The following is a 118,067-nucleotide window of genomic DNA, read 5'->3' on the forward strand; positions in this document are numbered from 1 at the left end:
TGGGGGCTTCCCTGGTGGTGCAGTACTTGAGAGTCCACCTGCCAATGCAGGGACACGGGTTCGTGCCCCGGTCTGGGAAGATCCCACATGCTGTGGAGCGGATGGGCCTGTGAGCCATGGTCGCTGAGCCTGCGTGTCTGGAGCCTGTGCTCCGCAACGGGAGAGGCCACAACACTGAGAGGCCTGCATACCGCAAAAAAAGAAAAAAAAAAAAAAAAGCTTTTTCTGCATCTATTATCATATGGTTTTTATCCTTCAGTTTCTTAATATGGTGTATCACATTGATTGATTTGCGTATATTGAAGGATCCTTGCATTCCTGGGATAAACACCACTTGATCATGGTGTATGATCCTTTTAATGTGCTGTTGGATTCTGTTTGCTAGTACTTTGCTGAGGATTTTCACATCTATATTCATCAGCGATATTGGCCTGTAGTTTTTTTTGTGACATATTTGTCTGGTTTTGTATCTGGGTGATGGTGACCTTGTAGAATGAGTTTGGGAGTGCTCCCCCCTCTGATATATTTTGGAAGAGTTTGAGAAGGATAGGTGTTAGGTCTTCTCTAAATGTTTGATAGAATTTGCCTGTGAAGCCATCTGGTCCTGGGCTTTTGTTTGTTGGAGGATTTTTAATCACAGTTTCAAATTCTGTGCTTGTGCTTGGTCTGTTTATATTTTCTATTTCTTCCTGGTTCAGTCTTGAGAGGTTGTGCTTTTCTAAGAATTTGTCCATTTCTTCCAGGTTGTCCATTTTATTGGCATATAGTTGCTTGTAGTAATCTCTCACGATCCTTTGTATTTCTGCAGTGTCAGTTGCTACTTCTCCTTTTTCATTTCTAATTCTATTGATTTGAGTCTTTTCCCTTTTTTTTCTTGATGTCTGGCTAATGGTTTATCAATTTTGTTTATCTTCTCAAAGAACCAGCTTTTAGTTTTATTGATCTTTGCTATTGTTTCCATTTCTTTTTCATTTACTTCTGATTTGATCTTCATGATTTCTTTCCTTCTGCTCACTTTGAGTATTTTTTGTTCTTCTTTCTCTAATTGCTTTAGGTGTAAGTTTAGGTTGTTTATTTGAGATGCTTCTTGTTTCTTGAGGTAGGATTGTATTGCTATAAAGTTCCGTCCTAGAACTGCTTTTGCTGCATCCCATAGGTTTTGGGTCGTTGTGTTTTCATTGTCAGGTATTTTTTAATTTCTTTAGTGGTCTCTTGGTTATTTAGTAGCATATTGTTTAGCCTCCATGTGTTTGTATTTTTTACAGTTTTTTTCCTGTAATTGATATCTAGTGTTAAGGTGTTGTGCTTGGAAAAGATACTTGATATGATTTCAATTTTCTTAAATTTACCAAGGCTTGATTTGTGACCCAAGGTGTGATCTATCCGGGAGAATGTTCCATGAGCACTTGAAAAGAAAGTGTATTCTCCCGTTTTTGGATGGAATGTCCTATAAATATCAATTAAGTCCATCTTGTTTAATGTGTCATTTAAAGCTTGTTTTCCATGCTTCCCTAGTGGTGCAGTGGTTAAGAATCCACCTGCCAATGCAGGGGACACGTGTTTGAGCCCTGGTCTGGGAAGATCCCACATGCCGTAGGGTAACTAAGCCCACGCACCACAACTACTGAGCCTGCGCTCTAGAGCCCACGTGCCACAACTACTGAGGCCCACACACCTAGATCCCATGCTCTGCAACAGGAGAAGCCACTGCAGTGAGAAGCCTGTGCAACGCAATGAAAAGTAGCCCCCATTCGTTGCAACTAGAGAAAGCCCGTGCGCAGCAACGAAGACCCAATGTAGCCAAAAATAAATAAAATAAACAAAAAAAGAAAAAAATTTAAAAAAACAAAAAGCTGTGTTTCCTTATTTATTTTCATTTTGGATGATCTTTCCATTGGTGATTGCGGGGTGTTAAAGTCCCCTACTATTATTGTGTTAATGTCAATTTCCCATTTTATGGCTGTTAGCATTTGCCTTATGTATTGGGGTGCTCCTATGTCAGAGCGTAAATACTTACAACTGTTGTATCTTCTTCTTGGATTGATCCCTTGGATCATTATGTAGTGTCCTTGTCTCTTTTAACAGGTTTTATTTTAAAGTCTATTTTGTCTGCTATGAGAATTGCTACTCCAGCTTTTTTTTTTTTTAATAAGTTTATTTATTTTTGGCTGCATTGGGTCTACGTTGCTCTGTGCAGGCTTTCTCTAGTTGTGGCGAGTGGGGGCTACTCTTTGTTGTGGAGTGAGGGCTTCTCATTGCGGTGGCTTCTCTTGTTGCAGAGCATGGGGCTCTAGGCACATGGGCTTCAGCTGTTGTGGCTCGCAAGCTCTAGAATGCAGGGTCAGTAGTTGTGGCTTAGTTACTCCGCGCATGTGGGATCTTCTCAGACCAGGGCTTGAACCCGTACCCCCTGCATTGGCAGGCGGATTCTTAACCACTGTGCCACCAGGGAAGCCTCTCCATCTTTCGATTTCCTTTTGCATGGAATATCTTTTTCCATCCCCTCAGTCTGTATGTGTCCCTAGGTCGGAGTGGGTCTCTTGTAGACAGCATATGTACGGGTCTTGTTTCTGTATCCATTCAGCCAGTCTATGTTTTTTGGTTGGATCATTTAATCCATTTACTTTTAATTATTGACATGTATGTTCCTATTACCATTTTCTTAATTGTTTTGGGTTTATTTTTGTAGGTCTTTTCCTTCTCTTGTTTTTCCTGCCTAGAGAAGTTCCTTTAGCATTCGTTGTAAAGCTGGCTTGGTGGTGATGAATTCTCTTAACTTTTGCCTCTCTGTAAAGGTTTTAATTTCTCCGTCGAATCTGAATGAGATCCTTGCTGGGTTGAGTAATCTTGGTTGTAGGTTTTTCCCTTTCATCACTTTAAATATTTCCTACCACTCCCTTCTGGCTTGCAGAGTTTCTGCTGAAAGATCAGCTGTTAACCTTATGGGGATTCCCTTGTATGCTATTTGTTGCTTTTCCCTTGCTGCTTTTAATAGTTTTTCTTCGTATTTAATATTTGATAGTTTGATTAATATGTGTCTCAGCCTGTTTCTCTTTGGGTTTGTCCTGTATGGGACTCTCTGTGCTTTCTGGACTTGATTGACTATTTCCTTTCCCCTGTTAGGGAAGTTTTTGACTATAATCTCTTATTTTCTCAGACCCTTTCTTTTTCTCTTCTTCTTCTGGGACCCCTACAATTCGACTGTTGGTACGTTTAATGTTGTCCCAGAGGTCTCCGAGACTATCCTCAATTCTTTTCATGCTTTTTCTGTATTCTGCTCCTTGGCAGTTATTTCCACCATTTTATCTTCCAGTTCACTTATCCATCCTTCTGCCTTAGTTGTTCTGTTATTGATTCCTTCTAGAGTATTTTTAATTTCAGTAGTTGTGTTGTTCATTGCTGTTTGTTTGCTCTTTAGTTCTTCTAGTCCTGGTTAAATGTTTCTTGTATTTTCTCCATTCTGTTTCTGAGATTTTGGATCATCTTTACTATCATTACTCTGAGTTCTTTTTTAGGTAAGTTGTCTATTGCATCTTCATTTATTTGGTCTTGTAGGTTTTTACCTTGCTCCTTTGTCTGCAACATATTTTTTTTTGTCGTTTCATTTTTTTTTTTTTCTTTGATGGGTGGTGCTGTATTCCAGTCTTACTGGTTGTTTGGCCTGAGACGTCCAGCACTGGAGTTTGCAGGCAGTTGGATAGAGCTGGGTCTTGGTGCTGAGGACCTCTGGGAGGCCTCACTCTAATTGATATTCCCTGTGGTCTGAGGTTCTCTGTTGGTCCAGCAGTTTGGATTCAGAGCTCGCACCACAGGAGCTCGGGCCCGACCTCCGGCCTGGGAACTGAGATCCTGCAAGGTTTGTGGGGCAGTTTAAAAAAAAAAAAAAAAAAAGGAAGAAAGAAAAAAAAGGAGAAGTGCAATATCAAAGAATGAAAAACAAAGTAAAATTAGAAATATAAAAAATATATTAGGAAGGGAAGAGATGTGGGGACATATGTATATGTATAACTGATTCACTTTGTTATAAAGCAGAAACTAACACACCATTGTAAAGCAATTATACTCTAATAAAGATGTTTAAAAAAAAAGAAAAAAGAAAAAATATATATATTAGGAAAAATAAAAGTATAATTGAAACAACTGCAACAAGGCAAATTAAAACCACAACAGAAAAAAGAAAAGGAAAAGAGAAAAGGGGGAGTGGAACAAGCCAAAAGGAGTGATCACTTACAAAGTATAAAGAATAAAATTAGAAATATAAAAGATTAGGAAAAATAAAAATATAGAAGAATCAACAACAATGAATCAACAAGGTAAAACAGAACCCCATCTAAAAGAGGAAAAAAAAAAAGCCTTGGCTATGGGGACAGAGTGTAGGCAGAGGTGGAACTTAGGCAGGGCAGGGTTTAGGGTGGGGCGGGACCTAGGTTGGGGGTATGGTGACGCTTGAGCATGGGGTGGGGCCTCTGCTTAGGACGTGCCTGGAAAGGAGAGGTAGCACATGGAAGGAGGGCCTCTGGAGTGTGGGGTTGTGGAGTTTGGAGGTAGAGCCCTGAGGGCGTGTGGGTGGGATTTAGGCCCAGAGCATTGGAGGGGGTCTCCGAGGGTAGAGGTGAGGCCCTGGGTGGGGGTGTAGGGGTGGGGCTTGGTTTCTGCACAGCAGGAAGGAGGCTCCGAGGGCAGAGGTTTAGGCCCGGGAGCCCAACAGACTCCCCGGTGCCTAAGTGGACAGGGAAGGCACTGGCCCTGTTCTCTTCCATTCCCTCATGCCCCTCCCCATCTCTCCTAGAGTCTCCCCATCGCCGCTGGACCCCTAACCGTGGGTGGGTTCCACTGGGTGTAGAAACTCCTCCCCTCCCCCAGCCACCCCTCAGGGGTGCCGGTCCCCTAGTTCAGCCTTTACTTTTGCTCCCCCTTCCCTCCCTCCCACTCCCTCAGGACCCGCTCAGCTGGAGGGGGCCTAGGTGGGCAGAGGATCAGGCCCAGCATCTCAGCAGGTTTCTGGGGGCCCAAGTGGGCAGGGGAATCCTGGCCATGCTCCCTTTTGTCCCTCTGCCCTCCCAGTGGTTCCCCAATTTCCCCCTTTGGGCGTGGGATCCCTTCCCCTCCCCCAGCCGCCCCTCAGGGGCACCAGTCCCGTCCCGCCTCCGGTTCTCCTCCCCCTTCACTCCCCCCATGCCCCACGTCCAACCTGGTCGCTGAGGGTTCCTCCTGTCCCCTTAGGAGTCCGGGGTCCCCCACCAGTGCCTGGTAGGTGCCCTAGTTGTGAGGAGACGCGAATTCCACATCCTCCTAGTACACCATCTTGACTCTATTCCCCTCATTAGTTTTAATACAGACCTACCTTGTTATATTACACTTGGCTTTACTGCGCTTCGCAGACACTGCAGTTTTTACAAATTGAATGGTTGTGACAACCTTGCATCCAGCAAGTCTATTGTTGCCATTTTTCCAACAGCATTTGCTCAGTTTGTGTCTCTGTGTCACATTTTGGTAATTCTTGCAACATTTCAAACATTCTCATTATTATTATTATATTTGTTATGGTGATCTGTGATCAGTGATCTTTGATGTTACTACTGTAATTGTTTTGGGGGCACCACAGTTCATGTTCATAGTGAACTTAGTCTATAAATGTTGTATGAGTTCAGACTGCCGCACTGAACAGCTGTTCTCCCACCTCTCTCCCTCTCCTCAGGCCATTATTCCCTGAAACACAAGAATATTGACATTAGGCCAGTTAATAACCCTAAGCCTCTAAGTATTCAAGTGAAAGGAAGAGTTCCATGTCTCTCACTTAAATCAAAAGCTAGACATGAGTAAGGTAAGTGAGGAAGGCATGTCAAAAACTCCAATAGGCCAAAAGCTAGGCCTCTTGAGCCAAACAGTAAAGCTGTGAATGCAAAGGAAAAGGTCTTGACAGAAATTAAAAGGGCTACTCCAGTGAAAAATGATAAGAAAGCAAAACAGCCTCATTGCTGATATGGAGAAAGCTTTAATGGTCTGGATATTACATAAAACCAGCTGCAACATTACCCTAAGCCAAAGCCTAATCCAGAGCTGGGCCCTAACTCCTTCAATTCTGTGACGGCTGAGATAAGTAAGGAAGCTGAAGAAGAACGGTCTGAAACTAGCAGAGGTTGGTTAATGAGGTTTAAGGAAAGAAGTCTTCTCCACAACATAGAAGTGCAAGGTGAAGCAGCAAGTACTGATGTAGAAGCTGCAGCAAGTTGTTCAGAAGATCTAGATAATTAATGAAGGTGGCTCCACTAAACAACAGATTTTCAATGTAGATAAAACAACCTTATATTGGAAGATGCCATCTAGGACTTTCATAGCTAGAGAGAAGTCAATGTCTGGCTTCCAAGCATCAAAGGACAGGCTGACTCTCTTGTTAGGGGCTAATACACCTGATGACTTTAAGTTGAAGGCAGTGCTCATTTACCATTCCAAGAATCCTAGAGCCCTTAAGAATTATGCTGAATCAACTCTGCCTGTGCTCTATAAATGGAACAACAAAGCCTTGATGACAGCATATCTGTTTACAACATGGTTTACTGAGACCTGCTCCTCAGAAAAAAAAGACTTATTTCAAAATATGACTGCTCATTGACAATGCACCTCATCACCCAAGAGCTCTGATGGAGATGTACAATGAGATGAATGATGTTTTCATGGCTGCTAACACAACATCCATTCTGCAGCCCACGGATCAAGGAGTAATTTTGACTTTCAAGTCTTATTATTTAAGAAATACATTTTGTAAGGCTATAGTTGCCGTAGATAGTGATTCCTCTGATGGATCTGGGCAAAGTCAGTGAAAACCTCTGGAAAGGATTCACCATTCTAGATGCCATTAAGAACATTCATGAGTCATGGGAAGAGGACAAAATAGCAAAGTTAACAGGAGTTTGGAAAAAGCTGACTCCAACCCTCATGGATGACTTTAAGGGGTTTAAGACTTCAGTGGAGGAAATAACTGCAGATGTAGTAGAAAAAGCAAGAGAAGTAGAATTAGAAGGGGAACCATAAGATGTGACTGAATTGCTGCAATCTCATGATAAAACTTTAACGGATGAAGAGTTGCTTCTCATGGATGAGCAAAGAGAAGTGTTTTTTTGTGATGGACTCTACTCCTGGTAAAGATGCTGTGAAGACTGTTGAAATGACAACAGAGGATTTACACTAACTTAGTTGATAAAGCAGCACAGGGTTTGAGAGGACTGACTCCAATTTTGAAACTTCTGAAGTAAAATGCCATCAAACAACATTGCATGCTGCAGAGAAATCGTTCCTTAAAGAAAGAGTCTATCGAAGGGGCAAACTTCATTGTTGTCTTATTTTAAGAAACTGCCAGCTACCCCAGCCCTCAGCAAACAACACCCTGTATCAGTCAGCAGCCATCAACTCGAGGCAAGACTCTCCTCCAGCACAAAGATTTGCTGAAGGCTCAGATGATGGTTAGCATTTTTTAGCAATAAAGTATTATTTAACTAAGGTATATACATTGTCTTTTTTTTTCAGACATAATGCTATTGCACACTTAACAGACTACAGTATAAACCAACTTTTACACACACTGGGAAATCAAAAAATTTATGTGACTTGCCTTATTTCAATACTCAGTTTATTGCAGTGGTCTGGAACCAAACTTGCAATATCTCCAAGGTAGACCTGTATATGTAATGTTTCACCATATACAAACAACTTATCTTTATGAAGTAAAACATGTCTATCTTGACGTTTTTGTCTTGTTTCTTTTCCCCACACACAGAGGTTATGATGATATTTTCCTATATTTTATTGCTTTTATATTTAAAAATGGAACTTATTTTCAAAATGATATAAGCTGTAAAAATAACTTTGTTTTCTTCCAAACAGCCCATTATGCCAGTATATTCATAAACCATCCTTTACATCCAAACTGAAATGACACTCTTATCATTTATTAGTTTCTCATATATATTCTCATCTTTTTTTTTCTGGATCTTCTATATTATTTATCTAATCTAGTTGTCTATACCATTCCAGTACTAAGTGGGTTTAATTATAGAAACTTTGGGAGGCAAGTCCTCCCTAACTTGCAAAAGAATTTTGGCTAGTCTCAGATGTCTACTCTCCTCTACAGACATTAGTATTAGAATCATTTTGTACTATTCCAAAAAAAAAAAAAAGCAAACAAAAATAAAAACAAAAATAAAAAAAACAAATGGGACTACATTAAATTCAAAGGCTTCTGCACGGCAAAAGAAACTAACAACAAAATGAAAAGGCAACCTACTGAATGGGAGAAAATATTTGCAATCATATATATGATAAGGGGCTAATATCCAAATATATAAAGAACTCATTCAACTCAAGAGCCAAAAAAAAAAAAATCCAATTTAGAAATGGGCAGATCTGAATAGACATTTTTAGACATACAGATGGCCAACAGGCAACATGAAAAGGTGCTCAATATCACTAATCATCATGGAATTGCAAATCTAAACCACAATGAAATACCACCTCATACCTGTTAGTATGGCTATTATCAGAAAGATAAAAGAAGAGCTGGTGAGGTTGTGGAAAAGGGAATGCTTGTACACTGTTGTTGGAAATGTAAATTGGGGCTGCTGTTGTGGAAAACAGCATGAAGGTTCCTCAAAAAATTAAACATATAGAACTACATATGATCCATTCTGGGTGAGAAAACACTAACTTGAAAAGATGTGTGACCCCCATGTTCATTGCAGCATTATTTACAAAAGCCAAGACATGGAAACAAGTGACAGTGATTAGATGAATGGATTAAAAAATGTGACACAGGGCTTCCCTGGTGGTGCAGTGGTTGGGAGTCCGCCTGCCGATACAGGGGACACGGGTTCGTGCCTCGGTCTGGAAGGATTCCCGCATGCTGTGGGCGCTGAGCCTGCATGTCCGGAGCCTGTGCTCTGCAACGGGAGAGGCTGCAGCGGTGAGAGGCCCACGTACCGCAAAAAAAAAGTGACACAAACACACACACACAAAATGGAATATTATTCAGCCATTTTATTAAAAAAAAGGCAATCTTGCCATTTCTGACAACATGGAGGGAACTAGTTAAGGGCATTATGCTAACTTAATAAGTCACACAAAGACAAATACTTTATGATCTCACTTATATGTGGAATCTTAAAAAAAACACAAAAACCACAACACACAAACACCCCCAAAACACGAGTTCATGGACACAGAGAACAGATTGGTGGTTGCCAGAGGTGGGGAGTGTGGGGGTGGAGGGTGGGCAACATGGGTCAAAAGGTACAAACTTCCAGTATTAAATAAGTCATGGGGATGTAATGTACGGCTCGGTGACTGTAATTAGTAATACTGTATTGTATATTTGAAAGTTGCTAAGAGACTAGATCTTAAAAGTTCTTATCACAAGAAAACAAATGGGTAACAATGTGTGGTGATGAATGTTAACTAGACATATTGTAGTGATCATCTTGCAGTATATACAAATATTGAATCATATTTATAACTGAAAGTAATATAATGTTATATGCCAATATCTCAATAAAAAATTTATAAGCAAGATTCTAAATGGAAATGCAGTGAATTTAGATATTAATTTAGACTTATTTTAAATATTAGGTATTCACATCTAGGAAAAAGAAGCCTCTATGATCATTCAAGATTGCTTTATGCCCTTTATTTAATAAGGGTCTGTATTTACACAGGGTCTGTTCCTTTCTTATTAAATTTATTCCAAGGGATTTTATGAAGTCTGTCACTATTATAAGGAGAATTTATCTGTTGCTTCAAATGCTAACTGGATATTGCCAACTTGAGGAAAAGCTTTTGGTTTCTGTATTACCTATCATGTAACCAGCCAAATATTAATTCTAAGATTTTTAGGGAAGTCTTTGGAGTATACAGCCACATCATTAATAATTTCCCTATTCTTTTTTATGATGTATACCAATCACTTAATTTTTTTGTATTTTGAATTAGCTAAAGCTTTAAAAACTGAATAAACAGTTGTGGGGGAGGGTAAATCTATCTTTTCTAATTTAATGCAATGGTTATGTGTATTTCATGTAACATGATATTTGCTGTCAGCTCTTACAAAGTATTACATTTAGATGATTTCCCTCTATTGCTATTTTATTTTGAGGATTTTTTCCTCTTTAAGAACTTTTATTGTGAAATATATAATACAACTTAAAATTTTAAATGAATATTATGAGAATAACAAAATAAACGCCCATGTATACACCATGCCGTATTAAGTTACCAGTACCTTAGAGTCTCCCTTTGTGCTCCTCTCTGACCACATCTCTCTCCCTAAACTCACCCTCCCAAGAGGTAACTGTTATCCAGAATTTTGTGCTAGTTATTATGCCCTTGCTTTTCTTTAAAATGTTACCAGCTATCTATCCCTAAATAACTGTCCTTGTTTTTGAAGTTTATATTGTTTTTGAACTTTATATAGACAGAATAATGCTGTATCTATTTTTCTGACTTGCTTTTTCACTCAGTATGTTCCTGAAATTGTTATTGGACATAGATAAAATGCATTCATGTCATCACTGTATGTCATTAAATTGTATGACTATCCTATAATTTACGTATCCATTCTACTGTTGACATTGGGTTGTTTCCAATTTGGGAATACTATAAGCAATGCTGCTGTAGGCATTCTCACACCTGTACACCAGGAGACACCCGTGTGCAATGGCTTCCCTAAGAATGGATATAGGTTTGGTCATGTACAACTTTACTACGTAATGACAAACTGACTTCTGTGCAATAAATCAATTCATCAACACGTCAATTTACCTATCCTTGCACCAAATACCATTTCGTTTATAAGTCTTGGTATCTAGTAAATCAAATGCTCTCACCTTGTGCCTCCTCACAAGTATCTTAACTTTATTGGCTATTTGCTCTACCAAGTCTATTTTAGAATTAGCCAGTTTAATAAATTAAAAATTCTTATTGAGGATGGACAATCAATTTGGGGAATTTCTATCTAAGAATATACTCTGTACTGTTAGATTAATGACTTCTAATAAAGTTTTAATTTTCTGCATAAAACTCTTGCAAATTACCTTTTTATTTTTTTACTATAGCTTTTGATTTTTGCTGGTACATAGAAATAAAACTGATTTTTACTTGTTTCCAGAACCTTACTAAACTCTTATTAATTCTACCAATTTATCTGCATATTCTTTGTGGAGGTGGGGAGGGAAGATGGGCCTATGCAGACAATAACTCCCCTGTGAATAAGAATATATTTTTTCCTCTTGAATTCTCTTTATTATTTTTTTAATATTTATTTACTTATTTGGTTGCACCAGGTCTTAGTTGCCCCATATGGGCTCCTTTTGTTGCAGCAGACGGGTTCCTTAGTTGCGGCTCCAGGGCTACTTAGTTGTGGCATGCGAACTCTTAGTTGCGGCATGCATGTGGGATCTAGTTCCCTGACAAGGGATCGAACCTGGGCCCCATGCATTGGGAGCATGGAGTCTTATCCACTGCACTACCAGAGGAGTCCCTCCTCTTGAATTCTTAGACCTTTCTTCTTTTTTTTTTTTTTATTGTCAGTGCACTGGCTAGGACCTCCAATATAATGACATCCTTGTATTCTGATCTTGAAGGAAATGCTTTTAAAGTTTCATCATTAAGTAAGATGTGTGCTGTAGTTTTCTTGGTGAAAGTCCTTTAGTACCTTAAGGAAGTGCTTTTTTATGCATTAAGTTTTTCAGATGTTTTTTATTTATTATTGAGATGATCCTATGATTTTCCCCTTTATCTGTTAATGTGGTGAATTACATTTTGTATTTAAAAATTGATTTTGCATTGTTAAAGCAACCTTGCATTCCAGAGATAAACTCAACTTAGTAATGACACATAATCTTTTTTATGCAATGCTGAATTCACATTGTTAATAGAGTATTAGCAATTCTAGAATTTCTCCATAGATAGTCTTAAATGAGGTTAGACTATAATTTTCCTTTCCTTTTCTCTTTGTTCTGATATCAAGGTTATGTTAAAAACTCATTAGAAAATGGAAAATGTTGGGATTTCCCTGGTGGTCCAAGTGGTTAAGAATCCACCTTACAATGCTGGGGACGTGGGTTCGATCCCTGGTCAGGGAACTGTGATTACACACGCCGCGCAGCAACTAAGCCCGCACTACAACTACTAAGTCCGCATGCCACAACTAGAGAGCCCATGTACCGCACCTACTGAGCCCGTGCACTCTGGAGCCCGCACGCTCATCACAACTGGAGAGAAGCCCACACACTGCAACGAAGAGCCTGTGTACCAGAATGAAAAACCCCACGTGCCACAACTAAGACCCGACACAGCCAAAAACAAATAGGTAAATAAATATTAATAAATAAATAAATAAATGGAAAATGTTCTCTCTTCAATCTGTTTCTTGAATTTGGGGTGTACTTACCCTGAAACTATCTAGGCCAAGCATTTTCTTTGTAAGAAAGAATTTTAACTTTGGAATCTATTCTTTAATAATTATAGAACCAACCAGGATTTTTTTTTCTTACTGAGTCATTTATTTTTGTATTTTCTTCAGAATTTATCAATTTCAACTAAGTCTGCAATTTGACTGGCAGAAAGTTGTTCATAATATAATATGCATGTGTCAGTGTATTGTATCATATCTAACATTTTATATTTGCTCTCTCAACCTTGAAAGATGTTTGTCAACGTTATTGGTCTTCTTAAAAAGCTAAATAAAACAATCAATTACTATGAAGTGAACAAGTGTATAACATAAAGGTTAAGAAATAGAATGTTGCCAGAGTACCTAAGTTCCCATGTGCCCCTTCCTCATTTTCCCCCATGGAGGTTATATTATGTTGGCTTTTAGAGTAACAATTTTCTTGTTTGCCTTTAAACTTTTACCAGATAACTCTACAACATTACACAATAAAGTATCACTTTGTCAATTTTTAAACTTTATGTAAATAGAATTTAAAAAATAGTTATTTTTATATCTGCTTTCTTTCACTCAATACTCTCAAGATTTATCCAGGTAATTGCATGTTCAGGAGTTCATTCAATGCATGACTATAATACAGTATATTCATCCATTATAATGTTGATATAAATTTCTGATTTTTCATTTTCAGGCTATTATGTATAATGTAGCTATGAACATTCTTTTGTACATGGATTCTGGTATTCATGTGCCTATTTTTCCTGAAATAAATATCTGGGATTATAACTGTTTGGTTTTAAGGTGTGCATATCTTAAACCTACTGCTTAATGCCCAAGTGTTTTGTAAAATGATTATACAATTTACACTCCTACAAGCAGTGGAAGAGACTTCTCTGCTTCCCATTTGTACTAACTACGCAAATATGGTGCATGTGCAATGGTATCTTACTTGCATTTTCTGCATTATGAATGAGGAACATTTCTTAAGAAACTTATTAGCCATTTGGGTTTCTCACCTGTAAAATGTCTTTTTTTCTATAGAGATGTCTGATTTTTCAGATTTAAGTTATTTACATATTCTGGATATGAGTCATTTGTCAGTTGCATAAATTGCAAACATCTACTCTGTGACTTTTACTCTCTTAATGATGTCTTTTCATGACTAGAAGTTCTTAATTTTAATGTAGATTTATCAATCTTTCCCACTATAATTAGCTTAAACAAAGTAACATGTTTAAATACTCTTTTCCAACCCAAAAGATTAAAGATACTCTCCTATATTACCTAGTAAAATCTTTATAGTTTTACCTTTCATATTTAGGTCTACAATTCCCTTAAAATTCATTTTTGTATAGCATGTGAAGGAATTAATTTCCTTCTCTTCTTTTTTTAATAAAGATTCCCATTTTTCTCTGCACCATTTATTGAACAGACTGTCTTTTCCCCAATGTTTTAAAGTGCTATTTTGTCTGTTTATGTATTTTCAATTATAATCCATTAATCTGTGTTCAGTACACCAAAACTTCCAACACCTCAACGTCTTGATTGCTACTTTATAATAAACCTTGTTTCTAATAAAGCTTCCTCAACTCAGTGGTTATTCATAACTCTTATATTTCCGTAAAAATTTTTAAAACAATTTGTCATTTTACACACACATTTTGTATTTTGACTGGCTTTGTTTGAATCTATAATTCAATTTGGGGGAAACATTTTTCTTTTTTTTTCTTTTTTTTTTTTCAGTCTGAATATTTTCTTTTTTTTCTTTTTTTTTATTCTTTTTATTTTTTATTAGTTTCTGCTTTATAACAAAGTGAATCAGTCATACATATACATCTGTTCCCACATCCCTTCCCTCATGCATCTCCCTCCCTCCCACCCTCCCAATCCCAGCACTCCAGGCGGTCACAAAGCACCGAGCTGATCTCCCTGTGCTATGCGGCTGCTTCCCACTATCTATCTACCTTACGTTTGGTAGTGTATATATGTCCATGCCTCTCTTTCCCTTTGTCCCAGCTTACCCTTCCCCCTCCCTATATCCTCAAGTCCATTCTCAAGTAGGTCTGTGTCTTTATTCCCGTTTTACCCCTAGGTTCTTCATGACATTTTTTTTTAAATTCCATATATATGTGTTAGCATACGGTATTTGTCTTTCTCTTTCTGACTTACTTCACTCTGTATGACAGACTCTAGGTCTATCCACCTCATTACAAATAGCTCAGTTTCGTTTCTTTTTATGGCTGAGTAATATTCCATTGTATATATGTGCCACATCTTCTTTATCCATTCATCCGATGATGGACACTTAGGTTGTTTCCAGCTCCGGGCTATTGTGAATAGAGCTGCAATGAACATTTTGGTACATGTCTCTTTTTGAATTATGGTTTTCTCAGGGTATATGCCTAGTAGTGGGATTGCTGGGTCATATGGTAGTTCTATTTGTAGTTTTTTAAGGAACCTCCATACTGTTCTCCATAGTGGCTGTACCAATTCACATTCCCACTAGCAGTGCAAGAGTGTTCCCTTTTCTCCACACCCTCTCCAGCATTTACTGTTTCTAGATTTCTTGATGATGGCCATTCTGACTGGTGTGAGATGATATCTCATTGTAGTTTTGATTTGCATTTCTCTAATGATTAATGATGTTGAGCATCCTTTCATGTGTTTGTTGGCAGTCTGTATATCTTCTTTGGAGAAATGCCTATTTAAGTCTTCTGCCCATTTTTGGATTGGGTTGTTTGTTTTTTTGCTATTGAGCTGCATGAGCTGTTTATAAATTTTGGAGATTAATCCTTTGTCAGTTGCTTCATTTGCAAATATTTTCTCCCATTCTGAGGGTTGTCTTTTGGTCTTGTTTATGGTTTCCTTTGCTGTGCAAAAGCTTTGAAGTTTCATTAGGTCCCATTTGTTTATCTTTGTTTTTAGTTCCATTTCTCTAGGAGGTGGGTCCAAAAGGATCTTGCTGTGATTTATGTCATAGAGTGTTCTACCTATGTTTTCCTCTAAGAGTTTGATAGTTTCTGGCCTTACATTTAGGTCTTTAATCCATTTTGAGCTTATTTTTGTGTATGGTGTTAGAGAATGATCTAATCTCATACTTTTACATGTCCCTGTCGAGTTTTCCCAGCACCACTTATTGAAGAGGCTGTCCTTTCTCCACTGTACATTCCTGCCTCCTTTATCAAAGATAAGTTGGCCATATGTGCGTGGGTTTATCTCTGGGCTTTCTATCCTGATCCACTGATCTATCTTTCTGTTTTTATGCCAGTACCACACTGTCTTAATTACTGTACCTTTGTAGTATAGTCTGAAGTCAGGGAGCCTGATTCCTCCAGCTCCGTTTTTTGTTCTCAAGACTGCTTTGGCTATTCGGGGTCTTTTGTTTTTCCAAACAAATTTTGAAATTTTTTGTTCTAGTTCTGTGAAAAATGCCAGTGGTAGTTTGATAGGGATTGCATTGAATCTGTAGATTGCTTTGGGTAGTAGAGTCATTTTCACAATATTGATTCTTCCAATCCAGGAGCATGGTATATCTCTCCATCTATTTGTATCATCTTTAATTTCTTTCATCAGTGTCTTATAATTTTCTGCATACAGGTCTTTTGTCTCCTTCGGTAGGTTTATTCCTAGATATTTTATTCTTTTTGTTGCAATGGTAAATGGGAGTGTTTTCTTGATTTCATTTTCAGATTTTTCATCATTAGTGTACAGGAATGCCAGAGATTTCTGTGCGTTAATTTTGTATCCTGCTACTTTACCAAATTCATTGATTAGCTCTAGTAGTTTTTTGGTAGCATCTTTAGGATTCTCTATGTATAGTATCATGTCATCTGCAAACAGTGACAGCTTTACTTCTTCTTTTCCAATTTGGATTCCTTTTATTTCCTTTTCTTCTCTGATTGCTGTGGCTAAAACTTCCAAAACTAGGTTGAATAAGAGTGGTGAGAGTGGGCAGCCTTGTCTTGTTCCTGATCTTAGCGGAAATGGTTTCAGTTTTTCACCATTGAGGACAATGTTGGCTGTGGGTTTGTCATATATGGCCTTTATTATGTTGAGGAAAGTTCCCTCTATGCCTACTTTCTGCAGGGTTTTTATCATAAATGGGTGTTGAATTTTGTCGAAAGCTTTCTCTGCATCTATTGAGATGATCATATGGTTTTTCTCCTTCAACTTGTTAATATGGTGTATCACATTGATTGATTTGCGTATATTGAAGAATCCTTGCATTCCTGGAATAAACCCCACTTGATCATGGTGTATGATCCTTTTAATGTGCTGTTGGATTCTGTTTGCTAGTATTTTGTTGAGGATTTTTGCATCTATGTTCAACAGTGATATTGGCCTGTAGTTTTCTTTCTTTGTGACATCCTTGCCTGGTTTTGGTATCAAGGTGATGGTGGCCTCGTAGAATGAGTTTGGGAGTGTTCCTTCCTCTGATATTGTTTGGAAGAGTTTGAGAAGGATGGGTGTTAGCTCTTCTCTAAATGTTTGATAGAATTCGCCTGTGAAGCCATCTGGTCCTGGGCTTTTGTTTGATGGAAGATTTTTAATCACAGTTTCAATTTCAGTGCTTGTGATTGGTCTATTCATATTTTCTATTTCTTCCTGAGTCAGTCTTGGCAGGTTGTGCATTTCTAAGAATTTGTCCATTTCTTCCAGGTTGTCCATTTTATTGGCATAGAGTTGCTTATAGTAATCTCTCATGATCTTTTGTATTTCTGCAGTGTCAGTTGTTACTTCTCCTTTTTCATTTCTAATTCTACTGATTTGAGTCTTCTCCCTTCTTTTCTTGATGAGTCTGGCTAATGGTTTGTCAATTTTGTTTATCTTCTCAAAGAACCAGCTTTTAGTTTGGTTGATCTTTGCTATCGTTTCCTTCATTTCTTTTTCATTTATTTCTGATCTGATCTTTATGATTTCTTTCCTTCTGCTAACTTTGGGGGTTTTTTGTTCTTCTTTCTCTAATTGCTTTAGGTGCAGGGTCAGGCTGTTTACTCGAAATGTTTCCTGTTTCTTAAGGTGGGATTGTATTGCTATAAACTTCCCCCTTAGAACTGCTTTTGCTGCGTCCCATAGGTTTTGGGTCGTCGTGTCTCCATTGTCATTTGTTTCTAAGTATTTCTTAATTTCCTCTTTGATTTCTTCAGTGATCACTTCGTTATTGAGTAGTGTATTGTTTAGCCTCCATGTGTTTGTATTTTTTACAGATCTTTTCCTGTAATTGATGTCTAGTCTCATAGCATTGTGGTCGGAAAAGATACTTGATACAATTTCAATTTTCTTAAATTTACCAAGGCTTGATTTGTGACCCAAGATATGATCTATCCTGGAGAATGTTCCATGAGCACTTGAGAAAAATGTGTATTCTGTTGTTTTTGGGTGGAATGTCCTATAAATATCAATTAAGTCCATCTTGTTTAATGTATCATTTAAAGCTTGTGTTTCCTTATTTATTTTCATTTTGGATGATCTGTCCATTGGTGAAAGTGGGGTGTTAAAGTCCCCTACTATGATTGTGTTACTGTCGATTTCCCCTTTTATGGCTGTTAGTATTTGCCTTATGTATTGAGGTGCTCCTATGTTGGGTGCATAAATATTTACAATTGTTATATCTTCTTCTTGGATCGATCCCTTTATCGTTATGTAGTGTCCTTCTTTGTCTCTTCTAATAGTCTTTATTTTAAAGTCTATTTTGTCTGATATAAGAATTGCTACTCCAGCTTTCTTTTGATTTCCATTTGCATGGAATATCTTTTTCCATCCCCTTACTTTCAATCTGTATGTGTCTCTAGGTCTGAAGTGGGTCTCTTGTAGACAGCATATATATGGGTCTTGTTTTTGTATCCATTCAGCCACTCTGTGTCTTTTGGTGGGAGCATTTCGTCCATTTACATTTAAGGTAATTATTGATATGTATGTTCCTATTCCCATTTCCTTAATTGCTTTGGGTTCGTTATTGTAGGTATAGTCCTTCTGTTGTGTTTCTTGCCTAGAGAAGTTCCTTTAGCATTTGTTGTAAAGCTGGTTTGGTGGTGCTGAACTCTCTCAGCTTTTGCTTGTCTGTAAACGTTTTAATTTCTCCATCAAATCTGAATGAGATCCTTGCTGGGTAGAGTAATCTTGGTTGCAGGTTTCTCTCCTTCATCACTTTAATTATGTCCTGCCACTCCCTTCTGGCTTGTAGAGTTTCTGCTGAGAGATCAGCTGTTAACCTGATGGGGATTCCCTTGTGTGTTATTTGTTGTTTTTCCCTTGCTGCTTTTAATATGATTTCTTTGTGTTTAATTTTTGACAGTTTGATTAATATGTGTCTTGGCGTATTTCTTCTTGGATTTATTCTGTATGGGACTCTCTGTGCCTCTTGGACTTGATTAACTATTTCCTTTCCCATATTAGGGAAGTTTTCAACTATAATCTCTTCAAATATTTTCTCAGTCCCTTTCTTTTTCTCTTCTTCTTCTGGAACCCCTATAATTCGAATGTTGGTGCGTTTAATGTTGTCCCAGAGGTCTCTGAGACTGTCCTCTGTTCTTTTCATTCTTTTTTATTTTGCTCTGCATCAGTTATTTCCACTATTTTATCTTCCACCTCACTTATCCGTTCTTCTGCCTCAGTTATTCTGCTATTGATCCCATCTAGAGTATTTTTCATTTCATTTATTGTGTTTTTAATCGATGCTTGATTCATCTTTAGTTCTTCTAGGTCCTTGTTAACTGTTTCTTGCATTTTGTTTCTTGCATTTCCAAGATTTTGGACCTGGGAAATAGAATCTTGGATCAGCTTTACTATCATTATTCTGAATTCTTTTTCAGGTAGACTGCCTATTACCTCTTCATTTGTTAGGTCTGGTAGGTTTTTATCTTGCTCCTTCACCTGCTGTGTGTTTTTCTGCTTTCTCATTTTGCTTATGTTACTGTGTTTGGGGTCTCCTTTTTGCAGGCTGCAGATTCGTAGTTCCCGTTGTTTTTGGTGTCTGTCCCCCGTGGCTAAGGTTGTTTCAGTAGGTTGTGTAGGCTTCCTGGTGGGGGGGACTAATGCCTGTGTTCTGGTGGTTGAGGCTCGATCTTGTCTTTCTGGTGGACAGGTCCACGTCTGGTGGTGTGTTTTGGGGTGCCTGTGGCCTTGTTATGTTTTTAGGTAGCCTCTCTGCTAATGGGTGGGGTTGTGTTCCTGCCTTGCTAGTTGCTTGGCATAGGGTGACCAGCACTGTAGCTTGCTGGTCGTTGACTGAAGCTGGGTGCTGGTGTTGAGATGGAGATCCCTGGGAGATTTTCGCTGCTTGATATTATGTGGAGCTGGGAGGTCTCTTGTGGACCCGTGTCCTGAAGTTGGCTCTCCCACTTCAGAGGCACAGCACTGACTCCTGGCTGCAGCACCAAGAGCCTTTCATCCACCCGGCTCAGAATAACAGTGAGAAAAAGTAGAAAGAAATAATTAGTAGAAGAAAGAAAGAGAGATTGAAAGAAAGGAAGAAGGGAAGAAAGGAAGGAAGGAAGGAAGAAAGAAAGAAAGAAAGGAGGGAGGGAGGAAGGATGGAAAGAAAGAAGGAAAGAAAGGAGGGAGGGAGGGAGGAATGAAAGCAAAAGGAAGAGTGAATGGAAGAAGGGAGGGAGGGAGGGAGGGAGGAAGGAAAGAAAGAAAGAAAGACAGGAGGGAGGGAGGAAGGAAAGAAAAAGAAAGTGGAAAGAGGAAGGGTGGGAGGGAGGGAGGGAGGGAGGAAAGAAAAAGAAAGAAGGAAAGGAGGAGCGGAGGGAGGGAGGGAGGAAGGGAAGGGCGAAAAAAAGAAAGAGCAGGTAAAGTAAAATAGAATAAAGTATGAAATATAGTAGAGTTATTAAAATTAAAAAGTAATTATTGAAAAAAAACATGGACCGATAGAACCCTGGGACATATGGTGGAAGCAAAGCTATACAGAGAGAATCTTACACAGAAGATTACACATACACATTCACAAAAAGAGAGCAGGGGGAAAAATCAAAAATCTTGCTCTCCAAGTCCACCTCCTCGATTTGGGATAATTCGTTGTAAAAAGAGGAAAAGGGCGAAAAGTCTGAAATCTTGCTAAGTCCACCTCCTTAATTTGAGATAATTCGTTGTAAAAAGAGGAAAAAAGGGGGGAAAGTCTTAAATCTTGTCCTCAAAGTCCACTTCCTCAATTTGGGATGATTCGCTGTCCATTCATGCACTCCACAGACGTAGGGCACATCAAATGGACCGTGGAGCTTTAATCCGCTGCCTCGGAGGCTGCACAGAGAGATTTCCCTGTCTCTGCTCTCACAACTCCCGGGTCTCAGCCTTGGACCTGGCCCCGCCTCTGCGCGTAGGTCGCCCGGAGGGCGTCCGTTCTTCGCTCAGACAGGACGGGTTTAAAGGAGCCGCTGATTCGGGGGCTCTGGCTCACTCAGGCAGAGGGGAGGGAGGGGAATGCCCTCTCCTCGCGCACCAGGCAACAAAAGGGAAAAAAGTCTCTTGCCTCTCCGGTAGCTCCAGACCCTTTCCCCGGACTCCCTCTGGGCTAGCATTAACCCCTCCAGGGTCTCTTCCTGCCGCCAGCCCCAGTCCTCTCCCTGCGCTCCGACTGAAAGCCGATACCCGAGCCTCAGCTCCCAGCCCTGCCCGCCCTGGCGGCCGAGCAGACAAGCCTCTCGGGCTGGTGTGTGCCTGAGGGCACCGATCCTCTGTGCCAAAATCTCTCCGCTTTGCCCTCCACACCCCTGTTGCTGTGCTCTCCTCCGCTACTCCGAAGCTTTCCCTCTCCGCCACCTGCAGTCTCCGCCCGCGAAGGGGCTTGTAGTGTGTAGAAACCTTCCCTCCTTCACGGCTCCCTCCCACTGGTGCAGGTCCCGTCCATATCCTATTGTCTCTGTTTATTCTTTTTTTCTTTTGACCTACCCAGGTATGTGGGGAGTTTCTTGCCTTTTGGGGGGTCTGAGGTCTTCTGTCAGTGTTCAGTAGGTGTTCTGTTGGAGTTGTTCCACGTGTAGATGAATTTCTGATGTATCTGTGGGGAGGAAGGTGATCTCCGCGTCTTACTCTTCCGCCATCTTCCTCCGGCTCCGGGGAAACATTTTTCAAAAGTAAAGTAACCAATCCATGACTATGGTATAATATCTCTATTAAGGTCTTTAATTAATGTAAATAAAGTCCCATGGTCTTCTCTGTAAGATCTTGTACATCTTTTATTAGATTTATTCTTAAGTACTTCAGTGGTTTTTATGCTATTGTAACAGGTATCTTTTAAGAAAAAGCATTTTCAACCTGTTTGTGGCTGGTGTTAATATAATTCATATTTGTATACTGATTTTGTATCAGAATTTAATTTAGTAACTTATCTGTAGATTCTTTAGGATTTCCTATCTACACAATCGTATCATCTGTGAATAACAGCAGTATTGGTTTTTCCTTTCTAATTTTTATACCATTTCTTTTTCTTATAATACTGCACTGGGAGGGACTACATTAAAATGTTGATTAGAGGTGAAGTAGGCACCCCTCTCCTTTCTGATCACAAATAATATGTTGCCAAGGTTTCATCATTAAGTATGATGTTTGTTAAGTTTTTTTGGTAGATAATCTTTTATCAGTTTAAGGATGTTCCATTCTACTCTTAATCTGCAAAAAGTTTGATCACAAGAGACAAATTTATCGGATGTTTTCCCTGCAACCATAGAGGTAATATAATTTTTCTCCCTTAACCTATTAGGAAAATATACTGATAAATTATCTAAAATTAGAATAAACTTGTGTGCCTGGCATAAACCCAACTTGGTTATGACATACTATTCTTTTTATGTATTACAATATTTCATTTGTTAACATTCTGAAATATTGCATGTATTTTCACAAATAGGATTAACATTTCTTAAAATGCCCAACGTTATCCAGAACTCATAAAATGAGATGAGAGGTTCCTCTATCCTCTTTAAGTATTTGTATAAGATTGGTATTAATTCTTCATTAAATATTGAATAGCATTATCCAGTGAAGCCATCTGGGTCCGGTGATTTTTTTCTAGGAATAATTTTAAATGTGGATCCCATTTCTATAGTGTTTATAGGAACATTTATATGTGTTCTATTTCTTCCTATAGTATTAATAAGTTACATTTTTCTAGAAATATGTCTATGAGAATTGTGGTATTCTGTTGTAATGAGTTCCAATTTGCTCACATCTTCCTGCATCCACACTCCTGGGTAATAGTACCTTCCCACATTGACTTTAAAGCTTCCTTTGAAGTTAAAATTAACTACCTGCTACACTTTGCCAGTGAACATCCAATACATTTCCAACTTCATGCCTTTTCTCACATCACTTCCTCTCCCTGGAAAACCCACATCTTTGGAGGCAACCATAGCTCCCTCCATCCCAATACAATGATAAAAGTTGTGTATTTTCTGCCAGAAAAAATGCATACATGCACATAAACACAAACTTTTATATAAACTATCATAGGATTCACTACCTCCACTCTGCAAAGTAGATTCCAGATTAAAGACTCCTAACTTACACATTGCCCGGTATACATAATGCTTACAAATACTAATAGAGGCAGGAATAAGTAATAAATATGCAATCAAATACACAACAGAGCAAAGGTTGATATAAGCATTCATACTGGCCTATGAAAATTTGTCTGAAAGAACTGTTTAAAACATGAAACATAAAATATACTTGAGTTTTAAGTATTTATTTACAAAGTTCTTCCTAATACAACTGCTTTTAAAATATAGCAATAAAGGATCATTTACTATTTAAAAGTGATACATATGTGGCACAGAAAAAAATCTATAGTCAGTTAAACTATTATAACTGATAACTGAAAATTGTTAAGTGACAATTAAACATTTGCAGTACTCCCTAAACAGGTAGGAAATTAAAATGCATTTATTCATAGGAACTTGATTAATTTGTATTACTGACTTAAAAAAAAAAGAGACTACTGTGAAAGATAACATCAGGGTTTGAAAAATATTTTACAAAAGCAAATAAATGTATTTCAGTTTTACACTTAATTATGAGGCCATGGTAAAAATTTGACCATACACATATCTATGTATTTTACAGCAGGTTAGCCAACTTTAGAATTATTTCATAAAGAATATAAACAATCTTTACCACAATTTCCCCATGGTCTTATCCTTCAAAATAAAATTCCACACACTATCAAACTAAATCAAGATTTGCTAGTGGCTAAAATCATCATAAGTATATTGTCCCTTAAACAGCTACAAGTATACACCAGTATCATGTTTGTGCAAAATATACATTATTTTCTAATCTTTCTGCCCTTATCTCAATTTGCAAGCGTATTTTGAAAACCATCTCCTTTAACTGTTATTCTTGTTAATCGTGGCAAATCTTTTAAAATCCACATGCTGTATCTTTATTTATAAAATAAACTGCAAAAGGAGCAGTTAAATAACTACTTTAAATAGCACATGTGGACCAAGAGCCCACTATTCAGAGATCTATGCAGGTTTTTATCTAGTAAGTACTGTGGTATCAATTAATTTCTGAACAAATTGAGATACACAGATATTTATTTCCAAAAATTCATTCATGGACACTATACAAAGAGATTCACAGCAGTATCTGGCGTCAGCCAATAAAATTATTTACTGTATCACGTGGCAAAGTTACTAATATCATGAATAACTTAAATGATTGGTCTTCAATTGGATTCAACAAAGAGAAAAATTACATCAAAATCAATATAATTTTTTACATGAATTAACTCAAAAACTGTAAGAGGTTACCTTACCCTTTCAAGAAGAAAATAAGATGGCATAGTTTAGTGTTACCTTCTTTCCAGCGTTCACCAAGTGCTAACGACAAGTACCATTTAAGTCAGTTTCTTATCTGAATATGAGGTTGTTTAAAAGTTTCTACAAATTAAGATTTTTTTAAGCTTCATATCAAATGAGTTGTAGATCTACTTAAAGTATGACTTCTCCTTTCAAAGAAGGAAGGGAGGCTGACAAGGGAAGGAGATGGGATGCCCTGTAAAGACAAAATATTTTGTACTTAAAGTTTTTTCTTTTAAAAATTGTAATATACAGTTTAGTATCAGACATGTCATTTTTACATTTTACAAATTATCATAACAATTAAGACATTTGAAAAATCTAAACTCTTTAAATAAACAGAAACTTAAAATTAGGGGAAGGGTGGGGAGAACACATAATCAAAACTATTTTAGTATTCTGAAAACAAGAAACAAATGGATGGACTAGTTTACTACATATGAACTCAGCTGAAACAGATATATGCTTAGTGTTTCAGGTTTTTTTAAATTATAAATTAGAAGATAAGTTTTGAGGTTAAAAAGACAAACCCTAGTAGTTTCTTCTTAACTTAATCATAAAGCAGAATTAAGAGGAGTAAAATTACTTCATGGGAAATAATTTTCTAAATTAAAAGTCAAAAACTCCGAAAGAGTTTTTATATTATGTATGCAACCCATATTTATATGTCTGTATGTGTTTCTGTGTATGTATGATTTTGCTCCATATAAAAATTGAGCAAAACAGCAGTGCTTCTGATAATAGAGATTATTAATATACTAAGCTGTCTAAACTTATTGTTTCAGAGTGTCAAAGTTAAATATCATCAGATTTTTAATAACAAAGAAACATAGACATGAATACCAAACACTCAAGAGGGGGTGTAAATCAAAACAAATTATAAATGTACTGTTTTATTTTAGCAGATATTAATGGCTAACTGTAACTAAACTTAGAGCCAGCAAGGTAGCTAGCTATAAGTTCTCATCAACTAGGTAGTAAATAAAAGGAAGTGTTTAAAGAGCTAGGTTGGTAAAGTATTACCATTCAAGTGATAGCAAAGCAATGATTTAAGTAGATAGTATAATAGTTTACATTTTCCTCAGGTAAAACCTTTACGATTTGCCATATTAAAAGCATAAACTTTACATAAATGTCATAAATCTAAGATTAAGAATCAGATCTGTAATATAAATCCACTTCACAGGACAATTACTACTATTTTTTAAATAATCATTTTCATAAATAAGAAAATCTCTAATGGGACTGATTTTTTCTGGACTTATGAGTAAATTATCTTGCAAACATATCTTTATGTGCCAATAAGCAAAGAAACTCTATTAAGCCTATGTTGTGAATTCAAAGCAGTTATAAAGTTGTGAATTCAAAAGTCCCCACCCACCTAATAAGTAATTCAGTGGAGAAAAATACTTTCTTTTTTCACAAACGCAAACTTCAAATAGCTAATAAGCTCACATTAAACTTCACGAGGCTTGTTTCCATTACTGGTTGGCATATCTCCTAATTCTTCACAAATGTCAAAGATGACTTGGACAGAACTTTTTTTGAAATTTGAAAACTCAGTATTTCCTTCTAGCATCTCTGAAAAACTAGCTCGTGAGGCAGAATGACGTATAGATCGAAACCAGGAGTTTTGAGAGCGCCCACCAGTAGAGTTTGAGCACTAAACATAACCATGCTTAGTAAATCCAATTATAGTGCTTGTGGAAACAGAATGGGTAATCTGTTAGAACAGAAATAGGCAATTGAGAAGAGGACATGAATGTCTTAAAGATATTTTAGGTACTTCTTATTTATGTTGTCTACATAAAATTGACAAAACCATAAATAATATATATTAATTTTCCAAAATTCTTCTATAAAATCCAATTATCTTTGTTTGAAAAGCAATGTTTATAATAGTTACTATAAATGCAGGAAAAAAACAAGGGATAGTACTTTGGCCTTCAGAAAGCTTACAATCCGATTTTAGTAAATGAATGCTAAATTTTGTCAATTGCAATATATTTTTCATTAATCAAATTTCTTTGTAAAAATTTGTATCATCAACTAAGTACACCTTCTCTCTCACTGGAAGGTTAACCTTGATTAAAAGTTCTGTATAAACATACTCATATTAGCTGCAACCTTTGATGTATATTAACTAACGACTTAACTAGCTTTATAAAAAAATAAGTTATTAAGCATTATGTGCCTTTTCTGTATAAACTTTAACAATTAAAGGTAACCATTTATAAAACACCAAAGCACTCCCTTTGTGCACTTTGTGTATATTAACTTATTTAATCCTTACAACTACTACTTTAGATTCATTTTACAGACAGTGAAATTGAAACAGGAAGATCTCTAATAAGCTGACAAAAGTCACACAGCTAGCAAATAGCAGAACCTGGATTTGAACATGAGAGTTCCAGAGTTCACGCTCTTAACCACTACTCAAACTGCTTTTGAGTACAAAATCACATTATATGTGAGTGTGTGTGTGTGTATTTACTCTCTACAATAACACCATAGGTAAGTACTATTAACCTCTTTTCTCTCATCTGCAAAAATGGAGATAAGAGAGAATAGGAAACTTGCTGAAGGACATACAGCTAAGAAGTGACAGTCACTTGTTTTTCTTAAACCTTAGTAGGTAAGGTTAATAATTTTTACAAAGGACAGATACATCACTTTTTAGTGACAGTAAAAAATGTTAGAAATGCCCTTAATATTAATTAAATGACTGAAATTCTGACACTGTTGGGAATTTGGATTGCTCAGGAAACATTTAAAAATATATACATGAATTTAGAACCCATATCATCCTTTGATATTCACAGCTTCAGAGATTATATATTCATCACAGAAATAATGAAAGAAATAAAACTCAGTCTCTGCTATATTACTGGAGCCAATCTATAAATAGAACTATCACTATTTACATCAGTAAAGTGATAGGCCAGATTGAAACATGTTTCTTTCTTAGAGATCTACATCTCAATCCCAACAAAATTTCATATCAAACTACACATTAAGTAAGTCTCTAGTTCATTAAGTGAGGTTTTCTGTTACCTAACCCAGTAAAGAGGTCAGATGCTTAGATATATCCAAAAAATTGATGGAGATATTAATATTTCCATCTTTAAAAAGTTAACAAATTCCACACCAACTTCATAAATTTGGAGTCATTTGGCCCGTTAAACCAAAATCACTTACTGCTAATGATGATGTGCTAGACAGACGACTCATTACATGCTTATCATTGCTAGAAGGACTTCTTCCCTCCACTGAACTTTGGGATGTCATAAGAGCCCTTCGTAGAGCTCTTTTTGGAGTTTTGGAGAAAGAGAATGCTCTTGTAACCTAGAGTTAAATTACAATTAGTTAAAAAACCTAGACAAATCTAACTGATTAGAACAATTATATGTAAACAAAGCCAAATTCACACCAAAAGTTTTTCTATAAAAAGTATATAGCAAAATTAGAATCTCTTTGGACAAAGCAGTGAGAAAATGTAGTACATTGTAGATTACTCCATCTTGGTTTCATAGAGCACTAGTTCAGCAGGAGAAAGTGGGAGGGAAAATTTGGCATGAGAGAAGAAACCTGGGTGTTATCTGATTCTGCTACAATTTAGTTGTGAGATCTTTGATCCAAAGTCACTTAAACCTCAATTTCTTTAATTGAAAAAGTGTAGGAGTTTATTTGAATCATCATTGTTAACATGTTTATCTACTATACATCATACATGTTAAATTCAGAGATACAATGATGATTAAAGTATAAAGCCTCCCCTCAAAGGCAAGGAAAACAACAACCAAAAAACTTATAAACCTAGCAAGTAGACTACAGTTGCAAAATTTTACCTGTAAAATTAAAAGTCTAGTTCTACTTTTAAAAAACACTATTACCAACATTCTTGTGTAGTCCTCAACAACTTCAATACTGTAAGGTAAGTAGCAAAGCTATCTTCATCATTAGAAGTCTGAAACACACTTATGGTAAGGAATAGATCCCAGGTTTCCTGACTCTACTGTGTGCCCTTTGCTGAAAAGTATCTGAGGCAATTTCTAACATGAATGCACACGTATCTATACCTAAAACACCATCAGAAGTATCACAGTAACTATAATGGGAAGGATAACAAGTTGTTATAATTACTGTGCCAAAGAATTGACTGAGCTAAACTATTATCTCTGTAGGCCATTTCCTAGAACCAAAAACAGCTTTATTTTATACACTACCTGATGTCTATGGCAATACTATTTTAATATACTCTGAAAAATACATTTTGGAGATACGCTGAATAATAATTTCACTAAGACTCACCTTTTTTGAAGTCTTTTTTATTGCTCTAGATGCTCTACTCAAGGTACTGTCCATATCTTTCGTATTTACTTCAAAGGATTCTGGATCAGCAGTGTAAATAAGATTCTCCTGTCGAAAATTAATATTTTTATTTTAAAATAAACAAAATAAAAATACACAACTGTTCCTAAAATCAAACCTTTAAGAATTTATATGCACACATAGGGAGCATATATAAATGAAGCTACTCAAGATTTCTGATGTGTTTGATATAATTTCTACTCTGAAATTTACTTAAGGCCTCAAAAAGTATATAACAGGAACAAAAACTGATTCAAGGAATCAGATTTTTATATTTTTTACAGTGTGTGTGTGTGTGTGTGTGAGTATAGAAATATTTTCTCTTCAATATGGCAAAAGTTCTCAAATGATAAGACACTGACTCAGGGCTTTTAAAAAATTTACTATGCATAATATTTGAAATGTAGGAAAGAGCTCAACTGAAGTTGCCTAATATCTGAATTTACAAGCATTTCTTAGTAACAAAATTTCACAACTGGGAAGAATTTTGTGGTTTAACACAGTATAAATCAGGATATAGTTAAATGTTTGCTGCCATCTTGTGGATAATTTTACTTTATGAAATATCTTCATTAACTGTTTATATTTCAGTTCTAGAATTGTTGGCCATCCTGTGGCTAGTAATTCAATAGATTTTATTTTAAGGAAATTTTTCCATTAACCGTTTACATTTCAGAATCATGGTTATGAATTTAGAAAGGACTGCATAAGCCATGTAGTCGGACATTGTGATAAATGCAGGAGTAATCTCTATAATAGGAAATCACTATACTGCAGAAATCCATTTTATATATGGATATCTAGAACTATGAGAAAAAATTCTTATAATGAGCATTTTTTTGGCTTTACAAAAAGCTGTCTGCATCTCTTTTCTCGTCAGCACTCTGTTGTATGCACTAGCACTGTATTTCCTTCTATGAACCTTTTTGTGGAACAATCCTTTATTTATAACAACATATTCTTGGCCCACAGAAATTTTTAAAAAACAAACAAATCAAGGACCAGAGGAGGTGGTGGAATAGAAGGAAGTGGAACTCACCTCCTCCCACAAATATACCACAAATACATCTACATGTGGAATAATTCTTTCAGTATACCTGCTGAATGCCAGCAGAAGATCTCATAAAACCAAAATGCAAGAAAGATCACCACTTAACAGGGTAGGGTGAAAGAAAGAAAACGGGAATTGGGATGGGATCTGTGCCCCTGGGAGGGTGCTATGAAAGAGGAAAGGTTCCCTCACCCTGGGAAGCCGCTTTACCAGCAGGGGAGATCAGTGGGGAGAGAAAGGGAGCTTCAGAAGCTTGGAGGAGAGTGCTGCAGCCAGTGTGCAACAAGAAGAACATAGAGAGACCTGCACAGAAGGCCCTGGCCATCTCACTGCAATCCCCAGCCTAGGACCCACATCTGCTGGTACACACAGGGGCTGAGGGCTAAAACGTGGGCTTCAAAGGACAGACCTGAGGAGAAGACTGGGATTGGCTGCATGGAGACAGCCTGAAGGGGCTGCAGTGTGGTCCACAGCTGCAAACAGGGGCATGCGCAAGAAGGATCCCAGATCTGTCATTGATGCCCCATTGTTAACCTGCAAGCTCGAAGGGAGGGGCGGGGCCTGGAACAACAGCCTCATTCTCAGTGTGCTCACAGAGGGTGAGGCTCTGCCTCTATGTTTTGGGAGTGAGCAAGCTTGGGTGAGCTGCCCACACATGGAGGCAGGGCTGAAACCCTAGCCTATGGCCAGCGGCTGCACAACTTCAGAAGCAGGGCTGAAATCTGAGTGTTCTAGCAGCTGTGGTATCTGCGGATTTGTGCACCTGAGACAGCTTTGTAAACCCAGTGCCTGCAGGACATCAGAGTAGATTATTGGCGCTCCTATGGCTGGGGCAGGTCTGGCGATAGCAGGCTCTGCTGGCGCTCACACACAGAGGCGGGGCCGGGGTCTGGGCTGACTCAGTAGCTCCTACGGTGGGTCCAGGTGCTCGACCCAGTCCAGGTGCGCGACCATGGCGTACCAGTGCTTGAACTCAGTGGTTCCATGTCAAAAGATCTATGCTAGTGGCTTTGTGAGCACAGCACCTGAGGGATACCCAAGCTTACTGCCTGAATTCCCATGGTTGAGGTGGGACTGAGGGCAGTGCCAAAGACAGTATACATTGGTGAGCCAACACGACAGGTAACAGGCAAAACCACAGAGCGACTTCCCAGTAGACAGCTTCTGCAGAGGAATAATCAGGGGCTCCTCTCCCAGCAGGGGCATTCAAGCCCCACCTACCTCACACCAGTCCAGAAACAGAGCTGGTGGCATCTACTCCAACAACTGGGGAGCAGACCCTGCCCCTGACAGAGCTGGGACAACCAAAGAGCAAAGAGGAGGCCACTCTCAACATCAGTGCAGGCTCTGGTCATCACGGTAACAATCATACCCCCTATCAAGGGGATAACGGCTAACACACACTGAAGAAAAATGTGGCAGACATCCATAATAAAAACAGCCCTTGCACAAAAATATTACACTCACAAGGGCTACACAGGGAAACACAAAAAACAGCCCTTCAAGACCAGAGCAGATAACTATTTCTCCTTTATTCACAGAGTCAGAGAAATAGAAGTAAAATGAAGCAGAGGAAACACTCCCAATTAAAAGACCAAGAGAATTCCCCTGAAAGAACAATGAAACAGACATCTGCAGTCTAGCAGATCCCGAGTCCAAAAAGGAGGTAATGAAAATACTGAAGTAATTAAGCAAGTCTATCAATAGAAATGCACATTTCTGTAAAAAAGAACTAAAAACTATAAAAAGGAGGTAATTAAATTAGAAAACTCATTTGCCAAAACAGAAGCTGAGCTCGAGGCAATCAACAGCAAACTGGATAATGCAAAAGAACTAATAAGTGATCTGGAAGATAGAATAATGGAAATCAACCAATCAGAACAGCAGACAGAAACACAAATGAAAAAAAAAAAAAAAGGAAAGCAATAAACGAGACCTATGGGATAATATAAAGTATCCAGATCTATGCATAATAAGGATCCCAGAAGGAAAACAAAGAGAAAAGGGGAGCAAAAATTTACTTGGGGCTTCCCTGGTGGCGCAGTGGTTGGGAGTCCGCCTGCCGATGCAGGGGACACGGGTTTGTGCCCTGATCTGGGAAGATCCCACATGCCGCGGAGCGGCTAGGCCCGTGAGCCATGGCCACTGAACCTGTGTGTCCAGAGCCTGTGCTCTGCAACGAGAGAGGCCACAACAGTGAGAGGTCCACGTACCGCAAAAAAAAAAAAAATAAAAATAAAAAAATTTATTTGAAGAAATCACGGCTGATAACTTCCCAAATATAAAGAAGGAAACAGATACCCAGGTACAGGAAAGCACAGAGGGCCCCAAACAAGATGAACCCAAACAGACCTACATCAAGACATATTATAATTAAAATGGCAAAAGTTAAAAGATATAAAGAGGATTCTAAAGGCAGCAAGAGAAAAACAAAGCGTTAATTACAAGGGAAACCCCATAAGGCTATCAGCTGATTTCTCTACAGAAACATTGAAGACCAGAAGGGAGTGGCAAGATATATTCAAAGTCTTGAAAGGGAAGAAGCTGCAACCCAGGATACTCTACCCAGCAAGATTATCACTTAGGATAGAAGGAGAGATAAAGAATTTCTCAGACAAGCAAAAACTAAAAGAATACAGCAATATTAAACCTACCCTAATAGGAGTATTGAAAGGTCTTCTCTAAATAGAAAAGAAGCAAGAATCTAGAGGAAAGAGAAATATCTCAATTGGAAAGTAAATCACTTAAACAAGCCAGTATACAGATTAAAAAAATAAATTTTTGTGAAAGTGATGATAACTACAATGAACACCAAAAGAATAAACATGAAGATGTAAAAGAGGACATCAAAATCATAAAATGTGGGGGAAGAGAGTATGAAAAATATACAACAGATTCACAAAAACCAAAAAGAACAGCACAAAAGTGTAATACAAAAGAAAATCATCAAACTACAAAATGAAAAACAAAAAGAAAGGAACGAAGAAGAAATACAAAATCAACTGGAAAACAAGATTTAAAATGGCAATAAATACATATCTATCAATTACCTAAAATGTCAATGGACTAAATTCTCTAATAAAAAGACATAGAGTGGAAGATTGAATAAAAAAACAGGAGCTTACAATATGCTGCCTACAAGGGAACCACTTTAGGGCAAAGGACACACATAGATTCAAAGTGATAAGATGGAAAAAGATATTTCATGCAAACAGAAATGACAAGAAAGTGGGTCTAGCAATACTCCTATCAGACAAAACAGACTCTAAAACTAACGTAATAAAGATAAAAAAGGATACTCTATAATGATAAAAGGGTCAATACAAGAAGAGGCTATTACACTCGTTAACATAACACTTGTTAACATATGCAATATAGGAGCACCTAAATACAAAAAGCAAATGGTAACAGACATAAAGGGAGAAACTGACAGGGATACAATAGTAAGAGACTTTAACACCTCACTCACACCAATGGAGAGATCTTCCAGATACAAAAAATCAGTAAGGCAACAGAGATACTAAATGATACAATAGAACAGTTAGACTTAATTGATATTTTCAGGACATTACATCCAAAAAAACCAGAATACACATTCTTTTTAAGTGCACATGGAATAATCTCTAGGACGAACCATATACTAGGGCAAAAAACAAGCCTGAACAAATTTAAGAGGATATAAATGATTTCAAGCATCTTTTCTGACCACAAAGGCGTGAAACTAGAAATCAACCACAAAAAGAGAAATGAGAAAAAAATGATTACATGGAGACTAAAAAACATGCTACAAAAACCAATGGGTTGATGATGCAATCAAAGAGGAAATCAGAAGATACCTTGAAACATGACATAAAAACAACCATACAAAATCTATGGCATGCAGCAAAAGAAGTTCTTATAAAGAAAAGAGCTCGTTCTTTGAAATGGTAAACAAAATCAACAAACCTCTCTTCAGGCTCATCAAGAACAGAGGACCCAAATAAACAAAATAAGAAATGAAAGAGGAGAAATAACAACCAGTACCACAGAAATTTAAAAAACCGTAAGACAATACTATGAACAATTATATGCCAACAAATTCAACAACCTAGAAAAAATGTACAATTTTCTAGAAACATACAACCCACCAAAACTGAATGAAGAAGAAAGAAAATTTGAACAGACCATTCACCTAGAAATGAAATACAATATGTAATGAAAAAACTCCCTGCAAACTGAAGTCAGGACCAGATGGCTTCACTGGGGAATTCTACCAAGCATACAAAGAAGAACTTATAAAAACCCTCCCCAAACTCTTCCACCAAAAGATTAAAAAGGGAACACTCCCAAAAGCATTCTAGAAAGCCACCATCACCCTGATACCAAAACAGTACCAAAAAAGAAAATTAAAGGTCAATATCTTTGATGAATATAAATGCAAAAATTCTCAACAAAGTATTAGCAAACCAAATCCAACAACACATAAAAACAAGATCATATACCACAATCAAGTTGGATTCATCCCAGGGTCAAAAAGATGGTTCAACATATAAATATCAATCAGTGTGTTAACACCATATCAACAAAAGAAAAGACAAAAAACACATGATCATCTCAATAGATGCAGGAAAAGCATCTGATAAAATTCAATGTCCATTCATGATAAAAACTCTTACCAAAGCAGGTATAGAGGGAACATATCGCAACATAATAAAAGCTGTTTTGACAAACCCCGAGCCAAGATAATACTCAATGGTGAAAAGTTGAAAGCCTCCCCGCTAAAATCTGGAACAAGACAAGGGTGCCCACTCTCACCACTTCTATTCAATATAGGATTAGAAGTCCGAGCCATAGCAATGGACAAGAAAAAGGAATAAAAGGTATCAAAATTGGAAAAGAGGTAAAATTGTCATTACATGCAGATGATATGACACTAAATACAGAAAACCCTATAGACTCCACACAGAAACTATTAGAACTGATAAATTCAGCAAGGTAATTATACAAGATTAACATACAGAAATCTGTTGTATTTCTTTACACTAACAATGAAATATCAGGAAGTTAAAAAAAAAGAAAAAATCCCTTTTAAAACCACATCACACACACAAAATATTTAGGAATAAACCTGACCAAGGAGGTGAAAGATTTATATGCTGAGAATGCTAGAAAATTGTTAAAGGAAACTGAAGATGATTCAAAGAAATGAAATCATGCTCTTGATTGGAAGAATTAATATTGTTAAAACGGCCATACTACACAAAGCAATCTACAGATTTAATGCAATCCCTATCAAGTTACTCATGACATTTTTCACAGAACTAAAACAAACAGTCCTCATATTTATATGGAACCATAAAAAAACCAGAATTACCAAAGCAATCCTGAGGAAAAATAACAAGGCTGGAGGCATAACCCTCTCAGACTTCAGAGAATACTACAAAGCTACAGTAATCAAAACAGTGTTGTACTGGCCCCCAAACAGACATATGGATCAATGGAACAGACAGAGAGCCCAGAAATAAACCAACATACCTACAGTCAATTAATCTTTGACAAAGGAGGCAAGAATATACAATGGAGAAAAGACATTGTCTTCAGCAACTGGTGCTGGGAAAGCTGGACAGCTGCATGTAAATCAATGAAGTGAGAACACACCCTCACGCCATACATAAAAATAAACTCAAAATAGTAAAGACTTAAATATAAGATGCGACACCATAAAACTCCTAGGAGAGAACATAGGCAAAACATTCTGACATAAATTGTACCAATGTTTTCTTAGGTCAGTCTCCCAAGGCAATAGAAATAAAGGCAAAAATAAACAAATTGGACCTAATCAAACTTATAAGCTTTTGCACAGGAAGGAAACCATATAAAGAAAAGACAAGCTACAGAAGGGGAGAAAATATTTGCAAACGATTCAATCAACAAGGGATTAACTTGCAAAATATACAAATAGTTCATACAACTCTATAACGAGAAAACAACCCAATCAATAACTGGGCAGAAGACCTAAATAAACATTTCTCCAAAGAAGACATACAGATGGCCAAGAGGCACATGGAAAGATGGTCAACATCACTAATTATTAGAGAAATGAAAATCAAACCTATAATGAGGTACCCCTCACACCAGTCAAAATGGCCATCATTAAAAAGTCTACAAATAACAAATCCCAGAGAGGGTTTGGAGAAAAAGGGAACCCTCCTATACTGTTGGTTGGAATGTAAACTGGTGCAGCCACTATGAAAACAGTATGGAGGTTCCTTAAAAAAACTAAATATAGAGTTGTCGTATGACCTAGGAATCCCACTCCAGGGCATATATCCAGAGAAAACTATAATTCAAAAAGATACATGCACCCCAATGTGCACAGCAGCACAATTTACAATTGCTGAGACATGGAAGCAACCTAAATGTCCACTGACAGATGAATGGATAAAGAAGATGTGGTATATATACAAAATGGAATAGGGACTTCTCTGGTGGCAAGCCACAACTATTGAAGCCCACGTGCCTAGAGCCCGTGCTCTGCAACGAGAAGCCACCACAATGAGAAGCCTGCGCACAACAACGAAGAGTAGCCCCCACTCGCCACAACTAGGAAAAAAGCCTGTGCGCAGCAGCAAAGACCCAATGCAGCCAAAAATAAATAATTAATTAATTTAAAAAGAAAAAAAAGTTTAAAAAAATGGACTGACTACCCCTCAGCCGTGAAAAAGAATGAAAGTATGCCATGCAGCAACATGGATGGACCTAGAGATTATCATACTAAATGAAATAAATCACAAAGAGAAAGACAAATACCATATGATATCACTTATATGTGGAATCTAAAATATGACATAAATGAACTTATTTACGAAAAAGAAACAGACTCACAGACATAGAAAATGTAAAAACTTATGGTTACCAAAGGGGAACAGGGGTGGGAGAGGGATAAATTAGGAGTTTGGGATTAGCAGATACAAACTACTATATATAAAATGGATAAACAACAAGGTCCTACTGTATAGCACAGGGAACTATATTCAGTATTCTATAATAAACCATAATGAAAAAGAGTATGTGTATATATATGTATAACTGAATCACTTTGCTGTACACCAGAAACTAACACAACGCTGTAAATCAACTATACTTCAATTAAAAAACATAAAATTTAGAAGTCTGTTAATTTTTCTAAACGGTTAGGTAAATACTTTTAATAAAGTATTTACTTTATAAGCAATAATAATTATACCTCAATATCTTTGAAGATCAGATTTAACTATAATAAACTGAATGTTTTATTCCCACAGGAAATGTCCAAGTACTATACTGAAAAAGGTTATCTGTCTATACATTCTCCTCCATCTATGTCATTTGTGCAAAGATGAAAGGATCTATATCTATCACATGTCTCTCCCATATATAATGAAGAAATCTATCTTTTAATGGACCTAGATTTCATCCAAGATCTACAAGCTACCTGATTTCTGGTGAGTCATTTAACTTCAATAATTTGATTTTCTCATATATCTTCACTTTAATCTGTACAGGATAAAAATGATTATATATTCATAATGGCATTTGATTTTAAGAGATTGGACTAAGAAAACTGCATTGGCAACTTGCCTGACAGGGAAGGCAACTTGCTACAACTCACCTATTGCTCTCAATAAGATAAAAGAACAATAGAACAAAATACTCTCTCACAGATAGCCAAGTCAAAGAGCACTAATGTAAATACATTATAAGTCCCAAAACCTTCACTACAGCAGAGCCACAGGAGCTGTAAGGCTATGAGGCCTTATATATAAAGCCCTGTCTGTAAGCTAGGGACTCAAAGAAATGTTTCATGTGTCTATATTTTTAAAAATTTCCTCCAAAACAACTTTTAAATCAGTTTTCCTCAATAAACACAACACAAACTCTCCTTCATTCATAATTAACAAGGCATTAGAAACGTACTCGTTTAGTCTGTACATTACCATGGAGTTTAAACTTTCATTATAATAGTGGTTTAAGAACTTACAGCATCTGCTTTACAAATGGTGTTGGCTACATGTCGACATAGCATCTTTAGCCAGTTTTCTTTTGGAAGTTCCTCTGATGTCATCTGGAAACTGAGCAGCACATTTGCCTGCTCTGTAGGTGGCCTTACAAGCAAGGCAAAAGCATTATGGCAATCTAGGGTTCCAGAATAATCACAAACATTAAATGTTACTCCTTGGAAAATGACAGACTTAACACAAGTTAAGTTCCCTCAGAGCAATGAAATTCCAAAAAATTATCTCTTCTCTACCTTTTCTGTCCCCTCTTTTTTTTTTTTTTTTTTTTTTTTTTTTTGCGTTACGCGGGCCTCTCACTGTTGCGGAGCACAGGCTCCGGACGTGCAGGCTCAGCAGCCATGGCTCACGGGCCTAGCCGCTCCACGGCACGTGGGATCTTCCCGGACCAGGGCACGAACCCGTGTCCCCTGCATCGGCAGGCGGACTCTCAACCACTGCGCCACCAGGGAAGCCCTCCCCTCTGTTTTTAACTGGACAAAGAATAGCATCATATTAAGTTGAAACACTGGAAAGAATTATAATAGTATGTACCATGTGAGGAACCAACAATGATATTGTTAAGTAAGCAGTATTTTCCATGACACTTAATATTTTCTTTGATGGGAGTTTTTAAAAATTAGATTATATCATTTCTTAGAATTCTAGAATTTAAGTTTTAAAATAAAGTGACATTGTAAGAATAATTCAATAATTCAACCTATTTAAATCAAGTTCAAATAAATAAAATACTCAAATATTAAAATTGTTAAAAAATGTTTTATGACCAAGATGCTAAAACAGAACCTATTTTAAACAATGAAGTCTTCCATAATTATAATCCAAAAGTATAAAGATCATTTAAGTGTATGTTCTATGTAACCTTTAATAAACCCAGAATTTGACAACTGAGTAAAGACAGCAATATAAGTTGCCATTCAAGTTTTTTTTAATTGTTTCTCATAAATTAAAAGCTTTCCATCATTTGCGGATGGGATCAGTAATGGAACCAGTTTTACACTGTAAAACTATATGCCTAAACAAGCAAAATATTGCCAGGCATGCACATCACTAAGTACTATTTTAAAAATTGATACTGCGTCAGTAGGTATAAACTTTTCCCAATTTCAGGCCTTCAAAGAATCCTCTCTAACACTCCCAAAGTATAGAGTAAAAGCTTTCCTTAATACACATTTGAGCCCATGTTGAGTCTACCATAGTTACTTTGGGTGTACTTACTCATGCACATCTATTCCTGGTCATATCCTAAGTGCATCCCTAACAATACAGCCATTGGCAACAGGGAAGGTTATAAGCTGTGGGGCACAAGTAATAGACTACAATTGCCTTTGGATTCTGAAGGAATAAAAATAAGTTTTGGTGTGGGAATGGGCACTATTTTGATATGTAACCACTTAAAAACTCTCTGTCCCTTAAGAGATGAATATATCCTTCAGATTGAGATAGTATTTTCATTTGAAAAAAATTAAAAATCTCCCAGTTCCTAGAGATGTGGTTGAAGTATAAGAACAATTACTTTGCCAGAACTAACCAACAATATTTAAAGATAATTTACCAGTTTAAAAAATATATATAAGGGAATCAAACTTTCAATGAATATAAACTATTTTTATCTAGCCAATAGTTTATCCAATGACCATACCTTCTGTCTCTCGTATGTCTAGCACCTTCTTAATCTGAGAAAGAGGCATTAGATGAATATGCTTAAGAGAAGCTGGGGGTCGGGTCTGGCCATGAGGACTCCTAAAAGTGCCAATAACCTTGTGTCGTTTTCTTGCTATCTGATTATAGAAAAAAAAAAGTCATCGTCAGTAACATAAAAAAAAAACACCAAATGCTTCAAAGTAAAATGGCACTAATCACATAAATCTATATGCAGCTTATTTAACTACCAGTCATTCCAAAATTACTATCTGATAAGAAGCATAGTTACTATGTGACAAATTCATACATATAACTATGTAGCAGAAATGCTCATGTTTATATGTGAAGAGCTCAAAAGTCAGGAAAACAGGATATATGGAAAAGATCCCAGAGGTATGAAAGAACTTAGAAGCACTGTGAGAAGTAACAGGATACAAAGGATGAAGGAACCTTCAATAAAATGCCTTGAATTCGGAAAGGGGAATAGTTGCTCTGGGATTGCTGCCTTGGGTTCAAAAGATAATTGATTTCAGTGTAAGTGCAGAATACACAATTATCTCAGATGCTTTGCAAGGCACTGAGGATAAAGGAGTGAATAATACAGAAATGGTTCTGGCTCTCATGATACCTACATACTACTGAAAAATAGGAAAATTAAAGTAACTAAATAATACATTAAAAATTGATACAAATTATAAAGTCAAGGTGCTATGTTAAGATATAACTTTACCTAAACTGGGAACTCATGCAAAGGAAGGCATAGGTAAAGTAATGCTGGAGAAGACAGGAGCAAAATCAGAAAGGACCCTGTGACTCATGATGTATTTGAGTTCTGTGAATTGTATAAGGTCTTTAAATTAATTTATTGTTTTCATTTCCATGAAATCCTAGTATATTATTTTGCCTTTTTAAAAGAACATTTCTTTGGGGGTTATAATCATCAACTGAAAGATATTAACACAAAATGATTTAGATTAAGCTACTTAATGAATTGAGATTGACTGGTCATTATCATGAATATGACAAAGTAAGGCTGAAAAATGTACTGTTGATAGCTTGTGTTGGCTAATGAGAAAAGATCAAAAGGCAGTCAGTATCATACTCACATTGATGCAGAAATATGACACAGATTTATGATACATATCAAATATTAAAAGCCCATTTACATTAATATATGAAAAAAGCAGATTCTTTAAATAATTATTTCCACTGTACTATTTGAATATACTTTTAATTTAGCTGAGCAAAATAAATAATTTTAAGGTTCATTTTTAAAAAGGAAAAACAATGACAAGTTCTAATATTGATGATACAAATGTTAGTCCATCAAGGTAAAAACTCAAAATACAGATACATCACCTGTCATGTTTAAGTGAAGTCAGTTTAGATCTTATCTATTTTAAATGCTTCTAACTTTTACCATTCTCTTCATTACAAATTTGCTCCAAGTTCTGTTTTTCTTTTAAACAAACAAGCTACAGAATAAGAGTTTATAAATCTAAAAGTCCAAATTATAAATTTGGAGTTCAAATTTAATGTTAGAAATAGAAATGTTACAGTTAATGTGATTCTGACATGGAGACTAAGAGAGAGTAGAACAAAAAGTCACTGAATTCAGGAAGATGAAGGAAGTGAGAAGCCAGGGTATCAGATAACAGACTTGGAGGCTACAAGGAATGACCAATGGCAGGAATTAAAATGGAAGGTAAGTCAATGAGCCAGTTGTAGAAGACTTCACAAAAATTGAAGGGGATGTAATACAAAAAAATTTAAAGTAAGCCTCAACTATCTAAGGATTAAGAGGATAAAGACCAGAATGGATTAGCAAAGGAAGTACAGATAACCTTACCTATTAGATGAATGGAGCCAGCTGACTTATGAACAGGAAAACTTACAAAAGCTTTAATACAAGCAAACAAACAGAACTACTAAGCAGCTACATGGTACTCAGTGAGCATGATACTGCAGATTCAAATAAAATATGATCAAAAATTGACTCTACCTAGTCCCTGTTCTCAAAAGCAGAGCAGGCTAAAGCTCACATTATGGGGGAGACAAGTAGTTCAGAATTATCTGCCTCATGGTTTTTTACAACTTTCTCAGTTCAGGGTAAGGTCAATTGTGTACAGTATTTTCACTGCCTTTACTTTTGTGTTTTGTGACAGTACTGACGAAATGAAAATACCATTTTTCACTAACCTCACAACAACAAAACTCTTTAACACAAGTAAATTTTTGGTGAGATTTTACTGCACCTGTAACTGTACTTGGCTTGTTCTCTAAGATTCCCTTGTATTTATACTTTAAAAACTCATGTGCAGTAGACCTTCAAGATGGCGGAGGAGTAAGACACGGAGATCATCTTCCTCCCCACATATACACCAGAAATACATCCGCATGTGGAACAACTCCTACAGAACACCCACTGAACGCTGGCAGAAGACCTCAGACTTCCCAAAAGGCAAGAAACTCCCCACGTACCTGGGTAGGGTAAAAGAAAAAAGAAAAAACAGAGACAAAAGAATAGGGACGGGACCTGCACCAATGGGAAGGAGCTGTGAAGGAGGAAGTTTCCACACACTAGGAAGCCCCTTCGTGGGTGGAGACTGCGGGTGGCGGGGCGGGGGGAGCTTCGGAGCCATGGAGGAGAGCGCAGCAACAGGGGTGCAGAGAGCAAAGTGGAGAGAATCCCACACAGAGGATCGGTGCCGACAAGCCCTCACCAGCCCAAAAGGCTTGTCCGCTCACGAGCTGGGGCGGGCGGGGGCTGGGAGGTGAGGCTCGGGCTTCGGTCAGGGGAGAGGTCTGGGGTTGGCGGCGTGAACACAGCCTGAAGGGGCTAGTGAGCCACAGCTAGCCGGGAGAGAGTGCGGGAGAGAGTCTGGGGCTGCCGAAGAGGCAAGAGATCATTGTTTTGGGGTGCACGAGGAGAGGGGATTCAGAGCACCGCCTAAATGAGCTCCAGAGACGGGTGCAAGCCGCGGCTATCAGCGTGGGCACCAGAGACGGGCATGAGATGCTAAGGCTGCTGCTGCAGCCACCAAGAAGCCTGTGTGCAAGTACAGGACACGACTCACACCTCCCCTCCCGGGAGACTGTGCAGCCTGCCACTGCCAGGGTCCCGTGATCCAGGGACAACTTCCCCGGGAGAACACATGGCGCACCTCAGGCTGTTGCAACGTCATGTGGGCCTCTGCTGTCGCAGGCTCACCCCACATTCCGTACCCCTCCCTCCGCCCTGCCTGAGTGAGCCAGAGCCCCCTAATCAGCTTCTCCTTTAACCCCATCCTGTCTGGGTGGGAACAGATGTGCTCAGGCGACCTACATGCAGAGTTGGGGCCAAATCCAAAGCTGAACCCCAGGAGCTGTGGGAACAAAGAAGAGAAAGGAAATCTCTCCCAGCAGCTTCAGGAGCAGCAGATGAAATCTCCACAGTCAACTTGATGTACCCTGCATCTGTGGAATACCTGAATAGACAACGAATCATCCCAAATTGAGGAGGTGGACTTCGGGAGCAACTGTAGACTTGGGGTTTGCTTTCTGCATCTCATTTGTGTCTGGTCTTATGTTTATCTTAGTTTAGTATTTAGAGTTTATTATCATTGGTAGATTTGTTTATTGCTTTGGTTGCTCTCTTCCTATTTTTTTTTTTAATATATAGATATTTCCCCCCTTTTCCTCTTTTTGTGAATGTGTATGTGTGTGCTTCTTTGTGTGATTCTGTCTGTACAGCGTTGCTTTTACCATTTGTCCTAAGGCTCTGTCTGTCTGCTTTTTTTTTTTAGTATAGTTTTTGGGGCTTGTTATCATTGGTGGATTTGTTTTTTGCTTTGGTTGCTCTCTTCTTTCTTTCTTTTCTTATTTTAATTACTTCTCATTCTTTTAATTTTTAATAAGGTTTTTATTTTTTATTTTAATAACTTAATTTTATTTATTTTTCTTTCTTTCCTTATGTCTTTTTTTCTCCCTTTTCTTCTGAGCCATGTGGCTAACAGGGTCTTGGTGCTCCAGCTGGGTGTCAGGCCTATGCCTCTGAAGTGGGAGAGCCAAGTTCAGGACGCTGGTCTACCAAAGAACTGCCGACTCCACGTAACATCAAACGGCGAAAGCTCTCCCAGAGATCTCCATCTCAACGCTAAGACCCAGCTCCACTCAATGACCAGCAAGCTACAGGGCTGGACACCCTATGCCAAACAACCAGCAAGACAGGAACACAACCTTACCCATGAGCAGAGAGGCTGCCAAAAATCATAATAAGGTCACAGACACCACAAAACACACCACTGGATGCGGTCATGTCCACCAGAAAGACAAGATCCAGCCTCATCCACCAGAACACAGGCACCAGTCCCCTCCACCAGGAAGCCTACACAACCCACTGAACCAACCTTAGCCACTGGGGGCAGACACCAAAAACAATGGGAACTACGAACCTGCAGCCTGCAAAAAGGAAACCCCAAACACAGTAAGTTAAGAAAAATGAGAAGACAGAGAAACACACAGCAGATAAAGGAGCAAGGTAAAAACCCAAGAGACCAAACAAATGAAGAGGAAATAGGCAGTGTACCTGAAAAAGAATTCAGAGTAATGATAGTACAGATGATCCAAAATCTTGGAAATAGAATGGAGGAAATACAAGAAGTGTTTAACACGGAACTAGAAGAACTAAAGAGCAAACAAACAATGATGAACAGCACGATAAATGAAATTAAAAATTCTCTAGAAGGAATCAATAGCAGAATAACTGAGAAAGAATGGATAAGTGACCTGGAAGATAACATAGTGGAAATAACTACCACAGAGCAGAATTAAGGAAAAAAGAATTAAAAGAACTGAGGATAGTCTCAGAGACCTCTGGGACAACATTAAACACACCAACATTCGAATTATAGGGGTCTCAGAAGATGAAGAGAAAAAGAAAGTGACTGAGAAAATATTTGAAGAGATTATAGTTGAAAACTTCCTTAATATGGGAAAGGAAATAGTCAGTCAAATCCAGGAAGCAAAGAGAGTCCCACACAGGACAAATCCAAGAAGAAACACGCCAAGACACAAATTAATCAAACTACTAAAAATTAAATACAAAGAAAAAATATTAAAAGCAGCAAGGGAAAAACAACAAATAACACACAAGGGAATCCCCATCAGGTTAACAGCTGATCTTTCAGCAGAAACTCTGCAAGCCAGAAGGGACTGGCAGGACATATTTAAAGTGATGAAGGAGAAAAACCTGCAACCAAGATTACTCTACCCAGCAAGGAACTCATTCAGATTGATGGAGAAATTAAAACCTTTACAGACAAGCAAAAGCTGAGAGAGTTCAGCACCACCAAACCAGCTTTACAACAAATGCTAAAGGAACTTCTCTAGGCAAGAAACACAACAGAAGGAAAAGACCTACAATAACGAACCCAAAACAATTAAGAAAATGGGAATAGGAACATACATATCGATAATTACCTTAAATGTAAATGGACTAAATGCTCCCACCAAAAGACACAGATTGGCTGAATGGATACAAAAACAAGACCCATATATACGCTGTCTACAAGAGACCCACTTCAGACCTAGAGACACATACAGACTGAAAGTAAGGGGATGGAAAAAGATATTTCATGCAAATGGAAACCAAAAGAAAGCTGGAGTAGCAATTCTCATATCAGACAAAATAGACTTTAAAATAAAGACGACTAGAAGAGATAAAGATGGACACTACATAATGATCAAGGGATCGATCCAACAAGAAGATATAACAATTGTAAATATTTATGCACCCAACATAGGAGCACCTCAATACATAAGGCAAATACTAACAGCCATAAAAGGAGAAATCGACAGTAACACAATCATAGTAGGGGACTTTAATACCCCACTTTCACCAATGGACAGATCATCCAAAATGAAAATAAATAAGGAAACACAAGCTTTAAATGATACATTAAACAAGATGGACTTAATTGATATTTATAGGACATTCCATCCAAAAACAACAGAATACACATTTTTCTCAAGTGCTCATGGAACATTCTCCAGGATAGATCATATCTTGGGTCACAAATCAAGCCTTGGTAAATTTAAGAAAATTGAAATTGTATCAAGTATCTTTTCCGACCACAATGCTATGAGACTAGATATCAATTACAGGAAAAGAGCTGTAAAAAATACAAACACATGGAGGCTAAACAATACACTACTTAATAACGAAGTGATCACTGAAGAAATCAAAGAGGAAATTAAAAAATACCTAGAAACAAATGACAATGGAGACACGACGACCCAAAACCTATGGGATGCAGCAAAAGCAGTTCTAAGAGGGAACTTTATAGCAATACAATCCTATCTCAAGAAACATCTCAAATAAACAACCTAACCTTACACTTAAAGCAATTAGAGAAAGAAGAACAAAAAAACCCAAAAGTTAGCAGAAGGAAAGAAATCATAAAGATCAGATCAGAAATAAATGAAAAATAAATGAAGGAAACAAAGCAAAGATCAATAAAACTAAAAGCTGGTTCTTTGAGAAAATAAACCAAATTGATAAACCATTAGCCAGACTCATCAAGAAAAAAAAGGGAGAAGACTCAAATCAATAGAATTAGAAATGAAATAGGAAAAGTAACAACTGACAATGCAGAAAACACAAAGGATTATGAGAGATTACTGCAAGCAACCATATTCCAATAAAATGGACAACCTGGAAGAAATGGACAAATTCTTAGAAATGGAAGGTTGTGCACTTCCGAGACTGAATCAGGAAGAAACAGAAAATATGAACAGACCAATCACAAGCACTGCATTTGAAACTATGATTAAAAATATTCCAACAAACAAAAGCCCAGGATCAGATGGCTTCACAGGTGAATTCTATCAAACATTTAGAGAAGAGCGAACACCTATCCTTCTCAAACTCTTCCAAAATATAGTAGAGGGAGGAATACTCCCAAACTCATTCTACGAGGCCACCATCACCATGATACCAAAACGAGACAAAGATGTCACAAAGAAAGAAAACTACAGGCCAATATCACTGATGAACACAGATGCAAAAATCCTCAACAAAATACTAGCAAACAGAATCCAACAGCACATTAAAAGGATCATACACCATGATCAAGTGGGGTTTATCCCAGGAATGCAAGGATTCTTCAATACACACAAATGTGCATTGACAGGTGAATGGATGAAGAAGATGTGGTACATATATACAATGGAATATTACTCAGTCATAAAAAGGAACAAAATTGGGTCATTTGTAGAGACGTGGATGGATCCAGAGACTGTCATACAGAGTGAAGTAAGTCAGAAAGAGAAAAATATTGTATATTAATGAATATATGTGGAGCCTAGAAAAATGGTACAGATGAACCAGTTTGCAGGGCAGAAATAAAGACACAAATGTAGAGAACAAACATTATGGACACCAAGGGGGAGAGTGGTGGTGTGATGAATTGGGAGATTGGGATTGACATATACACACTAATATGTATAAAATGGATAACTAATAAGAACCTGCTGTATAAAAAAATAAATAAAATAAAATTGAAAAATTAAAAAAAAAAAACCAAAAAACCCCAAAAAACAAAGAGTCATGTACCACAATGTTCATTTCAGCTCTATTTATAATAGCCAGGACGTGGAAGCAACCTAAGTGTCTGTCCAACAACAGATGAATGGATAAAGAAGATGTGGCACATATATACAATGGAATATCACTCAGCCATAAGAAGAAACAAAACTGAGTTATTTGTAGTGAGGTGGATGGACCTAGAGTCTGTCATACAGAGTGAAGTTAAGTCAGAAAGAGAAAAACAAATACCATATGGTAACACATATATATGGAATACAAAAAAAAAAAAAAAAAGGTTCTGAAGAACCTAGGGGCAGTACAGGAATAAAGAGGCAGACGTAGAGAATGGACCTGAGGACACGGGGAGGGGGAAGGGTAAGCTGGGACGAAGTGAGAGACTGACATGGACATATATACACTACCAAATGTAGAACAGATAGCTAGTGGGAAGAAGCCACATAGCATAGAGAGATCAGCTTGGTGCTTTGTGACCACCTAGTGGGGTGGGATAGGGATGGTGGGAGGCAGATGCAAGCGGGAGGAGATATCGGGATATATGTATATGTATAGCTGATTCATTCTGTTATAAAGCAGAAACTAACACACCATTGTAAATCAATTATACTCCAATAAAAATGTTAAAAAAAAACTAATGTGCATGATACAAGAGGGTAGCACTAGATAAGAAGTGAAGCAGAAAGGAATAAAAGGAAGAAGTATAAATTTTAAAGAAAAAGGCAACTCATCAAATCACTTCAATGAATGGAAGAAAAAGTTACCCAGTAACACAAATGTCAAATGAGTCTCCTGGTTAATGACTTTATCATTAGAAGATAGAATGTGTTCTATCTTCTAAGAGGAAGGAAAATACATTCCTTTATATCCCCCAATTAGACTGTTGAGTTGATTAAAAATACACGAATAAAAGAATGAAAGAAAGGGGTTGAAAAAGCACATAAATATAATTCAATCTGCCTGTAGGAGTAATATGGGGAAAAATTTTAACTTGGATAGATAAGAATTTTAGAATCATAGCACCACATCTGATAAACTGACCATTAACTCACTCTAAAACCTGCAGACTTAAGGAAGAAATCAGGGGATTATAAATTCATTGTATTAAATAATCAAGTTATCTCCTTCTTCAACAAAATACTGATTTCTTTGCTGGAAAAATCTACTTAAATTTCAAAAAGAACTCATAATTATTTTGTAAATCTTGAAGAAATATACATAGATACAAGTTCCTAAAATTCTTCACCTAAGCATTTATTTGCATGGAAATAAACTAAATTTTCATTGTGACTTGGATCTGAAGTCATGAAAAATCATCACATTTCTTAATATTAGGCCTTCTCCTAAAAGCATTCAATTAATAGTATTAAGTCAACAACCAGTCTCATCAAAAAAAATGTGATTAAGTTCACTTTAAGCTTATTTACTTTAATCATTTAAATTAATTTAAAGTTACTGTAATTAAATCAAAGTTTGGTTTTAAACATTCAGTGAAGTCACACAAAACAGCAGTGTTATTATACTGTATTAAGGAGAACTTTACCTCTAGGCAGTCATTGAAGAGGAAGAGGGTTACTTGTTCTCCTCTGTCACAGGGGTGCTCACCTAGAGAAACTGTTTCAACTCGCTGAACTAAGCTTCGGTGAGAAGATAAAAGATTAGCCTGAATAGATTGAAAACATTAATAAAAGAGATTACTTTATATCAAATAATTTTTAAAAGTTATAATTTAAAAGAAAGTTGTGTTGAGATTCTGTTTATATTATAACTGCAGAATCTAAATACAGGTGAGCCTTTAACAACACAGGTTTGAACTGTGTTGGTCCACTTATACACAGTTTTTTTTTTTCAATAAATAAGTACTACGGTACTACACGATCCATGGTTGGTTGAATCCATGAATACAGAACCACAGAAACAAAGGGCCAACTATAAAGTTATATGCAGATTTCCTACTGCACTGGTGGGGCTGGTGCCCTTAACTCCCAGTTGTTCAAGGGTCAATTATTAACAAGAAAGAGAAAATAAGTTGACAATCATCAAAAATGAATACCTACTGGACATCCATCTACTTCATAAACAACATCGAAAATTTGCTTTTGAGCTTCTGTCTTTCTCTTATCCTCATTAATATGGCTGAAAAATTAATAAGGTTACTTTTAGAACAGACTATAAAAACTGTATATACATACATCTCGTGTCACAAACAAAAATCCTTCCATGTGAGTCTATCTTAATTTTGATACCTGTATCAGTTAAAATATTCCCTAAAAATATCCCACTACATTAAAAAAATTTTCAGACAACCCTTCAGAGAAGTATATTTTGCTTTAGTCCTTACTATATTGTCTTTTTTTTAAACTATACTCACTACACACTTCCTAAAATACGTTACACTGGTATAAACTTCAGGTTATCATAATCTAACTGTAAGTTCAGGTAAGGTTTTATGCAAATCATTCCTAAGTCATATGCTAATCATTTCACTGAAATAAAAATTAAGACTAGTGGACAAGATGGAATAAGGAGGAAAAACATATACTCTGCCTGAAACAACTAAAAAAGTAAAAACCATTAAAGTATAAAGAAACAGGGTTCTCAAGTCACTGGAAGTCAATTCCTGTGATTCAGGAAACAATGCAAGGCCAATTATATCCTGTATACAAAAGATACACTTTACATACAAAGACATAAATAGACTGAAAGTAAAATGATGAAAAAGAGCACAATACATTCTCCTCAAGTGTACATGGAACGTCCTCCAGGTTAAGCCATAAAATAGGCCTCAAAAAGTTTGAAAGGACTGAAATAATACAAAGTATATTTTCCATAAACAATGAAGTAAAATCAGAAATTGATAACAAAGGAAACTTTGAAAATTCACAAACATGTGGGAATTAGACAAAACACTCCTACACAACCAATGGGTCAAGAAGTAATCACAAGGGAAATTAGAAAATACTTTCAGATAAACAAAAACAAAAACACAAATTTATGGAATATGACTAAAGCAATGCTTAAAGGGAAATTTATAGCTATAAAAGTGTACAATTAGGGGCTTCCCTGGTGGTGCAGTGGTTGAGAATCTGCCTGCCAATGCAGGGGACACGGGTTTGAGCCCTGGTCCAGGAAGATCCCACATGCCGCGGAGCAACTAAGCCTGTGCGCCACAACTTCTGAGCCTGTGCTCTAGAGCCCACGTGCCGCGACTGCTGAAGCCTGCACGTCTAGAGCCTGTGCTCCACAACAGGAGAAGCCACCACAATGAGAAGCCTGTGCACCGCAATGAAGAGTAGCCCACGCTCACTGCAACTAGAGAAAGCCCGTGCACCGCACAGCAATGAAGACAACAACGAAGACCCAGTGCAGCCAATAATAAATAAATAAATAAATTTAAAGAAGTGAAAAAAAAAAGTGTACAATTAAAAAAATGATCTCAAATCAGTATCCTAACCTTCTACTGTAAGACACTGGGGAGGAAAAAAGAGCAAGCTAAATCTAAAGCAAGCAGGAAAAAAGGAAATCATAAAGATCAGAGTGAAAATGAATGCAATAGAGAATATAAAAATAATAGAAAAAAATCAACAAAACTAAAAGCTTTTTTCTTTTATGAAAATACGTTAACACTCACTGCTTAATTCGTAGTTTGTAGAAAGGATCAAGGTAAATAATGTGAGTACGTTAAACCACAAAGTGTTGAAAAACGCTATTATCCTGATCCCAAAATAACAAAGCAAAAGCATGAAGGCTGGCTGATTAACATATAATATATAAACATAAGCAAAAGCCAAAATATGCATAATGCTTTCAGCAGCAACAGAAGCTGGTATTCATTAATTTGAGCATTATACTACTGCTGGATCCTTTCACTAGAGATAGTAATGTTTCTCTCTAGGAGCTCCTTTGCAAGTATTTTTAAGAAACGCTATTTCACACAGAAGCACCTCATGGAATCTCAGAAATCATTTAAATCTATTGAATATGCTTATATGTAAAGCTCAAAGAAGTGAAATGCCCTCGCCCTTCATGAAGCAAAACAATTAACAGCAACAGAGTTTTCAATTCTGATAGTATTAGTCAGGAAAATATCATTTCTGATCAGTGCTATGTCTCCAAGTTAAACCTACAGTAAACAGCTTAAGTTTAACAATCAACTTCCCTAGTAAATTTCTTTGAGTTTATACTTCTAATACATCTCCAACAAACCGTATCAATTTAGTTCCATAGAATTCAAAGTAAGAAACAAAAAGTCAAAGCTAATGTGAAAAAAGTATTATAAACTTCTTCTTTTCATCATGGTCAAATTCCCAATTTCCATTTGGGTAGTTTATAAGAATATGAAGACAAAAACAAGCTAAGACTGGAGGTATATGAAGAAAATGTCTACTAGTGTATTTATAACATTTTCAAATTTCTAAACCATTGTTACTCTCTGCATAATAGTTCAATACCTTCAGAAATATGTTTTTAATTAATTATTGTATGCTAATACTTCTAACATTTTAATGTGTGACTACGCTACTATAAAATAATTTAGATACTATTACAGAATTTTGCTATTGATATTTTCCTCACCATTTATGATTCTAATTGTTCTACCAATTCCATTCTAAATCTAAGGAGCAATAAAAAATTGAAATAATGTACTTACGTCATTACTTCCTTTAGTGATCCAATAGCTTTTTCTAGAGTGCTTTTGTCAGGATTTTCTTCAGCTGTATGCTTCTTAAGATCTGTAATGATAAAATGTTTTCTCTGTGATTAAAAAAAATTCAGTGGTTTTCCAGTTATGACTTAAAAACGCTGTCCACTTTGATAGATACAGGTTGATTAATTTTTTAAAAATATCTTTTACTTTAAAAAATGTTTTATGTAATGTTCCCTTTTAAGAGCTCTCTTCTTAAATGTAATAAAGTTTCCATGTTTTTTCACTGACTAAATTTCCAGAATATGTAACAGACTTTCTTACACTATTTCAATTCCCTTCTAGTAAAGCTTGAGGACTCCTAGATTCTTCAAACTCTCTCCATAGTGCTGAAGGAAAACACATGATTCTCAATTAGCTAAGAAATCGTTATATATGCTATATTTCATAGCGGGGTCCATGGCTCCATCACAGAGAGCAGTTGGTGTCCTCAAGAGATGGTTTTGTTTAGTTTGTAGGTTCATGAGATGCTTACACTTTGACTCTTCTTATCCAAGTTGCTTATAATGTTCCATCTAACTGTTTGTTCCCTAATACCAGGCCCACCTAATCTTTTAAGTGGAATGATAGAAGAAAGGCTTAGAAATCAAGTTCATTTTAGTCATGACAACATTTGATGGGATTCCTATAAGTACTTAATGAAACAATAATGAAGATAAATAAAAAAAATACCCTGGGGCCTCCCTGGTGGCGCAGTGGTTGAGAGTCCGCCTGCCGATGCAGGGGATACGGGTTCGTGCCCCGGTCTGGGAGGATCCCATATGCCGCGGAGCGGCTGGGCCCGTGAGCCATGGCTGCTGAGCCTGCGCATCCGGAGCCTGTGCTCCGCAACGGGAGAGGCCACAACAGTGAGAGGCCCGCATACCACAAAAAAAAAAAAAAAAAAAAAAAAAAAAAAAAAAAAAAAAATACCCTGCTTTGTAAAGTTAAAAGTTCATGTGTTCATATATTCTTCTTATAATCTGTAAAACAGGATAGCTTTTAAAGACTGGGGAAATCATCTTATATGTTAGTAATTCTAAACTACATTAGATAACCTCAAAGAGAATAAAAATGATCAATTTTTGTAGTTACAACCAAAACTCATAGTTTAACCAATATACTTTAAAGAAAATAGATTAAACAGTCACAAACTTAGCCTCCTTATCTGCTACACACACTATTGTAGTTAAGGTTTGGGGACCAAAATGCTTTATTATACTTATTCCTATTTGTAATTTAATTTTCATACTTAAATTTAAAAAATATAAAAATTGACTGTCCTATAACTATTCACTACTTTAGTCAGGTAATATAAAAGCATATAAATATGCCTTTCTTTTCTTGCAGGCATAATTTATTCATATTTATTCATAAAAATTAACTCTGCTATAAAAATCCCTTTCATTGATATCTATAGTTTAAGTTTTAGAATAAACGGATGTATGTTTCGAGAGTGTTCTGCATAATGTAAGAAAAAAAAAGCTTAAAATGAAGCATAAAGAACTTTTACTAAGATTCAGAAAAAGACTAAATAACTTGAGACGTATTAATCATCTCTGATCTTGTGATTTTGTGGGTGAATTTCGTGTGGATGTAAACTGATTGTGAAATTAGTGATGCACCGTGAAATATAAGAAGACTTTTAGTAGAGAGACAAAAAGTACAATACCAGTCAATATAATTGACATCACAACAAATAAAGCATTTTAGGCCAGAGTGAATTTTTGTAGCACCAGTGATTATTCAGATTATCCATAAAGATATTTCCTATGTAAAAGATATAAGCTTTAAAGCTGAAACCTAAGAGCATTTTGAAAATGAGAAATTTTTCAAATTTTTTAGAACAAAACAATTCCATAGAAGCATCCAAAATTGTCTGGAAACAGATCAGACAAGTACCATTTAAAAGTAATGCAACACTGGGTAACCTCTGTACTGGTCGGATGAGAAGTTCAACAAGGCTTTGCCGCCCACATTCTGGTTTAGCTTGGTTTATCTGAAAGGAATTAATTTATTCAATAATTATTTAAAAGGTTTTCTGCAAAGATTAGACATTACATTTATTAGATTACACTTTTATCATTTGTGCCCTGATAAGAACTAACAGGAGAAGTAGGGTGGCAGTTGTTCTCTGGCAGATTACTGTGGCTAAATAATCCCCCAAGGCCTGAAATGGCCTCCTGGCAAGCCAAGGACTAACACCTTAAACAGAGAGTGAGTTCTCTAAGCACTCATACATTTCATTTGAGTTTCTCTTACATCTACACCATTCAAAAGAAAAAAAACAAATTTAAAATATTAATTATGCTGATACCATTTGGATAAACAAAGTAAGGCACTGGTAAGAAAAAAAATCATTAAAAGCAAAACAAAACTCACTAGAAAATTTTTAGGTGTTTGAGAACTAAAACATGCATAAATTTAAAAAAAAAACAACACAGACAACATTCATATTCATTCAGCTGCCTCTTGGATCCTGCTTGTAGCATGTCAAAACTTGTGAAGCCAAACATCACTGCCACTCTCAGGTAAAGCTAAAGTTAACAGATAACATTCAGGTGTTCTTACATGGATACATTTTTACTAAAAATATAATTTTAATGAACTCCTTAGATCTGTATTTGAAAGAAATGCACATTACCTTCAGAAAAGCATGAAATCTTGGTTTCTGTTTTTCACATTTAATAATTGTTTCCTTGCTCATTTCAAAGAAGTTCACAAAGGGAGGGTACGTTTTTACCAAATCTTTTGACTAGCAACAATTAAAAAAAAAACACATTAATTGGTAATGGATGTTACCCTTAGTCAATGAAACTTAAAGTTGAATAATCAATAGTCAAAATCTGACATACTGGACCCAAAATAAAAGTTTAAAATAAGTTTCTTCTCAAGTTAAATACAGGAATTTATTTTATAAACTTTTCACTAACTACTGAGTTAACTGCTAAACAAAATGCATCAATAGGTACCCAGAGCCTAAAGCCTGAAAAGCAAATAAAGACTCAAAAAGAAAAATAAGTATATTAAAGCTTATAGTATTGATATAAACATGACAAAGTTTTAAAACTTCTATAAGTTCAGAATATAGTAATTATAGTTGATCTATGCAGAATCCAAGAACATGCTATTATCTACTGAAGGATCCAAACCACCATTAAAAGACCAACTGTACTGGGTAATTTTTAGGTAAAATGAAAATTAAAAAAAGGAAAATGTCTTGACTAATTGAAACTAACAGGTACCAAAAAGATATGGGACAATAATTTGCATAGTTGGAATTCTCAACCAACCAGAAAAAAAAATCTAAGGGATATAGGGTAAAGATTAGTTAGGAGACCTCGGAAAAACAAAAGTAAATGGGCAAGAATCCAAGGCAGTGAAACTTATAAATCATATCCAAAGAGACTGAAAGAAATTTATAAATCCTATTCACAGCATCTCATCCAAAATTAATATACTTTATTTGATAAACTATGTTGTTCTTATCTTGGAGAAGAAACAGTTCATTAGAAACTTTTATGCAGACACAAAGACAGTAAAAACTGCTATCAACTAAGGAAAGAAATGACTAAAACTCGATTACTGAAAATTTCAAAAAAATCATTAATCTGTGGCTATTTATAAGAGGCAAATAACATGATATACAGTAAAATGTTTGTAGCACAATACAACAATTAGTACTCCTAATGATGACCTTGAGCTATCAAGAAAGTGTTAGACTGTATATAGAAGGCATGTTTCAGAAGACAAGGACACTTCCAATATATTTTACAAACACAACTATGTCAAAGTGTTTAAAAAGCTCTCACATTTAAACAGGTAACTTTCATTCCCTGCCAGTCCTTGTTGAGATGATACTTTAATCTGAAAACTTAAAAAGGAAATAAAATACTTACATATTTAAGAAAGATATCACCAATACTTTTGCTCTCATCCCAATTAACAATAAGGTCTTCAAGATCATCCTGAAAAAACACAAAACGGGACAAGGAGATTAATTTTGACAATCCCTTTAACATCTTTTTATATTTAAGATATTCATTTGAAAGATGCACTTTACAATGTACCTTAATTTGATGTGTATAACAATTAATAACATTCTTTCTCCTCAACAAGAAATTAACTTTTTGACTACGGGGAAAATATCCTTTGAAAAATAATTAAGAAAATATAAAGAATGTCAAGTCAATAAGACTTAAGTCTAGGGACTTCCCTGGGTGGCACAGTGGTTAAGAATCCACCTGCCAATACAGGGGACAAGGGTTCGAGCCCTGGTCCGGGAAGATCCCACATACCGTGGAGCAACTAAGCCCGTGGGCCACAACTACTGAGCCCGCGCACCACAACTACTGAAGCCCACGCACCTAGGGCCCATGCTCCGCAACAAGAGAAGCCACCGCAATGAGAAGCCCGCGCACCGCAATGAAGAGTAGCCCCCATTTGCTGCAACTAGGAAAAAGCCCGTGCACGGCAGCAAAGACCCAACGCAGGCAAAAACAAATAAATAAAAATAAATAAATTTATTTAAAAAAAAAGACTAAGTCTAACTTCCCAGTATGATGTGGTAGTTCAGTATCTTTTCTAATTATTAACTATAAAGCTGATGGTGTGATTAATTATAGAATTAATTAATTATAGAAAACTACTTTTGATCTTGCTGCTGAAACATCAGCCATTAGAAACTGTAATCTATAACGGGGTCAGCAAACTTTACTTAAAGGGCCAGAAGGTAAGTATTTTAAGGCTTGCAGGCCACATGGTTTTTGTCGCACATCCTCAACTCTGTCCTTGTAGAGTGGAAGGAGCCATAGATAATACATAAATGATTGTGTGTTGCTGTGTATCAATAAAACTTTCCTTACCAAAACAAGCAAAACTTTACCAAAATCCTAAATTGGCTGGATTTGGTCCACTGACTATAGTTTGCTAATCCCTGGCCTATAAAATTTCTCAATCATCATCCTAAAATACTACATATTTGCAAAAATTTAGAAGACACTTAAAAGCTTTCTAGGATAATAAAATAAAACACAAATCAGGTGATAAAATGAGATACCAAGAAATGACATGCCCTAACTGAAATCCTACAAGTGACTTTAAAGTAGAAATTAATCAATAAACTTATACAAGAGCTTTTCAAAGTGTTATATGCAGACCCCCCCCCAAACACACTTTTTTAGTGGGATCCACGAGATTAAACTATTTTTATTACAATACTAAGGCATTATTTGACTTTTTTATTCTAATTCTCTCATAAGGATACAACAGAGTTTTCTAGAGGCTATATATATATGATGTGTGATACTGCAACAGAATGAATTAAGAAGTAGGCAGGAGAAATAGTCTTCTATTAAGCCAGACAGAAAAAAAACCCATAAATCAACATGACTCCTCACTATTTCTGTTTTGGAAATTAGTTATTTTTCAAAAAGAACATGTTATTTATGCTATCATATAACGAGTCATTATTACTTTAAATTTATTAATGTACGTTTTTAAAATTGGATATCCACACAAAAAAAGATGAACTTAAACCCTCATCTCAGCCAAAAATGAACTCAAGATCGGTTCTAGACCTAATTGTAAGAGCTAAAACAATACAACCTCTAGAAGAAAATATAGGAGAAAATGTTCAAAACCTTGGGTTAGGAAAAAATTTCTCAGATATGACACCAAAAGCACATTACATTTTAAAAAATGGATAAATAGGACTTCATCAAAATTAAAAATTTTGGTATTTCAAAAGACACCACTAAATAAATGAAATGACAAGCAACGACAGGCTGGGAGGAAATATCTGCAAAACACATGGCTGATAAAGGACTTGTATCTATAGTTTACAGAGAACTCTTACAACTCAGTAAGACAACAAACAACCCAACCAAAAAATAGGCACCAGATCTAAGCACACATTTCACAAAGGTAATATATGAATGGCTAACAAGCACATGAAAAGATGCTCAACATCATTAATCATTAGGGAAATGTAAATCAAAATCACTTCACATCCCAGAATGGCTATAAAAGAAAAAGGATAAGTATTAGAAAGAATGTGTAGAAATCTGAACTCTTATAGATTACTGGTGAGAATATAAAATGATGTAAAAACCTGGCAGTTTCTCAAAAATTTTAAATATAAGACTACCAATATGACCTAACAATTCTACTACTCCTAAGTATCTACGGAAGAGAATGAAAGTATGCCCAAACGAAGATTTGCACATAATGTTCATATCAACATTATTCATAACAGCCAAAAACTGAAAACAAGCTAAATTTCCATCAGTTGGTGAATGGATAAAGAAATGTAGGATGGCCGTATAATAGACTATTATCCGGCCACACAAAGGAACAAACTACTAACATACTAAATCATACATGAAATTCAAAAATATGCTAAGTGAAAGAAGCCAGACATAAGACACCACATATTGTATATTTACATTTATATGAAGTGTCTAGAAAAGGCAAATTCATAATAAAGTAGATTAGTGGTTGCCTGGACCAGGGGCTAGGAATGGAGTTTAACTACAAATGGGTATGAAGGATCTTAATGGGGAAGGTGAAATGCTCTAAAATGGATTTATGGTGGTGGTTGCATGACTTGGTGAAGTTATTAAAATCACTGAATCATATATTTTAAAAAGGTTGAATTTAAAGATGTAAAATGTACCTCAATAAAGCTGTTTAAAAAAACTGAGGCATCTTTAAAAATACTATTAAATTTTTGTTTTAATTTCAAAAACAGTTAATACCAATAGATAAAACCCATATAGGGCTTCCCTGGTGGCGCAGTGGTTGAGAGTCCACCTGCCGATGCAGGGGACGCAGGTTCGTGCCCCGGTTCGGGAAGATCCCACATGCCACGGAGCTGCTGGGCCTATGAGCCATGGCCGCTGAGCCTGTGTGTCCGGAGCCTGTGCTCCACAACGGGAGAGGCCACAACAGTGAGAGGCCCGCGTACCGCAAAAAAAAAAACAAAAAAACAACCATATAAACATAAGTTCCTCAGTCATTTTTAGGAATGAAAAGGGACCCTGAGACCAAATAATTTAAGAACCACTACCCTATATTCTGCAGGTTCAGAAAAGCCAAAAGGGAAAAAATTTACTTCCAATAGCAAAAAGGTGAACTCAAGCAAGAATAATTTAACAGCTCACAGAGTCAAGAACTAAGATTTAACTGTTTAAAACTGCACTTGAAAGAAACAAAAGAAAAAGATTATAAATAAGACTAATCTTGGAACAATATAATGTAGTGAATTCTGGCACTGACTAGTTAGTTTTAAATACTGGTTCTAGAGCCTGTTAGTTTTGTGCTGTTAGGCAAATTACTTAACCTTAAAGTGCCTCAATTTTCTATTATGAAAAATGAGGACAGTAATGACTCCTATCTCATAAAGGATTAAATTAGTTAATACTTGTATAGCACTTAGAAGAAACCCTAACCCTAACCCTATAGTAGTGATCAATAAGCTATTATTAACTATATTTTCCTATGTATTTAATATAAATAAGGGAGATATTTGGAAAACTGTGATGCAAAAAAAAAAAAAACCTTATAGCTCTGCCAATATAATCTAGTGGTACATTTTTAAAGTGTAAAAATTACAGGATGGCTGCATATACTTATATAAGAATATTGTTACCAGAAAGCAAAATAATCTCTAGGGGATTCAAAAAATAGTCTACTGTTTCTGGTTGACCTTTAAATCCTCGTGCTTGTTGATTAAATAAAGATCTCTGCCCTAATCAACTGTTAGCTCAGGGACTAAGTAAAGAAACTAAGGCTTAGAGACATTAATTTGTCCCAAATCACACAGTTGTGACCCAGTATTCATACTCAGGTTTGTCTGACTCCTGATTCTATGTCATTCTACTTGATCTATACCACAGTTCTCCCCATCAGAAACGGGGAGTCAGGTGGGCAGGCGAGCTCCAAAGAGCATTATTCATAGTGCCACCATTTCTTACAATGTTTCTGTAGGAATATGCTTGACTCAGTTTCGGACAGACCCTGGGACATGTCTCCTCCTTGTCCATTACACAGTTCTCCATCGGATGCTCCCAAAGTTACCTCCTGGCCATAAGAAAGAAGAACTCTATAGTTCTAAGACATAGAGCATAGCTCCCAAAGCGTATTGCAAAAGTAGAGGAAGTTTTTTAAGCAGATGGGATTAAGAAAGCTAAGCTCCTTCCTTCTCTTCTTCCTCGCTAATATTTCTTCTGTCCTGTTACCATCTATTTTTATACAAGATGGGTTTCTCTTTTGCTTAGCTCACAATACACCAAATTAGCAGATTTCCCAGTACACACCTGTTCCTGAAACAAGTACAAGGTACCTTAGGACTTACACTAAATTAACAAATAACAAAGCATAAACACAGAAAGAAAACATTTTCCCTCCAACCCTTTCCTTTCTCTTTTGTTTCATCATAGTTCCATACAAAAGCAGGCATTTGCACATCAAGGACCAATGGTGATTAGCCCTGAAAAGGAAAAATTCACACATAGGAAAAGAGGTGTTCATAACAATCTCAAGAATTCTCAACTTAGGGCTTCCCTGGTGGGGCAGTGGTTGAGAGTCCACCTGCTGATGCAAGGGACATGGGTTCGGGCCCCGGTCTGGGAAGATCCCACATGCCGCGGAGCGGCTGGGCCCGTGAGCCATGGCCACTGGGCCTGCTCATCCAGAGCCTGTGCTCCGCAACGGGAGAGGCCACAACAGTGAGAGGCCCGCGTACCGCAAAAAAAAAAAAAAAAAAAAAAAAAAATCTCAAATTAATCTAAATATTAGCATGCTAAAAGTTGGAGGCAAATTAAGAATAAGGCTAAAGGTATCCACATGATATCTAGGATGACAAAATACACTAAGTTCCAGTCCTGATTTGGACATTTAAAAGTAGCATGACCAATGTTCAGCAAATATTTACTGATAGAAATCTAAGTGCCAGACAGTGGTTGTAAACACAGTGGGTAAAAAATGATTTTAGTCCTTCACAAAACATCTAAACATTAGTTTACTTGCCTTCTGAATTTAGTTTATTGGTAATATGATTTGCTATTGTTATTTATTGAATGCTCAGTGTTAGGCACTATGCTTAGTGACTTATAAAAATGTAAAAACTGAGAATAAAAATTTCACAACCACCCATGATTCAGATATACTATCCCCATTTTACAGATAAGAAAACTGAAGCAATTAAAGTTACCTTACTTCAAACCAAAATCTACTTTATTCCACAGTCCATATCTGAAACCACTACGCAATGCTATAAAATACAGATACCAGTGCTTCTCAGGAATACCATACCAGTAAGATGATATGAAAAACTGTATAAACTTAAGCCACACTTACACGGTTTATTCATTTACATATTAAAAGAATAAATCTACAGCATGATAATCAAGAAGCAATACTGCATTAGTAATAGTCAGGACATGGAAAGAAACTAAGTGTCCATAAATGAATTAATGGATAAAGAAAATGTGGTATATACAATGAAATATTATTCAGCCATGAAAAGAAGGTTATCCTGCCATCTGTGACAACATGGATGGACCTTGAGGGCATTATGCTACGTGAGATAAGTCAGAGAAAACAAATACTATATGATCTCACTTACATGTGGAATCTTTAAAAAAAAAAACCCTCATAGATACAGAGAACAGATTGGTAGTTGCCAGAGGCAGGGGGAGGAGGGTGGGTGAAATGCGTAAAGGTGGTCAAAAGGTGCAAACTTCCAGTTATAACAAAAATAAGTCCTTAGGCTGTAATGTAGAGCATGGTGACTATAGTTAACAATACTGTTTTGTATATCTGAAAGTTGCTAAGAGAGTAGATCTTAAAAGTTCTTATCACAAAGGAAGAAAAAAAAAAAAACTATGTGTGGTGGCAGATGTTAACTAAACTTATTGTGGTGACCATTTTGGAATACATACATATATCAATCCATTATGTTGTACACCTAAAACTAATACAATGTTATATGTCAATTTTATCTCATTAGAAGGGGGGGGCAAGACAACATTAAGGTTTAGGAGAACAGTTGGACAAAAAAGGGTTCAAATTCAGTGTCCAGCATTTATTATATGACTGACTTTAGAAAAATTATTTAATCTCTGTATGTAGCAGTTTCACATCTGTAAAATGTGGACAATTATAATATCAACTTCTTGGTAATGTTCAATAGATGTGACAATACTTGATAAATGGTGGGCTACATTCAAAAGAAGAAAAAAATGTTATGCATAAAAAAAACAAAGAAAATACAACAAAATTTTAGGAGTATTTGGGTTATGGGATTATAGGTGTTTTCTACTCCTTTTTCCTTTTCTCCTTTATTTTACAAATAAACGTTTGACAGCATACATTGCCGTCACTGTAGAAAAAAACATAGGCTTTAAAATTTTAAACGTATGACAAACCTGAAATAAGCTAAAAAACAACTACTAGTTGAAATACTGGTAATCCAAGTTTATAAAAGCTTAAAAAATTGTTACACATTAGAAAACTAAAGGGTGACCATCGTTTTCAAAGCTCCAGTGACTAACTACTGAATCAAACAAAAAAGCAGACTCACAGATATAGAGAACAAACTAGTGGTTACTGGTGGGAAGATGGAAGCGAGGAGGGCAATATAAGGGTAGTGTGGAAAAAGAGGGTTATTATGGGATTATATGAAATTATGTATATGAAACTTTTGAAAACTGTAAAGCACTATAGAATTTAAAGACTCTTTCATCTAGTAAAAAAGAATTTTTTTTTTTTAAAAAAGATCCAGTCAATCAGAGAACATGATTTTCTGAATTGAGATTATGATCCTATACACATAAAAAGTATGTAACATTTTATACTGTACGGGAACTTGCACACCCAGACTGGCTAAATGACTAACACAAAGTGATCCACAAATCAGTAGTAAAACACCAAGATGAAAACCTGCTTGCCTTTCCACTCTACCTTTATGCCTCTCAGTGTTTCTTATGAAAAAAAAAAGAAAGAAAAAAAACCATTCCAAGAAAATTTTACTCTTCAAATATTCAGAATCCTAACTGGAAATAAGGAGAAACTAGCCTGAGATTCTCTAGCTTTTTAAGAAAAGAAAGACTCCTTCAAAATTACTTGTAAATCTAGAAATAAGTAAAATGTGGTCAAGGATTTTGATAAAATACAAAATAAAAGCATTTGATAAATTGCATTTTTATTAACTTATAGATCTTTTATATTTTTGTCCACAACATGCAGTAAAATCAAAAGTAAGTTAATGTATTTGTTTGAAAACATTCTGTAATTCAGATTGATCTTTTTATTGTAATATAGAATAAACATTTAGGGAAAAGTTTTCAATTAGCAATAATAGCGCACCTCAGATAAACCTCATTGGCTATGATATTGCCACTGCACAAAGCTGGAATAAACATTAATATGGGTTGTTTTGAGAGGAAAACTGATAAATTTTGCTCAGGCATCACATAGGAAAACTGAGAGGAAATAATGCTAAACTACTTTTAAGAGTTCAGCTAAACCTGCCCCCAAATTACATTACTATGAGAGATTGATACCTGGAATTCATGGACCCTTCATCAAGGGAAAATCATTAAAAAGAGGATAGCATTGTCTTACACGGTTTTCGCATTTATCTGACCATACAGATAGAGAGAAATGAAAGAAATGATCTCGAGTTCCTTCCAACTTCACAGTGTTTCAAACAAACCAAAGCAAAACAAAAACACACAACTTAAGATGAACAACAGCAGGAAAATAAGAAAAATAGTACTAGCAAACACATGTCTCTATAGAAAAGACTTCATAAGGTCTAAATTCCTTATTTTCAAATTAATCAAAATCAAAAAACAGGCAAACAGCAAATATTAATAAGGCACCGGAGCAAAGGGACAAATGATTCAAAGGAATAAATGAGGGATTAAGAAATTTTAAATACAAAACTTATTTAGCTAGTCAGAATTACCTGAAAAATCGTAGTAAATATACACAATGTAAAAAGAATTATTACCACACTAACACATACAAATTTACCTTTATCTTAGTGTGTACATCAAAGATATCTGGAATACTACCAAAAATAGTCTTAATCTCTTCTGGTGCAAGGATAGGCCCACCTCGTTGTCCTTCCTCTTCCAATGGCACTTGAAATAACTAAAAGGTAAAAAAGATTAGTTTAGGTAGATTGTGGAAAAAGAAAAAAAAAATTAAAAATCTACATACAGACAGTGATAAAGGAGAGCTATGATGTTAATGGAAAAGAAAAAAAAGTTGAAAAAAAAATACTTCTCCCTAAATTTGAGACCTTTTCTCATAACACTTTCTAGTCTGTTTTATCCTATTTATTTATTCATCTCTGTGTATATATACAGTCTTATAATAAAATGTTACATTAGGGCTTCCCTGGTGGCGCAGTGGTTGAGAATCTGCCTGCCAATGCAGGGGACACGGGTTCGAGCCCTGCTCTGGGAAGATCCCACATGCCGCGGAGCAACTAGGCCTGTGAGCCACAACTACTGAGCCTGCGTGTCTGGAGCCTGTGCTCCGCAACAAGAGAGGCTGCGATAGTGAGAGGCCCACGCACCACGATGAAGAGTGGCCTCCGCTTGTCACAACTAGAGAAAGCCCTCGCACAGAAACGAAGACCCAACACAGCCAAAAATAAATAAATAAAATTTTAAAAGATAAATAAAATAAAATAAAATAACATAAAATAAAATGTTACATTAGAATCTAATAAAAGTTTATCACAGTTCTATAAATCATTAAAATTGTTAGTAGGATTCACAGTAATTTCTACTTTTTTATTCAAGTAAGTAAGGAACAAAGCAATAAGCAGTCATACACTTAATGTAAGTACTAAATGTTTTTAAATGATAGCAAAAAAAACTTGGTTTAGGGGGAAAAGACTGGATGTGAAGCTAGAAGACCTGTTTATAACCATGTTGATCTAAGGTGGAGCTGAGGCAGTGATGCTAGCACTGGGGAGCAGCTGCAAATAGAGATCATCATTAGCAGAGAGATGTGACTGCACAGAGACCATAACAAATCAATTGCTTGCAGACTCATCAAAACCCTATCAGGTGGCTTCCCTGGTGGCGCAGTGGTTGACAGTCTGCCTGCCGATGCAGGGCACGCGGGTTCGTGCCCTGGTCCGGGAAGATCCCACACGCCGCAGAGCGGCTAGGCCCGTGAGCCATGGCCGCTGAGCCTGCGCGTCCAGAGCCTGTGCTCCGCAACGGGAGAGGCCACAACAGTGAGAGGCCCGCGTACCGCAAAAAAACAAAAACAAAAACAAAAAAAAACCCTATCAGGAGTGGCAAGTGAAAACAAGCTCAGGAAAAAAAAAAAAAACAAGCTCAGGGCTCCCACTGATTCTGCATTATGGTGAGTTGCATAATTTTTTCACTATATATTATAATGTAATAATAATAGAAATAAAGTGCACAATAAGGTAATGTCCTTGAATCATCCCGAAACCATCCCCCGCACCCCCACCATACGTGGAATAATTGTCTTCCACAAAACCAGCCCCTGGTGCCAAAAAGGTTGGGGACTACTGTATTATGATTCCATTTTATGACATTTTCAAAAACCACACAATTATAAAAATGGAGAAGAGATCAGTGGTTACCAGGAGGTGGAAGGAGAAAAGGGTGTGACATAAAGGAACAGTACCAGGAGTTTTTTGGGGGATGGAAATATTCTGTATCCTGATTGTAGTGGTGGTTAAACAAATTTTCACATGTGTTAAAATTCATGGAAATGTACATCAAAGAAAGAGTTAATTTTACTATATAATTAATAAAATTTGACTTGAACTTTAAAATGTTCATTGACTATTCAAAGTAAAAATAATAATGTATTATTGTGTTCTTAGCATATGTGGAAGTAAAATGAATGACAACAGCACAAAGGGCAGGAGGGGATTGAAGGAAGGAAGGGGGGAAGAAAGTACATTCTAAATAGTAAGAAACTTCATTAAGATTATGAACTGTTCCTATTTTTAAGAATGACTACAATTCTACAAGTTTATCCCCCCCTTAGGCTTTCCACTTCTGTAAGTATGGTGAAAGCTACCTGCTGAAAACAAAATACTGAAGAAAAACCTCTTTCTAAATACAGCGATAAGCTGACAAGAAAGTGAGGTACCTTCGGAGGCCAAAATCTAAGTGAAAGTAGAAAGTTGACTACTAAATCACCTTTTGCCCCAAAGACATTTGCCTAAACTGATGAAAGTTAAGCTTCACCTACAAAAGCCTCAGTGGGAACAGGAGGCCAACACAAAACCTAGTTTCCAACATACTAACAACTTGCAGTAAAATTAAAAGTGTGTTTAACCAATGATCCAGAAATTCCAGGTTTTTGCCCAGAATATGTTCTCAAGGAGCCATGAATAAGAATATTCACAGCAGCACTACTAGTAATAGTAAAAACAAACAGCAACGAAACACTAAAACAAATTTCAATGTCAGCAATGAAACACTAAAACAAATTTCAATGTCTATTAAAAATAAAAGTTAAAAAAGTTGAAATATTCATACAGGAAAATGAATTACTGCTACATGCAGTGACACAGATGTGTTTCAAGAACATTTCTATCAAGTGAAAAAAGCAATTCACTAAAAAATATATACATTTGATTTTCTACACATATGTGATAGATCCATAAGGAAAATGATAAGCACAAAATTCCAGATTACAGTTATTGCTGACAGAGGGGAAAGAAATGGAATTGGGAAAAAACACAATAGAGGATGCAAAAATATCTGTAACCATTTATAAGCATTCCTTTATCTAGTCAACATTTAATTAAAATTCCTAAACAAAAATATTCAGACACCAAAATACATCAAGATTCATTAAAACTTCTCAGTATTCTTAAGACACAATACCTTAAAACAGTTCTACTGTGTTTGTTTTAATCCCTCATATAAAATTAGTTAGCCAAAAAACTACTGATTCTACCTTTCCAATATTTCTCAAATCTATCTTCTTTTCATTCTCACTGATACTATCCTAAGAAGTTCAGGTTCTCAAAATCTCTAACCAAGACTGCCAAAATAACCTCCAAGTTGATCTCCTTGCCTCCACAATTTCCCCTTCTTCAATACCTCCTTCAAAGTGAACCAAGTTCCCTTCTAAAATACAAGTCAAGTGATATCATCCCCCCACCCATCAAAAATTCTTCTATAATTACACGTGATACACTGTACAAAGGCCTTCTCCAGCCTGGCATAAGCAGTCTTAACTCTCACTGTATCCATACTCCAACCACTATCCCAGTCCCCTTAACCCACCCTCAACTCTAATCCCCCTAGACTACTCTGTAATACCTTGAATGATACATATCTTCAGTCGTTTGTACTGTTGGAATAATCTCAAATACACTTCCTACCATACTCTTTGCGTGCATCAATCATAATTATGCTTTAAAACTCACTTCAATTTGTATCTTCTTTATGATACTTTTCCCAATGTTCAACCATTGAAAATTCCAGACCAAACCTTCCCTAAGCTGGAAGAGGAGCAAAATTCTCACCATACAAATCTCCAAATACCTTAACTAAACCTCCCTCATGAAGTTCATAACCTTCCACTTGGTATTATAATAGGTGTGTATGTTTTAACTCCTCTTCCAGTCTAAGTTACTTTAAAACAGGAACCCTCTTTAACACTTGTCACAAAATTTTATATTAATAGCTACCTAAGTATTATTTGGCATACATCAACATGCTTCTGGATAGTCATTTAATTTGGGGGCTAAGTTAAAATTAAGCTATTCCAAATCCAAACTAAAAAAAAAAAAAGCTTAAAAAGAACACTATCGTGAATTTAGACCACAATCTTTTAAGTAAACTTAGGTGAGTTTACACTAAGCACAGTGGTATGAAAGTCTGTCTACAGTGTAATAATTACAAGTGCTTTTAAAAAAGAAGTTGTAGTGGATTTAATTGATATGCAAATTAAAATTCTGAAACTCCAGTGCCTTTACCACGAGCTGAAAGGATTTATATTTCTAGGTAATAAATGCTACCAAAGTACATGAACAGTTTATGCCAAAGGGGTTTTCTGCTACTCAACCACATTTTGGCTGACTATAAAAACTTCAACAAGAAACTCATCTAGGATGATTTCCCTTGAGGCATAAGAGCAGAGCTGACTTAAAACAAGTGAAGTTTAATATGGCAGAGGGCCTCATAAAACCCTGACTACTGCTAAAAAAATTAACTGTGAAGAATAATCTCTCTGTGAATACCAAGAAAGAAGTCTTTTCATTTCTTATTCATGCATTTTATCAATGGTACAAGCAACTAAAGGCCATTATATTCGACCTTAACGAGACATATTAAGATTTCAAATAGAGATCAGTTAAAAATTAAACCCAAATCAGAAACTCCCTATCATTTTTCTATTCAAAGTCAAGCTTGGTGGTATCAACCTTATTTTCCTGGCAAACTATTTCCTTCATTACCACAAACAAAGTTATTCCTTCTTTCTACAGATTCCAAAATAATGTCCTATTATTGTGTCTTTCAGAACCTTGAATTTTGATTTATTCCCTAATATCTTCTTCAATCTCAACCTACAAGGATTCATTAGAATTGTTTTTTCTTCAGAAATAACTTCATAGTACATTTTTTTTTTTTTTGCGTTACGCGGGCCTCTCACTGTTGTGGCCTCTCCCGTTGCGGAGCACAGGCTCCGGACGCTCAGGCCCAGTGGCCATGGCTCACGGGCCCAGCCGCTCCGCGGCATGTGGGATCTTCCCGGACCGGGGCACGAACCCGTGTCCCCTGCATCGGCAGGCGGACTCTCAACCACTGCGCCACCAGGGAAGCCCCCATAGTACATTTTAATATTAGTAAGCAATGAGTGAACATTTGACTACTGCGTAATTTAAGAAAACTCGACACAGTAAAGGATTACTAAAAAAAATTACTGACAACCATATTGTTATGCTTCATTGCTAATTGCTTTTCCATATATACACAGTACTAAATAAAGCAGTGACTCTAGAATACACATTATCAGAAAAAGCTACCACTTCCAAATATAAATGCAGTATCTTGACATGGAAGCTGCTAAATTCTGAGTTAAACTCAGTCCCCTCTAAGATTGTCTACTGAGGATCCTTCTCTCTTTAAAGTCACTATTTAAAAAAAAATGCTATTTCTGCATGAATAAAACGCTACTCTTACAGTTATGCCATTTCTCTAAGAGCAGTTTTTGTCATACATTTTCATTTTTAATATCTATGTTCAAATTCTATGCTATATAATTTTCTTATAAAAAATAATACCACTTAGATTTTTTTACTTATAAACACTGGAACAGAGATCATTTTTCCAAACTCTTACCTGAATAATTGTGGCCAATATATTTACGTAATTACTTTCAGTCTGATAGAGCTCTCTTGCAACTTGCCACCTGGCTGACTGCTTTGAAGGAACTGGAGTAGAATTTTTAGATGACTTAGTACAAGACTTTGGTGTTTCTAAAAGGTAAAAAGGAGGAAAGATTTAAAATGGAAGTCAGATGTAAGTACCAAACACTGTACAAATTTAACAGAAAAAAAGGGAACAATATCTACTCTTACAAATATACCACCATACACATTTTCATTAAAGTAGAATTTCCTCCTACAATAAGGCCAGAAAAAAATAATGGTCATATACTCTTCAAAAATATCGAGGTCATTAAAAACAAAGATTGATTAAAAAAAAGAACTGTTCCAGATAAGAAGAGACTAGAGAAAGATAACTCAACAACCTGTGATCGTGGATTGGATCCTAAGCCAGAAAAAACTTTTTTCTTTTGCTTAAAAGCACATTAGGACATTAGTGGAATAACTGGTAAAATTTGAAGGTCTATAGAGTAGATCATAGTATTAAATGTTAATTTCCTAATTACAATACTTATACTGTACTTATGTAAGAAATATTCCTGTATTTTGGGAAATACACAATTAAGTATTTAGAGGTAGAGGCACATCATATCTCCAACCTACTCTCAAAACAGCACAGATATAAAAAATACACGTGTATGTAAAAAAAAGAGAGAGAGAGAGAATGAATGAATGAATACTAAAGCAAATATGGCAGAATATTTCCATTTAGGAAATCTGAGTACAGGAATCTTTACAGCAATATATAAAGATATTTAAGTTAAAAAAGGAGGAAAAGGTTGTTACGATTACACAGTCACAATAATGGAAAACTTTTCATATATATATGGAGAAAGACTCCCTTAAAAAAAAAAAACCAAAAACCCCCCCAACAACATTAACTAAATTCTCTGTTAAAGTATCTTAACATAAGACATTCAGTCTAACCCAAATTGGAGGGAGGATGCATTAGTATATTTCATATGTACCTCAAGAAAAAAATTTTAATGAAATTTCATAAAAGCTTAAAATATATTTTCTTACTATCAATATGGTTAGAATACTTAAACATTATATACAGAATCTCCTAAAAGCAAGTTTCTCAATAGGAAAAGGAATGTATAACACATAATAGAATGACATGAAAGAAGACAATATATAGTCCCAGCATATCAAATTTACTCAATGATAAATAATCATAAGCATTAATTTAAACAATCATGCATACTGTGGAGTTCTGAATGTTTAAAAAAAACAAAAAACAAAAACACAGGCTTCAAAGAATTTCCCACTTGCCATTTATTATTTTGGGCTACACTCACCAGACCCAGGAGCCTCTGCCATTACGGTATACTTTAGGGGGAAAAAAATGACATGCACTGATCTAATTTAATTATTGTGTCTAAGCAGCGATCTACAAACTGGGTATTCTATTATTCAGAATACCTAATATATAACAGTTGTCATGTCTGTTTTCTTTAGTGGTTCATTTTCTTCTGTCCCCTCAACTTCATATTCAAACTTCAGTCCTTTATGTTCATATCTTACCATCTCATGCCCATTATGTCCACCATGATCATAGAACCAGTAAATTCTTAGATCTACATATCTAATCATAATCCCCTGCCCAAGCACCTGGTTCAGCTTTTCCAAATGCCTACTGGACATTTCTACCTCAATTTAACCTGGATTTTCTCTCAAACTACACTCCTTCCTCCAAAATATAAACTTTCTATTTTTGCTAAGGTGGAATTTCTTCCATTTAATACTTTGCCATCTTCTCCTCTTCCTCCCTATCACTCCATTCTATCAATATTTCCCCAGTGCTTTTCACTTTTCTTTCCAAACATCATCAACCCTGGTTTAGGGCCTTATTACCTTGTGGCCCAAGTCTCTAGAGATTACTTCATGGTCAGGCTATCTCTAAACTGCCTTCCTTCTAATCATGCTTCAGAATAATAATCCACTACAAATTACTTACTCAATGAATCACTCTGCTGCTCAAGTTTCTAAAGTTCCTTGCTGATGACAATATACAGATCAGACATGTCAGTCTCATTTCAAAGTTCTCTAATATTAGGCCCCAATTAACCTTTCTAATTTGACTCTTACTCCTCCATCCTCCAAGCAAACTGACCTATTCACTATTCCCTAAAAACTCATTTTGTACGCTGTTACCTGTATTCTTGCTCCTCCTATAATCTCAAATCCACCTCAGTTTTCTGGGCCTACCTTAAATTGACTTTCAATTCCTTCCATGAATATTTAGTGAGTACCTACTCTCTACTAGGCTCTGGGAATAAAGCAGAGAAGCTAGATAAGGTTCTTGTTCTCTTCCAGCTTACATTCTGGTAAAGCAAGTAAAATAAAGCAGTAAACAAACAATTTCTAACAGTGATAACTACTACTGAAGACAACAACCAGGTAACGGGTTGGTAGGAAGGAGTGGTGGGACAGAGACTTAACTTTAAAGAGAACCCCGATAAGATTTCTTTAAGACAGGGAGAGCAAATATAAAGTTCCTGAGGTATGGTTGTAGCAGAAAAATCTGAAGAATAATAAAGATATTATGACTGACACCCAGAGAGGCTTAGTGGAGGACAAAAGCACATGAGGTTAGAAGTAGGTGAAGATTACACAGGAACCTGAAAGCTACGGTAATACAAAGCCATTGAATGATTTCATGCAGAGGAATGGCATGAACTAATTTATACGTTTTTAGAGACTGCTTAGTCTGCATGTAGAAAGGCAAAAATGAGTACAGGGAGACCACCTTGGGGACCACTGCAATTGTCTAAGAGAGACCATTTTTACAGAAAACGTTGATAAAGGAAGGGTAACAAAGGAACAGAGTTGGAGTGGCAGAGAGAATCAAGAGTTCTAATTTGATTATGTTAAGTTTAGGATGTGTATTAGACATGAACAAGGAGGTGTCAAGTATATAGTTGGACAGGGAAAACCTCAAATTTGGGAGTCAACAGCATATAGAAAAGCCATGGAATTAAATGATATCATTTAGGAAGAATTCAATGGAGAAGAAACGACTCAGGAATAATATTCCACATTTAGAGTTAGAGAAGTTAGGTCAAGGAGAATGTGAAACGAGTGATATGCAGAAGCCAAACTTAAAAAATGTGTCCAGGAAGGAGTAGCTGCTAATGTGTTGAATGTTGCTGATTACACAAAAACTGTCAGCACCCCCAGCAAGAGCAACTGGAATGAATGAAATTCAGTTGGAATGAATTGAGAGGAAAATAAAAAGCAAGGAAATGAGACAATGGATCAAGGTGATTCCTTCAAGAGTACCTATATGAAAGGGAAGAGGGAAATGGGATAGTAAGTGGAAAGTATTACAGAGACCAGGGAAGGTTTTGATTGTTTCATATATTAGAAAACACAACAAATTTGTGTGCAGACTAAAAAAAACAGGGGAAAAACTGAAGATCAAGGGAGAAGAGCTAATTATAGGTGGCTTCCTGTATCAGCTGAGAACAAAGTAAATTCACCTTCCTCTGACTTCACTATACCTATTTTCTCCATAATCTATGTGACATCTTCTATGGTTCCTGTGTGTTAAGAACCTGCTCTTTGAACAGTTCTATCACTTTCTAGCTGTGTGACCCCAGACAAGTTTTACTTCTCTAACCTCAATCTAGCCATCTGTAAAACAGGGACAATAAAACCTATCTTATAAATACACAAAACACATAAACAGTTAGTATATAGCAAGTAACTATTAAATGTAAGCATTTTCATGTGCCTCTTCTCCTCAGATAGAACAAAGGTCATTAAAAACAGAGCCTTTCTGGGACTTCCCTGGTGGCTCAGTGGTTAAGAATCCGCCTGCCAATGCAGGGGAGACAGGTTCGAGCCCTGGTCCGGGAAGATCCCACATGCCGTGGAGCAACAAAGCCTGTGCACCACAACTACTGAGCCTGCGCTCTAGAGCCCGAGAGCCACAACTACTGAGCCCACGTGCCACAACTACTGAAGCCCGCATGCCTAGAGCCCCTGCTCCGCAACAAGAGAAGCCACCGCAAGGAGAAGCCCGCACACCAAAACGAAGAGTAGCCTCCACTTGCCGCAACTAGAGAAAGCCCACGTGCAGCAACGAAGACCCAACGCAGCCAAAAATAAATAAATTAATTAATGTAAAACAAAGAGCCTTTCATATTCACTGTAGTAGGGATTTATCTATATTCTAATAATTATTCTATTCCACTAAATTTAAAGATCAATTTTTTAAAATGTGAATTACCTCCGTAGTTAATGCTAGATTCTGGTGTGTTGGAGATATCTAGGAGTGACCCTATAGAAAGGGAATGTTCAGCTGACGGGCGCTTACGGGGAGGGAAAGGTGACATGTCTGTCTCTCTTGAAAGCTGAGCAAGTGTCTCTTTTAAACGACGTCTTTTGCGATTGCTGTTTGGGGTACTTAGAGAAAGCAGTGATACTGATTTCTTGAGCTCAGGTGTATTAGCCTGCAATCAAAAGCACAAAAGCTCAATTTTACTTCCGTGGTTCTTTACTGAGACAGGAACAAAAGAAAAATATATTTACGAGTCTGACAAAATCAGGATTTTGCACAACAACTGTACATCTATATACTCTTCCATGTAATTCAGAAGCTTCATGAAACATAATAATCAAAGGACCATTGTAATTATCTAACCCTTAACACCTAATGCTTTTTCTCCATAGCACTATTATTATTACATATTCGTCTGTAAGCTTCTTTATTGTCTACTCCCTATTAGGCCATAAACTCCAGGAAGACAGAGACCATTCATATTTCATTCACCATATCTCTGGCATTTAGCACGGTGCTTGTACATAGTGCTCTCCAATATTTGTCGAATACCACTTGATTTTAGGAGTTCTCTTCTGAAATCTAAGGCATATTTTTTAAACTTTATGTCAGGAACCTTACATTGAGAATAAAAGAGTCCAAAGAGAACACAACAGAGTACATATTCAGATTCTATAGAAACACAATAAATCCACATCTTCGCTTTCAAATATTCCATTCAAAATTATTAAATCTCGAACTGAAGTAAATTTTCCTTAAAGCCTGCTTCTATACCTTTATGTCACATTTTGGTGAATGATACTACTTTTCACCAAGATCCAGCATGAAGGCTGGATTTTTCCTTGCCTATATTCCTTCTACTACAGTAATTTTTAAAATGCCATCTCTCCCCTTAATATTCTTCAGTGATTCCAATACTTACAGGACAAATCCAAACCCTTTAACATATTAAAAACTTGATTCTGCCTATCTAGTCAGCTTTATCTGTTGGCCTTCTTTCCCACACTCTTTTCCAAAGTCATACTAAACTACTTGCTATTTTAATGTACTTTCAAGTTTTCATACCCTCTCCCACCTGCTATCTCACACGAATGTCCTTACCAGGCTAGCCTAGGAAGCTGGCTCAATATTTATTTGCTCTTTCAATCGTGCCTGAGTCTCTCAGAGTGAAGCTAGTTAAAATACATACATTACTCCATTATAGCACATTTCATTCAGCACTATAACTGTTTGCACATCTCTCTTTCCTTTAAGGTTCTGAGTTTTTGAAGATAGCGATGTTACTGTTCATAATGGTATTATCAAGAATTTGCACAGAATGAAATGTATTAGATTAAAATAAGATCCAATACATTAAGTCTACATAGACTATTACTCAATATCCAACTGTTTATAATTATTCTGAAACCCCTAAATATGACAAAAAAAAGATGACCTATGTGCTAATTATACTATGCTCTTTTGGGATAAAAAAAGTGTCATCTTTATACAATCAAGTTCACAGAACAAATGACAAAAGGGACAAAAAGCATACCTTTTCATATAAATACATAGTTTCTCCAGCTCGGGCATCCATCTGAATGCTTCCCCAGAACCACTAGGGGAAAGAACATTTTAATTAAGAATTTATCTCATCAGATAAGCTATCAATATTACCAATGTTTTTCAAAAATCAATCTCATTCTAGAATTACTTGCCTCTTGCTTGACAACATAAAGTTTCTTTGAAGGTTCAAATGGAAGTTCTTTTACTATATTCTCTTCAACTATAAGGTGAGTGCATCTTTCATCTCCAACAGGTAAATAGTTTCCTCCTGAAGAGGAAAGCATACAAGCATACATAAGCCCAACTATTTAGCCCCAGGCCCAAATTTTTAAAGAGGCATATTCACCAGGAAGTGATCAACAGGAGTAAGGAATAAAATACATATAACTTCTAAATTATGCTAAATTATACCTTGCATTTCAGTCATTTCTTCCATATTGGTTTTCTCTTCATCTGAAAATCCCAGGAAACTTAAAATGCAATCTTGAAATGGAGGAACTTTAAATTCATTTCTAAATTCATCAAATGATGCACAGAAATCCCTAAAAACAAAACACACTCTTCTAAAGCCAGCTTAACTGAAATTCAATAAGTCAGGCAGATTAATTTATAAATCTACGGTAATTTTCAAGGTTTTAGCATAACCTATTTACTGAAAATATTTTACATTTGGTCCTGAAATGTTCATAAAAATGTCAGTTAAAAAAAAAATTGACGTGTCCTCAGTCATCCCAGAAGTAACATCTCACAAAGTTTAATCACGGGTAATCTTTACAAGATGCAAATCTCTGCTCTGTACATGAAATTTTATATGCATTCCAGGAGTTCTATAGTTTCATAAAATCTTAAGTAATAATGAAGTACAATAGCAAGGAATTATGAGATTGTAAAGCTTAACAAGGTTACGAAATGCAATCACCACTTAAAATGTAACCAGACAAACAGAAAATAAGAAAAAATACGGCAAAACCCAAACATCCAGATGCATTAAGCTATTACCTGATAATTTTAGAATGTTCTTAATGGTTATTAAATTATTTCACAAAGTGAAGTTCAAAGATATCATAGATGTCTTGCCATTTTCAATTTTTTATAAACAAAACTTTGCTCCTCCTAGACTTTATTCCCTAAGCTTCACAAAGACTGAATTAATTTTTTATATACTAATCTATGAATTTTGGGCACGTGGGTTTATCTTCATGACACAACGTGACTGATTCACATAATTAACTACTGAATTTCTAAACACTTACTGTTCATTCCGTCTTTCCCAAGCTTTATATATCCATTCTGGTTTCATAATTGGAGTACCCAGGCTCACAGCTATCTAAAAACATAAACATGTTTATCATTAATTATATGGTGAATTTTTACCTTAAATAACTGCATTCATGCAAGTTATAAGCAATTATATACATACATTTTGCACAGTCTTAGATCATTGTTCATCTGCTTTGTAACAAAATATAAAGAAAAATTAACAGAAAAAACTATCTTTCCATCATACAATTTAGGTTAAAATAACTTTGAAACAAGTTCCATGATGTCCAAACTGTTTCACTGTATTTTAAAAAAATACATCTGTGAAGTTAATTAAGTTCATCTTTATTACATTTCTATTTCTCTTTGTGTTTACCTCCTTGGAAGTACTAACCCCCAAGACAGCAGTAAGAGAAAATTTCTCATTAAGTCACTAAAACCTTAGATATGAATTGTAAGTATACCTCCCAGGAATTCAACAATACCCTAAAATTACCATTTGCTACATAAATACACTGATGGAGGGTGGGAACAAAGTGATAAACTCTTCCTAACGTATTCAAGTGCAGTCTTAAACTAAAACTTTAATCCCAATAAAAGTATTTTCTCCTGTTCTTTTATAATTTTCACAAGTTAAATCTTGGAACCATTTTATAAGAACAAAGTTCTGCTCTTAGATAAGAGAGAGATATCTGCCCTCATCACCTTCTGACCTCCTTATTCACCACTGCTCATAGTAATCTTTGCTAATATTATTCATCTGCCTAAACTGTTATCTACCTACCAACCTCCACAATCCCAATCATCTTTCAAGACCTAACTTAAGTTCCACTGCCTCCTTCAAACCTCAGGGGCCACACTCCTATGATTTAAAATTTTTACTAAATGTACATATAGCAAAAATTGAATTTCTGATCCTCAATAAATTATGGGGGAAATAGACAGGATAAGAACACTATTATTAAATCCATCCTCAAACAGTGCTATATTGAAATATACAAAAATACCAAAGTTTACATACCCTGAATTTTTCTCCTTGTGTACAATTTGCCACCAAATGTGTAACTTTTGAATTAAAGTCTTTTCGAATAACTCCACCCATGTGATGAACCAATGTCACCAATCTGACCTCAAAAGAAAATGTAAACATTGACTTTATGATTAATTTGAACAAAATTTTAAACTATGTTTATAATGCATTTAGCATTTACTGAATACTTTCTATTTATAAGGTACATATGAGAATTTTTATAAAGATAAATTTTATGTCAAAAAAATTAAAGGTTCATTTGCCTTATTGGCACAGGCAAAATTATACAGAGATAAGCTAGTAAAGATGATCACACAAAACTAAGTTAATTAACAACTGGCTTTCACACAAGTAAAAAAGTAAATATATTACTTTTTGGAGGGGGGTGAAGTAGAAAATAGCATTATTGCTTTGCCAAGCAAAGGGGGACACATCGGGCTCATGCCTGGAAAAACTGTGTGTCCCGGTACATTATTTTTTTAAAACCAGGTTGCCATCACACCAAGATTCTTCCCACAAAATTAGAGTAATACCCCGTTAGCTCCAACATAAAAAATTTTATGGATCAAAGAAAGAAGTTTCTATGAATTCTCTAGAGCAATGAGAATGCTTTAAGGCTGGACCTGCAGAACAAAAAATCTCAATGCGTAAACAAAAACTTCAAATAATGTGGCTGATGTGATACTTAACAAAAAGACAGTTTAAACAGATTAGATAGTCATCAAATTTTTCTAATTCACATACCAGCTATCCTAGATGAAATATTTGTTTCTTTACAAGGCTCTTCAGAGTATTTCTTCACAAAGTTTAAGACCTAGTATATTCATAGTACTTTCTCCTTCAATATTTTAAAAATAAAACCATGATATAACTACCAAAAAAAGAAAAGCTAATTTAAATTTATTTTGCTAGAAAAAATATTCTTTGAATAGAATGTTTTAAAATACTTACTAGTTCTTCTTTCTTCCTGAATCCAGTAAAACATAGTACTAGATTCATCATGCTTGTACAATAGAGTGGGCGACATGAAAATGGCAAAGGCTGAAGGATACAACAATTTTAAATCTGTGAGCTTCTTTACAGTAAAAATAGAACACATCTTTCTCAAGCTAAACGTATTTCCCTCTCTTGCCAATTAACTTTCCCAATCCAAACATATACTTCCATCTTTCAATATGCAACAAATAGCAAAAACCCAGTTTCACAATAAAAATATCCCATGATTCCCATATCGTATTTGATACATATCACCTAAACACACTTTACTACTGGCAAATAAAACATAAATATTCATACCCAAACCTTTATTTCCAAAATGTACTTTGACACAGATGAAGTATTATAAGGAAAGATTTCCATACGCTACTGTAAATGCTTCAAATTAAAGGAGGTCAAAAATATTTTCTAATAAATACTAATAATACACACACTTGAACCAAATATGATTCCAATTTTTGAGCTAAAAAATGGAGATAGTAAATAATTTAACAAATGGTTTTATCTATCTATCTATCTATACATGAAAGAGAATGGTTAAAAATTTTAATTCCCACTATTATGCAGGAATGTTATTTTCCATAATTTTGGCCTTTAAAAAGTTTGTGGTTTCTGAAAGCAACACTTCTGAATCAAAACAGAGAATTAAAGATTATCATGTGCTCATTACTAGTATCTATAACAAAAGAAGCACAAAGACCCAAGCAATTTAAAGTTAAGGCAAGCTTAAGAATGCCAAAACAGGGCTTCCCTGGTGGCGCAGTGGTTGAGAATCCGCCTGCCGATGCAGGGGATACGGGTTCATGCCCCGGTCCAGGAAGATCCCACATGCCGCGGAGAGGCTGGGCCCGTGAACCATGGCCGCTGAGCCTGCGCGTCCGAAGCCTGTGCTCCGCAATGGGAGAGGCCACAACAGTGAGAGGCCCGTGTATGGCAAAAAAAAAAAAAAAAAAAAAAAAAAAAAGAATGCCAAAACAGAGCAATAAAAACCAAAGAATAGGTATTAACTCTACTACAACTCTTACACTGAAATGCTATTTAAAAACAAAAAGCTAAAGTAGGACTTCCCTAGTGGCGCAGTGGTTAAGAATCCGCCTGCCAATGCAGGGGACATGGGTTCAAGCCCTGGTCCGGGAAGATCCCACATGCTGCAGAGCAACTAAGCCCGTGCACCTCAACTACTGAGCCTGTGCTCTAGAGCTGGCGAGCCACAACTACTGAGCCCACGTGCCACAACTACTGAAGCCCGTGCGCCTAGAGCCTGTGCTCCGCAACAAGAGGAGCCACTACAATGAGAAGCCTGCGCGCCGCAACGAAGAGTAGCCCCCTCTTGCCGCAAAGAGAGGAAGCCTGAACGTGGCAACGAAGACCCAACACAGCCATAAATAAATGAATGAATGAATGAATAAATAGCTAAAGTAATTTCCCTAATTTTAAATCATGCAGAAACTGATAAAAATGGAACTGTGGTACCAGTTCTGTGTGGAGGAAAATTAAAGTTTATGTATATGTACACATCTTTAGGACTCAAGTTTAAGCAAACTACTACTTCCCAAGATACTGCAGGTATTGAGACTAAATATATATAAATAATATTGCTTAGAATTAAAGGACTATATTAGAGTAGCCACTACTATTCCTATCCTAAATATTCATATTCTCAACAATTAATGAACTTTTTCTGCATAAAAATTCTTTAATAAAAATTTAACCTTGAGAAGTTATAATAAGCATATATTCTTCCTTACCTCTCCTTTTTGTGCACAGTTTAATACAACTGGTGGTCCAATAACTCTACAGTCAGTCTTGTATAACTCATTAAAGACAGAATCCTGGAAATCCATGATTATGAATACATTTTCAAATTCTGGAGAATCCAAACTTTTAAATTCTTCAACTGATTCCATCTTTACAAATGGCACTTTAATTTCCTTGATTTTTTTCACAGAGTTATTAGAGATAAAATATTATAAAATTAATTCATGTGTCTCTCTAAATAAGACCTAAAAATCAACTCAATATCAACATTTTTATTTTCATATTTGTAGAAGTTTTACATCATACAATAAGCATTATACTTAATAGTGAACAGTCATATTTCTTTACTTATGTTTTTATATAAACATATCTCCATCCATATGAAGATCTTAAATTTTGAAGATTATAAAGGCATAAGTTTCTGACATGACTTGGTAGTCATTATAAAGCATCTAGTATGCATATAAAATAAAGACGATGAATTTTTTAAGTACACGTATTTTGATAGTAAGATGCATTAGAAAGATATCCACTACTGCTCTTTATTCTGATCAAGAAAATGATGCCACGCATATAGTTCTTCCTGCACAAATTGTTTTCAGAAAAATAGAAAAAATATTATGACATGCAACATCTACAAAAAGAATGGAGTTAATCATTTCAGTATATACAAGGGAAGTAAGAGAAAGATATGAAATATGTAGGCAGTTGCAGCATGGCAAACACAGGATATAAAAAGGCAAGTTAGTGTTTAACACTTTATACTGTAGATCTATGAAAAAGAATGAAGATATTTCGGTATCTATATGACTCCTGTTTTTAAAGAACAGAACCATTTAAAAGAAAATTCAAATGGGTCAGTAAATTTTTTGGGATTTATTTGCTAGGCTGACGTGAAGGGCTGAATTGTGTATATCCAAAACTCATGCTGAAGTCCTAACCCCCTATACCTCAGAATGTGACTATATGGAGATATGGCCTTTCAACATGTAATTAAGGTTAAATGAAGTCATAAGGGTGGATCCTAGTAAGATTGGATTAGTGGTGGATTGGTGTCCTTATAAGAGGGGGAAATTTGGACACATGAAAGAGATAGCAGAGATGTGCATGCACAGAAGGCTGTGTGAAGATATAACAAGAAGGTGGCAGCCATCTACAAGCCAAGGAGAGAGGCCTCAAGAGAAATCAAACCTGATGACACCTTGATCTTGGACTTTTAGCCTCCAGGAAAGTGAGAAAATAAATTTCTGTTGTTTAAGTTGCCCAGTCTGTGGTATTTTGACATGGAGGCCCTCACAATCTAGTATAACTGGTATAGAGAGTTAGATATATTTCACATGCTGAGGTAAATTCCCTGATGACTGTCAATTATTGTGATTTGTAATTCTGGAAATAAAGCAAGAATTTAGAATAAATATAAAATTACTGAGATAAAAGAAGCTAAAGAGTTTAAAGTGTCATCTTCATAAATACATAAATGTAATGTCATTTAAATCTAACAATGCCAAATTACTTTATAAGGATTTCATTATTTATGAAACATTATATTTTGAGGTTTCAGAAACACCCAAATTTTAAAATAAATGTAATAGTTTCTATTAATCTAGCTTCAGAGTGCTCAGGGTATAACTTGTGCCTAATTTAGGTCCAATCACCATAAGTGGACTCTACAAATACAATCAAAGGAAGTGCAGCATGCCACATGCAATGAAATGCTTGACCTACCATATTAACAATACTTTTAATTAATTTTTCATCCGTTTTTCCAGGACAACTTTCTTTTATCTTTATAACAGGGACTTCCATTATTTTAATAGTCTGTGGAAAAGAGACTTAAGTATGAGGTTAAGAAAACTATAAATTTATTTATACACGGATGGAAGAAAAATATAAAAAAAAAACCCTAAAAATTAAATTCCCATACCTTTAAGGCTTTTATAAGTTCTTCTTGTTTTCCAGCTTCTTGAACCAGTATTATTCTTGTTTCAATCTGAGGCATTTCTTCTATTAAAATTAAAAATGTTTAAGTAAAACATTTTTATTCACTAACATCAAAATCAGTAGTTCCTAACCCCTTTTTTGGCTATATCTGGAATGTTTTCCATGTTTGAGATCATAACATTCCCTGAAATTAAAATGACTTAATTCCCAGCTTATTTTAAAACTTTGATCATGTATCATTTTAGAAGAAGAGAAACATATTGTATTGTAGCAAAGTATTCAAACATCAGCACTCCTCCTAACCAAAGAAAGCATTCGCCTACTTGCACAGTCATCCTCTTCAACAGCACATGCAACTTTAGGAAAGATCCATTTATACAGTGAAAAAGGAAGAAGTGGCGCTTCTCCTGACCAGTCATAACTGACCATATTCTAGCTAACAATGTTGCAGGTAGACTGCCCTCACGTACGGAAAAAGCAATATCCAACAAGATGCTTTCACCTTCAAAGTTGGGAAGCATTATCCAAAAAATAATAAAAAATCTAGTGTAAAGAGTTTCTGTTAACAAATTTTTACTGAATACCTGTAGCCTAGCTTAACAGTATTACAGTTAAATCATAAGAAAGTCACTAGTCAGTAAGTTTAGGATTAAAATAGTGATTTGATATTTTAAAGCAGATAACATGTTTACCTTCAACATATGAAGTAGATCCAATAAATAAGTTTTCCTTAGAAGTTTCGGTAACTTTAGAATCAAAAATGGAAGAGTCTGCCAAGCTTGTACTCCCAGTAGTGGATGTTAATGCACTATTTTCAGCCATTATTTGTACTCTTCTGCAATGGCTGAAAAAAAAAAAAAGAATAAAATTACATGAAACAAACAATTACTGGGCAAAAACAAGCATTATACCTAGAACTTATAAAAAGTATCACTACCTTTTTTTTTTTTTAATACTGAACCAAACAAAGTCACTCAACTTCTCTGAGCCTCAGTTTGCTCTTCTGTAAAATAAAGATACTAATAACTGACTCACAGGGATACAGTAAAAATAACAATGTACCAAAAGTCCTAAGATATTATCTGACAGTCAAAAAGTACTCACAGGGGCTTCCCTGGTGGCGCAGTGGTTGAGAATCTGCCTGCCAATGCAGGGGACACGGGTTCGAGCCCTGGTCTGGGAACATCCCACATGCCACGGAGCAACTAGGCCCGTGAGCCACAATTACTGAGCCTGCGCGTCTGGAGCCTGTGCTCCGCAACAGGAGAGGCCGCGATAGTGAGAGGCCCGCGCACCGCGATGAAGAGTGACCCCTGCTTGCCACAACTAGAGAAAGCCCTCGCACAGAAACGAAGACCCAACACAGCCAAAAACAAATAAATAAATAAATAAATTAATTAAAAAAAAAAAAAAGTACTCACAAAGGTACTCATAAATACTATGCTACCTCCCCACTCCACACCTTTGCCCTCAACCAAACTATTTCTCTTCCTGTATTCATTTATAATACCATCATCCCCCAAATAATTCCAGTCAAAAACACGATCCAGGGGCTTCCCTGGTGGCGCAGTGGTTGAGAATCTGCCTGCTAATGCAAGAGACACGGGTTCGAGCCCTGGTCTGGGAGGATCCCACATGCCACGGAGCAACTAGGCCCGTGAGCCACAACGACTGAGCCTGCACGTCTGGAGCCTGTGCTCCGCAACAAGAGAGGCCGCCATAGTGAGAGGCCCGTGCACCGCGATGAAGAGTGGCCCCCGCTTGCCACAACTAGAGAAAGCCCTCGCACAGAAACGAAGACGCAACACAGCAAAAATAAATAAATTAATTAATAAACTCCTACCCCCAACATAAAAAAAAAAAACACGATCCAGCCATACTCTTTCATCTGCTTCATTTGCCCTGCCCCAAAACATCTCTGTATCTCTGGGACCCAGCCCCCCTTTTTGTGGCCAATGCCACAGTGGCCACTTGGTCAAATACAGTTCCAAACAACTTTATCACCAGTTTCTTCAGAGGTCACTTTCCACATGGTTTTCAGGGTATTCTCCTAACAACAAATGTGACCATATTATTTCGCTACTTAGAACTTCCATGAGCACTGCTCCCTATACGATCAAGTTCAAATTCACCATCCACTTTACACTTTAGTCCTAGCCTACCTATTTAGCCTCATCTCCTGTATTTCCCCCAGTCCACATTGACTGTATGCTGCAGCCACAAAGCATTTCCCAGCATTTTTCAAATACAGATCACAATATACTCCACACCTACTTGTATTTAATAGTGCTCAATTCTCCACCTATCATGTCTTTCAACCCCTGACCCACCACTCTTGACTTATCCTCTGTAGATTTCTCCAAACCTCTCATGTATAACTGGACTGCTCCCTTACCTGTACTTTTATATTACTTTACAAATGTCCAAAAGTTTCACGAGACAATTAACACGTGTCAATGAGACTCTGGACTATGAAAGAAAATCTGTTTTTAAATTTCCAGGACTTAAAGAGTTGAAAAGTTAAGCAAGCAGGGAATAAAGAAAAAGTTGAATAGATCTTCATCAATTTAAATTGGGGTTTTTACGTAAGTTTATTATCTTGAAGTAAATTTCCAGAATATTGGGCAAATATATAGAGGAAGCCCAATCTTATCTGGAGGTCTATGCCTGATCTCTTGCCTACTTTTTCAGAATAATAAAATATACAAATAACTTCCATCAGATTTTTAACAAAGTAATAGTTTCAGGTATCATTAGCATCATTTCGGCACGGTGATGTCAAATAGTGTGAATATGTACATACTAATAACAACAGACCTAAGCCCAATTATTAGGTGCACACTTCAAAGACAAGCAACTCAGCTTCCTGTCTCAGCTCTGCACTTAGTAGGTTAAGCCTCAGCTTCTACATCAGGAAAAGAAATAATAGTACAGCTCAAATCCAATTGTGATAAAAACTGAATAGATGATGTCTCTAAATGAGTGACGATTATTCATTCTCATATATACTCACAATGTGGACATTTCTCATTGTCTTACCAAACATCCACGGCAATCATTATTCTAAGGCTCTCCAAAGGAGTGCTCCAATAGTTGTTAATAAGAGCCTTTACTTAGAATCAATGATAAATTCTATCCAGCCCTTATTTTTTTGTTAAGTCTCACACTTAAATGTTTCCAGTGAAAAAGAAAGGCTCTATCTAAACAGGCTTTCATTTAAAGTCCCCTTAAAAGAATGTTAAAAAGAAAAACCAAGAGATGAATTAACCTGCCTTAAGGAATGTAGGAGGAGGGAGACTTTAATAAATCAAAAACACCATGAGTTTACATTTTTCACCTATGCCTCTCTGTTTAAAGACCATCAAAACAGGTAGGTGATTGGGACTTCCCTGGTGGTCCAGGGGCTAAGACTTTGCGCTCCCAATGCAGGGGGCCCAGGTTCGATCCCTGGTCAGGGAACTAGATCCCATATGTTGCAGCTAAAAGTTCGCAGGCCGCAACTAAAGATCCCATGTGGCCCCAACGAAGATCCTGCACAGGGCAACGAATATCCTGCATGCCACAACTAAGATCCCACGCAGCCAAAAAAAAAAAGGTAGGTTATTAAAAATTAAAATTGACTGATGACACTGTATATGATCAATTTACTGCCAAAACAGTTTTAAAATTTAGAAAAAAGCTGCATGCTAAACCCATCACATATCAACAGTCTGATTACAAACTGAAATACACTAATCACTTTTTCACATTTATGTATTCTGTAAGCTTTTATAACAAACACAAAAGAATCAGTGTTCATAAACCCATACAGATTACTTCTCAACTGAGAACATACTCAAGGAGCTTCTAACTAAATACAACTCATGCCTTTTTTCATCACAAAGATAAAATTTGTCATTTAAACAAGTTTCCTCTTACTTATTTTTGTAGGCAATCATCTTTCAGGGTGGAGGAGCTAAATGCCTTCCTGGATATGTTGGTGGTGTTACAATAACATTGTTAACATTACATAACCCTGTGACTAACAATATTTATTTAACGCTTAATATGCGGCATTATTCTAAACGTTTAGACATTGTTGTAAACCTTTTACTTGTATTCACTTAATCTTTGCAACAATCCTAAGTGGAAGGTACTATTATCATATTCCTCTTACAGGTACAGAAACCTAGAGCGGAGAGATTAATTCCCCCCAGGTCAGAGTGTTAGTGGCAAAACAAGGGTTCAAATCCGGTCTGATTCCAGAGGCTGCACTGTACGCGGGGTGGGGCGCCGGAACGAGCTGGCGTTTTACCTTAAATACTAAAAACTAAAGAGAAGACGCCAAGAAGAATCCAAGGGTGAAACCACTAAGTAATCTGAGATAAGCCCCCAAAGGGCGCAGCTGCCGGCCCCCAGAGCCGCAGAGCCCACTGCGGTTTGCCAAGAGCCCCTTCCCGACAACTCGCCACTTTGCCCAGAAACTCTGTCGGAAGAAATACTCAACCAGGTGAGCGGTGACGACGCACAGCAGCCAGGCGGACCTCGGGCTCCCACTCCGCATCCCGGCCCCGCTGTTGGGAACGCGGCGGTGTGGTTCCCAGAGCCGGGAAGCCAAGGCTGGGAGCTCCGGAATTCGCGGTCACCGGGGCGGGGCCGTGGGACACAAGCAGAGCGGCCCACTGCTCCAGGGACGCCGGCCCACTCCCACCTCCGCCACCCGCACCCACAGAGCCTCACCACTCTCAAAAGACGCCCTGGAAGTTCCACCTTTTCAAGAACCGACCCTTCTCACTTTTACCGCCATTCCTCGCCGCCGGCGGCCGCAGCCAATTCAAAAAGTTACCCGCAGAGGGGCGGTGATTGGCCGCTGCTCTCCGCCCACCTCCCCGCAGGTGCCAACCGATTGGTTGTGCGTGTGTTTCAAATAAACCCAACGGCTCCGACGTCAGAACGTCCCGAATTTGTAGAGAAGTGCCCGGATGTGACCAGGAGGTGGTAGTAATGGCTCCTGGGCTTCTGTGGGAGTAGCAGGTGTGTCTGTGATTACCGTTTGTTTACTCACTAAACATCCCGTTTCCGAAGGAAGGTTTGAGAGGATTCTCCGTCCCTTTGGCTTTTTTTTTTTTCCCCCGCCACCAAATCCTTTAAACGTAATCAGTGCCTTGACAGATGAATTTTTCCCCAGTGCTTCCTGTGAGCTGTAAGATTTTTCTGCCTGAGCTTTAGGAATTTAAAGTTGGGTTAAGGGGTTTGGGATTTGGTGTTTGTGTTGGCGCGGCGGGGCCCAGGACAGGGGAACTCGGAGTCTCTCCAGATGGACTTCAAATCAGCAGCCTCTTATTTAAATCCTGACGTATGTAAAGCACTGTGCTCTGGTCTAGGGAATTTCACGGGTGACTAGAATAAATTCTTAGTGTTTCTAAGCCTTTTTTAAAAAAAATATAAGCTTGCATTCGAACAAATGTAAAAATATGTCACGAGATTCTAGACTCTCCTGGAGCCAAAGTAAATTGTTAGCTGCTGCACCCGCCCCTCCCCGCTTCCCCGAGGTCTTTTGCTGCTTTCCTCTGAAGTCTAGCCAAGAATTTATCGGTTTTCCTATAATTACGATTGCTATCATGAAAATCTTTTATTTTCTTCGTTTTCTAAATATAATATCCTGTCACACAACCTCTTAAAAAGACGCCTCCAGAAGGTGAGTTTTGCATAGTTCCCACCTAATCGCTGGTTTAAATAAAGGGAGAAAGGAGAATCCGCTGCTGAAACCTTAAATTTCAACAAGAGGAGGAGAACTTGTACTTTGGAATGGAACACTTCTGAACGTCTCAAACAGGTCGTCAGGATTTGGAATTTTTCCTAACTTTGTCAGGCCACCTTAGAATGCCTGAAAAGTTTGTAATGCATTCCACAAAATGAGTGAACCAGTCTGGTAATTATTGGTTTCCCTGTTGATAATTGAAGAATATTTACAGTCTGCCCTTCATTTAATGCCATGATAACCGTTAGGGAGAAAGCAAAGAAAAACAGTAATTGAAATTTCACTCTGGAATGTGCTTGCATACTTAAACTAGGGTGTGCCCAGCATCCCAAAAGGTCTCCTCACTGAAAAAATATTAAGCTAGTGAAGAAAGCAACCTGTTTCTTCTGTGCATTGCTCCCTGTTAGGCTTTGCACCCAAATCTATTGATCGCCTACACGGTATCACCACACAAATTGTATGCTAGCCTAACAAAAGCTATACTTGATTCCTTTTAAGGGTTATATGGCCGTTTGACTGACAAATAAACGGGCAATACAGTCTTCTAACGTTTCCTAACCATGTGACATCCTTTTCCATTTCCTAGGCAAGTAACCTCAAGCAAATAATTTAACCTCTCTATGCCTCAGTTTGAGTCTTTATAAAAGGGCATGATAGTACTTACCTCAGAGTACTGTTGTGAGGATTAAAAGTTAATATATATAATTAAAACGTATTCTAGCATCTAATAAACATTCAGTAAATGTTAGCTGTTAATATTACTACTACTTTGCTGCTGTGGCTGCTGCTACTATTACCTCTACTGTTACCTCAGCTGAGGCCCTATACTTGCCTGATGGGACTGATGGTCCTCTACACTGCCTTCTCACTCCTGACCACAGGAGCAATGGCAGCAGTGTTTCTGTTCCCTTTGCCCCACCCATCCCCAGCCACAAATCCCACCACCCACCAGACCAAGCTTGGTGCAGTGAAGACCTCCACTGCATTCTTTTTCCTACCAGAGAGAGGACAGTCCTTCTACACCAAACCTAATCTCTCTTCTCTTTTAAGGGAAAGCCTGCAATGCTCAAGATGTCTCCTCTTGTCTACAAGATACGGCCTTCTTGCTGCTGCCCTTGGCCAGGCTTCTGTCCCCTTCCAAGGCAAGTCCAGCCAAGATTCTTTATGCTAAATGCAAGCCTCTTCCTTCAGTTGCCTTCACTGGAAATGTAGTTATTGAATTCATATGTCAAGGGGACAAAACTGTTTACAGTACAGGATAAATAGATAGATAGATAAATCAAAATGAGAAGTTCCTTGAAAGAATAAACCATTTAAAAAATTCTTACGTGTCATTCAGAACTCCTAAGATGCTGAATGAACAGTTTTCAACAAAAAATACTAAAGGAATTGAACTAAAGTACTTAGTATATTAAAGTACGTGACATATTTTCATCAAACAATACGATAATTTCTGAGGTGGGAAAATGAAATGTGGAAGATAGAACTACTGAGATTCTTCCTTTGGAGGATCAACTTCCCCACCTCCATCTCTGAATTGAGTGACACGCTGGACCATCTTTCCTGACTTTCATCTTAACACTTGTTCCTCTTCCAGTTTATTCCCCCCTCTTTATTTATAGTTCCTTTCTTTCCTTACGCCCTCCCTTTCCATCTCCATCTTCGTTTTCCATATGTACTCCTTCAGGGCAGCAGAGAATGGGGAGTTAGAAAGTTAGTTTGGGGTTATGGAATATCTTTTTCCACCCTATACCCACCTGCATTCACAAGTATGCACACTGCCCATGCCATCACTCTTCATATCAGAATGAAGAAGATTTCTCACACTTTTGTAGTTTGTTCTAATCTGCTAATAAGAATTAGTATATCTGAAAAGACTATTAAATTTTTGCAATAAATGGGAAATATTTGTTGTGGTGGATTTTGCTTTTATTACCTAAAGTTGTGATGAAATATAATTTCTAGGTTTTACTTTTTATTTTTATTTTTTAAAGGAACATTTCGTTCTCTTTTTTTAAATAAATTTATTTACTTATTTTTGTCTGCATTGGGTCTTCATTGCTGCACACAGGTTTCCTCTGGTTGTGGCGAGTGAGGGCTACTTTTCTTTGCGGTGCATGGGCTTCTCATTGTGGTGGCTTCTCTTGTTGCAGAGCACAGGCTCTACGTGCGTGGGCTTCAGTAGTTGTGGCATATGGGCTCAGTAGTTGTGGCTCGCTGGCTCTAGAGCAGAGGCTCAGTAGTTGTGGTGCACAGGCTTAGTTGCTTCGTGGCATGTGGGACCCTCCTGGACCAGGGCTTGAACCCATGTGCCCTGCATGGGCAGGTGGATTCTTTTTTTTTTTTGCAATAGGCGGGCCTCTCACTGTTGTGGCCTCTCCCCTTGCGGAGCACAGGCTCCGGAGCACAGGCTCAGTGGCCATGGCTCACGGGCCTAGCCGCTCTGCGGCATGTGGGATCTTCCCAGACCGGGGCACGAACCCGTGTCCCCTGCATCGGCAGGCGGACTCTCAACCACTGCGCTACCAGGGAAGCCCGGCAGGTGGATTCTTAACCAATGTACCACCAAGGAGGGAAGTCCTAGGTTTTATTTTTAAGTATGAAATGTCATCAACCAATAATACCATCTACTTTATAGTAAATTTAACTATTTCATCATAGAATTAAATGTTTTACTGTAACTAAATATTAACATTGTAATGGCACATAGAACTCATGTAATTGTTTTTCTCCTCTGTCACTATCCTTACCACCTCAAAGCATTTGTGAAATACATAGCTATGTATAAAGCCACACTAGGTACAGTTACAAAGATTCAGTCCCTCTAAGAATTTATCACTTAAGATTTTTGTTTCAAAATCTTTAATGAGTAGCCATGGAATTCTGTACTTTCTTGGAATTATTAACATTTTCCAATTAAAATGTTGTGTTTCCAAGTTGGTTATAATATAGCATCTTCTAACCTGTCATCTCTGCCTGTGAAACAAGCTTTAGAAATTATAATCACTGTGAGCCAGAAGAAGCTATTTTACATACCTCAACAGTCAGTAATTAGGATATGACATTGCTTTATTCATATGAATCATTAGGCTGTAAATCACTTGACATAGATTTGCAATACTATACAAATTTACCACTTAAAGTTTCACTTGGACAAATAGAATTACCGTTCCTTGATGGAGCAAGAGGTTTCCAAATATGGTGAGGCCATTTTTCAAATTATGTAATTTGATTAGCAAAATTTTAGATGTGGAAAAAAAAACTCAGTTCACTAGTCTCATTCTTTATTTTACAAATGAATTTTACCGAGGCCCGCAACATAGAGCTTATATTCCTTTACCAAGGTCAGGTAACTGGTTAATGGAAAAACCAAGATCAAAAATTTTATTTCTATTAATCTATTTTGCCTTTATTAAATAAAGATACTAATATTTATATTTTACATTAAAGTTATAAAAGTACCAATATCTTTATTCATACTGCTTATATATTTTACTTTTGAGGACATTAAGATGCTTTCAGGGACTTCCCTGGCAGTCCAATGCAGGGGGCGTGGATTCCATCCCTGGTTGGGGAACTAAGATCCTGCATGCCACCCGGCATGGCAAAAAATAAAAAAAATGTTAAATTAAAAAAAAAGATGCTTTCAGTCCCATAAGAGCCTTGTTGGTCTTGTTCACCAATATATTTATCTCCAGTACCTAGCAACAGTTCCTGGCATATAAGATGTTCTCAAAAGTTGTTGCATGAATAACATTGTAATTGATCTTCAGAATCCATATTGCCTTCTTCTAATTAATTCTCAAGTTTGCATTTAGAGTGACATTATGCAAATCCAAACTCATCATATCACTACCTCCTTAAAACCCTTCAATACTACTAGGCCTCCATGGCCTGACCTCTACTCATTTCCAGCTTCATCTTACACCATGTTCACTTTCTTTCTCTTGAGTTCTATACCTGCCTTCCTTCTCAAGGATTTTTGCATCTGCTCTTCTCTCTACCAATTCCTTTGATCCCCATTCTTTTAACCTAAGACACAACTCCTAATCCTTTTAACATTTGCTCACTTACTACTCCTCAGAAGATCTTTGCTAACTACCCATACCATCAGAATCCCCATTATACAGCCCCCAGCACCATGAGTATCTCTTTTGTGGTACTTATCAAAGATGTGATTATTGGATTAATGTCTCTCTCCTCCACTATCTAAGCTACTTGAAAGGGAAAATGTCTTTTTGTTTACCATTCTGACCACAGTGAAGGCACTCAATGAAATATTTGTTGAAATAACAAGTAAATGAATTAATGATTAAATGAACTTATTTTTATTATAATATCAGTGATGTCCTTTCTAAAGTTATTTAAAAAGTTTTCTTTTTTTTTTTTTCTGTTTTTGTTTTTTCTGGCTATTCTGTGCAGTTTCTGGGATCTCAGCTCCCCAACCAGGGATTGAATCCGGGCCACAGCAGTGAAAGTCCATAGTCCTAACCACTAGGCCACCAGGGAACTCCCCTAAAAAAGGTTTCTATTATTTTTACTTTTATCTAACCCATTATTTACGACAATTTTTCAGGAAAAATTAAGTGGTATATCTCTAAAATTAATAAAGTTACAAAAAGATAAAATAATTTACATCTTTTATTGACAGTTGAGTAAATTACCCAAGAATTGAATGCTTTTTATACCACGCCTATTCCAGCTATGAGTGGAAGAGAGTTAATGCTAATAGTACTAAACTGATTGGATAAAACTTGCCAGTGTTTATGAACATAGGCAATTATCCATATCAAAAATTCAGTTTTCCTACAACCTACACTTTCATACATTATACACTGATACTTATAAATTGCCTCTTCCACACTGTCAACTGACTTGTAAACATCAAAGTTATCCCAAAGTGATTTTGTCTTCAGTTTAGTTTTGACAGTAACTCAGTCTTTGTAGAGTAGTACTGATATTTACTATGACAACAATTTGAATACTTTGATTGTACTCAGCAATATTTTGTTGCTGCTATTCAAATGAATGGAAAAATGGAATTGCTAATGCAATTGAAATAAAAATGGAGCCCAGGTCCTCAAAAAATGGAGGATATTTGACCTCAGTTGGCATGAGGGTTTAGCATAAGCAGATTAACTGTGGGTTTAATAATGAAGGAAAAATTACATGTAAATAGAAATGCATTGGGGAAGGTATTTTAAAGGTGAGATATACTGTTGAAAGTGATATTCAAGTATATAATGCAACTATATATAAATCCTATGCCTAGAAAAAAATTTACATTAATGAAATACACAAAATGTTCTTAGTGTCTCTATCTTGACCATTGCATTTGCATTATTTCCCCTTCTCCTTTCCTTTTTTGTTTTGGTACTTTTCAAATTTTCTATCATGAGCATTTTAGTGGACAGTTGTTGCTTTCCTGGCTGTTGAAATTTAACCATTCCTTCCTAATAATAGTCTGATTTCCCTTTTGAGAAATCCCTCATTGAATATGGTTTTAGTGCAAGGTAATGTTCATCTGTTACCATAGATCTGAGTGGAGCCACATCCTCTTCCCATGCTTAAAGCTCAGTCATCATCTGCTCTTTCAAAGGATTTTGAATTTTTAGCATGTGCTAAAGATATGGGAAGGGTTAAGGATCATATATTGTTACATTCTAATAGCATCAACAGTGTGCAGACCAGCTTCTTTGAGTCCAGTAATCTTTGATGGTATTTCCACTGACTACACCTCTGGAGCTCTCTAGCTCCTCCCAATTCCCAAGGCTGACCCTCATACTGATTCTGTGAATTTGCAGAATAAATTAAATCCTTTTTTCCTTCAAGATAGTTAGAATTGGTTTCTATTGCTTGTGACCAAGAATGCCCAGATGTGTTGCTTTTACAAATCCAAATCTTATTGGCTTTACCTTCAAAATATGTCCGTAATTAAACTAGTTCTTATCCCTCCATTACCCTTTTCTACACTACCATCATCTCTCACCTGCATTATTGCAATAGCCTCCTAACTCATGGCCCCAATTTTACCCATAAATCTTCACCATCTATCCTCAAAGAAGCAACTGGAATATTCCTGTTAAAATATAAGTCAGATCATGTCACTGTGCTCAAAACCTTTATTGGCTTCCAATTTCTTTCATACTAAAGCCAAAGTTCCCACAATAGTCTTCATGGACCTACATAATCCTCATTGACATCCTCACCCTCTCCCTTTCACACCTTTACTTACCTCTAGCCACACTGGCTTCTTTGCTGCTCCTCAAAGACACGAGGCACACTCCTAACTCAGGCTGATTTCTCTGCTTTTATGTTCTTCCTTCATATGTGCCTGACTTACCCCCTCTTCTCCTTCATTTCTTGCTCAAATTCACCTTATCAGCTAGGTGGCTACCCCTCCAAAAATTGTAGCTCCTCCTCAAGCTCTCCTGGTCCCTTTGCCTTGCCTTTTTAATTTCATAGCCATTATCAACTACAAGTATATATTTATTTGTTATGTTATTATTTATTGTCTGTCTCTCCATACTAGAATGTGAGCTCCATGAAGGCAGCAGGGTGGTTTTGTCTGTTTGTTCCCTAGTATATTTCCAGTGACTGAGTCAGTACCTGCCACATGATAGGTACTCAGAAATTTTTTGAAAAAAAGAATAAATGAAAGAAGAAAGGAAGGAATGAAAATAAGGAAGAAAGGAAATGAATATTTCTAAATATTACATAATATAATGAAAATTTAGTTAATAGTTTATCCACTGTTTTCAAGCTTTTTGAATATTTCTTCAAATGAAATGTCACAGTGAACTCCAATCATAAAACAGGTAAATGCCAAGCTGAATTGACATAGAAGAAGAGAGGTCATGATTTATCTTCATAGAGACTGCAGGAATTTTAATTCTTCTAGAACATAGAATTTGAAAACCACTGACTACTGACAGAATTTGGAAATGATTGACCACGGTATCTGAAGGGCCAAACCCTTTATTTACAAAACATGAAGATGAGATTAACTCCTAATAGATATTCACACCCAACTATGAAGTTATCTAGCAAAAAAACAAAAAGTTCTTTTTGAATTTGAATCTAGTTAATATCTAGATCTGATTTTTTAGGAAATACAGAGAACAGAGAAACGTGATAAATTATAGCACAGGGATACAGTCAGTACGATCTAGCCTTGTAGAAACTCTACAAGAAACCCTGATTTCTTCAACAAATAATTGAAAGGGGAAAATGAGTAGTAAAGGGATAATCAATAGATGAGACTTAAAAGACATAAAACTAAATACAACGTGTAGATTTTATTTGGATCATGATTCAAACTTTTTAAAAAATTATGACAACAGGATTTCTGCTTCTCCTATAGCTGAGTAAACTGCTAAACAACCAACTCTTTCACAAATAGCTATAGATATAGGGGAAAAGTATAAAAAACAATTACCCAAAAGATTTGAACAGTGAACAAAAGCAGGTAGACTCTGCAGAGGAGTAAAAACTTGGACTGACATGGGGTGTTTAAAAATGTTATGACTTTTAGAATAAGAAAACTCTGCAGTTATTGTTATGCAGAGGCCAAAACTAAGAGAAAAGTCAGTCTTTCTGTCATAAGGAGCAGAGGACAGAGTTGGGGGCAACCACAGCTGCTGGAAAGTAAGGGGGTACACAGGGTCCTCTAGAGAGCCTAAGAGAAGCATGCTAAATTCTGCATATAAAATGAAACGATCTCTAGCTGAATCCTTAACCATGCAAATACAAGGAGGACTGCAAGTAATCCTGTCAAGGAAAAAAGAACAGAATTGAGATTTGAGCTGCTGCTCAAGAGACAGAGTTTTCAGTTTCAGTTCAAACAAGTAATTGCCTGACAATACAAAAATATCAGCATTTTTTTGAAGAATAAAACAGAATTCAGAATCTCCAAGATATAACCATCACATCTATGTTCTGTGCCATATCAAAAAAAAAAAAAAAAAAAAAGGCATGACACATTCTAAGAAAAATAAACCAATAGAGGCTAACTCTGAGGTAGCCCAGATTTGAAGATTAGGATACAAGGACTTTAAAGCAGTTATTATAACTATGCTGAACGAGATAAAGGAAAGTATTCTTGTAATTAGTGAAAACACAGAAAACTCTCAGCAGAGAAATAGTATTAAAAAGAATCAAATGGAGCACAAAAAGCAAGAACCATAATATAAATTAAGAAAAATTTTATAAATTATATTTCATAAAATTAAAAACTTCTACCCTCCAAAAGTCACAGTTAATAAATGTCAACAGTTAAGAAAGTGAAAAGACAAGACACAGACTGGAAAAAAATTACTTTCAAAATACCTATATGACTAAACATTCATATTCAGAATATTTAAAGAACTCTCATGACTTAATAAAACAAGCAACCCACTTTTTTTAAATGGGCAAAGAAAGATTTGACAGATACCCCATCAAAGAGATACTAATGGCAAATATGCACATTATAAGATGCTCAGCATCACTATTCATCAGGGAAATACAGGTTAAAACCACATTCAGGTACTACTACACATCTATTAGAGTGGCTAGAATTTAAAATAAAAATGGTCAGTACCAAGTTCTAGTGAGGATGTGGAGCAACATGACCTCTCATACATTGCTGGCGTGGATGTTTCTTACAAAGTTAAACATAATTGCCAAATGACCCAATAATCCCCTTCCTATATATGAGAATCGTTGAGGAAATTCTATTCATAATTGCTAAAAACTGGAAAGAACCCGACTGTATATCATTAGTGAATGCATAAACAAGTACATCCAAAACATGGGAAACTACTCAGCAGTTTACATGCAACAAAATGGATGACTCTCATAAGCATCATGTTAAGTGAAAGAAAACAGAAACAAAATACATGTTGTATGATTCCACTGATGTGGCATTCTGTAAAAGACAATGATAAAGGGACAAAAAACAGATAATGGTTGACGGAGGCTAAAGGGTAGGAGTGGAGGCTTACTGCAAAATGGCACAAGAGAACTTTGGGGGATGATGCAAGTATGCATGTCTTGATTGTGGTAGTGGTTACACAAATGTATATCTCTGCCAAAAGTCATGAATTTACTGTATTGAATAATGTCTTAATAAGCATAATTTTAAAAAAAGAACAAAATGGGAATTCTAGGATGGAAAATAAAATAGCTAAAACAAAAAATTAACTGGATGGGCTTAATAGTAGATTATGAGCCTGGTGCACTGCCAACTGTGCTAAGGAGGCAGGTGGATGGACCTAACAGAAGCATGAAGAGTCAGTCAGCTGGAACATAGACCAATAAAAATTTTCCAATCACAAGGACAGAGAGAAAATTTTTGGACAAAAAATGAGAGCTTTAGGAGCCTGTGGGAAAACATCACATATAATTGGAATCCCAGGAGGAGAGAGAGAAAGAGGAAAAAATAATTTTAAGAAATAATGGCCAAAATTTTCTCAAATATGGGAAAAGACATAGCATTTGCCAGAAGAAAAAGTTATTTCCAGAAGCTCAGAAACTCAAATTAGGATAAACACAAAGAATGTCTTTCATATCATAGTCAAATTGCTGAAATCCAAAGATAAAGGCAAAATCTTAGTGGCCATGGGGGAAAAAAAGACACATTACAAATAGGAGAACAACAATTTGCAAATATACTAACTTCTCATTAGAAACTATGGAGACCAGGAGACAGTGGTACAACATCAAACAAATACATAAAACTATTAACCCCAAATTCTATGTCTAGTGAAAATATCCTTTCAGAATGAAGGCAAAATAAAGACATTTTCAAATAAAAGAAAACTAAGAATTAACTGCTAGCACACTAGTATTACAAGAAATGCTAAAGAAAGTTTTTCAGGCTGATGTGAGATGATTCCAGCTAGAAACTTTGATACTCATGAAGAAATGAAGAACTTTAAGAAATGGTAAATAACTGAGTAAGTATGAAAGATTATTTTTCTATTGATTTCTTTAAAACACATGTAACTGCTTAAAACAAAAATTATAGGCTTTTTTATGGGGTTTATAATGTAAGTAGATGTAATACATATGACTACTACTGCATAAAGAAAGGCAAGAGCTCTAAATGAACCCACATGGTTGCAGAATTTGCACATGTTGTCTTAATCTGTTTAGGCTGCTTTAACAAAAACAACATAGACTGGTTGGTTTATAAACAGCAGTAATTTATTTATTTTTATTTTCTTTTTATTTATTTATTTATTTATTTATATTTTGACTGTGTTGGGTCTTCATTGCTGCATGTGGGCTTTCTCTAGTTGCGGCAAGTGGGGGCTACTCTTCATTGCGGTGCGCGGGCTTCTCATTGTGTTGGCTTCTCATGTTGCAGAGCACGGGCTCTAGGCGTGCGGGCTTCAGTAGTTGCAGCACGTGGGCTCAGTAGTTGTGGCTTGAAGGCTCTAGAGTGCAGGCTAGCTAGCGCAGGCTCAGTAGTTGTGCCGCGCAGGCTTAGTTGCTCTGTGGCATGTGGGATCTTCCTGGACCAGGGCTCGAACCCGTGTCCCCTGCATTGGCAGGCAGATTCTTAATCACTGCGCCACCAGGGAAGCCCCAACAGCAGTAATTTATTGCTCACAGTTCTATAGGCTGAAAGTCCAAAATCAGGGTAACAGGTGGTAAGGTTCTGGTGAAGACCCCCTTTCAGGTTGCAGACTTCTGACTTCTTACTGTGTCCTCACATGGTGGAAGGGGTGAGGGACCTCTGTGCTGTCTCTTTTAAAACAACAGTAATCCCATTCATGAGGGCTTCAGCCTCATGACATAAGCACCTCCTAGAGGCCCCATATCCTAGTATTATCACATTGGGCATTGAGATTTCACCATATGAATTTCGGGGGAATGCAAATATTGAGACCACAGCACATGTTATACGAGGTAGAATATGAAAAGTTGACTGTATACTGTAATCCCTAGAGAAAACACTTAATTAATAATTCAAAGAGGCATAAATAAAAATGCAAAGAGGCAGAGAAAAAAATTAAGTAAAATTCTAAAAACATTTAAATAAACCAGAAGAAGGCAGAAAAAGGGAAAGGAGAGAATAAAAAACTGAGAATCCAAAAAACAAATAATAACTGATAGATCTAAATCCAGAAGGTTTAAACAGACACTTTACAAAAGAATACAAACTAATGGTAATGACCAAGAAGCACATAAAAAGGTGCTCAATGTCATTAGTCATCAGAGATAAGCAAATTAACAGCAAAATGAGATAGCACTGTACACTCATTACAATGTAAAAAGACTGATAATTAAAAAGACTGATAATACCAAATGTTGGTGAGGATGTGAGAAAATCAGAACCTTCATTGTTGGTCGATGTAAAAAGCTACAACCTCTTTGAAAAAAGATCTGAACCATTTCCTGTAAAATAAGTATGCACCTACCCTATGACATTAATGCTTACTCAAGACAAATCAATACATCTGACCACAAAAAGACTTGTATAAGAACTTTCATGGCAGCTTTATTCATAATACCCCAAAACTGGAAACAGCTCAGATATCCATCAGAGACTATATAAACAAACTGTGGTATATTCACACAAGGGAATATTATTCAGCAGGAAAAAAGGAATGAATCGCTGATTTCCACAACAATGTGGATGACTGACTCTCAAAAACATTATGCTGAGTGGAAAAAAGCCTCACACAAAAGAGTAAGGCTATTTATATAAGGTTCAAGAACAGTAAAATCTAATCTATTATGGAAAATAATCAGAACAGTGGTTGTCTCTTAGGTAATGAGATAGGGAGTAAATGGGGAGGGGCATGATGGCAATGGCAATATTCTGTATCTTGACAGCAGTTTGAGTTACAGATATATGTATTTATCAAAACTCAATATATACTTAAGATTTGTGCATTTTATTGTTTGGAAATTTTATGACAAAAGAAAAAGTAAACAAATATTTTACTCTAGTTAACGATGTGCATATTGAAGTAAATATTTAAGGGAAATTGTACTGATATCTGTAAGTTACTTTGAAATGTGTAAAAAAAATAGATGAACTAATGGATACACAGAGGGATAGATATATGATAAAACCAGAAATAGAAAAACATTAATGGTATCATCTAGGTGGTCTGAAAATAGGTGTTCACTGTAAAATTATTTCGACTTTGCTGTATGAAAATTTCACAATAAAATGTTGGGGGAAAGATTCAGTAAAAATTTATTTCAAATAAGAGGATATCAAAGAAATGTGAATGCAGACTGGATATTTGATGATATTAAGGAATTATGTTTATTTTTGTGTGTGTGATAATGGTATTGTGGTTATAGTCTTTAAAGTTATCTTTTAGAGATGCATTACAAAAAAAATCACATTTTTGAGACCCTTGCAAGTTTTTCTTTGTTTGTTCCCCAAATTTATACTTTTTTATTCATGTAAATTGACCTTATGGGCTTCCCAGTTCTCTGTTTTCCTATGATTGTGATATATTGACCCTGAATATGATACCTTTACTAAATTCTGGAGCAGAAATAGAACAAAAGAGTGACTGTTAGCAGGGTTCACAACTTATGGGATATGAGTTCAAAGGCACTGGGACTCGAGAAGTTTTAAACCCACGATGACTGTGCTACTAAAATTCTAGCAAGCGTTAGGGATCAAGTAGTATGTAAGATGCTATAGACCAGAGCCACACACAGGAAAAGAAATTCCATACTTTGGACAACAAAGGTGAATCAGAGGAAACCTAAAATTCAGGCAATTGTGTGATTCCAGAAGTTCTTAACCTTTGCCCTATAGCAAATAAGCTAATGGGTACCCCATGAAGTGGTCTGTGAGTTTTTGTGCAAATTGTATGAAATGATGTTAGTGCTTAGAATAATGACACATAGAAAGTACTCAATCAATGCTAGATATTATTATTATTATGTATTTGACAAATATTTTTTAGGTACTTATTATATATCAGGCACTGTGCTAGGAACTGGGGATAAAATTATGAAACAAATTGGCGCAGCCTTTGCCACCATAGAGCTCAGAGTTTAGTGAGCTCTATGTAGAAAATCCCCACTCCATCATAGTGCTTTCCTTTTTTTATAACTGGAGTTCACAAGTCCATATAGCATGCTAACTATCCATAACAGGTAATTTTACGTTAATATGTATAAAATAGAAAAATGTTTCCCTAATGCCTACTAACATGAAAGTTGTGATGCTTGATAGAGTCGCAGATGTGAGGAAAAAAAAAAAACTAATGCTTTATGTCTCATTATTTTTACCTTCTCCTTCACACACAGTTGAACTTATAGAGGCTATTAAAATATTAGGCTATTTTCTCCTTCATTAAGCATAATTTCCTTTAATTTTTTATTAACATTTTGCATGCTTCTCTTTTTGAAGATTAAATGGAGCTATTATGTATAGTATCATAGAGTTGAGATGTTTATCAATATTTTCAAATTATATTGCTTCATTTTCCTAATTAAAATCCTTTCTTTGTTTTCTTTTTTGCATGAATGTGACTGACCAAGGAATTGGTATATATTAAATCACTGCTCTTGAGAACACCAATGTGAAATTAAAAGCCAATATCTTATCATATAGTAGATACCTTTAGACAGCACTTCTATGTTGATTTTTTTTAATTGTAAACATGGATTACTTATATAATTTAAAATTTGGGAAAACAAAGCAGTCCTAATTATGCCATTTTCTTTATCAAACCTTTGACTTCCTGTTACCAGTAGCATATGTCCAAGCACTTTCCCATGAACATCCAAGGCCTTTTACCAACTCTCTCCCAAGCAGAAAGTACAAATATGTTTCCATGCTTTGAAAATAAGGAATATAAGTTAAAAGACCCATTTCCTGGAAACTCTTGGAATACTTTAAGGTAGAAACCACAATTATATATTTATCTGAAGTTTTAATAATATCTAATTAGATATTAAATCATCTACCCATAAACTTTACAAGTATAGTGTAAATCTCAAAACAAAACAAAGCTTGAGTTTCTAGTCTATTCATCTATTACATTATCTTGTTAAAATTGTAATGAATATATTTAGTATCTTACTATGTTAGGTTCCTAAAGAAAAACCAAATATGTGTTTGATTATCACAAGATTATCATAGGGAAAAGAATTTTTAGTAAAGCAGACTTTGTACTGTCTTAAGCAAGGTCTGGCTTGATTTCTTGAGCATACTTTAGAATTCCTCAAGACAGAAAAAAGTTTTATTATTGTGGCACAATTACTTTTCTTGAACCAGGAGAAGGGGGTTTAAGCATAGGCTTTGTTTCCTAGGCCATAGAAATGAAGGACTGGGTTCTAGTTCACCATCTTTGGCTTATACCACATTACTGGGCTTTACCTCCACCTGCTTCACTTGATGGTCCTTTTTTATATCTCCTCTCAAATGTGGACACATTCTGCCAGGAACCAGGGATCCCACAGTGGTCTCCCTTTTCTATGGGTCCTAAATAGCTCAGGCTGAGTCAGAGTACACTGGGCTCCACTATATTTGTAAAGGATGTGAATCTGCTCCACAATCCTGGATCCAAAAAAAACATCATTTTCTTTATTGTTCTAAATTAGATATGCATGCCTAAGCTTTCTACTCAACAGGATTGGTGGGATATTTAATCCATCTTGTTTAGCTGATTATACAGGAGAATGCATATAAGGCAGATGGGCTGCACCCCTCTCTAGTATCATAAACAATCTGGATCATTGTATACAATCCAGAAAATTTGGGGGAAAGGATTCTGGTCTTCAGTCCAGTTTGATCAGTGCTGAGATGTTAATTATTGCTGCCTGCATAAATTATTTACAGGCAGCCACCTCTACTCTTGTCATACCATGCTTGAAGAAGAGTACCATCTGTTCCCCAAATGATGACACTCGCTTCAGTCCCCAGGCATCCCCAAGCTGCCCCTACTCAGCAGCTGCCCCGTTTCTTACTTCTCCTGGGGAGCCGCGTGGGAGTAGGTCTGAGATCTTCATCACTCTCAGGACTGCCTCCACCATGTTTCAGGAAAAATGCCACAAAAGTCAGACCAGAATCCATCTTCACCTCAGGGAACTGGTCTCTGTCTTCTCCCTCTCCTTCTTTCCAATCTTCTGAAACACAAAATGGCCTTCTTCCTTGAGGACAACGGCGGGAGTGCAGATGGGATCTTCAATGTTATGGAGCTTTTCACGGAAAGGAACGCTCACTCCTATATGTACTTTGTTTAATGCTAACTTACTGCACTAACTAAACATGAGTTATTATGGGATACTAAATCAAAACAAATTTAAACATTGATTATTTAATGAAACAAAAGTGTATAATAAAATTTCATATTTATTAATTAAAAATCATGTCTGATATATCAGGTCTTCTTAAATAATATATACACATTTATCAAACTAAAAAACACAGATTATATTGATTAAAAAACTTATTACTACTTTTATACTTTAAGCAATTAAAAAGTATTAATACTATGGATTTAAATTTGTATTTCATTATTTCTATACTATTCTCATTCTTATTTCTCATTACTCTTAGTGGTTGCCTTCCTAGGGTTACAGAAATATTAATTACCTGGAGGGGTATAGTGCCAAATTAAAAAGCAGAAAACATCAATGCAAGGTAGCCAAGGTTACAGTTTATGGATTGTCGGTATGTTGGGTCTGGCTGTATCTTTCAAATCTCAGCTGCTGATCTCCAGGCTGTACTTCCTTTTCATAATTATTTTTGTAGCAAAGACTCTAATGTGAAATTTATGATAAGGTATTGTGGGCAAAGCAGAGCCAGAATAAGTAAGAACAGCAGGGAATAAACCATGGAATATTAAAGCTAGAGAACACCTTAAAGTCAGTCTCTGCTCATTTCATTTTTCAAATGAGGAAAAAGAAAAAGAAAAGATGCTGGTGGTAAGGAGACAATTAAGATGGCCTTTTTTTTTCCCCCAGAAAATTGTTTTTGTGATACTCTTCTTTTTTTAAAATAAATTTATTTATTTATTTGTTTGTTTGTTTTCGGCTCCGTTGGGTCTTCGTTGCTGTGTGTTGGGTCTTCGTTGCTGCACACAGGCTTTCTCTAGCTGCGGTGAGCGGGGCTACTCTTCGTTGCAGTGTATGGCCTTCTCATCGCGGTGGCTTCTCTTGTTGTGGAGCATGGGCTCTAGGTGCACGGGCTTCAGTAGTTGTGGCATGGGGGCTCACTAGTTGTGGCTCGTGGGCTCGGTTGCTCCACGGCATGTGGGATCTTCCCAGACCAAGGCTCAAACCCACGTCCCCTGCCTTGGCAGGAGGATTCCTAAGCACTGCGCCACCAGGGAAGTCCAAGATGACCTTTTTAATAGCCCAGGAATTGTGATGCTATGGTCTTGAACAAGGATGGCAGCAGTAAAAAAGAAGGCAGATGTCAGAGGCAGGGTAAACAAAACTGAAGACTTGCTGCTGACTAAGTTGAAATGCAAGTTTCTGTAATTGGTAACATGCTATGGGGAGTTGATTTTATAACAAAAGTGTAGTATATTTAGGGCTTCCCTGGTGGCACGCAGTGGTTGAGAGTCTGCCTGCCGATGCAGGGAACGTGGGTTCGTGCCCTGGTCCGGGAGGATCCCACATGCTGCGGAGCGGCTGAGCCCGTGAGCCATGGCCGCTGAGCCTGCACGTCCGGAGCCTGTGCTCCGCAACGGGAGAGGCCACAACAGTGAGAGGCCCACGTACCGCAAAAAAAAAAAAAAAAAAAAGTGTAGTATATTTACAGTAGAGCTTGCCTTGTTTCTCAAAGCAGTAAAATTAGTAGAGCCAGCCAGTGAATGAGTGATTGCCATTGAACAGTGTTATATCCCCAAAAGGATTGGTTATCAAATTGGTTTTTCTTCATACTATGCAGTAATTTTAGGTGTTCTAAAACAATGTTACCTAAAGTATGATCTGTAGATCAGAACCAGTCTATAAACAGTTATCAATTCACAGTGAGATAAATACAGAAATTGTTAGTAAGCATTTAGAAACTTTAATACCAATTTAACATTGCTGTGACATTCAACTGCATGATCAGAGTAACTTAAAATATTGGTCTGAAGGATTGGAAAAATCCCTGGTCCTTCACAGTTTGAGAAACTCTGTTTTCAAAGACAAGGGAAGACTGGTGGTGCTGTGGTTAAGAACCCGCCTGCCAATGCAGGGGACACGGGTTCGATACCTGGTCTAGGAAGATCCCACATGCCACAGAGCAACTAAGCCCGTGCGCCACAACTACTGAGCCTGAACTCTGGAGCCCGCGAGCCACAACTACTGAGCCTGCGTGCCACAACTACTGAAGCCCGCACGCCTAGAGCCCGTGCTCTGCAACAAGAGAAGCCACCGCAGTGAGAAGCCCACGCACCTCAACAATGAGTAGCCCCAGCTTGCCGCAACTAGAGAAAGCCCGCGCGCAGCAACGAAGACCCAGTGCAGCCAAAAATGAATAAATCAATAATAATAATTTTTTTTAAAGACAAGGGAAGATACTCACAATATAAAATTACAAAAGCAGATGACAAAAACTTAATATTGTATGAAACTATTTTTATAAATATATACACTTACCTATAGTAAAAATAGAAATATATTAGCCAAAAAAGAGATTAAATAAAATAATGTATATAAAATACTTAGAACACTGCCTGGTACAGAGAAAGAAATACTCCATAGGTGTTCCTCATGATGATGATGATGACGATGCTGGGACGGATCTGCAGTTGCCAGTCCTATTCTGGCTGTTCTATAACCATCAAGGATTTTAATTCTACACCATAGCTGCTGCTACTGCCACCATTGTGCTTGCTGGTCCCTCACTATTGGTACAGACCCCACCCCAGGGTCTCTGCCTTATCACTGTGCCATTCCAAACACACATTCATCATTAATCATGGATTGTTCCCTCGGCAGCCAAGTCTCATGGCTCTTTCTCTTTCTGAGTCAGATTCAACAGGAGTTAACAGGATGTTAAGCCTACCAAGAAACGTAACAATACCTTAGGCTGCTTAAAAATCAAAATGCATATAGTTGCTTGTGAAAGTCAGCTTACATCTTCCTTGTGGTTCTTATCTAGACTTACAAAAGAATACATTCATTTAGAGGGGTATAGCTGAAAGAAACACAAGAGATCACCTAATGAAGGTTAAAGAGTAAAGCTTTGGTAACAATGTATCAAAGTCCATAGTCCAGCTCTGCCATTGCCTAACTGTGTGACTTTGGGCATGTTACTTAACCTCGCATAGCTCCTCTCTTAGCCTGAGATAGTAATATTACTTATCACTCCTTCAGCAGTGACTAGCAAAATATGTGCTCAATAAATAATAGCTGTTGTTATTAACACAACCCTACCATTTACAGAGGAGGAAGCTAGGTCAAAGAGGCCCAAGATCACGTGATTGGTGCATTATTGAACTAGGACTAGATGCCAAAGCTCTTTCTCATACCCCTCATTGCCTTTCACAACTCTGTTCTGAAATTCTATAAATTCTCAGAGATGCCTCAGCATTGTGTTTATTTGTGTCTTGGAAAACAGAGGCAAAAATATAGATATCAGGTTCAGCATATGTTTTTATTTGGTGCATTCATTAATTCTGGAAATATGGTGGTATAGACCTATAGATGGATGTATGCAGAGGAGGAGAGGAGAGGAGGAGAAAGAACAAATGCAACTAAGTTGTAATTCCTCTGTATCCTACGGATGTGCCACCACTGGCTAGCCTCTACCTTCAGGAATTCTCATATATTAATGAGCTGGGTTTATAAAATATTAAAAATCATCATAATTGTGAATTTATTCTGTAAACGATTGTATCTGGGCTTTCTGTTATAAACAACAGAACCAACTCAGTCTAGCTAGTTTTAACAGAAAAGGACCAATCATTCTCAGAGGCTAAAGCTTCTTGGAGCAATACCCAAAGCCATGAGACTGTCCACTGTGCCTCTGGGAACAATGAGGACAGACAGGACCACCAGCCTTCACCTCTGACACCGCTGAGAGCTCTGTGCCTCTCAGCCAGACTCTTCATGATGCTCTTTTGAGTCAAGGGCATTCCATGAGTGCTGCTAATGGCAGAACCTAGGGCACATACTGGGTGTCTGAGATGTGAAAGAGACTGGAGAGGTGACATTTATAGCTTCTAGCTTGCAGACCTGGGATTTACAATGTGGGAAATTACCAACATTTAGAGTGTTCAAAAGATTCTGAGAGGCCACAGATTTACAAAATGCCCACTATGATCCTCATGCAAGTTTTTTTTGGAATCGTGTCCCATTCACATGCCCCCAAACATATTTACTATAAGATGTATGAAGAGTCAGATGATTCACCTTTTAACATGGAATAAAATGAATATTTCTGAGGAGTTAAATAGTTAAAATGTTTTCTTTTTGTTCTCTTTCCCTCCAACACTCCCTCTTTATCCCCTACTTTCCTTCCTATTCTCCCTCCTTTTTCTCTTGTCTTTTTTCTGTATCTGTGATTTCTCTAAATACTTAACAATAAGCTGTATAAGTGACAATTGTCATTAAATTTTAAGAAAATATTGAGTGAATTTACCAAGTTTTTTCGTACTGTTAATGTTTTAAGTATTCAAATCTACATTTCACTAAGATCTCTCTCCTGAGATTCACACCTATACATTGAACTGCCTCCCAGAATCTCCCTTTGGAAGTCTCACAATTACTCAATCTTCAGTTAAGCCCCAAACTGAACTCAATATTATCTTGCACAGACCTTCTTCTGCTGTATTTTCTAAGTGAATGGTGCCACCTACCCAATTGTCCATGACTTTAGAAACTTTGGAATCATCTTCCACTCCTCCCTTTTTCCAAGCTGTAATAGCCCAGCAATCCTGTGTACTATGCTCCTCTAAAATCCATCCAGTTATTTCCACCCCTTCTGCTGCTATCTTATTCAGGGTGTCAGCTGTTTTTACACAGACCTTGGAAGTGATGCTTCCAGGCTAACATCCTGACTTTCATCTTGCCCTACGCACTACAGCAAGCATATGTTATCAGAATTATCTTTTTAAAAATGTTGATCTGATTATGTTATTTACCTTCCATTAGACTATCTCAAACAACTTCCTTAGCCTTCAGGTCAGTATAAAGCTTAAGCTACACCTTGACAATCAAAGTCCTTCATGATGTATTTACTGTCTCCTTCTCTTGCCAAGGGGTAGGGCTTAACCTGAGTTGTATATTGGAGTCCAAGGGTCCAACTGGGGCAGGGCACTCTGCTTATCTAAGGATGGCATATATGCACACTTTGGACCAAGGACAGCTTTGCGGCATTCCAGGTTACCTTCCTCAAGTTTTTGAAGGGTTGCATTTAGCAAGTGAGCGATATATATTTGTTTAGTATCTGAGACCATACAAGATTGAACATTTGTACTTATGAGATTAAGCTTAATCAGCAGGGATTTTGGTTAGTCTTAAGAGAGATAAGTGTTTTCCTGTTAGTTTGATTAATCGTGAAAGCAAGTTGTCAAATCTCTAGAAGTGTTCAAAACATAATCTTATTTTGAGTAATTAGACATTAATCTAATACCAGGAGACATGCAGTTGTAGGAAAGAATTTTTTTAAAAACAAAACATTTTATTAACAAAGTAATGGATTTAATATACACAAAAATATTATATCTTATCACAAGAAACCATGGTCCACTCTACATACTAAGGGGATAAGACACAAGCTTAAAGTTTTATGAGGAACGTCATCCCCCCAGTCCTGCTGGAGTAGCTCTGTATTCATCCATTTGACCTCATTTGGAAATAATTCAAGGTTCATCTTTGAGGTTGTTTGTTGGTGTGAGTTCAGGGCCAAATGGCCCTCTGCAACAACCCCTCCCTCCAGTTTCTGGTTATGACTTTTATTTTAAAAGAATACTCTTTGTTCAAATAATCAGTACAAATTAACAATGCTAAAATAAATATCTACACAGTTTCAGGCAATGCTTTCCAGAAGAGTCTCTAAATGTTCACTGATTCATCAAGGGTAGGTTCCCACATCCTCTTTTGAGGGGCTTTAACTTGCTGCAGAAGACCTTGGCAAAGTGATATGTGATGGTTCCCTGCTCTGCCCCTGAGTGTTGGGCTGCAAAAAAGGGCCAGGATCAGGCAAGAGAAACACGGATTTTAGAGCTGAGCCCCAGCAGAAACTTTAGAGTTTGTGTCAGTACTCAATATGGGTGTCTACAGGACATTCACTGTTCCCTAGGGAAGGGTTATATCACCTCAGCACTGAGACATGAATGGGGTTTCAGTCAGGCCAGTGGTCACTGTCACAAAACAGCTTTGCCCACTGTGCCAATCATACTGTCATTTTTGTTGACCTAAAACAAATAGACTGCCAGTTATTTCACCAGCAGAAAAGAAGTGAGTTTATTCAGGATCAGCAGAGAATTGCAGTTTGGGTTCTACAACCATGATGAGCCACGGGCAAGTCCTTGCATGGCAAGGGAAGGAGAACTCTTTTACAAAGGGGTAAAGAAAGTTGGGAGGGCTATAGTAAACAAAGAGTCCATGGCTTTTCATTGGTTGAGTCCTTACCAGGAAACCAGTCTTTCTTCTTCCTGTTGGGCTCTGCTATCATTCAGGGTGTGAGAGCTCCCCATTCTGGCTTCCCAACTCAATTTTTTTGAGGTTTCTGTTCATTAATTTTTTAGTTGTAATAATTGTTATCGTTGGATCAATACCTTCTAATGTATATCACTCTTTACAATTTACAGCATACTCTCACTTGCATACCCTCAGATTGTTCTCCCAACCATCCTATGATGTGGGCGTTATTATACTCCCACGTGTCAAATGAGGAGACTGAGGTGTAGAGAGATTATCTCACAGCTAAGTCATTGGCATAGCTGGGATTTGAATTGAGAGTCCACGTTCTTTTTTTTTTTTTTTTTGTCTGGCCGTGTCACGCAGCTTGTGGGATCTTAGTCCCCCGACCAGGGATTGAACCCGCGCCTTCGGCAGTGAAAGCAGGGAGTCCTAACCACGTGTGAGAGTCCATGTTCTTAACTGCTCCACTGCAACCATCTCAGCCAGAGCCTCTTCATCCCCCAAGCTGGTGCCAACCAGACTCTATTTGTTGAAATAGTCTGCTTTAGTGACTCAGCAGTCAGTGCAGTGGAGTGAAACGAGCATGGCTGTGCAGTCAGACCCAGGTTCAAATCCCAGCCATCTATCTGAGTAACCTTGGGCAAATGACCATGTCATTCTCAGCCCCAGCTTCCCTTTGAGAAATGAGGCTATTGAAAGTATGCCTCAGGGAATTGTCATGGGTGACAGATGAGGGTGGGCAGGGCAGGAAGGGCAGAATTTCCTACTTCTTTTACCTTTATTGTATCTGTGGCTATGTTGTGTGTTGAATGTCACACATATGATGTGGTCCCTAACTTCAAAGAGGGGAGGGCCATGTGTAAAGTGGGAAATGAGTTAGAGAATTCAGAATAGGAATTAATTCTGCCAAGGGAGGCTCCGCCCAGAAGAGAGTATGCAAATAAGACTTTGAGAGAGATGAGGCCACGGGCTGGTTACACTCACATCTGCACAGGATATGTGGTTGACAAGGAATCTCATACCTGTTATCTAGTTGATCTCCACAGTAATGCTGGGCTGAGAAGGGTCTTTAGCAGATTACACCTTTGCAACTGGGGAAACTGAAGCACACTATGTTCAGTCAAGGTCACAAGTCAGCAGGGAGCTTCCTGCCTGTCTTCTGACTCTAGACCAGTGCCCAGTGCCTCTGTTCCTCTCATAATAAAATGACCCCAGGGTACCCGACTATCCCTGAACGGCTTGACAGAGCTTGTGTGCCCTTCTTTGGTCCCTGGCTGAAGAGACCAGGGTCATTCACATCTCCGTGGATTCCCACAGGGGACAGGCCCCACTTACTTCAGAAGGGGAACGTGCCCAATTTGTGCAGATTCTCCTTCAGTTTCCCGTAGTCCACTTCTGCAGTGTCAGTGGAGGGGGTGGTCATGGAAGTAGATGCTTGTGATGCCCACCTTCCTCCCCTCCCTGAGGCCCAGCCGCCCAGGTTCCTAGACAAGTTCAGGGGCCCAGCATCTCTGCAGGAAGGAGAGGCCCATTTGGTCTTTGCCCCAAGGGAGGCTGAGTTTGGGCTCCTTCCTGCCCCTATTAATGATAAATGTGTCTAATTAAAAATTTGCTACCCCCTGACTTGTCAGCCCTGGGGCAGGCCTGGGCGGGGTGGACTTAGAAAGTCCACATGGACTTAGAAAGAAGAGTGGAAAGGATAACATTTTAAAACAACAAAAGTAAAAGAGTTAGCGTAAAAGATAATTTTTAAAAACTAGGGAGATGCAGTTATTAAGTAGATGATCAAAGAATTTATCAAATTAATGAGACCTTCATTTAATAGGAATAGACCATTATTTACAAGAAAAAACTCATTATATATATGTTTTTCAGACTAGCCTGGGCAGTAAGTTTCTTCTTACTTCCTTGCTAGGATGAGAAAGAACACAACTTCCTTTGTTGGATGCTGAGATCTCTACCACTGATTATAGAATTGATCTTGTAATTCAATTCATTAAAGCTCTATTTATAAAGTAATTAGTAATGAGTTAGTCATAAGTATTGCAAAAGCTGAATGGTTCATCTTACCTAAGGAAAGGAAAAATAACTTTAGGCCAGTGAGTCTAGAAGAGCTTAATTATGCTCCATGTTTTTTCCCAATGATAGAATTTCTTGCCAAATATACATTTCTGTGGATTATGATCACCTATTGAACTAATACTGTATTTTAATGATTCCTTATTTTTTCCCACATAAATTACTTTTTTGTGTGATAGTTTTTGTATTTTTCTTATAAAAGTACATTTTTAGAGGCTTAAAGTGCCCTTTGGAATATGATTAACCTGTATTTGCATTCTCATATGACTGGTAGCTCTTGGAGCTAGAAGAAATCTTAGAGATACTAGGTCCAAACTATTATTTTACAGATGAAGAAACTAAGAGTCAAGAATGATGAGTAATTTTCCCTAGGTCATATAGGTAGCCTGTGATAAAGCCAAGTCAATAACTCCCAGCCAGCTTCCTTTCTATTAGGATAGGCTGTTTGAGGCAAATAAGTTATAAAGAATTGTTTTATAAATAGAATTTTAAAATTGGATAAACAGATGTAAATAATGTAACTTTCAATGAAAGTCCAGGTTTATCTGGTATAAGATGGTTCCAGTACCAATTTTCTTTGGCATCTTTGTGACTTCTTGTTTCTAAGTTATTTTTAAAACATTATAGAGTAATGAATGAAGAAAATTGAAAATTTCAAAGTAATAAAAAGAAAATAAAAGTATTCAAAGTTCTGTTATACAAACACAAATGCATTTGAGGTTTGGGTGTATTTCCCTCCATTTATTGTATTTGTGTTGTTTTAAACATAATTGTTGCCATAATATATATTCATTCACTTATAACTAAGCAGTTGTTTGTGGTGGTGGTATCCTGTTTTTTAAATTATTTTAAGGAGAAGGTGTTCTATTTACATTTAGATATTTATTTTACCATGTAGAAGAAACTTATTTTAATATGTAGAAGAAACTTATATGTATTTATTTTAAAATAAATATTTTTCTACAAGAAAACATTTATATAGTTTCCAAGGTGTTTTTTAAGAAAATGTAGATAACTAATCTGTACTAAAGAATGTTTTCTACATAAAGATTCATAGCATCATTTATAAAAGGAAACTGGATACTGTCTATTTACCTACCTTCCCCAACATCTGTATGATCTATTCTAACTTAATAATTTTTTGGAGGAAAAACAGGACCCTGGAAATTATTTTACATTCCTTGACTCTTGGAAGGTTAAACATTTTCCTATGTGTCTCTTTACTACCTGTGTTTTCTGCTACATGAATATAAACATTGTTAAAATGTACTTATTTTATCAATGGAGTTTTATATTGATAAAAATTTTAAAATAACAGAAATTTTTAATGTTTAAACAAATGCATCAAAAGTCTACCATATTTTTTACTATGTGTAGCAAATTATCATACCTAAGTTATAAACTTGAGGGAAAAAAAATCCTAAAACGGAGTTGACATGATACAATGCTGCAATAGTTGAATCACTTTTCAGGAGTCTTGAAATTACAACTTGCTGAATTAATTGTAAAACTCCCCCTTTAATGACATACATGCACAAGCAAAATATAAAATCCTGCACATTTTAACAATTTTTTCCCTTACCTTTTAATTCTTTGTTTCAAGAGTTTGTTTGTTTGTTTGTAAGGGTGGGGGCACTGATATTAGTATGATGGTTCCATAGATTTCCCTCATTTCTGTCTTCCCTCCCACCCCAGCAACAAAATAGTCAGCATCCATCCATGGGCAGAAGTGCCTTTGAGGGGGCTGTGGGTCCCCACATCATATGTCAAGGGACCCAGGAGGAGTCTTGCCTACCCCTGTGTCAGGTAATAGGCAGACAAACCTTGACTCCAACTGTGGACCTTGCAGTGACCCATAAACTGTTTCCAGCTTTTCTTGGTCAAGATCTGGGAGTCCCTAGAGAACACTGACTTGGACAATCACTCACAAACCAAAGAGCCTTTGTGGAAGTCCATGTTTGCAGAGAAGTTCCCACACTCCACTGGAGAAAAAAAAAGTTGAGACACACTGAACTGAGCATTTAGTAAAGACTAGAGGAAGTGAGAAGACAGCAACACAAAAACTCCAAGGAACATGAAAAATCAAGGACACATGATACCACCAAAAAAATCACAAAAATCTTCTGGTGACTGAACAGAAAGACATGGAGATCTCTGACTTACTGAACAAAGAATGCAAAATAACTATTTTAAGGAAACTCAGTGAGCTACAAGAAAACACAGAAAGGCAATTCAGCAAAATCAGGAAAACGATACATGAACAAAATGAATTTAACAAAAAGATAGAAATCATCAGAAAGAACCAAACAAATTCTGGAGCTGAAGAATACAATGAATGAAATTAAAAATGCAATAGAGAACATAAGAGCAGACTTGATCAAACAGAAGAAAGAATCAGTGACATTGAAGACAGGAGCTTTGAAATTTTCCAGTCAGAAGAGAACAGAGAAAAAAGAATGGAAAAGAGGACAGAAAGCCTATGCGAGTTATGGGATACCATCAAAAGGATCAGTTTGTGATCATTGCTGTTACAGAAGGAGAAGAGAGGGAGAAGGGGGTAGAAAACTTAATTAGAGAAATAATGCTGAGAAGTTCCCAAATTTGGGGAGAGATTTGGATATCCAAGTTCATGAAGCTCATAGGTGACTAAACAAAATCAAAGAAACCCTTCCAAGACACATTAGAATAAAAGTGTCAAAAATCAAAGACAAAGAAAATCTTAAAAGCAGAGGGAAAAAGGGAAACCCTCAAAAGGCTATTAGTAGACTTTTCAACAGGAGCCTTACCAGCCAGAAGAGAGTAAAATGATATATTAAAAGTGCAGAAAGAAAACTGCCAACCAAGAGTACTTTACCTGGCAAAGCTGTCCTTCAGAAATGAAGGAGAGATGAATATTTTCCTAGACAAGCAGAAGCTGAGGGAATTCATCACTACTAGACCTTCCTTACAAGAAATGCTGGGGCTTCCCTGGTGGCGCAGTGGTTGAGAGTCCGCCTGCCGATGCAGGGGACGTGCGTTCGTGCCCCGGTCTGGGAAGATCCCACATGCCGCGGAGCGGCTGGGCCCGTGAGCCATGGCCGCTGAGCCTGCGCGTCCGGAGCCTGTGCTCCGCAACGGGAGACGCCGCAACAGTGAGAGGCCCACGTACAGCAACAAAAAAAAAAAAAAAAAAAAAAAGAAATGCTGAAAGAAGGTCTTCATGTGGAAATGAAAGGATGATAATTAATAACATGAAAACATATGAAGATATACAACACACTGCTAAAGGTAAGTATGTAGTCAAATTCAGAAAACTCTAATACTGTAATATGGTGGAGTGTTAAACTCTTAACTCTAGTATAGAGGTTAGAAGACAAGAGTATTAAAAATAACTATAGCTACAATAATTTGTTAATAAATATACAATATTAAAAAAAGTGAATTGTAACATCAAAAACATAAGAGGGGAGGAGTAAAGGGTAGAGTTTTTGTATGCAATCAAAGTTAAGTTGTTACCTGCATAAAATAGACTGTTATGTTTATATTTTATGTAAGCCTCATGGTAACCATGCAGCAAAAACCTAAAGTGAATTCACAAAAGATAAGGAGAAGAGAATAAAAGCATACCAATACAGAAAATCATTAATTCACAAAGGAAGGCAGCAAGAGCAGAAGAAAGGAACAAGGCAACTGCAAAGCATCCAGGAAACAATTGATAAGATGGCATATGTAAGTTCTTACCTATTAATGATCTCTTTTTCACAGTCAGGCTTTCAGATCTAAATATTAGACTGTACCAGCTATAACATATATTGAACTTCAACTATGTGCCTAGAACTGAGAAGAGACCTGGATATAGGGCTTAGAGCAGGCACCGGAGTAGGTAATAACTTTAATTTGGGTTCAAATTTTTAAAAAGAATAACTTTCTGGGAATATGCTACAGAACTAACAAAAGTAAATGCCCAATAGATCTAATCAATAGTTTATTTTTCCAAGATGAGTATTTAAAAACCACGAGGCAGTAGAGAAACCTAACTGTATACATAACTCACTTGATTTACTTTTAACATATCTAGTTGCTAAAATTAAAATGTCATCTTGACTACTTTGCCAGTAGACATTTTTAATAGCTAGTTATTACAAAACATATTTTTATCAATATAAATCATTTATTCCTGAGAAGTATACACTGATTATGCTATCAATGATTTACATAAATGCAATTAAATCACTGAAATGAATTATGATTGTAAATCACTAACTCGGGTCCCACCAGTAGTTCAGTTAAAAACAGACTTGTTTATATGATTCATAAAATCAACAGAAGTTGCTCCTTGAAAGTGTCATGCTCTTGCACCCAAACCTTTGATTACACAATAGGCTTGCATATGCCTTTCTGCCCTTGTCTGTGTACTTCTACTCAGATATTCTTTCTACACCTCTCCTATAGCACTTAGCAAGTTTTCTTCTGTTTATTTATTTTCTTTCCTACTAGACTGAGAACTCCTTCCCTGCAGGGATATTATCCCATTCCCAAGAATGCAACAGTGTTCAATACTTAGTAGGTCACCAGTAAATGGCTACAGATTTTGAAAATAAATGACATCTATGTCCAAAGATAATAAGGGAATTGTAACATATTGTGATATTATATAAGTTTAAATATTATCAATTCCTTTCTACATAGTTTCATGCATAGACCATGAATGCACACATAAAATGGAAGGAGCTACTTTATATCAAGAACTATGAGATCATTTTCTCAGGGTTTAAAGGAATATAAGCCTTAAATGTGTTACCCACAGTCGTTTGTGTCAATCTGAAAATCTGAAAAAAAAAAAGGAAAATGGAGAAAAGATACTTAACCAGAACCCTACTAAAAGGCTAGCTTTTAAGCAGGCAAATATTCAATAATCTTTCCGAAACAAGATTCTGAAATAAGAAAATCATGTTAGTATTTCAGAAATATTGAAAATTACTTTAAAACAGGTTTCTTCAGGATACAAATATCCAATAACATAACTTTCTGTCTAACTCATCCCCTTTACCCAGAGGTAGGTCCTTTAAGTTGGCTTTGTGAGAAAGGTAAGAGTCTTAACTGCTAACTGATCAGGTAGCAGTTACAGAAGGTGCTTCTATGACAAGCTTCAAGGTCCAAATGTATTACATGCTTAACATTGTAAGATATTGTCACTCTGAGGAAGTGACATTTAAACAGATACGTAAATAATAAGAATGGGCCAACTAGGATGAAAAGTAGAGGGCAGAGAGTGCCAGGTAGAGGAAATGGCACAGAATGACACAAATAAAGACCCAGAGGCAGAAGAGCCTTCATAGAAGTGACTTACTGAAAAGAAGCCAGTGTGGCTGCAGCATAGAGGACAGGTGAGGAGGGCACTAGGTGAGTTACAGAGTAGGCAGGAGTGGACCAGCCAAGGTTGGTAGGCTTGGGAGGAACTTTGGAATTTATTTGAAGATTATATTCAAATTCACAGGTGACTGACTGGAACCCTGATTTCCAGCTCACCACTTTCCATCAGATGCACCCCAGGACCAACAACCATGCCCAGTCATCTACCTGGGTCACACCTTTTCCAGTGGATAGATCCACCAAGGACACCTTAATAACAATCAGTTCCTTGGAGAGCACAGAAGTTTTTAGATAATGGAATGTGCTTGACTTTACATGAGAAATACCTTTGGTCAAAGATCCCACCTTGTATCTTATTGCTGAGTACCTTTCTCCTTTGGGAGTACCTGAGCTAATGCTGACCAGGTGCTGGTTTAAAAAAATGGTCTCATGTTTTCTACTGACCTTATTTACCTTCTGATTTTTAAATTTCTATCTTATTTTAGAAGATGTGTGTGTGTGTGTGTGTGTGTGTGCATGTGAACGCGCATGCACGCTGTAGATTCTTTGAGCAGTGCCACGGCCATGTTTCTGCAAACAGCCATCACCACTGGCCATGATCCTCCCCACATATACGCTTCTTCTATCAGCCTGAAATCTGAACCGGACAGTTTTGAGTTAGAAAGCAAAGGAAGTATTACTTCCAAGAGGCCGTCAGTCAATTATAAGGAAAGTTTCTATACATCCCCTACCCTCACCCCACCCCTATTCCCATCAGTCTGAATTAGTTATTAGATTAGGTGTCAATCCAAAGACAAAAGACTGAGCTTCAGAAGATGAGCAAGGGGAACATCACCTGTATAGGAACTGCCCAAACTATCTCAGGAGGCCTGGGAACCACGTGAACAGCCACTGTGGGAGAAGGGGCAGGATGCCCAGCCAATGTGCTTCCATTACTCATCTGACTCTTGGGTACCATACTGGATTGAATAGTGTCACACACCCTTCCCAAATTCTCTTCCTTCCCAGTACCTCAGCATATGACCTCATTTAGAAATAAGGTTGTTGCAGATGTAATTAGTTAAGATGAGGTCACACTGAGATAGAAAGGACCCTTAATCCAATATGACCAATGTCCTTATAAGAAGATGAGACACAAAGACCTGTACACAGGGGGACAGTCATGTGAAGACAAGAAGCAGAGATTGGATGCATCTACAATCCAAGGAACGTTGAGGATTGCCAGCAACCACAGAAGGTAGTATGAGCAAGGCAAGGAAGTATTGTCTCCTAGAGCCTTCAGAGAGACCATGGATGTCTGCACCTTGATTTTAGACTTCTAGACTCCATAACTGTGTGACTATAACTTTCTGTTGTTTTAAGCCACTCAGTTTGTGCTACTTTATTACAACAGCAATAGGAAGCTAATACATTACTGAGGGCAAGATCCAGGAAACTGGGAGATTGGATGTCACTGTGGTCGCTGAGTTGTGTGTTTATGATGGGAAGAGGAGGCAATA

General features: G+C 36.9%; 1 protein-coding gene across 4 annotated transcripts; it reads right to left on the reverse strand.

Annotated features, from left to right (window-relative positions):
* Window positions 1–23,919: 23,919 nt before the first annotated feature.
* Window positions 23,920–82,661, reverse strand: ECT2 (epithelial cell transforming 2; the record flags this gene model as incomplete). 4 transcript variants are annotated; one of them, XM_079704722.1, is made up of 24 exons in its annotated part: window positions 23,920–24,436; window positions 27,439–27,585; window positions 28,552–28,659; window positions 37,662–37,816; window positions 39,338–39,476; window positions 48,465–48,584; window positions 48,979–49,057; window positions 51,573–51,654; window positions 53,508–53,604; window positions 54,250–54,360; window positions 55,505–55,573; window positions 63,648–63,767; window positions 68,975–69,111; window positions 73,259–73,481; window positions 74,844–74,906; window positions 75,007–75,122; window positions 75,266–75,396; window positions 76,108–76,181; window positions 77,136–77,243; window positions 78,096–78,185; window positions 79,889–80,071; window positions 81,624–81,716; window positions 81,823–81,902; window positions 82,532–82,661. In XM_079704722.1, the coding sequence occupies 24 exons, from the start codon at window positions 82,659–82,661 to the stop codon at window positions 24,347–24,349; spliced, it is 2,745 nt and encodes a 914-aa protein (XP_079560848.1). In that variant the 3' UTR covers window positions 23,920–24,346. The 4 variants fall into 4 exon arrangements, with proteins under 4 accessions (XP_079560848.1, XP_079560850.1, XP_079560851.1 ...); XM_079704724.1 differs by lacking the exon at window positions 81,624–81,716 and having other exon boundaries at window positions 81,823–81,899; XM_079704725.1 differs by lacking the exon at window positions 81,624–81,716 and having other exon boundaries at window positions 73,346–73,481.
* Window positions 82,662–118,067: the final 35,406 nt, after the last annotated feature.

The sequence above is a fragment of the Hyperoodon ampullatus genome, assembly GCF_949752795.1.
Source record: "Hyperoodon ampullatus genome assembly, chromosome: 5".
In the NCBI taxonomy this organism is placed as follows: Eukaryota; Metazoa; Chordata; class Mammalia; order Artiodactyla; family Ziphiidae; genus Hyperoodon; species Hyperoodon ampullatus.